The 144,179-nt window shown below is 37.6% G+C and overlaps 1 protein-coding gene across 1 annotated transcript; it reads left to right on the forward strand.

Annotated features, from left to right (window-relative positions):
- Positions 1 to 32,481: 32,481 nt before the first annotated feature.
- On the forward strand, positions 32,482 to 120,420 carry STMN2 (stathmin 2). Its single transcript, XM_053713162.1, is given in 9 exon segments — positions 32,482 to 32,606; positions 75,505 to 75,600; positions 106,541 to 106,605; positions 106,608 to 106,635; positions 106,638 to 106,658; positions 106,661 to 106,713; positions 117,655 to 117,819; positions 117,822 to 117,848; positions 119,062 to 120,420. Coding segments are annotated over 9 exon segments (534 nt in total). The 5' UTR covers positions 32,482 to 32,587; the 3' UTR covers positions 119,122 to 120,420.
- Positions 120,421 to 144,179: the final 23,759 nt, after the last annotated feature.

The raw sequence follows: 144,179 nt of genomic DNA on the forward strand, positions 1-144,179 counted from the left end.
AAATTGTTGTAATATTTTTCTAATGTTTGTAAATATTTTATTTTTTGTAACTTAGTTCTTTTTTATTTTTTGTACTTTAGTTAGTTTATTTAATTGTATTTATTTGTAGGTATTGTATTTAATTAATTTATTGATAGTGTAGTGTTAGGTTTAATTGTAACTTAGGTTAGGATTTATTTTACAGGTAATTTTGTAATTATTTTAACTAGGTAGCTATTAAAAAGTAAATAACTATTTAATAGCTATTGTACCTGGTTAAAATAAATACAAAGTTGCCTGTAAAATAAATATAAATCCTAAAATAGCTACAATATAATTATAATTTATATTGTAGCTATATTAGGGTTTATTTTACAGGTAAGTATTTAGCTTTAAATAGGAATAATTTATTTAATAAGAGTTAATTTATTTAGTTAGATTTAAATTATATTTAATTTAGGGGGGTGTTAGTGTTAAGGTTAGACTTAGCTTTAGGGGTTAATAAATTTAATAGAGTAGCGGTGAGGTCCGGTCGGCAGATTAGGGGTTAATACTTGAAGTTAGGTGTCGGCGATGTTAGGGAGGTTAGATTAGGGGTTAATACTATTTATTATAGGGTTATTGAGGCGGGAGTGAGACAGATTAAGGGTTAATACATTTATTATAGTAGCAGTGAGGTCCGGTCGGCAGATTATGGGTTAATAATTGTAGGTAGGTGGAGGCGACGTTGGGGGCGGCAGATTAGGGGTTAATAAATATAATATAGGGGTCGGCGGTGTTAGGGGCAGCAGATTAGAGGTTCATAGGGATAACGTAGGTTGCGGCGGTGTACGAAGCGGCAGATTAGGGGTTAAAAATTTTAATAGAGTGGCGGCGATGTGGGGGGGCCTCGGTTTAGGGGTACATAGGTAGTTTATGGGTGTTAGTGTACTTTAGAGCACAGTAGTTAAGAGCTTTATGAACCGGCGTTAGCCCAGAAAGCTCTTAACTCCTGGCTTTTTTCTGCGGCTGGAGTTTTGTCGTTAGATTTCTAACGCTCACTTCAGCCAAGACTCTAAATACCGGCGTTAGAAAGATCCCATTGAAAAGATAGGATACGCAAATGGCGTAGGGGGATCTGCGGTATGGGAAAGTCGCGGCTGGAAAGTGAGCGTTAGACCCTTTCCTGACTGACTCTAAATACCAGCGGTAGCCCAAAACGAGCGTTAGGAGCCTCTAACGCTGGTTTTGACGGCTAACGCCAAACTCTAAATCTAGCCACAATATAATTAATAATTACATTGTAGCTATTTTAGGATTTATATTTATTTTACAGGTAACTTTGTATTTATTTTAGCTAGTTAGAATAGTTATTAAATAGTTATTAACTATTTAATAACTACCTAGCTAAAAGAAATACAAAATTACCTGTAAAATAAATCCTAACCTAAGTTACAATTAAACCTAACACTACACTATCTGTAATGATTTAGCTTAGGTTGCAAAGGATCACAACTGCAGAGAGTCTGTATAAAGTGGATGTATCACTTTGGCAATTGGAGTATTTATGTAGCATAAACCAAGCTGCGTTCAGTGAATTTATTATAAAGGAAACAATTTGTTGCAGAGATAAGGTTTGTCACGCAACAGAAAACAAAGTCAGAATTGTTGTTAAACTTCACAACAAGAAGAATAGGATAAACTGAAATGGCAGTCTCTTAGGTATAAATCAGATATAAGCACAGTAGCAATTGTCATTAACCAGAATTGTTATTATGATGCAGGCAGAGTGAAGTCTTAGTGCATTAGCGGTGTAGCGTAGTAAGCAAGCAAATGTTATCAACACAAGTGAAAAGCAAACAGTCCAGCTACTTGTAATATCAGATGTTCTTACCCCCTTAGTCAGGATACAACAGGTTGCGCACACAGTACCTTTCAGAGGTTCCGGATAGTGGAGCTGTATACTGTGAGCAGGAGAAGTCAGCACTGTATGCAAGAGGATGCGGGAGGCAGTCCGGTTACGCTGCAGTGAAACAAACTGTCAGCAATTCCAAGCAGCTCTGAGTGAGCGGTGAGAGAGTGACTGAGCGTCTGAAGCAGGTTGTCAGATTCACTTAAAGCGTGCACGACAATAAGACTGCAGGAGGAAGGTTTGTTTAAATTGAAGAACGGATATGACCGTTATTTGTTTTAAGCTTGAAAAGAAATTATCCTTATGAGTTCAGAAATTCCGGAAAAGGCAAAACTTAGAAAGCTTCTCAGAGGTAATTTCAAGAGGTGATTCAAATAGCAGCTACAGACTTTAGCTAGGTTAGTTTAATAATCAAGCACCTGTTTGTGGTTACATGATGCTTTAAATACAGGTAAAGCTAGAGTCAGGTGACTGGAGGAAGGAGGTAAGAAGTGGAATGGAATCCATACATATGCCCCCCCTCAAGCAAGCCGATCCTCGGCTTGATGCTTGGGCCGAATAGGGAATCTACGATGGAAACGTGAGAGAAGTCTGGGTGCATTTATATGCGTGTAAGGTTCCCATGTGTCATCATCAGGTGAGTATCCTTTCCATCGTACCAAATACTGCAAAGTTCCATTATCTCGTCTGGAATCTAGGATATCATGGATCTCATAAGTATCTGAATCCAGGGGTATAGGTGCAGGAGGTAAAATGGCTTTTAGTGAAGGATCATTAGAAGCTGGTTTCAGAAGCGAGACATGAAAAGTTGGATGTATGGGTAAGGAACTGGGTAAATCCAGAGTGACTGCATTTGGGTTCACAACCCGAGTGATAGTGAAAGGACCGATGTATAAGCCTGCTAATTTTTTACTAGGTAGTGGTATTTTAATATTCTTTGTCGAGAGCCAAACTCTACTGCCCACGGTGTATGCAGGAGAAGGTCTTCTACGTAGGTCGTAATATTTTTTCTGGGAGTCCTGGGCTTGTTGGATGTTCCGTTTCAAGAATTGAAAGTTTTCGGCTAAGGTTTGTAATAGATCATCAACACAAGGAGATATTGGAATTTCCATATTTTGTAAGGTAAAGTTGGGATGATAAGCGTAGTTAGCATAAAAAGGCGAGACCTTGGTTGAGGAATGAACAGAGTTGTTGTAGGCAAATTCTGCCAGATATAAGTATAGGGACCATTCAGTTTGATGATAGGAGCAGTAACACCGTAAATACTGCTCTAACCATTGATTTAGCTTCTCTGTTTGGCCATTGGTTTGAGGGTGGAAGGCCGTACTCAAGCGATGATCAATCTGTAGTTGTTGTGTGAGACATTTCCAGAACTTGGACGTAAACTGTGTACCCCTGTCTGTAGTTATCACGGAAGGGATACCATGGAAACGAACAATAGAATTCAAGAAAAGTTGTGCTGTCTCACTGGAGGTGGGTAGTTTATTGAAAGGAATGAAGTGGGCCATTTTAGTCAAGATGTCAGTAACTACTAAAATGGTGTTGAACCCAGAACTCACAGGTAATTCAACAATGAAATCCATGCCCAAATGTGCCCAGGGTCTATTGGGTATTTGGATTGGGAGGAGGTGTCCATAGGGTTTCTTTCTTTCCTTTTTGGAAGTGATGCAAATGGTACAATTTTCTATGTACTCTTTAACAGTGTTATCCAAATTCGGCCACCAGTAATTTCTACTGAGAAATTCTTTGGTTTTCGTTATCCCAGGATGACCTAGAAGAGGTGGGTCATGATGCTGTTTGATCAAATGAGATCTGAGGGATTGAGGTACATATAACTTAGAGTCATGATAGTAGAGATTATCGTTGCAAGAGAGCTGGAGATGAGGTAACTGTTCATCTGCTTGTAGAGCTGATTGGATCTGTGTCTTAAAGCTGGGGAGCAATCCTAGGAATCATTCCGGAGGGATGATGGAAGTACAAGTCTGTAGGTTTGGAGGTTTCGGATCCTTTCTTGAAAGGGCATCAGCCTTTCCATTCCTAGATCCAGGCCTGTAGACTATCTGAAAGTTGAACCTACTGAAGTATAGACTCCAACGAACCTGCCGGCTTGAGAGTGTTTTATTTCTCTGAAGAAATTCTAGATTGCAATGATCAGTATATATTATAATAGGTAGGACAGTGCCCTCCAAAAGATGTCTCCAGTGTTCAAATGCACGTTTCATGGCTAGAAGTTCCTTTTCACCGATGGAATAGTTAATTTCAGGTGCAGACATGACTTTTGAATAATATGCAATGGGATGGAGGGGATGAGTTAGACTCTGTCTTTGCGAAAGAACTGCTCCAAGAGCATAGTCTGAAGAATCCACTTCCAACACAAACTGTAGTGAAGGATCTGGGAATTGGAGTATGGGAGCTGAGCAAAAAGACTCTTTTAGTAGGTTAAATGCCTCAGTTGCCTTATAGTTCCACACAAAAGGTGTAGATGAGCTGGTGAGCTTAGTGAGTGGTTTAGCAAGATGAGAGAAATTTTTGATAAACTTCCTATAGTAGTTGCTAAACCCCAAGAAACGTTGTAGTTCCTTTCTGTTCTTAGGAAGTGGCCAGTTCTTTACAGCTTCAACTTTATTGGTCTGCATTTGAATGCCATCAGGGCCAATGGAATAACCCAGGAAATCTATTTGGTTGGTGTGGAAGACACACTTCTCCAGTTTAGCATAAAGTCTATGTGCTTGTAGTCTGGATAGAATCCAGCTAACATGTTTAACATGGTCCTCGAGTGAATTGGAGTAAATAAGGATATCGTCGAGATAGACGACTACACAGATATCCAAAAGATCATGAAAAATGTCATTTATAAACCGTTGGAACGTGGCTGGAGCGTTAGTTAACCCAAACGGCATGACCAGATATTCAAATAGGCCGTATCTGTTCTGAAGGCTGTTAACCACTCATCCCCTTCTCTGATACGGACTAAATTGTACGCGCCCCTGAGGTTTAGTTTGGTGAAAATTTTAGCATGTTGCAGGCGTTCAATAAGTTCAGGGATGAGTGGTAGGGGATACCTGTTTTTTATTGTAATTTTATTAAGTTCCCTAAAATCAATAATTGGACGGAGAGAGTTATCCTTGTTCCTTACAAAGAAAAATCCAGCGGCTGCTGGAGACACGGAGGGGCGTATGAAGCCTTTCTTTAGGTTTTCATCGAGATAGACTTTTAGGTGGTCGAGCTCAGGATGGCAAAGGGGATAGAGATGTCCAAACGGAGGAGTGGTACCTGGTTTCAAGTCGATAGGACAGTCATACGACCGATGGGGTGGCAGAGTGTCTGCTTCCTTTTTACTAAAAACCTCTGCAAATTTCCTGTACATCACAGGTATCTGAGGATCCTCTGACACATGAAGTAATGAGGAATGATTCAGGCAAGTTTGATGGCAATAGGGTGAATTAAAACTTAATTTCAGAGAACTCCAATTAATGACTGGTTCATGTAGACGAAGCCAATATAAACCTAACACAATTGGAAAAAGTGGTGTAGTAATTACATCGAATGAAATGTATTCTTGATGTGAATCTACAGTAGTTACAAGTATGGGAATGGTATGCTGTGTAACAGGACCAGAAGAAATTTCAGAGCCATCTACTACTCGAATAGAAACAGGACACAACTTAGTGATAAGGGGTATTTTATTTTCCAACACAATAGATTTGTCAATAGAATTCCCTTGGGCACCGGTGTCAATAATGGCCTCTCTCGTCAAGCGATTGTGGTCCCACTGTAAAGAGAGATTTAAAGTACAGTGAATCGGTTTATCATGAACAATTAAAGTAGTCATATGAGTGAAAGACTTACTATTCTTGTTTTTACGTAGAGAGGGACATTCACTAAGGTAATGGGATGGACTTCCGCAGTACATGCAAAGACCTTTGGATTTTCTCCTGAATCTTTCTTCTGAACTCAAAGGACCCCGAAAAAACCCAATATCCATAGGTTCAGGAGTGCTTGGAGATGGCGCAGCAGGCATAGGATGTGGGGCTCTTCTGTATGTGGAATCACCTGGTTGGCGTTTAGACTTCCTTTCCCAAAGCCTTCTATCGATATGCATCGATAATTTCATGAGACCGTCCAGGTTATCAGGTAGATTGGTTCATGCCAATTCGTCTTTAACTGATTCAGAAAGTCCTAAGCGGAACTGATTCCTCAAAGCAATCATATTCCATTGGGAATCTATGGCATGTTGTTTAAATTCCGTTATGTAGACTTCAACAGGACGGTTACCTTGTCTGAGTTTTCTCATCTTACTTTCAGCCGTCAGTTGTAGGTTAGAATCAGAATAAAGTTCATCCATGACCGCCAAAAAGGAACTTAAAGAGGATAATATGGGGTCATTAGTTTCAAACAGAGTGTCAGCCCAAATTCGGGGTTCACCCCTTAGATAGCTAATCATAGTGAGTATTTTAATCTTCTCATGGGGATAGGTTAATGGCTTCAAATTGAACATGAGAAGGCAAGCATTCTTGTATTGGCGATAAACATTCCTATCACCATTAAATAAGTCAGGTGCTGCTCTCTGAGGTTCCACAAAAGTAGAAGTAGGTTGTGATTTAGGTAAGGTAGTATCTTTAATTATTTTTCTTAAAGTCTCATTCTCAACCTTTAGGTCTCTAAAACCCTGAGTAAGTTCATCCACTCTCTTAGACAGACTATAGACAAACTGTGGGAGCTCTGCTGGATCCATAGGTAGGCTTGATTATTCTGTAATGATTTAGCTTAGGTTGCAAAGGATCACAACTGCAGAGAGTCTGTATAAAGTGGATGTATCACTTTGGCAATTGGAGTATTTATGTAGCATAAACCAAGCTGCGTTCAGTGAATTTATTATAAAGGAAACAATTAGTTGCAGAGATAAGGTTTGTCACGCAACAGAAAACAAAGTCAGAATTGTTGTTAAACTTCACAACAAATTTAAAACAGTAGTGTGGGTGAAGCGCTGAATCTAATCTCCAAAGCCTCACTGTAAAACTATCCCCTTCCTGGATAGTAACAATTTAAATAACAGATTTATAAATAGTGGGCGCTTAAAGCAGGAGATTCAGTAGATATGCAAAACAATTATAATTCCCTCTGTAGAGAATAGATCAGACTTTGGGGAATAATATCCAATCTACTACCATTTTAATTATATTAAAATATTTAGTTAATAAACAAATCTGATATATTAAAAAAAAATTTATTTGATGAACAATTCCAAAATGATAATTAATATTCAAGATTTAAAACAATAATTAATATTCAATATCTAAAACAATACACATTCACTCCCAACTATAGTTGCTCTTTCAGCCGTTCACACACTCCCTAAAACAAATACAGTATTTGTTTTAGGGAGTGTGTGAACGGCTGAAAGAGCAACTATAGTTGGGAGTGAATGTGTATTGTTTTAGATATTGAATATTAATTATTGTTTTAAATCTTGAATATTAATTATCATTTTGGAATTGTTCATCAAATAATTTTTTTTTTAATATATCAGATTTGTTTATTAACTAAATATTTTAATATAATTAAAACGGTAGTAGATTGGATATTATTCCCCAAAGTCTGATCTATTCTCTACAGAGGGAATTATAATTGTTTTGCATATCTACTGAATCTCCTGCTTTAAGCGCCCACTATTTATAAACTGTTATTTAAACTTCACAACAAGAAGAATAGGATAAACTGAAATGGCAGTCTCTTAGGTATAAATCAGATATAAGCACAGTAGCAATTGTCATTAACCAGAATTGTTATTATGATGCAGGCAGAGTGAAGTCTTAGTGCATTAGCGGTGTAGCGTAGTAAGCAAGCAAATGTTATCAACACAAGTGAAAAGCAAACAGTCCAGCTACTTGTAATATCAGATGTTCTTACCCCCTTAGTCAGGATACAACAGGTTGCGCACACAGTACCTTTCAGAGGTTCCGGATAGTGGAGCTGTATACTGTGAGCAGGAGAAGTCAGCACTGTATGCAAGAGGATGCGGGAGGCAGTCCGGTTACGCTGCAGTGAAACAAACTGTCAGCAATTCCAAGCAGCTCTGAGTGAGCGGTGAGAGAGTGACTGAGCGTCTGAAGCAGGTTGTCAGATTCACTTAAAGCGTGCACGACAATAAGACTGCAGGAGGAAGGTTTGTTTAAATTGAAGAACGGATATGACCATTATTTGTTTTAAGCTTGAAAAGAAATTATCCTTATGAGTTCAGCAATTCCGGAAAAGGCAAAACTTAGAAAGCTTCTCAGAGGTAATTTCAAGAGGTGATTCAAATAGCAGCTACAGACTTTAGCTAGGTTAGTTTAATAATCAAGCACCTGTTTGTGGTCACATGATGCTTTAAATACAGGTAAAGCTAGAGTCAGGTGACTGGAGGAAGGAGGTAAGAAGTGGAATGGAATCCTTACACTATCATTAAATTAATTAAATAAACTACAAATAACTACAATTAAATACAATAAAATAAACTAACTAAAGTACAAAAAATAAAAAAAGCTAAGTTACAAAAAATAAAAAAATAAGTTACAAACATTTAAAAAATATTACAACAATTTTAAGATAATTACACCTAATCTAAGCCCCCTAATAAAATAACAAAGCCCCCCAAAATAAAAAAATGCCCTACCCCATTCTAAATTTAAAAAGTTCAAAGCTCTTTTACCTTACCAGCCCTTTTGCGGGGCATGCCCCAAAGAAAACTGCTCTTTTGCCTGTAAAAGAAAAATACAACCCCCCCCAACATTAAAACCCACCACCCACATACCCCTAATCTAACCCAAACCCCCCTTAAATAAACCTAACACTACCCCCCTGAAGATCATCCTACCTTGAGTCGTCTTCACTCAGCCGAGCCACCGATGGAACCGAAGAGGAGATCCGGAACCTCCAAGGGGCACTGAAGAAGTCTTCCATCCGATGAAGTGATCCTCCAAGCGGCGCTGAAGAAGTCTTCCATCCGGGCGATGTCATCTTCCAAGCGGCGCTGATGAAGTCTTCCATCCGGGCGATGTCATCTTCCAAGCGGCGCTGAAGAAGTCTTCCATCCTGGCGATGTCATCTTCCAAGCTGGGTCTTCAATCTTCTTTCTTCTGGATCCATGTTGCAGACCTCCGACGCAGAACATCCTGCTGGCCCGACGGACTAACGACGAATGGAGGCTCCTTTAAGGGACGTCATCCAAGATGGTGTCCCTTCAATTCCGATTAGCTGATAGGATTCTATCAGCCAATCGGAATTAAGGTAGGAAAAATCTGATTGGCTGATTGAATCAGCCAATCAGATTGAAGTTCAATCTGATTGGCTGATCCAATCAGTCAATCAGATTGAGCTCGCATTCTATTGGCTGATCGGAACAGCCAATAGAATGCGAGCTCAATCTGATTGGCTGAATGGATCAGCCAATCGGATTGAACGTCAATCTGATTGGCTGATTCAATCAGCCAATCAGATTTTTCCTACCTTAATTCCGATTGGCTGATAGAATCCTATCAGCCAATCGGAATTGAAGGGACGCCATTTTGGATGACGTTCCTTAAAGGAGCCTCCATTCGTCGTTAGTCCGTCGGGCCAGCAGGATGTTCCGTGTCGGAGGTCTGCAACATGGATCCAGAAGAAAGAAGATTGAAGACCCCGCTTGGAAGATGACATCGCCAGGATGGAAGACTTCTTCAGCGCCGCTTGGAAGATGACATCGCCCGGATGGAAGACTTCTTCAGCGCCGCTTGGAAGATGACATCGCCCGGATGGAAGACTTCTTCAGCGCCGCTTGGAGGATCACTTCATCGGATGGAAGACTTCTTCAGCGCTCCTTGGAGGATCACTTCTGCCGCTCCGGATCTCCTCTTCGGTTCCATCGGTGGCTCGGCTGAGTGAAGACGACTCAAGGTAGGATGATCTTCAGGGGGTTAGTGTTAGGTTTATTTAAGGGGGTTTGGGTTAGATTAGGGGTATGTGGGTGGTGGGTTTTAATGTTGGGGGGGTTGTATTTTTCTTTTACAGGCAAAAGAGCAGTTTTCTTTGGGGCATGCCCCGCAAAAGGCCCTTTTAAGAGCTGGTAAGGTAAAAGAGCTTTGAACTTTTTTAATTTAGAATAGGGTAGGGCATTTTTTATTTTGAGGGGCTTTGTTATTTTATTAGGGGGCTTAGATTAGGTGTAATTAGCTTAAAATTGTTGTAATATTTTTTAAATGTTTGTAACTTATTTTTTTTATTTTTTGTAACTTAGCTTTTTTTATTTTTTGTACTTTAGTTAGTTTATTTTATTGTATTTAATTGTAGTTATTTTATTTAATTAATTTAATGATAGTATAGTGTTAGGTTTAATTGTAACTTAGGTTAGGATTTATTTTACAGGTAATTTTGTATTTCTTTTAGCTAGGTAGTTATTAAATAGTTAATAACTATTTAATAACTATTCTAACTAGCTAAAATAAATACAAAGTTACCTGTAAAATAAATATAAATCCTAAAATAGCTACAATGTAATTATTAATTATATTGTAGCTATCTTAGGGTTTATTTTACAGGTAAGTATTTAGATTTAAATAGGAATAATTTATTAAAGTATAGTGTAGTGTTAGGTGTAATTGTAACTTAGGTTAGGATTTATTTTACAGGTAAATTTCTCTTTATTTTAGCTAGGTAGCTATTAAATAGTTAATAACTATTTAATAGCTATTGTACCCAGTTAAAATAAATTGAAAGTTGCCTGTAAAATAAAAATAAATCCTAAGATAGCTACAATATAATTATTAGTTATATTGTAGCTATATTAGGGTTTATTTTAAAGGTAAGTATTTAGTTTTAAATAGGATTAACTTAGTTAATAAGAGAAATATTATTTAGATTAATTTAATTAATATTTAAGTTAGGGGGGGTTTAGGGTTAGTGTTAGACTTAGGTTTAGGGGTTAATAAATTTATTACAGTGGCGGCGGTGTAGTGGGGGGCAGGATAGGGGTTAATAAATGTATTATAGGTGGCGACGGTGTAGGGGGGCAGATTAGGGGTTAATAAGTTTAATATAGGTTGCAGTGGGGTCCGGGAGCAGCGGTTTAGGGGTTAAACTATTTATTTAGTTGCGGCGAGGTGCGGGATCAGCAGGATAGGGGTTAATAACTTTATTATAGAGGGCAGCGGTATATGGGGGGCAGGATAGGGGCTAATAGGTATCATGTAGGTGGCGGTGGGGTCTGGGAGCGGCGGTTTAGGGGTTAATATGTATAGAGTAGCTTGCGGTGGGCTCCGGGAGCGGCGGTTTAGGGGGTAATACATTTATTTAGTTGCGGCGGTGTAGGGGGGACAGATTAGGGGTGTAGACTCGGGGTACATGTTAGGGTGTTAGGTGTAGACAGCTCCCATAGAAATCAATGGGATGTCGGGCAGCAGCGAACTTGTACTTTCGCTATGGTCAGAATCCCATTGATTCCTATGGGATCCGCCACCTCCAGGGCGGCGGATTTAAAACCAGGTACGCTGGGCCGGAAAAGTGCCGAGCGTACATGCTAGTTTTTTGATAACTAGCAAAAGTAGTCAGATTGTGCCGCACTTGTGTGCGGAACATCTGTAGTGACGTAAGAATCGATCTGTGTCGGACTGAGTCCGGCGGATCGAAGCTTACGTCACAAAATTCTAATTTTGCCGGTCTCTAGCCTTTGATAACTAAGGCGAATCAGCCTCGCCACAAATACGCTGCGGAATTCCAGCGTATTTGAGGTTGACGGCTTGATAACTACCCCCCCATGTCTGAAATCTTCAAAGTGCTTTAAGAGAATATCCAAGAAGTAAAGACAAAGCAAAAGAAGTACTACAATTTAAGAAGACGTTCCGCACCTACCTATGAGATTGGTGATCTGGTATGGCTCTCCACCAAACACTCAAATTACATTCTCCTAGTCATAAATTCAGTAGCCTTTTCTATGGACCCTTTAAAATCCTTAAAGTGGTTAACCCTAATGCAGTGACTCTCAAGCTTCCTTCCTCCTATAGACTCCACCCGACCTTCCATGTCTCTCTCCTGAAACCTTACCATACCACTCGAGATCCACCATTGGGAAGCGACCCCCCTCCAAATATTATTGCTACTGATGAAGAATTTGAGGTAGATGGCATCCTCAACTCTCGTTGGTATAAAGGGGTATTCCAATATCTTGTACGTTGGATTGGATTCGGATCAGAGGATGATTCTTGGGAGCTGTCAACCAATTTGTCAGCACCTCGTTTGGTTTCCCTATTTCACCGCAGACATCCTGATCGACCTCGTCCTTGACCTGAGGAACAGCTCTTTGGGAGGGGGATTGTGTCATAGCTGTACCATAGAATATGCCTTACCTTTAAGAGGTGGATTTACCTCCCTGCAGCCTATTAAAACATCCACCTGTGTATTGATCATTGCTTGATTATTGAGATTACCAAGTACACAGTGCAGGAATCTTTGCTCTGTCAAGCCGTGTAGCCTGAGTACCTACAGTCATCCAAACTTCTGTCTGAAGTATTCCAGCAAGCGGACTTCCTGGAGGGCGTGGTCTGTCTCGCAGCATTTCTCTCTTACTGAATTCAAGTCTCTCAGCGTCTGCTGGTGTTTAGCAGAGGTTCAGTAACAGAACAACTTCCCAAGTCAGCCCCAGAGCCTATACTGCCGATGCAGCACCTATAGTAAGTCAAACCTTACCTAGTAATCTTCCAGTTCTCATATTCAGCATACTACTGGATCCTATCAGTTGGGTCACCAGTAATAGTATGCCTGACAGAGAACCGGTATACAAAACACAATTTAGAAAAAAGCAGTACAGGACTGCTAAAAAATGTACATCTAGAAGCTCTCAAATTCCCTATAAATATACTAGACTAGTATATTTATAGGGAATTTGAGTGCTTCTAGATGTACATTTTTTAGCAGTCCAGTACTGCTTTTTTCCAAACAGTATTTAGTACACAGCACCAATTGTGTTTTATTACAAAACTGGTTTGAGGAGTAGACAATTGTTCTACTCCCTATTGAAAATCGCCCGTCACATTAGTTACCTTTTACCCTATAAGTGCCATTGGGTTATTTTGCTAACAACCACAATTTAGTGACCTAATGTATATATGTAAGCTTGTAGATATTGTGAATTGTATTAAAATTGTATATAAGTAGACATATTCATACACAATAACCAGCAAGTCAGCAATTGTGATCTACACGTTTCTAACTTTAAGCCTAACACAGTTATGAATATAGTGGAGCTCACAGTAATCCATACAGTTTGCATACAATGTAATGCAATTTAATGAAAAAATTACATGCTCTAATGTGTTTAATGCATACGTTTCCATTAAACTGTCCTTTTGACTAACTCAAACAGCAGTGCATTAAAAACATTTGAACAAGATACCAAATAAAGCCACAAACCACCCAAGTTAAATGCAGATTATACAACATAAATATAATGGATTGCAATGGGCACCAAAGTTAATTAAATCCCTTGTTGAAGAGCAGCATACTCTTGAATAATTATTTAGAGCCTGCATCTGCAACATGATTGTGTTCACTGCATGTGTAAATGTTAGAAAAGCTGTTATAAACAGATTGTTAGATTAAAATATTTCCCCTGGAAATGATGAAAAGTCGTGCCAAAGCAGACAATGTGTTGTGTCTCGTAGTATTTTATACATGGGCAAAATAATCCTATTATACAATTTTGATCATTGTTTAATAATGCCAAGAATTCTGTTTTACCATACTACTTTGTCATGTTATTCCATTCTCCAATTGTTTTGTCTGTTAAGACAGTTTTGTTTCAAATTAGACATAATTATGCTACAAAACATTTTAGTTGATTTGTCATGCACCGCTAGAGTTCAACAACCGTTTTTTATGGACTTGTTAAAATGTTTTATACTCAAAAAAGAATTGAGTTTAATATTTTTTAAAATTTTACCTCTCTTTCTTTTTTGAGTATAATTATAGAATTGTAATTGTGTAATCATAGCTTATATAATAATATCCAACTATCTTAAATGTATTTTTTTTCCTGAGACCTTTAACATCTGACACTGAACCCAAATTTTTTCTTTCGTGATTCAGATAGAGCATGCAATTTTAAACAACTTTCTAATTTACTCCTATTATCAACATTTCTTTGTTCTTTGGCTATCTTTATTTGAAAAAGAAGGCATCTAAGCTTTTTTTGTTTCAGACTGTGGACAGCACTTTTATATTGGTGGATGAATTTATCCACCAAACAGCAAGAACAACTCAGGTTGTTCACCAAAAATTGGCCGGCATCTAAACTTACATTCTTGCATTTCAAATAAAGATACCAAGAGAATAAAGAAAATTTGATAATAGGAGTAAATTAGAAAGTTGCTTAAAATGTCATTTTCTATCTGAATCACGAAAGAAAAAAATTGGGTTCAGTGTCCCTTTAATAGAAAGGTGCCTAAAAAAATTATTATTGTGTCATTATTGGCTGTTTGGTAAAGTATACTGCCACTCAATACTTGCTTAATGGGACATGAGACACTAAATACATTTTATAAGCATAGTATTAGATTATTCCCCGCCTCTATCTATCTTTCCAGTGCTGGCATGTTTGCACACGTGCAGCAACCCTCCTTCAGATACCTGCAGTGTAACCTAGGTTTCATAACTGCAGCACCCATGATTAGAGGGTGCATGAAATGCATTTAGTGCCTAGGGTCCCTTTAAAAAAACAATCTATATATTTAGTCATATTAAATGACTCTTGAATAAACATTTACCATCTCTACAAAATGATAAACAGTAACCAAAAATTACCACATTTCTCCTCAAGTGAATGCTCATAACTTTCAAGGAACACAGCAACCACATACAGTTGTTTCGGCCTCCATTTGGCCTTTGTGTGTGTGTATGTATGGTCCAGTTTATGAGAATACAGAAAACTTTTCATATACTATAAGGTACACACTTATGTACACATGTGATATTGGTCATTGTAGCTTCACATAGGATCACTGTAAAGTTTATTCCCACTCACAAATCTGGTGAGTGAAAAAAAATAATTCATGTTAACTGCAACAAAAACAAATGATCAGTTACTTTACTAGAATTTTAGTTTCCGTAAACAATCACTATATGCTTGACAATGTGGTACAATAAAGTATCTGTGTTATAATACAGACGCCAATTGATACACCTACAGTATTTCTACCTATTTTATTTCTACTACAGCTCCCTCAGAACACTGTTGATACACAGAGGCCTATTTATGAAATGTCTGTCAGACCTGATCCAACAGTGCGGATCAGGTCCGACAGACATCGTTGAATGCGGAGAGCAATACACTCTCCGTATTCAGCATTGCACCAGCAGCTCTTGTGAGCTGCTGGTGCAACGCTGCCCCCTGCAGACTCGCGGACAATCGGCCGCCAGCTGGGGGGTGTCAATCAACCCGATCGTTGAATTCCGGCGATTCCTGCAGGCTCTCCATAAACACGGGCCCTAAAGCTCCGTACGGAGCTGCTGTTTACACAAAGCCCTGAAACAATATCCCCTGTCTCAAACACATACAATACTAAGTTTGGAGAAGTTGAGGGTGAAACAATCCCTTTATCATATCACATTTAGTCAATCCAACACAATCCAAGACATAAAATATGAAACCATCTAAAACAGCTTAGTCATGGTATGATTTTTTGCCTATCTTAGGTATATTTCTTTTCTATGTGTATTTTATCTAACAAAACTGATTATATGATCTACAAACTGCAAAAAGAAATGGTTCTAATATGTTAGAGCATATTGTTACTGTACCTTGCATATACCTATATGGTCAGCCCCAGAGCAGCGACTACTTGGATCTCGTGAGCCAATAACAAGATACAAATTTGTCTTGCTCCAGGTAGTGCATTACAGCTGCTGAGGATATCTACATATGCTTTTTTTAAAAGGATACCAAAAGAACAAAGTACATTTAATAATATAAGTAAATTTAAATAATCTTAAATTTACTATCTCTATCTGAACTATCAAAATTACTTTCATGTCCCTTTAAAGACATGCTAATTAGTTTTTCCCTACTGCTTTTTCTATTGTATTAAATATGCATGTAAGTCTTCCAATGCCTCATAAGTAAAGTAAAAATAAGCCTTTATGCACAGTGTGCAGATGTTGTATGTTTCATTGTGATACTAACTATAAAGAGCAGAGTATATTGGTACGTTTGCATACAAAGAGAGAAGCGCTCTTCCAGGAACGAACAACAGCTCAGTGGCTTGTTCTATGGCGAGTTACCACCTAGGAGCAGCCTCTTTTAGCCCAATTGTGCTTTTCACAGAGGAAAACTTTCCTGAAGTATATCAATCTGATCCTGCCAAGTAAGGTCAGTCCAGACCCTAAATAACAGGCAATTCTCCTCTTAACAAGGAACATGACAGCCCCAGACGATCGTTTCAGCCTTCTAAAATGGGGGAGCTGACGCTCTTAGTTGCAGAAGAGGACTATGATGTTATCAGTATAACTGAAACTTGGTGGGATGATTCACATGACTGGGCAGTTAACTTAGAGGGGTATACATTATTTAGGAGGGACAGGAATAATAAAAGGGGTGGAGGAATCTGCATGTATATTAAACCTGACCTTAAACCTACAATAAGGGAAGATATTTATGATACAAGTGACAATGTAGAGACCCTGTGGGTTGAAATAAAGAGTGGGGGGAAAAATCCTAAAAAAATATTACTAGGAACATGCTACAAGCCTCCCAACATTAGTGACCCAGAGGAAACTCAACTACTAATGCAAATAGGTAAGGCTGCTAATAACAGTGCTGTAATTATGGGAGATTTTAACTACCCTGATATAAACTGGGCCAATGAAACTAGTAATTCAGCTAAGGGGGATAGATTTTTAAATGTTCTCAGGGATAACTTCTTGTCACAATTAATAGAGGAGCCAACTAGGAGTAAAGCTATATTGGATTTAGTGCTATCAAACAATACAGATATAATATCAAACATATAAATCAAAGAACATTTGGGTAACAGTGATCATAACATGGTCACATTTGAAATCTCTTTTCATATGCAGTGTTTTAAAGGCTTAACTAAGACTTTTAATTTCAAGAAAGCAAAATTCAACGATTTAAGGAAATCATTAAATAATATAAATTGGGACAATGTATTTTCTAATAAAAATACAGAGGATAAATGGATAATATTTAAAAATTTGTTAAATAAATATACATATCAATACATACCATATGGTTATAAAAATAAAAATAAAAAAAATAAGCCGTTATGGCTAAATATAAATGTGTTAAAAGAAATTAGGAAAAAACGTAGGGCATTTAAATTATTAAAAGAAAATAGTACAGACTCAGCATACAATATTTATAAGGAATGTAACAAAGCATGCAAAAAAAACAATCAAATTAGCCAAAATTGAATATGAAAAATTAATTGCCAAGGATTCTAAGTCTAACCCTAAAAGGTTCTTTAAGTACATAAATAGCAAAAAATCTAAGAAGGATAATATAGGTACATTAAAATGTGTGGAGGGTAGCATGATAAATAATGACAGGGAGAAGGCTGAGGTACTAAACCAGTTTTTTTCTTCAGTATACACAAGAGAGGAACCATTGAATGATACTTTGGAACAGAATAGAACATGCCAGTCCATACCACTAACTGGGTTTTGTTTAGAGGATATCAGGAAAAAACTAAAAAATATTAAGGTAAATAAAACTCCAGGCCCAGATGGAATACACCCAAGGGTGTTAAGGGAACTTAGCACTGTTATAGACAAACCTTTACTCTTAATTTTTCAAGACTCATTATCCTCAGGCATGGTACCCCAGGATTGGCGTAAAGCTGATGTGGTGCCACTCTTCAAAAAGGGAAGCAGGGATGATCCAGGAAGCTATAGACCAGTTAGTCTGACATCAATAGTGGGGAAGATATTTGAAGGGATTATAAGGGATTATATTGATGAGCATATTCGTGTAAACAAGATTATGAGTTCTAATCAGCATGGCTTTAGGAGAAATAGATCATGTCAAACTAATCTAATTAGATTCTACGAGGAAGTAAGTAAAAATATAGATAAAGGGGAATCAGTTGATGTGATATACTTAGATTTTGCAAAGGCATTTGATACAGTGCCACATGAGAGATTAATGCACAAAATTAAGGGACTGGGAATAGCTGAAAATGTTAGCTCATGGATAAATAACTGGATAAAAGATAGGGAGCAACGAGTAGCAGTAAATGGATCATACTCAGATTGGACAAAGGTAATCAGTGGCGTCCCCCAGGGATCAGTACTGGGCCCTGTTCTTTTTAATATTTTTATAAATGACTTGGAGCAAGGATTAAATAGCGACATCTCTATTTTTGCAGATGATACTAAGTTAAGTAAGGTCATTAGGTCAGAGCAGGATGAACTCTCTTTGCAAAGGGATTTGCTAAAATTAGAACTATGGGCAAGTGAATGGAAAATGAGATTTAATACGGAAAAATGTAAGGTTCTACATTTTGGAAGTAAAAATAAGCAGGCTATGTATTTTTTAAATGGGACAAGACTTAGCCAAACACAGGAGGAAAGGGATTTGGGAGTAGTAATAGATAACAAGCTAAAGATGAGTGCACAATGCAGGGCAGCGGCTTCAAAGGCTAATAAGATACTAGCATGTATTAAAAGAGGCATTGATTCAAGGGAGGAAAGCATAATTCTGTCATTATATAAAGCCCTGGTAAGACCTCACCTTGAGTTTGGAGTGCAGTTCTGGGGACCGATTGCTAAAAAAGATATTGCAGAACTAGAAAAAGTTCAGAGAAGGGCCACAAAGCTAATAAGGGGATTGGAGAAATTAACCTATGAGGAGAGGCTAGCCAAACTGGGTCTGTTCTCTTTAGAAAAAAGGCGCTTGAGAGGTGACATGATTACTTTATATAAATATATTCAAGGCCCATATACAGAGATGGCAGAAGCTCTTTTTATTCCAAGAAAATTGGTTCTGACAAGAGGTCATAATTTAAGGTTGGAGGAAAGGAGATTTAATCTCCTGCAACGGAAACGTTTTTTCACTGTAAGAGCAATAAAATTGTGGAACTCATTACCAAAGGAGGTAGTGAATGCCAATACCATAGATACATTTAAAAATAGTCTGGATAAATTTCTGTATATAAACAAAATTCATGGATATGATTGCTAGTATTAAATGGGTCACATTTTAATGGGGTTATTTAAGCTTAACTGGAGCTTTTTGTAAGTATTTTAGATTTGTATAGGTTGAACTCGATGGACTTCAGTCTTTTTTCAACCTTATCTACTATAATCAGTGAGGTGCAGCCATATTCCTCTAAGCCCACTGGGCAAGGAGTCCACGTCTGGTTTCCCCTATCACCCTTAGAGAGACCTCGCCAGGGTCATAAATATTTGCATACAAAGAGAGAATCGCTCTACCAGGAACGAACAACAGCTCAGTGACTTGTTCTATGGCGAGTTATCACCTAGGAGCAGCCTCTTTTAGCCCAGTTGTGCTTTTCACAGAGGCAGGGCCGTCTTTAATATTGACTGGACCCTGGGAAAAAATTTTCTTGGCCAACATGCAATTTCGCTCTCCACCCCAACATCCCAAAAAACAACTAAATCAATTTATTTTATAATTGTTTTCAAAAAATTTAGCCCAGCAGTGGATCATCCACTGCTGGGCTAATCATTTAAAAAAAAGATATAAATTGCAATATGTTAAACTGGACCTAAGCAGTATTATTAAGTAAATAAATATATAAATTCCTCCACTGTGGATTCATTTAATATTCTTTTGAATGTGATTCTGGTGTGAGGTTAGCTGGTTAAAGAGATTTAGCGCAGCCAACAGGAGCAAAGCAAGTTAAAGACTGAGGAGGAAGCATGGAGGTGCAGACAAATATAAGTTTACTGACTGAAACAGCAGAACTGCTATGGGAAGCTGACAGAAGCTGACAGATAGAAAACAAAAACTATAAAAATAAACCTTACATTAATGTGTGAAGTATCAGCATGACACTATACATCAGCCACAGCAGCACATGTCACTTCTTTGCTAGGAACAAGTTCCCTCTCACCCTGCACTAGACAATACTGCATGGGGAGGGGCGTGTGTGCACTCACTTATTCTTCCCACTGACACCTTTCTACAAAGCACTGTTCACCTAACAAACTTCAGTTAGTTGATCTTAGGCCACAGCAGAAAGAGCAGGGCTAAGGGGACCAGCAGACTGGATGCTGTCTGCCCAAGGCTGCATGGATACAGTGTGAGATGTGTCATACAGCCTCAAGACTGAAGAGAGCAGTGTATGCAGCTGCACAGATGCTCAAATCCTCATGTGCCTGCTGCTCCAGCTTTCTGCTGCATGAGCCTACAGTCAGCCCTACCCAGAAACAATCCCCACCCCCAGAGCAGTTACCTGGTAACAGTGGTAACCCCAGAAGGGACCTTTCTGATGCAGTGGGAATGGCTGGATGCTGAGGGCTTTGCATTCAGTGCTGGACAGTGCACATCTAAAACAGCACATGGCAATAGCTTGGCATATCACATGACACCGGCACGGTCTGGCACAGTTTTAAATATATATATATATATATATATATATATATATATATAAGCAGAGTACTTTTGACTGACAGTATTATGACTGAATGTGTGTGTTCCCCATGTCACATCAGCAGTCTGGTATGAAACATAAAAAAAAAATAAAAAAAAATTTTTTTAGGACTCTTGGGCCCCTCAACAGAGACTGGGCCCTGGACAGATGCCCCTTTTGCCCTGTTTTAAAGATGGCCCTGCACAGAGGAAAACTTTCCTGAAGTATATCAGTCTGATCCCGCCAAGTAAGGTCAGTCCAGCCCCAATATATTGGTATGTTGTCTCTTATGTTAAATACATATAAAGGTGGGGGCAGAGCCGCCATCAGGGGGTGACAGGGGTGACTCCTGTCAGGGGCCCAATGGTCCAGGGGGGGGCCATGAGGCAAGAACTAAAAAAAAAAATTTTTTTACATTTTGGCAGCCACCAGTGGGTACTACAACAGAGTGCTAATTGAGCATGGGAAATGTTATTACAAGGAGTAAAGTATTAGCATTTGAGAGGATTTCTGAGTGTGCACTAATCCACTATGCACAGTGTGAGACAGACTTGGCACTTTGTTTGTGCAGTGTGTGCCTGAGTCAGACAGCAGATCACTTTCATTTGCAGAGGAGGTAGGACTTACTTAGCAATTTTTTTTTTATTTCTTTGTGAAATTTCAGATTGTAACTTGTGTGGTAGTAGTTGTATGGTGGGGCCAGGGGTCCATAAAAACATGTTTTTTAGCAGCAGTGTATTTATGATTATTTGACAATACTTTAGAAATTCTATATTTAAGATCATGCAGAAATATTTCCTCCTCAATACACAAATGGTAGGGCCCTTTTGGCAGATATGCATTTTTATATATATATATATATATATATATATATATATATATATATATATATACAAAATAAACAGATAGAGTCCAGCACTTATTGAATTGCTTTAACCTGGCTGTGTGCTCGTTACAATGGGCTATCAGCAAAAACCCAAATAGATACAGTCCATATGTAGAAAGTAACAGCACCACTGCATCAATTTTCTTAAAGGTGAATTATTTCTTTATTGGAGATATCACAACAATAAAACAGCGACGTTTCGGACCTACATGGTCCTTAATCATGCATAGTTAAAACACATTAAAACATACATTTAAAAAGGGTGGTTTGACCAATCAGATTTCAGCTCACATTCTTAATTGAATTAACCCATGCCTATCCAGGCAAGATAATATACATATTACTTTTTCTATTGGTGGCCTCTAGTGGTACCATATAGAATAACACCCTATCAAAATTTATAAAAACAAATACAAATCGTAGTCCCTATTCAGACCATAAGGGTACAATGTATTTAATTTCTTGATCCACCAAACTTCTTTTTGTTTTAGTTTAAGTTCTCTGTTACCCCCTCTTCTGTGTGTGGGGATATGATCGATTACTTGGAAGCGCAGCTGACTAACAGTGTGTCCCATTTGGGTGAAATGTGCAGATACTGGCAGAGACATATCTTTAGATTTAATTGATGCCTTATGCTGACTAAACCTATCCCTGGCGGCTTGGGTGGTCTCTCCGATATAACAGAGGCCACATGGACATTTGAGTAGATAGATTACATAATTGGTTTGGCAAGTATATAGACCATTGATGGTATACTGTTTACGTTTGTCATTTTGGGCCAAATATTTACCTCTAATAACTGAATTACATTGTGCACAGTGCAGACAAGGATAACATCCTTTATTGGGAGTAGTCAAATAGTTAATTTCAGATTGTTTAGTTGTCCCCACATCTGCTCTGACTAGATTATCCCTTAGATTTCTTACCCGTCTATAGGATGGCATTGGTGGTAATTTGAAAGACTCAACTTCAGGATTAAATTTTGTTAATAGATGCCAGTGTTTTCTTACTGCTTTAAAAATATGTTGGCTTCGCTGACTATATTCCATAGTGAGCACCAATCTATTTACATCATTCTTGGTTTTAGGTTTGGCTTTACTTTTATCAAGATCCATGATGCTTTTATTTATAATCTCCTGAGGATAACCTCTTTTAATAAACTTCTTACCCATAGATTGTAGCCTAGAGGGCAATCTGTCCTGATCACTCACTATCCTTTTAGTGCGTAGTAACTGGCTTCTTGGGATAGAATTGAACACTGTCTCCGGATGGAAACTTTCATACCTCAAAAGAGTGTTTCTGTCTGTAGGTTTAGTAAAGAGATCAGTGTTCAATTTATCATCTTGTATATAAACAGTGGTGTCCAAAAAATTAATCTCATGTGATGAATATGTAAGTGTAAACTTGATGTTTGTCATTGAGGCATTAATTTCATCCACAAACTGTGTCAAAGACTCCAATGAGCCCCCCCATATGCCAAAAATATCGTCTATATACCTTAGCCATAGCTTACAACAAGAATTGAATGACTTATTGATGTAAACAAATTTATTTTCAAAGCCACTCATGAACAGATTGGCATATGAGGGGGCTACATTGGAGCCCATGGCCGTACCCCTCTTCTGCATATAATAGGTGTCCTGAAACAGAAAATAGTTGCAGCATAAAACAAGTCTTAGCAAATCATCAATAAGATCTATCTGTTTTAAGTCATATAATTTACAATTATTCAAAAAACTTCTCACAGTATCAAGGCCTGCCTCGTGAGGGATAGAAGTATACAAATTAACCACATCTAAAGAAAAGATAAACCAACTTTCTTCCATCTTTACTTTTTCTAGTTTTATCAGGAAATCATTGGTGTCTTTTATAAAAGACTTCTGTTCTTTAACCATTGGAAAAAGAATTCTATCCAGAAAAATTGACACATTTGAAAAAATGGACTCTGTGCATGCGACAATGGGCCGCCCTGGGGGGGGTGACATATTCTTGTGAACCTTGGGCAAGGTATAAAAAACTGGTGTTATAGGATGTTTCTTATATAAAAAATCAAATACCTGTTTAGTTATAGTATTGCATTGAACTGCCCTATCCAGAATTGTTTTTAATTCTTTTTGTATTTCAACAAGAGGATTGTGATCTAATACTTCATATACCCCTCCATCAGAGAGTTGGTGTAAAATTTCTTGAATATAGTACTTAGTGTCTAGTATTACAACAGCTCCGCCCTTATCAGCATTTTTTATTGTAATATCTTTATTATTTTTTAGGGACAACATAGCTTCATATTCATCTTTTGTAAGATTATAATTTTTCATCTCTGGATTTAAGTTAAACTTTTTCATTAAGTTATTGATATCCTGTTGTACAAACCTAATAAAAGTTTCCACACCAGAATTACTGGTAGGAGGTATGAATGAAGACTTTTTGTGTAAATTAAGGCATTTTAGATCAAGGGGATTTGTTTGCATAACACCTTCATTTATTTGGCTTTCAGTACACACATTATTTGTATTTATATTATTGCTACCATACATAGCTTTCAACCTGAGCATTCTGAAAAATTTATACAAGTCTTTATCGACTTCAAATTCGTCACAGTCCTTAGTAGGGCAGAAGGAAAGTCCTTTCATTAGCAAGCTGTGTTCCGTCTCGGTTAGCTCGTATTCCGAGATATTAATTACTAGACTCTCCTTGTCCTGTATGGGGGAAATGTGGTCAGGCTGTTCGTTTACCTTCATTTCCGCATACCTCGTCGGAACCTCCCTCCTTGTTGACGTCTCGGCATCTGCCGGTTTCAGTTCCAGGAGCTCCGCGTGTACATCCGTTGTTCTTTGGGATCGGCGGTGCTTCCGCCCTCCCCTCCGGTGTCTCCTTCCGAGCCGGAATCTAAAAAACTTTCCCCAGAGGATGACCCTTCGGCTAGTCTGTCCTGCTCTGTTGACGCTCTCGGCATTCTCCTCCAGTAAGGTGTATCGCGTATCTCGCGTTGTCTTGACGTGTGGTCACGTGACCAGTTGCACACCCGGTGATTGGTGTAATCAAGCTCATCACGTACAAACTTAGATCTTTTCCTCTCCTCAAGATCTGAACGATATTGGGCCAACAATGTATCAATTTCTTCTTTAGTGGTTTTCAACATTTCCAAAGTATACTTTGTTTCCATTCCCCGCTCAGCTTCCAGCACCAATCCTTTTTGTTTGTCAATCTCTAACTGCAGACATTCTACAGTGAGCACAATTAAATCAAAAGAGCACTTGTTAAGTATACTCTCAAATCTTGTTCTGTACAGTTCATGGTTAGCCAGTATGGTGGGTCTCAGTTTTATCCTTAGGCCTCTAGGAATTCTTTTAATGCGGTAATATTCTGCTAGCGTGACTGAGTGCAGCTCTAGAGAAATCAGTCTCCTCTTTGTTTTTTCATATTTCTTTTTTGAATCCACTTCAGCAGAATTTCTTAAAAAGTTCCTTGATCCCAAGGCCAATGAAGTGATGCGTGCTGCATCAATGTCAGAATAGGAAAAAGTAGCAGGTTGGATATCCTCCATAGTACCTTCACTCGCTGGTAGTGCACGTAACTCTGCTGATTCCATGTATGCAAAATAAACAGATAGAGTCCAGCTTTAACCTGGCTGTGTGCTCGTTACAATGGGCTATCAGCAAAAACCCAAATAGATACAGTCCATATGTAGAAAGTGGTGCTGTTACTTTCTACATATGGACTGTATCTATTTGGGTTTTTGCTGATAGCCCATTGTAACGAGCACACAGCCAGGTTAAAGCAATTCAATAAGTGCTGGACTCTATCTGTTTATTTTGCATACATGGAATCAGCAGAGTTACGTGCACTACCAGCGAGTGAAGGTACTATGGAGGATATCCAACCTGCTACTTTTTCCTATTCTGACATTGATGCAGCACGCATCACTTCATTGGCCTTGGGATCAAGGAACTTTTTAAGAAATTCTGCTGAAGTGGATTCAAAAAAGGAATATGAAAAAACAAAGAGGAGACTGATTTCTCTAGAGCTGCACTCAGTCACGCTAGCAGAATATTACCGCATTAAAAGAATTCCTAGAGGCCTAAGGATAAAACTGAGACCCACCATACTGGCTAACCATGAACTGTACAGAACAAGATTTGAGAGTATACTTAACAAGTGCTCTTTTGATTTAATTGTGCTCACTGTAGAATGTCTGCAGTTAGAGATTGACAAACAAAAAGGATTGGTGCTGGAAGCTGAGCGGGGAATGGAAACAAAGTATACTTTGGAAATGTTGAAAACCACTAAAGAAGAAATTGATACATTGTTGGCCCAATATCGTTCAGATCTTGAGGAGAGGAAAAGATCTAAGTTTGTACGTGATGAGCTTGATTACACCAATCACCGGGTGTACAACTGGTCACGTGACCACACGTCAAGACAACGCGAGATACGCGATACACCTTACTGGAGGAGAATGCCGAGAGCGTCAACAGAGCAGGACAGACTAGCCGAAGGGTCATCCTCTGGGGAAAGTTTTTTAGATTCCGGCTCGGAAGGAGACACCGGAGGGAAGGGCGGAAGCACCGCCGATCCCAAAGAACAACGGATGTACACGCGGAGCTCCTGGAACCGAAACCGGCAGATGCCGAGACGTCAACAAGGAGGGAGGTTCCGACGAGGTATGCGGAAATGAAGGTAAACGAACAGCCTGACCACATTTCCCCCATACAGGACAAGGAGAGTCTAGTAATTAATATCTCGGAATACGAGCTAACCGAGACGGAACACAGCTTGCTAATGAAAGGACTTTCCTTCTGCCCTACTAAGGACTGTGACGAATTTGAAGTCGATAAAGACTTGTATAAATTTTTCAGAATGCTCAGGTTGAAAGCTATGTATGGTAGCAATAATATAAATACAAATAATGTGTGTACTGAAAGCCAAATAAATGAAGGTGTTATGCAAACAAATCCCCTTGATCTAAAATTCCTTAATTTACACAAAAAGTCTTCATTCATACCTCCTACCAGTAATTCTGGTGTGGAAACTTTTATTAGGTTTGTACAACAGGATATCAATAACTTAATGAAAAAGTTTAACTTAAATCCAGAGATGAAAAATTATAATCTTACAAAAGATGAATATGAAGCTATGTTGTCCCTAAAAAATAATAAAGATATTACAATAAAAAATGCCGATAAGGGCGGAGCTGTTGTAATACTAGACACTAAGTACTATATTCAAGAAATTTTACACCAACTCTCTGATGGAGGGGTATATGAAGTATTAGATCACAATCCTCTTGTTGAAATACAAAAAGAATTAAAAACAATTCTGGATAGGGCAGTTCAATGCAATACTATAACTAAACAGGTATTTGATTTTTTATATAAGAAACATCCTATAACACCAGTTTTTTATACCTTGCCCAAGGTTCACAAGAATATGTCATCCCCCCCAGGGCGGCCCATTGTCGCATGCACAGAGTCCATTTTTTCAAATGTGTCAATTTTTCTGGATAGAATTCTTTTTCCAATGGTTAAAGAACAGAAGTCTTTTATAAAAGACACCAATGATTTCCTGATAAAACTAGAAAAAGTAAAGATGGAAGAAAGTTGGTTTATCTTTTCTTTAGATGTGGTTAATTTGTATACTTCTATCCCTCACGAGGCAGGCCTTGATACTGTGAGAAGTTTTTTGAATAATTGTAAATTATATGACTTAAAACAGATAGATCTTATTGATGATTTGCTAAGACTTGTTTTATACTGCAACTATTTTCTGTTTCAGGACACCTATTATATGCAGAAGAGGGGTATGGCCATGGGCTCCAATGTAGCCCCCTCATATGCCAATCTGTTCATGAGTGGCTTTGAAAATAAATTTGTTTACATCAATAAGTCATTCAATTCTTGTTGTAAGCTATGGCTAAGGTATATAGACGATATTTTTGGCATATGGGGGGGCTCATTGGAGTCTTTGACACAGTTTGTGGATGAAATTAATGCCTCAATGACAAACATCAAGTTTACACTTACATATTCATCACATGAGATTAATTTTTTGGACACCACTGTTTATATACAAGATGATAAATTGAACACTGATCTCTTTACTAAACCTACAGACAGAAACACTCTTTTGAGGTATGAAAGTTTCCATCCGGAGACAGTGTTCAATTCTATCCCAAGAAGCCAGTTACTACGCACTAAAAGGATAGTGAGTGATCAGGACAGATTGCCCTCTAGGCTACAATCTATGGGTAACAAGTTTATTAAAAGAGGTTATCCTCAGGAGATTATAAATAAAAGCATCATGGATCTTGATAAAAGTAAAGCCAAACCTAAAACCAAGAATGATGTAAATAGATTGGTGCTCACTATGGAATATAGTCAGCGAAGCCAACATATTTTTAAAGCAGTAAGAAAACACTGGCATCTATTAACAAAATTTAATCCTGAAGTTGAGTCTTTCAAATTACCACCAATGCCATCCTATAGACGGGTAAGAAATCTAAGGGATAATCTAGTCAGAGCAGATGTGGGGACAACTAAACAATCTGAAATTAACTATTTGACTACTCCCAATAAAGGATGTTATCCTTGTCTGCACTGTGCACAATGTAATTCAGTTATTAGAGGTAAATATTTGGCCCAAAATGACAAACGTAAACAGTATACCATCAATGGTCTATATACTTGCCAAACCAATTATGTAATCTATCTACTCAAATGTCCATGTGGCCTCTGTTATATCGGAGAGACCACCCAAGCCGCCAGGGATAGGTTTAGTCAGCATAAGGCATCAATTAAATCTAAAGATATGTCTCTGCCAGTATCTGCACATTTCACCCAAATGGGACACACTGTTAGTCAGCTGCGCTTCCAAGTAATCGATCATATCCCCACACACAGAAGAGGGGGTAACAGAGAACTTAAACTAAAACAAAAAGAAGTTTGGTGGATCAAGAAATTAAATACATTGTACCCTTATGGTCTGAATAGGGACTACGATTTGTATTTGTTTTTATAAATTTTGATAGGGTGTTATTCTATATGGTACCACTAGAGGCCACCAATAGAAAAAGTAATATGTATATTATCTTGCCTGGATAGGCATGGGTTAATTCAATTAAGAATGTGAGCTGAAATCTGATTGGTCAAACCACCCTTTTTAAATGTATGTTTTAATGTGTTTTAACTATGCATGATTAAGGACCATGTAGGTCCAAAACGTCGCTGTTTTATTGTTGTGATATCTCCAATAAAGAAATAATTCACCTTTAAGAAAATTGATGCAGTGGTGCTGTTACTTTCTACATATGGACTATATATATATATATATATATATATATATATATATATATTTATATTTATAGTGTATATATATATATACTGTATATATTACATTCCAGTTTACTGCCCCTTTATACAAGGACTTTCCAGATACAAGGCGGCATAAAATGTTATACTCTCAGACTAAGATTGCTCAGTGTTTGAAATTATACAGGTTAACTTAAAACTGTTCAGTTTACACTACAGCTGACTTAATTTTAAAATACATACCAACAAGCCTAAATCCTGCATTTAACCAGATCTAATGGTAGGAGTACCACAGCTTATGGTTCCATTAAGACCATATAGAGTACAGCATTTTCAAAATCCATAAGTACAGCTGACAGATGGGAACATTTGTACACTATATTTGAAGTGGTGCTCTTGGTTGGGGAAAATGGGGAAAAAACAAACAAACATATGTCAACCTTTTAAAAGTACTTTTCTTCATCTAACCATCTACCCAGATCATTAATGTACAATTTTGAATTCACAGAATTATTTTTTGTTTGTACATTTACAAATATGATTCTTTAAAAAGTGATCTCTTAATTTCTGCAATTTTTTTATCATGCATGTCACACACTGTTGATTTAGGGGATGCAAGGTGCATAAATGTTTCCTCCTGTTAGTGTTTCTGTGAGTGTGAGTGTGTATGTATTTTTTTCAGTGGGTCTCTCTGTGAGGGCGGGTGTGTATGTCTTTGTGCATTTTCTGTTTGATGTCTGTGAGGGTGTGTGCATATGTCTTTGAGCTTTTTCTATGGGTGTCTCTGTGAGGGTGTATGTATGTTTGTCTTTGTGTATTTTCTCTGGATGCCTCTGTGAGGGTGGGTGTGTATGTCTGTTCTTCCTGCGGATGTCTCTGTGAGGGTGTGTGTGTGTATGTATGTCTGTGTTTTCTGTTGATGTCTCTGTGAGTGTGTGTGTTTTCTGTGGGTGTCTCTGTGAGGGTGTGTGTATGTCTTTGTGTGTTTTCTGTGGATGTCTCAGTGAGGGTGTGTATGTATGTCTTTCTGTGTTTTATGTGGTTGTCTCTGTGTGTGTGTATGTCTTTGCGTGTTTTCTGCGGGTGTCTCTGCGTGTGTGTGTGTATGTCTTTGTGTGTTTTCTGAGGCTGTCTCTGTCGGTGTTTCCTTGGGTGTATGTGCAAGTTTGTGTGTGTCCATTGACTGTTCCTTTTTAGGATATTTTGACATTACTACTGATTATTCACATCTTTCTACAGACTTTGAGACTAATGAGACCTTTCCAGAAGTCACCAATCCACCATTTAACCTTTAAATTATTGTTTAGGCAGTTCAGAACCCTTCCTTTCAGCCACTGCATGCTGTTGTCATCATTTAGTTGGCATCTTCCTTTAAAAAAAGATAATCAGATCTCCATATTTTGTTTTCTAAATTTTCTTTTTTTTTTTTTTACAAAATCGTAGTTTACCTCATTACTTGTCAGGTCAATGTAAACAAGTGCTGAGTGTCTGTTTGGGTGTCTGTGTCTGAGTGTGTTTCTTGGCGTGTCTGCAGCTAGAGTGTCTATATGTGAATCCTTATGTGTGAGTGTATGAGTGTGTCTGTGTGCGTGTGTATGTTTACCTTTACAACATTTCCAAGTTTGAATAGACACTTAAAGTGTAATGAAACCCAAAATATTTATTTCATGATTCAGGTAGAGAATACAATTTTAAACAACATTCCAATTTACTTCTATTATCTAATTTGCTTCATTCTTTAGATATCTCTTGTTGAAGAAATAGCAATGCACATGGGTGAGCCAATAACAAGAGGCATCTATGTGCAGCCACCAATCAGCAGATACTGAGCATATCTAGATATGCTTTACAACCAAGTATATCACGAGAATGAAGCAAATTAAATAACAGAAGTAAATTAGAAAACTGTTTAAAATAGCATGCTCTTTCTAAAGCATGAAAGAAAGTTTTTGGCTAGAATGTCCCTTTAAGAATAAAGTGCATATAAGTTTTAGTCACTTGGTCAAAAATTGCACATATCAAAGGAGGGGGGGCTGATCAATGGTTAATGCAGGGCCCCCAAAATTTCTAGTGCCCCTGGGTGGGGGCAGAATCCCAAATATAAGTTTGATAAATATTGTCACTAGCAGTAATATCAAATAAACCTTGATGTATTGACATGTAATTTCTTCACAATTGTTATCATTTTACTTTCCATTTTAAAAATCCCACCGCAATGATCCATTCTCTACCTGCAGGACACATGGGTCACGGCAGCAATGCAGTGCAGAGCAGTAGATCGCTGTTACTAGCAGAGACTGGGGAGGGGCTGCCTCTTCCAAATCCCTTTTGACACTTGTCAGTGAAAATCCCCAGAACAAATCACGGTAAATAAGACGATATTTAAAATCCTCCCCACAATGACTCATCCTCATTAAACCTGTTTTGAGTATATTTTCTGGTAGAGTTTTACAAATAAGATTTCTCATTAGAGGCACCTCATCCAGCCAAAGAGGATTTAAACGCACCATAATCTTATTCTGTGCTACCATAAAACCATTACTTGCTTTCAAAGGCATTGTTTTAGTGTCATTATTATTCTCCCATCCAGAAACGTTCATGCGTTGCTTACAACTGAATGCAAGGGTGTGGCCGAGAAACCTTCGGCTAGTTATTAGGCTGTGAACTTAGTAACAATAACCAACGTTATCATCAAGGGTGACAGTTAACCCTTTGCAAGCCAGAGAAGGTGCATCACTTTTGACAGCCACAGAATTATGCTCACTCCAAATTGAGAGAGCTAAATTGTTAAAAGTGCCCCATTTTATAAATGTTTTACTTCACATCTAAAAAGTAATTACAAAGCAATGAAGGGGTTTCCTTCTCATCAGCATCCAGAGCTAATGAATATAAAGTATTTTTGTTCTCCTTGTTCTGGTACATCCTACATAGAATACTAACAAAGACCTACAATCATTCCATATTAAATCTCGTTATAGTTAACCGATATATATTAGTGTGCATCTATTCATCATAATAATCAATTACAATTTTACAAAACGTTCAACTATTTGTAACTAACAATGAGTTATCGTATATAAAATATTGAAATACTGTGATTCTCTGTAATCAGTACAACATATGGGAGGGAACCTGTGTGCAGCGTTTGCTTTCAGCACCAAAGACAGCTCCCAACTCCTAAGGTCAATTAGGAAACTGACAAAAGATTGCTTGTAACAGGGAAAATCCGGGATGGTGGCTTTGTCGTTTTTGTCTGACTCAAGTGGCCTGCAACAAGTTTAAACCATTTGACTGCCAAATAAAGAACCACAGCCCTCTGTGCCAATGCGTTAAAGAGTGTCTATGTAGCATTCACTTAGATGTGTGTTCTTTAGTATAATTGTTTTATCTTTTAAAATAGCATACTGATAGGATGAAGAAGATATAAAAAAATAATAAGCTATTTATGGAAATCTTTAAATATAAGACAAAACATGATTATGGCCACAGTGACTGTGATAAACTAAAAAATAAATCACATGTTGTTTAGTTAGTACCAAACGATTTTCATTCCATATTCCCTTTTATATAAAGAATTTTATTTGGACTGTGCTATTAAACAAAAGGAGGGTGGTTTTCAGAAAGAATATTCTCATGCATCATTCCATTTTATCTCTTGACCCTATTGGTTGATGAATATTTAATGCACAGAGATTGAAGCACCAAATGAGTCATATCAGGGGACCACTGCAACCAATCTGCTTCAGCATAGCCCTGCTAATTATTCATGGGCTCCTGCCTCTTGCTCTTTCTTTTGCACAGTCCTACTCTGCTGACTCAGTGCCTTATTCAGTCTGTCCTCCCTCTCCACTGCTGTAGCTGGACCCCTTGCATTCACAACCTTTGAGCACCTGCTTATATCACTATGGCTAAAACAGCAATGGGTAAGGAATTAAAATTAATTTACTTCATCCACTGCAATATTCTTTTGTTGGATTCGATTCTATTATGTTAGTGACTGGGAATATTGAAGAAATGCAATGTTACCATGTACCATTGGTCTAAAGAATGGCTGGGCGATTCAGATTTAAAAAACCATAATGCATTATGATGTGTTGCTAGAACTGACGAAGAGGTTACTTAAGATATATGGACACAGAGATGGATTGCAATGTGCTTTTACATTAATGTTCGTAATACAAACGTTAAAGAGAAATGTCATTTTGCAGCATCAATCCCTTTTTTTCTGGGGCCATTTGACAACTTAGAGTTTAGATTTCTGTGCATGGCACGCCCAGATCACAAATGCATATTTGCAAATCAACAAATATTTCATTTTTAGATCTTCGTTGCCTTGTTATGTTAGCACATATTGTTCTAAGAATTTAGCAATCTGGTTGATTCTATCCACTATACAAAGGATCGACCTGCACTTCTATGTGACAGCTAAGGCACAATGCAGACAGACCCCACCCAACTGCCTCTTTTCTTGTTCACAGCCTTCTCTGTAGGGAGCTCTTGTTATCTTTTTCATTATTCTGCTGTCTTAGCTTCATTATATTATAGTGAGGCAGAGCATGTTTTATCAGCAGTTTTTTTCTGGAATATATTACAAATATCATGTTTTCATTTTATGTATTATTAATTATTACTTTTTTTTATAAGCAAAATGATTTTCATTTGCATTTTTTTCAAGATTTTGTATAGTTTCATATTTGACAAGATCCGGTTGGATTTTTATGACAGTCATTTGTAAATCAGAACTGTCTCAATTTATTTAAAATTCATATTTTTAGTACATGTCCATGTATAAAATATAAAATAATCTTTAATGTTGTTTTTAACAATCTATCTGCATTTTAAAAATATATAGTTCAAGCAAATTGGTTAAGACTGATAGAGCAACATTTGATATTTTATAATTCAATATTTTATTAATGTATCAACATCATTTATATTCAAAGGTATGCTCAGAGATAATATGAAATATAAAATACTAATAGTATAGTTAAGATAAATAGTTTTTGTCACTGGTTGAATCTGTTCATAACTAAAAAAAATATTCTAAATGTATTATTATTTATAAATAAATAAAAAAATCATGAAGGATTTTAAAAGTTGCCTTTTTCTTTTCTTTTTTTCTTTATTTTTCCACTTTATTTTGATTCTTGATCATGTCATAATTAATTTCACTTCACAAAATACAATGAGACCTATAGGTAATCTCATAAAAAGTGATTCTGTTTGACAATTAGTTTAAAAAAAACCCACTAGTTACCAAAGATAGGGAGACACAAATACAACAGCTGTATATGTAGATTAATGGAAACTGGAGATATGGGAGTCTGGCCAGCCCTGCAGTGCTGAACAACCATCCCCTCCCTATTGCAGCAACCTAGTAATCAGTATTGATAATTTTTAGTCTATGGGAAACTGATCACTTCTAAAAGCCACTGGGTTTATTTATTTATTTCCCAGATAAGTGTTATACTCATTATTGATTGACACTTTCATGTATAATAATCATTAAGAACTGCAGTAGTGTATTCAGGTGATCCAAATAGTTGTTTTACATTGTGCATGAGAAATTAATACTTTAGCTCAAGTTGTTTGTAAAAACATGAATTGCAACTGTATATATACGTTAAATCTTAAAAATTAATTTGGCTTTTTTTTCTTTTCATAAAGGAAATTTGAGTGTTTTTTTAACAATATTTAATTGTTTAATGTAATTTAAATGCTCAATTTTATTTTTCTTATCATTTATTTTTATAAAACAATTTAAATTATTATTAAGCTATTCTACTTGAAAACGACATTAAACATGTATATATAAATCCATTAAACTTAGAGGTGAAGGGTTAAAAATTGCCATGGCTTTTTTCCATATGTTCCATGGAATTTGTATAAGCTAAGAAAAGATCATACACTATTTGTGATTAAAATAATAATAATAAAAAGCAGTGTAGTCACTGGCAATAGCATAAATAGGTAACTTGGAATTAAAACGGTTTAATTTGTGGACACTAAAGTCATTTATCATTAGAATTCCTGAATTGCATTGTTACTCTTGGGAGTGTCAAGGACTGATCTTTGTGGGCACTAAGAGGAGGAAACCTACTGACATCTAGTGTCTTGGAGAGGAACAGTAAGTCATGTGACAAATGAGCTTACAGTATTCAATAGTTTAGAATGTGTTACAATGACATATATATTTGTAAAACAATGTTGGTAACACATGCAAGGGACATAATTATTGTTTAACAGAAAATGGATGCCATCTTTGTTTTCTAGTTTGAAGACTAATATTTTATGGGATGTATTTTTCTTCTGCTGGCAAGTTTTTCTCCTTCTTGTATTCTTATGATTTTATTATAGTTATCTGATCTTTTATTTGTATTCTTTCGCCAAAACATATTGAGGCATACAATTAGTCATCTGCTGATTTTGTATTTTAATTAATATATCTAAATAAAATTCCATTTTATATACCAGGCATGGTGTGATACTTGAAATATTAAGGATAATAACTGTAAACAAGGAACAATACATTAAGACACTATGACCGTTTTAAAAATTAGCCACAATATAAAATGTACTACAAAATACAGATTACAACAATTGTTAAGAAAAAATTGAGGCAATCAATGAAACAGACATTTAAATTATTATTTAAATCTGTCATTTTGGGAGGGTTACCCAGCCCTAAGTGAATCGCTATGATGAAGTACTTATCTAATGATGCCTTCCTCCATAAGCAGATACGTGTCTCTCACATACGTTACTATGGAAACCTATTAAATGTGTTTCTAGTATCCCTGTTTCATTCTGCTTTTGTCTTCTGGTTTTGTAGATGATAGATTGTGTCATCATGTTTTATTTATATGTGTGTGTCTGGATGGATAGATAGATAGATAGATAGATAGATAGATAGATAGATAGACAGATAGAAAGGCAGATAGACAAAATATCTATTTTTATTGTGCTACATTTCTATATTAGAAAACAAGATTATCACATGTGTGTTTATTGAGCATTGCGCAATTAAAAAAAAAAAACTAAAGCTAAGTGCCTAAAGCTATTAACTAAATTTTATATTTAAATATTCAAATATTTAGATTTGCTGTGTATAAGTTAATGCTTGTAAAGGTTGATTTTCATTGTTTTAGAAAAAAAAAAATCTCAGAGAAAACCACCAAAACCAAAAATTTGTCACTGATAGTCAACTGCTCTTTTGTAAAGCCTTGCAGATTAGGCCCACTCTAGAATAAATCCTAGATAAAAAATAAATAATCCAAACAAGAAGAGTACCCAACTATTATATTTATGGCTAAATATTTAACTTTTTTGAAAGCTGTTCAATATAAATTTAAAAGAATGCTTTTAAAGCCCGTAATAAATAATTACACCAGTAACAAACACACACATACATACATAAATAAATTATTAAATCAATTAATCACTAAAAAAAAAACACAGAATAAAAAGTGATGCATTAGAGGTATATAAGAACTAATGAGCTGACAAATTAAACATTTGGTGCCATAAATAGAATTTCAATATTTTACATCTAGAATAAAATCTGCATTAAATTGTCTTAGATAACTTCCTGTCTGTCTATTTTACCTGCATTCTGTCGAACTCCAATTCCTTGAAAACTCCAATCTGACGTCACTTCCGGTGACTCTTCTATTTTCACTAACTATTTTTGCCTGTCTTAGAGGGTGCACCCCTAGGTTTCAGTCTACACTGTCTCTGTTGGGACTTTATTATATAACATATTGCTTTTATGATCCTTGAAACTTTCTACTAACTAGGAATATAACTAACTTCCTCATTGATCTGAGTGTTTCTTGGGGAATGAGGTTTACAAGGGGGGCTTTGCCCCCCCTTGAACCCTCCAGGCAGAGGCAAAATAGATAGTGAAGATAGGCAATTACAGTGCCTATCTGATTGGTTTTGAATCCTGTCACTCACTGAGACACGGACCAATCAGATGTATGGAATCACCGGAAGGGACGTCAGATTAGAGTTTTCAATGAATTGGAGTTCTCAACAGAACACCTGCTTTAAGAATCAATTTACACTTAAGTTATGTATAGCTTTGCAATTACACATAGCCCCCTAGTCTACAGCTTAGGTGTATGTTTTCTTATGTTTGTTTCTATCTACTTAAAGGGGCATTAAACTGCTGGGCACATCTAGAATAGCAGGGTTATTTCTCACCATAGTTTTGTTTTCCCTCCTGTACCTGCACCTCTATTTTAGACTATCATAGAAGCCAGTTGATAAAGCTCTGCATCTTTATACTCGGTACGCATGTAGCGTTGCATCCTGTGAAAGAGGCAGTGCTCTTTAAAAGATCAGGGATGATACTAACCTTTTGATTGCTGTACCTTGGACGTTGGGTTAGGTCGCATAATAGAAGCTTTACCTTGCATTGTTTTTTACACAGTTCAAAGTTACATAAAAAATATAAAAAAGCCCTCAGGGATAATATAGAGCAATGCAGCTACTGCAATAAGATATAATATAGATCAATGCAGCTACTGCAATAAGATATAATATAGAGCAATGCAGCTACTGCAATAAGATATAATATAGAGCAATGCAGCTACTACAATAAGATATAATATAGAGCAATGCAGCTACTGCAATAAGATATAATATAGAGCAATGTAGCTACTGCAATAAGATATAATATAGAGCAATGCAGCTACTACAATAAGATATAATATAGAGCAATGCAGCTACTGCAATAAGATATAATATAGAGCAATGCAGCTACTGCAATAACATATAATATAGAGCAATGCAGATACTGCAACAACATCCTGTGTTCTGCTTGCTAAACTGAAGTGCGCAATAAAAATACTTTAGCTCCAAGATGGCGGCATCCAGTTTAAAGCTGTGGAGCTTCACTAATCAACAATTGTAAGGGATTAAAATAAGAGAACTGCTTTTAACAGAGCTGCGGGCACAAAAGGAAAAATAATTATATTTTTATAGTTTCATATCCCTTAAACAACACACCTCTCTTTAACCAGTCTTATGATGCATTTATATGTCAGAAATTTGTATTTTCAATTTTATACACTCTCATTTCTTCATAAAATTGGTTTTAGTAAAGCATTTGTACTGGCTCTGTAACTAATAATTTGTTTAGTATGTTTAAGGTATCGTGTGTGTATATAAAAGTTCTGAATGGTTATCACCTTTTTGGTTGACTTTCTTTACATTGTCATATACATGACTAAGAAAATAAACTGTTTCTTAAAAAAAAATAGAAAGATTTTTATGCTTCATGGCTTTCCTTAAAAACAAACTTACATATGTTAACTGCTCCACTAAACAGAAAATTAAAATATTAGTGATAAATTAAATTACATGCAGTGGGTGCTCTCAATCACACAGGTTTCAGTCTACACTGTCTCTGTTGGGACGTTATAAGAGTATATAACATATTGCTTTTATGATTCTTGAAACCCCCTAATAACTAGGTATCCAACTAACTTTATGATTGATCTGAGTGTTTCTCATTAGGTACTGAGTGCTACTCAAGATATGAGCCCTATGTTTAGGACAAACATAACTTTTGTTGGCAATACTCAGCTAGATGCTGGCCATGGGTAAGGTGCAATATCTGCCATATTTGAACTTCATTTACAAGACAAATTATTTCAGGAGATTATATCTATACAAGGTCTACTTCTTGGCAGCCTAACATGGAATGAAAGGGAGAGCTCCAGACAGTTACAGAAGAACGGGGGCCGAAGAATGGGGCCAACTGAATTATGAAGTCTTGCCCATCATAGATGAACTACACCATACAGGATTTTCTGTTCAGTGTAATAGTGTGCCATATCTATATATCCTAGCAGGAATATGACCACAGTGAACATAACAAATGGTGTGTATGGAATTAGCATTGGTAGCTAAATACTTTTTTGGGGATACACTTGCACAGCTCCTGATTTTTCATGATTTACAAGCTCCCGTACTTCCACTGGAGACTACAGTTTTTTAAATCTGTTTATGTTTTTTGGGGGTACATACTCCTATTAACTACTTCTGAAACATCTTAAAGGGACTGGAAAATATTTTTCCCTCAATCTTTCTTGCTATACCAGTTACAGAGTATAAAATGTAGAGGAAATTGTTTCTTTAGGTTTAATTTTGAATATTAAATAGCTATTTTCTTGTTGAAACCACCCATTCACACAGGCTGAGCTTTCAGGGAGACCTTAGCTTATCTAGGTCTATATACACAAAGCTTAATACTTAGTGCTGATTCTCAAAAAAACTCACCGGCATGGAGATAAATCATCAGCTTATTTTCTGATTACTATATTTCAAAGTAAGTGTCTCTCTTTCATATAAAGAAGATAAGCAAACTCCCCTTAGTGATATGCACAGTTCCCAAGTTAAAAAATTGGCTTTAAAACAATCCCTGAGGTGGCTTGTAATACTGACAAGGTATCTTAAAGAATCTTGCAACACCAAAGAGAATTGGGCCCTTAGAGAGAGCAATTGAAAATGTTGGCTCTAGTTTACATTGCTTTTATATAGGCAGCCATTAATGCCTTATTGAAATGTTCAGTATAGATGGTTGTTTTAACTGGCAAAAGCAGCATTTCAAATGACAAAATAAGGGTTAAAGTGATATTTGTGAACCATTTTATAGGCTCAGGCAGGTAAAATGGGTCACTGGGAGCACATTAAAGAGGAGACGTTTTTGCAGTACATTGTCCCTTTAAGTATGTCTTATGTAGTAACTGCGTAACACATATGTATTAATCATCAACAAATGTTCATACATCATTTAAACTTCCTTATTATATATCTTGCATTTATAATAAGTCCTTTTACTTACACACAGGTGAGATTTATAGGCATTTTTATGTTATCACCAATCATGACTGGTTTACAAACTTATATGATTGATCTATTTGAATAATGAACGTTTGTTGATGATTAATAAGTATGTGCTTATATATAGGTACTTGTTATAGATATTTATGAGCCTGTATCACAGTTTAGCCATATTGCCTCTATGGCAATATAGTTTTAACTTATTTTATATAGACATTTCTATGGAATAAATATCAAGTACTTCATTTGGATTGTCGTGGGGGAACTCTTAATCCCCTGATTGGGCATAGGCACCATTTGTTAATTGTCATAGGAAATGTGACTACCCATTTCCTATTTTGGATTCCACTATATGATTCTCATTTGATACACTATGTGGCGCCCCATGTTGGCTTTCTCTGTAAAAATAGATAATGCATTTTTAAACTTGTAATTTAGGTATCAAAACATGTTTTTCTTATTCAGTAGGTAAAATCAAGATGCAAAATACAAAAAAAAATATCCTCACATTTTGATCTATTTTTTGTAATCATGTGAGAGCAGCTCTGTAGTTCAAAGCTAGAGATGAACAACTTTAATTACCAAGGACTGGAAGCATGCCAACTTTTAATTATACCCACGCTTAATGCATAAATTGATCAGACAAATTAGCAGCTATATTTAGTGACGCATTTGTGCTCATGCAAAAGATAGTCTAAAATCTTAAATATCATGATATTTACTTCCAGCATATTACAGTCATCGCAAAAAGAAATCTATTCAGAAACCAAAATATACTTCTTTTTTTGGGTAAAAGTACTTTTTTCTTAATTAGAATACAAAAAAAAAAAAACATTAAAGGGACAGTCTACCATAGAATTGTTATTGTTTTAAAAGATAGATAATCCCTTTATTACCCATTCCCCAGTTTTGCATAACCAACACAGTTATATTAATATACTCTTTACCTCTGTGATTACCTTGTATCTAGGAACCTTCTTCCAGCCCCCTGATCACATGACTGTGACTGTTTATTATCTATTGTCTTAAATTTAGCATTGTTTTGTGCTAAATCTTAAATAACCCTCTGTGCCTGAACACAGCGTTATCTATATAGCCACGTGTACATTCTGTCTCTTTGTGTTGAAGAGATGTAAAAAGCCTGTGATAAGAGGCTGCCCTCAAAGGCTTAGAAATTAGCATATGAGTCTGCCTAGGTTTAGTTTAAACTAAGAATACCAAGAGAAAAAAGCAAATTTGATGATAAAAGTAGAATGGAAAGTTGATTAAAATTAAAAGTCCTATCTGAATAACGAAAGTTTAATTTATACTAGACTGTCCCTTTAAAAAAGCATTAAAAAATGTTCACATCTTTAAAGGGATATAAAACCTAAAAAAAAAATTGTGATTCAGACAGGGATTACCATCTAAAAACGTTTCCAATCGACTTTTATTATCAAATTTGCTTCGTTGCCATGATATTCTGTGTTGAAGAGATACCTAGGTAGGCATCTGTAGCACTACATGACACAATAGTGCTGCCCTCTAGTGCTCTTGCAAATGAATAACATTCTTGAAAAACTGCTGCCATATAGTGCTCTAGAAATGGGACGGCATCTAAGCATACATCCCTGATTTTCAACAAACGATACCAAGAGAATGAAGAAAATGGATAGTAGCAGTAAATAAGAAAGTTGTTTAAAATTGAAAGCTGTATCTGAATCATGAAAGAAAAATGTTGGGATTCATATCCCTTAAAATGAATTAAGTTCACTTATTTAAATCATCTTATTGATCAATCTCCATTATTGCATACAAATGTTTGTTAAAACCAAAGTGAATGAATATATAAAATTGAAAACATAAGGATGTTAAAATGGATAGAGATAGACAACTCTACAAAAAAAAATGATTCTATTCTTCCTTGTTTGCAATAATGTTTTTTTCCTTTAAGGGACACTAAACCCAATTTTTTTCTTTAAAGGTTCAGATAGAGTATACAATTTTAAGCAACTTTCTAATTAACTCCTATGATCAATTTTTCTTCATTCTCTTGCTATTTTTATTTAAAAAGCAGGAATGTAAACCTTAAGAGCCGACCCATTTTTGGTTTAGAACCTGGGTTATCCTTGCTTATTGGTTTGCTAAATGTAGCCACATATAAACAAGCGCTATCCAGGGGGCTGAACCTAAAATGGGCTGGCTCCTAAGCTTTAAATAAAGATATCAAGAGAACAAAGAAAAAATGATAGTAAGAGTAAATTAGAAATTTGCTTAAAATTGCGTGCTCTATCTGAATCATGAAAGCAAGAAAATTGGGTTTAGTTTCCCTTTAATTTTGCAATTATCATTTTGCTTGCAAAACTGTAAAGTTTGAAAATATTAACCAAATGTTAATTTGCAATGGACAAGTCTAGATGCTTTTGTAGATATTGTACTCACAATCACGTATCCCACTGCAGCTTCACATATTCAGCTGATTATGAGGTAGTGCAAACTTTACCTAGCTGAGACATCAGCATCTAAAAACAAACAAACAAAGCTTAAAGGAACATTAAACACTAAAGGCAAGATTAAGACAGGCGCGTTAACATTTACGCTCAAGCAATAAGGGGTTTGTCGCGGCTGTTTGAGCACGTTGGGTTTTCTGTTCGTATTACAAGTTAAAAGTAAACTCGATTGTTTGAGCAAAATTGAAGCTAACGCTCGTCGGCTTAGCGTGACATTAGAGCTCTGGTTAACTGTTTCGCAAAACAAAAATGTCTTATAAAACACATCAAAAATACATTTAAAAGTACAATTATACTCATAATTACACCATCTAACAAAGATTATTTTTAAAAAATGCACAAAAATGTTATAAAGGTTTAAAGATATGAGGTCTCAAGGCAGGTGTTAGGGGAAAAAGAGCAGGCAGCTTTAACATAGACATACATACATATACATGTCTAAAGATGGATATGTATGTATGTATATACTGTATATATATATATATATATATATATACACACACACAGATGTATTTATATGTGTATTTATGTATTTACAGACATATATACATATATAAACACATAAATACATATGTATACATATAAAATACATATATAGAAGTGCATTGGAGCCCTTTGCAGTAAAGTAGATAAAACACGTAAAAACATATTGATGCAATATTCACTTTTAATAAAGTGTTATAGTGCTTTTTTACTGCAAATATTTCACATTCCAATGTTCTGCACATAGCAGAATATGTTTTATGTATTTATAAATATATATTCCTAAATGTGTCGGCATATATCTATACCTATATATATATATATATATATTATATACACACACAGGTATATATATATATATATATATACACACACAGTTGTAATCAAAATTATTCAACCCCAATTGCAAATCAGGTTTATTGTCAAACAGACTTTCAGCTGTTTGCAATGAACAAATCAAACAAAAGTATTTGAAAAAGCTCAAAACAACAAATGATTCAAGTGGTTTCCCCAAATTCAACTAAAAATGCAGCTTGGCGTAACAATTTTTTTAAAGGAAACAATTTTCCTTTTTAATCATTCAAAAGAAAAACATAGTTGAAAAATAAAATGAACTAAAGCATCCCAATAATATGGATACACAATAGAAATAGAATATGCAATTCCTAGAAAATGCATGAGTAAGAGCAACTTAAAAAAAATACATCATTTGTTGTAGAAGAAAGTTTTTGTGCTTCTGTCAGTGCATCTCATAATTTCAAGTCTATAAACTGATTTCTAAAAAATGAACCCTATTTTGCTACATTGTCTAATAAATACAGTTTCTTTTTAGAGTTAGCTAGAAGGTACTTACATTTAAAGATAACAGCACAATTATATTTAAAGGAATAGTCTAGTCAAAATTAAAAGGACACTGAACCCAAATTTTTTCTTTCGTGATTCAGATAGAGCATGCAATTGTAAGCAACTTTCTAATTTACTCCTATTATCAAATGTTCTTCATTCTCTTGGTATCTTTATTTGAATGTAAGTTTAGAAACCGGCCCATTTTAGTTCAGTACCTGGGTAGCGCTTGCTGATTGGTGGTTACATTTAGATACCAATCAGCAAGTGCCACCCAACCAAAAATGAGCCGCCTCCTATGCTTACATTCCTGCTTTTCAAATAAAGATTCCAAGAGAACGAAGAAAATTTGATAATATGAGTAAATTAGAAAGCATCTTAAAATTGCATGCTCTATATGAATCATAAAAGTTTAATGTTGACTAGACTATTACTTTAAAGGAATATAAAAGTACAAAAAGAAAATGCTCTAATATGTTAGAGCATTTTATTATTGTGCTATTGTTTGTATATAACTGTGTGTTTGACCGCTGCAAATAGATTAAGCACATAGTTAAAGTTAGCTCATGAAAAGCTCATGCACTGCTGGAAGTTAGCTGAAACATTTGGTGAGCCAATGACAAAAGAGAGTAGCCACCAATTACCAATTCAACAAAGCATTTCAAGAGAAAAAAAGACAATTTGAAAATCAAAGTGAATTTAACAGTGTCTTAAAATGACATTTTCTATCTGAATAATACAAGTTACATTTTTGTCCATTTAAAGAACCCAGACTAGATCTACTATACCTGCACTTACTTAAATAGTCAGTGTACATAACTTCTAAAACTTTAACAAATATTAAAACATAATTTAAATTTTCTTTCTACTACTAAGGGGTTTCATTTTTTGTAAAAGTCCACAATGTATCCAGCCGCACCACTTGAAATTTTCTAATCCTTTATTCCATGTTGAGAATAGGTGCAGGTACAAGATAAAAATAACGTTTCGGGCTATGCACCCTTAATTATGTCAATTTTTTTGTGTCTCACCCATATCCTTTGTTGAGCAGTTTTTTTAAGTGCATTCGTTTTCTCTGATCATCCAGACAATGCAATGAAGACTATGTAACAAACTGTCTCTTGCACATATGCTCTTTACAGTTAGTTAAACCATCCTTTGTCTATTAATAAATCAGGTATATGAAACAGACCAGAGATTATAACAACTAATTCATCTTCTAAAGAGAAATGTAGCAAATTAAAAAATGTTTTGAACAAACCAAATGGCAGATCTATCCTGCAATATTTACAAACAGACAGTGCACTGTAAAATGTACTCCCCTTTAACCCCTTGAGTGCTAACGATGGCTCTGAGCCGGCACAAGTTTTCTCAGTCAGGTGCTAACAACGGCTCAGAGCCACTCAACCATCTTGACTCCCATCTACTCCCACCCCGGCGATCTGGCCTGAATAGCGAGAGGCATCTAAGCAGCTACAGACCCCCAAGACCCACAGTTGGAAAGGTGATCGCCTAACCTTACCAACGGTATAAGTCTTGGGGATCTGAAAAAAAAAGTAAAAAAGTTAAAAATAAATATATTTTAAAAAAAGTTTAAAAAAAAGCTCAAAACCAGCTTAGCACCCAGGTGGGAAATGGCCTAGCAGCTAAAGAATTAATGTGTTCCCAATTATGTATTTTACCGGCTAAAGTGTATTCAGTTATTTACAAATGCACCTTTACCTTTACTTTGTTATTTGAAATAGCTTTTGCCCAACATATCCTAAACTATACTGACATTTTCAGTACTGTAATATTGGCTATAGAAAAACTATGTAAACAAGAATTATCAGAAGAAATCATAATCCCAGTGGGGGTAAGAGAGATAAATGTTTACTTTCTTTTTCTCCAGTCCAGACAATGAAGATATTGATATTATTTTGTCTAATGTAATAAACCATAGACTAAGATGTAGACGTACAAGTATTATTCCTAAAGCTACAATCACATTACAGCCAGCATTTTCCAGGACTACTGTACATTGTGTCAGTTGATAAAAGCAAGCAGTGTTCCTACAGCAACAAGGATACTATTTTGCAGATCATCAATTCATAATTTCTATTATATAAAATACATTTCTCCAGAAATTAATCCTCTGCTAGCAATCAACCAGATTAAAAAAATAAATATTACAATTTAGAATTGTATAAGTCCATTAGTTCTCTGCTGTTCTGCATCAAACTGTGAGATAGATCAATCCTTGTTGACCTTTTAGAACAAAATACATAATGCATTAATAATGGTAAAAGCAATTCAAAGTCTGAATAATTATAAATCTGTAAAAGTGTTTATTTCAAACTCCTATCTTGGTACATCACTACTGGCACTGAACAATAATTACTATTGCAAAAATAATGGGTTCATTGTACCTTTACCAGATTTACAACAATTCTGGGGTGTGGGGGGTATCTGGATTATGCTATAATCTAAGCAATGGGTTATAACTGATAAGTTTAGTGGGATCAGAAAGTTGGGGTAACTGAGAAGAAGACGACCCATTGCTGCTGTCAGGAAGAGACTGAAGAATAAAGATTATTCAACTGGACTTCAGGTAAGTGAACATTTAAGCATTAGTTAGAGTAAGCCTCGGGACCCATTGCTAATAAAGCAGCATGAGTTTGACTAGGCCCCTAAAATGGAGACACTATGAGAAATCTCCCATTTCACTAGATTGTTTTATTTATCTTTCATATGTATGCCAACTTGCATAGGATTTTGGTCCTGATGTTTAGATTCCAAAATGTTTATAGTGGTGCCAGTTTTATTTGATAACATAAATAATGTAAGAAATACAATTAATTTTAAAGCTTACTTAACATTATCAAAATAACTAAAATAATCCATTGTATTTATGATTTATTCTCTTCTTGCCCACTTTTAACCCCTGCCCCGATTTTACCAGTTTACATTGTTTGATTTTTTATGTATAAATGCTTCATTATATTTAAAGGGACCGTGTACTGTAAAACTGGTTTCTCCTTAATGTGATTCCAATTACTTTTTATTCCAGCCGCAGAGTATAAATTGTTTGATAAATTGCTAATTATTATTTTTTTATTTGAAATAGCTGGTTTTGTTTTTTGACATCTTTAAAGCCCTTTAAAATCAGAATTGCAGCAAATCTAAACATGTTGATAGTTTTTCATTTTTTAATATTGTTTTCATGATCAATAATACTAATATACTGTAGCTGTATCATTTTTGCACTTCCCTCCACTGCTCATTGGCTGAAAGTACTTCCTGTTAAAGGTCATTGTTTGATAGGCACCTCTGCTAATCACACTGTGTGTCAGTAGAAAGTTACATATAAGCCAATTAGAATTAGTAGGAAGTTGTTGGCTGATACTGGTATATTAGTTTAAATTTATATTTTAGCATTGTTTACATCATATTATTTTTCAGGCAAAAATGTCTGCATTTTTATATTTTGCTCTTTTATATGAGTGACAAGACATTTTTGTCACTTTAACCTTAGCAATTTTTAAATTAAATTGTTTACTTAGAATACCTCTCCCTTATACAGGGAGTGCAGAATTATTAGGCAAGTTGTATTTTTGAGGATTAATTTTATTATTGAACAACAACCATGTTCTCAATGAACTCAAAAAACTCATTAATATCAAAGCTGAATAGTTTTGGAAGTAGTTTTTAGTTTGGTTTTAGTTATAGCTATTTTAGGGGGATATCTGTGTGTGCAGGTGACTATTACTGTGCATAATTATTAGGCAACTTAACAAAAAACAAATATATACCCATTTCAATTATTTATTTTTACCAGTGAAACCAATATAACATCTCAACATTCACAAATATACATTTCTGACATTCAAAAACAAAACAAAAACAAATCAGTGACCAATATAGCCACCTTTCTTTGCAAGGACACTCAAAAACCTGCCATCCATGGATTCTGTCAGTGTTTTGATCTGTTCACCATCAACATTGCGTGCAGCAGCAACCACAGCCTCCCAGACATTGTTCAGAGAGGTGTACTGTTTTCCCTCCTTGTAAATCTCACATTTGATGATGGACCACAGGTTCTCAATGGGGTTCAGATCAGGTGAACAAGGAGGCCATGTCATTAGATTTTCTTCTTTTATACCCTTTCTTGCCAGCCACGCTGTGGAGTACTTGGACGCGTGTGATGGAGCATTGTCCTGCATGAAAATCATGTTTTTCTTGAAGGATGCAGACTTCTTCCTGTACCACTGCTTGAAGAAGGTGTCTTCCAGAAACTGTCAGTAGGACTGGGAGCTGAGCTTCACTCCATCCTCAACCCGAAAAGGCCCCACAAGCTCATCTTTGATGATACCAGCCCAAACCAGTACTCCACCTCTACCTTGCTGGCGTCTGACTCGGACTGGAGCTCTCTGGCCTTTACCAATCCAGCCACGGGCCCATCCATCTGGCCCATCAAGACTCACTCTCATTTCATCAGTCCATAAAACCTTAGAAAAATCAGTCTTGAGATATTTCTTGGCCCAGTCTTGATGTTTCAGCTTGTGTGTCTTGTTCAGTGGTGGTCGTCTTTCAGCCTTTCTTACCTTGGCCATGTCTCTGAGTATTGCACACCTTGTGCTTTTGGGCACTCCAGTGATGTTGCAGCTCTGAAATATGGCCAAACTGGTGGCAAGTGGCATCTTGGCAGCTGCACACTTGACTTTTCTCAGTTCATGGGCAGTTATTTTGCGCCTTGGTTTTTCCACACGCTTCTTGCGACCCTGTTGACTATTTTGAATGAAACGCTTGATTGTTCGAAGATCATGATTCAGAAGCTTTGCAATTTTAAGAGTGCTGCATCCCTCTGCAAGATATCTCACTATTTTTGACTTTTCTGAGCCTGTCAAGTCCTTCTTTTGACCCATTTTGCCAAAGGAAAGGAAGTTGCCTAATAATTATGCACACCTGATATAGGGTGTTGATGTCATTAGACCACACCCCTTCTCATTACAGAGATGCACATCACCTAATATGCTTAATTGGTAGTAGGCTTTCGAGCCTATACAGCTTGGAGTAAGACAACATGCATAAAGAGGATGATGTGGACAAAATACTCATTTGCCTAATAATTCTGCACTCCCTGTATTAGTTTATTGTATTCTGGGAACAAAAAAGTGAGCAGTCTGTAAATCATGGTTGCACTGTTGTTCATACAACTTTAAATATCTGTATGTCAGTTTTCTGTTATAATACTAATTTAATTTAAAATACATTTGATCTACTGATCAAATGCATTTAACTTAATATATGTCCCGGGCAGTGAGTTCATTATAGAGCTGGGAGCTTATATCTTGCATTTGAATTATCTCTGCTTCTTGGAGACTGATCATCATTTTATAATAAGATTCATGTTATATCACCACAAGCACTTTGTGAATATAATGAGATTCTCCAATACTACCCTGATTTTTTTTTCTAAAGATCTTATAAAACATGAAGCTTTTGTAAATGACATATCTAGGTTAACCTGAAGTCTTGCACAGCACTTGCTCAATTTCCTTCTGAGGAAATAGATCTCCAAGGTAATTACGCATTCAGTAAAGTAGTAGGTGGTCTTGATATCATTCCTATTACAGGAAGTTTAATGTTGCAAATAAGTAATCAAAATGTTTACAGCTATAAACAAACCCTGTATTTTATAAATTAATTGTGTTCTAATGAAAAATGGTATTATAAATGCTTCATTGTTTTGAAATATTTATTGCTATGGTTGCTTTAAAAGCAACATTAAAGGGACACTGAACCCAAAATTTTTCTTTTGTGATTCAGATAGAGCATGCAATTTTAAGCAACTTTCTAATTTACTCCTATTATCAATGTTTCTTCTTTCTCTAGCTATCTTTATATGAAAAAGAAGGCATCTAAGCTTTTTTCTTGGTTCAGACCTCTGGACAGCAGTTTTTGATTGGTGGATGAATTTATCCACCAATCAGCAAGGACAACCTAGGTTGTTCACCAAATATGGGCCGGCATCTAAACTTACATTCTTGCATTTCAAATAAAGATACCAAGAGAATAAAGAACATTTGATAATAGGAATAAATTAGAAAGTTGCTTAAAATGTCATGCTCTATCTGAATCACAAAAGAAAACATTTGGGTACAGTGTCCCTTTAAACATTAAAGGCTAGATTACAAGTGGTGCGCAAACGATTGCGCTAGCGTTATCGCATTTGTTTGAGGATCCTTTCCATTGCGCTGAAATTTCAAGTCGAGCACAATTGTGATTTCGCTAGCGCAATCTTGATTTACACAAGGATCTTTACCGTGATCTCAGAGCTGTATTTAAATGTTTTCCGAAAAGAAAAAGTTGCACAAAGCACTTTAAAAATACATTACAAAGTACACTTACAATCATATTAACACTGTCTAATAAAAATTATTTTAAAAAAAATATAGTACACAAAAGTAAAGTTATAAGGGCTCAAATATATGAGATGTCGGAAAAGGGCTTTAACATTGAGATAAATACATATACATGTCCAAATATGGGTATGTATATATATATATATATATATATATATATATATATATATATGTATATACGTCTATATATGTATATATCTATACCTATATATAAAATCATATATAGACTGTATGTATATAGGTATAAATATATATATTTGTTTAATAAACCATCAGATATATGTAGAAATATTTAATTATGAATAAATAGAACATATTCCGTTATGTAAAGAACATTGGAAATTTAAATCTTCCTATATTCATGTCAGGTTAGCGCTAATGAGAATATGCTATGTTGTTTGCAACTTTTTCTTCTCCATTAAATGCGTAAACGCAATTCCAAATTTCGGATTTCATAACTTTATTATTTTGTTACTGCTAGAGAAAAAACAGTTTACTTTCAATGATCGGGTTGATTGACACCCCATGCTAGCGGCCGAATGGCCGCGAATCTGCAGGGGGCGGCATTGCACCAGCAGTTCACAAGAACTGTTGGTGCAATGATAAATGCCGACAGCGTATGCTTTCAGCATTTAGCGATGTGCAGCGGACATGATACGCTACTTCGTATCATGTCCGCTCGCACATTGATAAATATACCCCTAAATCTAAACCTACAACTCTCACCTAATAAATACCACCCTTGGAAGTGCATAACTTTTTTTGTGTGTTTAGTCTTTATATATATATATGGATTCTTGCCTAAAGGAGTGACGATACTGTTATGGACTAGTAACTTAAATGGAGATACAACCCATTTTTATATAATGATTGCGATAGAGCATACAATTATAAACAACTTTCCAATTTACTTCTATTTTCAATTTTTTCAAAATTTGCTTTAATCCTTTGGTAGTCTTTGTTTTCACTACTGAGAGCTAGCTGAATTCATTGAGTGAGCCAATGAGAGGGGGCATATATGTGCAGCTAGTTCCGAGTAGTGCATTCTAGCTTGTCTTCCCAGTAGTGCACTGCAGCTTGTATGGGTTTCAACAAAGGATACTATGGGGCTGAATTCAGGCTCAATTATAACCGTTCACAGAGCACTTACTCTCGTGAGGTAAAGAAATGTTGAGGTAAAATATCTTCCCTTTTTACATAGAGATCTTCAAGTGATATTCTCGTCAGTTTTTTTTTACAGATATGCTGCATCACTTTCAAGTGATTTAGCATATGGGCATTATGTCCCTTTAACGCATTTTATTTTTGCCCTTGTATATCACTTTAACGTCCCTAGCTTGTAAAGGAACATAAAAAATATCCAGGTTTAGAGTTACATTTAGTGACAAAAAAATTCCTAAAATGCAATATGGCCATTTTAATTAAGGTAAATAGAATTGATGAATATATGAGTTTATATACTCAGAAACCATTTTCTTCAGATGTGTTTTATTTGCTGGGACTATCCGGCTGAACAGCAGTTTTATTGCTCAGCCAATCTTGATGCTGTACTCAAAAGCTATATACATCAAAACTAAACCATATCTACAAACATAAAAATGTCATGAAGATAGTTCATGTTATGTCAGTAATCATTAATCAAACATTCAACATCTTAAGAGCTCATAAGACTTGATTTTAGTGGATAAAGAGCATGAAGCCTTTTTATATCAGAAATACTTATACGTGTATATAGATACCAGAGTTTATAAGTTCTGTATTGGAATAAGTGTTTCTTAAAGGGATATGAAACCCAAAAATGTTCTTTTGTAATTCAGATAGAGCATACAATTTTAAAAACAGTTTCCAATGTATGTCTATTATGAAATTTGCTTTGTTCCCATGGTATTCTTTGTTGAAGAGAAACCTAGGTAGGCATCTGGAGCACTACATGGCAGGAAATAGTGCTGCCATATAGTGCTCTTGCAAATGGATACAAATCTTTAACCTCTCTGCCACCTTGAGGGTGTTCAGGTTAAATCATCCTGGTCAGGTCCGATCGGGATGATTGGAAAGCCTTGCTCTCACACAATTGGTTGTACATTGGTAAATGCAGGAAGCATACACTGCCCAATCACCACAATGCCGGGTGGACAAGGTGCCTGGAGGGAAACTTTGTCCATCTGGTGTTTAAATAAATGTGACCAATAGAGTAGATTATTGATCAGGAATTATTGGGGGAGGGGTGTTTAAGAAAGGGTAAAAATGAAAATAGATCATGTTTAATTTAAGATAGTTGTAGTGGGAATTGAGACATACATTATGTTTGCCATTGGGGAGGTTTCTGTTATGGTTAACTGTGGTTAAGTTTAATTGTGTAGAGACATGGCCGTAGTTAAAGTGATAGCAAATGTTAGCATTTTTTAAAAGCTAGCCTGAATCTATGCAATAAATGAAATGTACCATACTTCATCCTTTGGAAGTGAAGATGAGCTATAACATAATTTTATTTTGTTCTTCGTTCTATTACAATACCCCCCTCCAGCCACTCATGGCAGAACTATTTAGTTTTCATGAGGTGGCGTTTACACCTCTTATGCAATAGTTGTGCTAACCATATGATACGCAATGGTTGAGAGCCGTATGGCTAGCACCGATATAGGATAAGAGGTTAAAACGTTACCTCGTTAAAAACATTTTTTTGTGGTGGGCGGCCAGAGGGGGATACTATAATAGAATGAAGAACAAAATAAAATTATGTTATGGCGCATCGTTACTTCCAAATGATGATTTATGTTACATTTAATGTATTGCATAGATTCAGGCTAGTTTTTAAAAAACGCTAACATTTACTATCACTTAAAGTTTAATAATGGTTTGGGTGCTGGGATAGTGAAGGATATGGCTAACTGTAATGAGGTGAAGTCAAGGTTATAGTTAAAGGGTATAAAACCAGTACTTATATGCAATCTGCTGTTACAATCTTTTTTCAGAGTTTCTATTATAATGACATTCATTGGATGGTATATTATTGGAAAGGAACCTTTGCACCCAGTGCTGAATTTTTATTTATCAAGAACATCTTTTCTCTGAAACACTGTATTAGTTTATTGTGTGAATATCAAAATAATCTGGAATAATAACTAGAGAGTGGTTTTAAAAATGACAAATAGATGAAAACTATTACCAATACAAAATATATATTTTCAGAAATTAACATACACAGATTATTACAATAACTGTTAGTGTTCATTATAGCACATCAATCCACATCTTGGGATTATAAATATTAGTGTGGTATTCCAAGCATGTACAATTTCCTGACATTTATAATGCAATTTAAAATGAGAAAAATTACATCTTTATTTTTTTCTCAATATTTCTTATATTGGTGGTTCTTCTGAGCCATTTTGGCACAGTACACCAGGTACACACTAGTTATTATTTTTTTTCTATTAAATGTATATGGGAAAAGTCATAAAATGGATATAAGAAAATGAATTATTATTGCATTTATGATCGTGTTTTTAAAAGTAGAAATGCAGTGTATTCGTACCAGAAATAGTAAGATTTCCTCTCTGTCAAGCACTGAAATTACTGTTGCCTGCAGTGGTTTCCATGGTTGTGAGGCCGACAGCCAATCAATAAGGTGATATCAGAGTAATTCGCAGGAGCTTACAGTGGAGGCATTTGAAAAACGCTGCGAGCAGAGGTCATTTTAGCACTTTAAAATAGTGAAAGTCTGAATTTTTCTAATTGGTATGTATTTCTTCTTTAAAAATAGTTGCTATTATATGTTGTAGCTTTCTTAAATCCACATGTATATCTTTTAATGTAACTGCTATTGTATGACAAACACTATATATACAATTTTGCCAATATATTTATGCATACCATACCTTACATATATTTGTGATGATTTATGTGTCCACCCTAATAGGTTATGCATTAGAATATTAATAGAGAATTTTAAACAAACAAAAGGGACTGTCCCTGCAAGTGGGGATATGTCTCCCATAGAAATAATGAGAGCTCTCTGCTAGTTAACATTTCACAATGGATGACTAAGTACAGAGGAAGACCTCTTATATTACATATAATACAAATAAAAAAACGCTGTTTTCAGTGCACTGTCTTTTCGGAGTAATTTGTTTTTTGACTAGTGTTTGAAGTTTGCAAGAAAAAACACTGAGATCTGTAGGGCGGAAATGTTTACAGAATTACTCTGGGATTTGAGAGACAATGTCATATACGCTCATGTTCAGTCCATTTTAGAAAGGTCTCCAATGCACATATATATATACAGTATATATATATATATATATATATATATATATATATAGGTGTGTGTGTGTACATATATATATTTATGTGTTTATATGTGTATATACTGTATGTCTGTTAATATATATAAATATATATACACATATAAATACATATTAACAACAAACACACACAAATATATATATATATATATATATATATATATATATATATATATATATACACACACACACACACACACACACACACATAAATATCCATCTTTAGACATGTATATGTATGTATCTCTATGTTAAAACCATTTGCCTGCCTTTTTTTCCCTAACACCTGAGACCTCATATCTTTGAGCCTTTATAACTTTTGTGTGCAATATTTATGTTTAATAATTTATATTCAATGGTGTTATTATGAGTGTGTAACTATACTTTGTAATGTATTTTTGATGTATTTTGTGCAACTTTTATGTTTCACAAAACAGTTAACCAGAGCTATGGCAATCATTCTAGCATAAATCGTGATTGCGCTCAAGCGATTGCATTTACTTTCAACTTGTAATATCAACAATGAACTCCTTATCGCTTGGGTGCAAACGTTTGCGCTCCAGTCATAATCTGGCCCTAAATATTGTAACTGTCATCAATCTAAAGTTTGGTACAAAAAAACAAAAATCTAAATTGTGGGTGTCCTTTATGTAACAATAACAATATAGTAGATAATATAAGTACTATATGATAAATGACAACATGTAAAATCTGAGTTTTAACCAGGCAAATAATAATTAAGCCTTCTGAAAATTCCAGAAAGAACTATGATGACAAATGTGTATAGCAGTCCAATCCTCTGGATTCAGAGATAATCCACCCACAGACTGCACTCCATAGAAGGTCAGGTACACCTTTGATAGCTAAAACATAACAACAAACAGAAGGTGTCTCATGGGGTAATATTGTCAGAAACTTTATTGTAAAAATAAAGAATGAATCCACTCATATGTGATTAATCACTAAAGAGTGCAAATGATGCCAGCTGGAGCCTCATAGCTGTTGGGAATGCTCACCACCGGCCACTGGAACTGCAAATCAATCGTCCAGGACTCCTCCTCCTAAAGGACTCTTGGTGCTAAGCGGACTGCGATCCAGACACTCGCCACAGTCCATGCTACATCAGTTCACACAAACATGAGGGATATAGCCCACTCAATATGGTTTAGGGATGAAAAAATACACGTTAAAACCAGTTAAAAACTTTAATAGAAGCAACAGGTTTCTCATCTTAAAATGCCTTTTCATCGGGCTTCAGGTTGGTAATTTGTTTGAATGAATTAATATTTTGAAAACCCCTAGTATGATTTATATATTATTTTTATTTCATCCTTAATTATTGAACTCACTTCTTTAATGACTAAGGACTACTTGGATTAGTAGCTAAACATAATCAATTTAAAAAATCAGAATAGGAAAGAAAAGTGGTAGAGTTGCTCTGTATGGAAAAGAAAATATAAAGTTTACTGAAATGGTAGAAACTAATAATAATGGGGTAAGTATTTTGGTGACTGTGGAAACTGGGGATAAAAATGTGTTTAGAATAGGGGTTGTATATAGGCCTCCGTTAGAGGATGAAAGACTGGAAATCTATTAATAGAAGAAATAACCAAAATTACTATGAAGCGTAAGGTTATCGTAATGCGGAACTTTAAATTAATTTACCAGATACAGGCTGGAAGATACCCTTTGCTAGATCAGCTAGAAGCAGATATATTCTTGAATCCTTCTAAGGGAAATTCATTTGATTGATTGGTTAAGGAATCAACTCAAAATAAAGATATGTTAGATTTAATACTTACAGACAGTTATACAGTATCAGATATGCCTGTAGGTGAGAGCTTAGGGTCCAGTCATCATCGATCTGTTTGGTTCAGTATCCATGTGCCAATACTGTCCATCTTGACTAAAACAAAAGTTTTAGGAGTCTATTTATTAATGTGCGGACGGACATAATCCGCTTTAGCGAACCATGTCCGCCGCACATCGATAAATGCTGACAGCATACGCTGTCGGCATTTATCATTTCACCAGAAGTTCTTGTGAACTGCTGATGCAATACCACCCCCTGTAGATTGGCCGCTAGCAGGGGGTGTCAATCAGCCATATCGTACATGATTGGGTGGATTGCTATATGCAACCTCAGAGACGGCGTATGAGTTTAGGAGCAGCGGTCTTAAGACCGCTGCTTCTTAAATCCTGTTTCTGGCAAGCCTGAAGGCTCGCACGGAAACAAGGGGAACAGGGGCCATTCGGCCCTTATTAAATAGACCCCTTAGACTTCAGGAAGACTGATTTTTCATACCTGAACAACTTTTTTAAATAACAAACTCTTTTTACAGGAGCACAAGAATAGTGGGAATTGTTGAAGGGTGCCATTTTAGATGCAGCCGCAGACTTTATTAGGCATGTCTGTAAAAGTAAAAGAAAGAGGAAACCAAAAAAGCAGTACTTGCTGTAAAGACAAAAAAAAAGCTTATAAAAGAATACAGACAAACACAGTCAGTTGATGATATGCAATATGGTGTCTCCAACTCCAATATTAAGCAGTTAAATAGGAAGGCTAAAGTTAATGTGGAAGAGAAGATAGCACAGTCAGTGAGACATGGGGAAAAAAAACGTTTTTAGGCATATCAGGGAAAGGAGAAAAACTAAGGTTGGAATAGTAAAATTTGTTTTAAAGAGGATTAGGTATTCTTGGCATTATCAAAAATAAATGAAAAAATTTCAGCAGGTACTGGTAATATTCATCGAAGGATTTTAAAGGAATTTGGATCAGTGATAACTGCCCCAAAATTAACAAGAGTTTTTCAGAAGATTGGAGAAAAGCAAATGTAGTACCTCTTCATAAAAAGGGTAGTAGAGAAGTCTCCCTAAGGGTGATGTGGAAAGCCAGACATGGACCTGTTGCTCAGTGTGCCTAGAGGGATATCGCTGCAACTCACTGACGAGGCCCACACTAGGCCAAAATGTACATCTGGGATTTTGATGTATCTGTCTTTCAGGGAGGGATTGCCTGGTATTTCTGTTATGGAATTCCGTTTAGTCAGAATCAGACTGAAATACTACAGGGAAGTTCTTCTCTGTGAAAGGCATGTTGATCAAAAAGAGGCTGCTTCTTGGGTGGTAACTAACCATAGAACAAGCTATTATGCTATTGTTCGTACCCAGGTTGAGCACTTCTCTCCTTTTATTTAGGCAGTAGTGAAGATTCTGGTATCTACAGGCCAGTCAGTTTCACTTCAGTAGAAGGAAAATTAAAGGAAACCCTCTTAAAATAAAGAATTAACACTTATATAAAGACAAAAAATTTAGAGGACCAAGATCAGCATGGTTTTACTTCAGGAAGATCATGTCAGACTAATCTAATCAGGATGGAGTAGTTTATGTAGCAGATCTATATTTCAGCAAAGCAATTGACACTATCCCACCAACAAACTCATTCATAATGGTGTAGACTCACACATTGTGAACTGGGTAGAATGCTGGCTATAGGACAGACTACAGTGGCTTAAATTACAAGGGGAGCAATACATTTTAATTGCTTGTGAGTGCTACTTGAGCTCAAGGTAAAAAAAAATAGCACTCTCAGGTTAGCGCTGGTATTACAAATTGAAAGTTAAAGTAGTACGCAAGTGAAAGACTCAGGCGCACTTACTTAAGAACTTTGGATTTCGCTAACTTGCTGACTCCCTCTCCCCATGAATTTATCTGGGGCATGCTAAAGAAAGCCTTTCTATTTATTGCTTGCATTTTAACCCAAAGCTGCACAAGATCAGCTGTGCTAAAGCCAAAGGTGCATTAGGAATACTTCAAATTCCTATGTTCTTCACTTAGAAGAAAAACAAAATTTATGCTTACCTGATAAATGTCTTTCTTTCCGGGCATGGAGAGTCCACGACTTCATTCCAATTACTAGTGGAATATTCAACTCCTGGAGCAGGCAAAGAGCACCCCAGCAGAGCTGTTAAGTGTCACTTCCCTTACCCATAATCCCCAGTCATCCAGCCGAAGGAAAATGGAAAAGGAACAAACAAAAGGATAAAGAGGTGCCTGAGGTTTACTCAAAAAAAACTGCTGAATTAATAAAGGGCGGGGTCGTGGACTCTCCATGCCAAGAATGAAAGAAATTATCAGGTAAGCCTAAATTTTGTTTTCTTTCCTATGACATGGAGAATCCACAACTTCATTCCAATTACTAGTTGGAACCAATACCCAAGCTAGAGGACACAGAATGAAAAGGGAGGGAGAAAAATGCAGGCGGACCAAAACAGAAGGCACCAGCGCTTGAAGAACCTTTCTCCCAAAAGAAGCCTCAGCCGAGGCAAAAGTATCAAATTTGTAGAATTTGGAAAAAGTATACAAAGAGGACCATGTTGCCGCCTTGCAAATTTGCTCCATGGAAGCTTCATTTTTGAAAGCCCAGGAAGAAGAGACAGCCCTGGTGGAATGAGCCGTAACTCTCTCTGGAGGCTGCTGTCCAGCAGTCTCATAAGCCAAACGGATAACACTTCTCAACTAGAGAGACAGAATAGTAGAAGAAGCCTTCTGACCCTTACTCTTGCCAGAGAAGACAACAAAAAGGGCACAAGATTGCCTAAAATACTTAGTTGCTTTAAGGTAAAATTTTAGCGCTAGCACTACATCCAAATTATGTTAAAGACGTTCCTTATGGGAAGAAGGATTAGGGGAAAAAAAGGAACAACAATTTCCTGATTGATATTTTGATCCGACACAACCTTAGGAAGAAACCCCAACTTAGTACGAGAAGAAATAGAAGTGGAAGAAATAGCGAGAAGAAACAAAAATTTTCCAAGATAACAATCTAATATCAACAGCATGCATCGGCTCAAACAGACCTGTTGCAAAACCATAAGAACAAGGTAAAGGCTCCAAGGAGGAGAAACAGGTTTAAACACAGGCCTGATTCTGACCAGGGCCTGAATAAAAGCTTGAACATCTGGCAAGTCTGCCAGATGTTTGTGCAAAAGAATAGACAGAGCAGAAATCTGACCCTTCAGAGTACTGACTGACAAACCTTTCTCCAGGCCATCCTGAAGAAAAGATAAAATGTGTGGAATCCTCACCTGGCTCCATGAGAAACCCTTAGATTCACACCAATGAAGGTATTTACGCCATACCTTATGGTAAATTTTGCGAGTACAGTTTGCGAGTCTGAAGCATGGTATTAATGACCGCCTCATAAAAAACCACATCTAGTCAACACTAGGTATTCAATCTCCAAGCAGTCAGCTTTAGAGAATCTAGATTTGGATGGAGGAATGGACCCTGAAGTAGAAGGTCCTTCCTCAGAGGTAATCTCCAAGGTGGAAGAGATGACATCTTCACCAGATTTGCGATCCAGATCCTGCGAGGCCATGCAGGAGCTATTAGAATTACAGATGTTCTCTCCTGTTTGATGCAAGCAATGACTCGTGGAAGGAGAGCAAACGGAGGAAACAGGTATGCTAGAGAGACAATCCAAGGAACCGCTAGAGCATCTATCAGAGCGGCCTGAGGATCTCTTGACCTTGAACCGTACTTTGGGAGCTTGGCATTTTTACAAGACGCCATCAGATCCAATTCCATAACCCCCCACCTGACGGTATTCTTTGAGAACACTTCCGGATGGAGAGCCAACTCCCCGGGATGAAAAGTCTGTCTGCTCAGAAAATCTGCCTCCCAGTTGTCCACCCCTGGAATGTGGATAGCATGAGACAATCGTGAGCTTCCACCCACTGCAGAATGCGAGTCACCTCCTTCATAGCCAAGGAACTCCGAGTTCCCCCCTGGTGGTTAATGCAAGCCACTGAGGTGATGTTGTCCGACTGGAATCTGATAAACTGGACTGAAGATAATTGAGGCCAAGCTGTCAAGGCATTGAAGATTGCTCTCAACTCCAAGATGTTTATGGGAAGAGACGACTCCTCCCGAGTCCACAGGCCCTGAGTTTTTAAGAGAGTCCCAAACTGCTCCCCAGCCTAACAGGCTCGTGTCCATAGTCACAATCACCCAGGAAGGTCTCAGGAAGCAAGTGCCCCAAGACAGATGTTCCTGTGAAATCCACCATGAGAGAGAACCTCTTGTTAGGGGATCCAGATCTATCCTCTGCGAGAGATCTAAATGGTCTCCTTTCCATTGATTGAGCATGCATAGTTGCAGAGGTCTCAGATGGAACTGAGCAAAAGGAATGATGTCCATAGAAGTAACCATCAGACCAATCACCTCAGAAACACATGCTTGTAGCTGGAACAAGGGAACTCTTTTCCAGATTCACTTTCCATCCGTTGGAACATAGCAAGGATAACAACCAAGCTGTCGTCCAGGTAAGGTGCCACAGCAATTCCCTGGGATCTGACCACTGCCCAAAGAGCCCCCAGGACCTTTGTAAATATTCTGGGAGCCGTGGCAATACCAAACGGAAGTGCAACAAATTGGAAATGCTTGTCCAGAAAGGCAACCTTAGAAACTGGTGATGATCCCTGTGAATGGGAACATGTAGATATGCGTCCTTCAGGTCTATGGTCGTCATGAACTGACCTTCTTGAACCAATGGAAGAATGGAATGAATAGTTTCCATCTTGAAGGACGGAACCCTGAGGAACTTGTTGAGGCACTTTAGGTCTAGAATGGGACAGAAAGTTCCCTCCTTTTTGGGAACCACAAAGAGATTTGAATAGAATCCTTGTCCCTGGTCCTTTTCAGGAACTGGAACAATTACTCTGAGGGAGGATAGGTCCTCTACGCAGTTTAGGAAGGCCTCTTTTTTTACTTGGTTTGTGGATAGTCTTGACAGGAGAAATCTGCCCCATGGAGGGCAAGATTTGAATCCTATTCTGTAACCCTGGGATACTATGTCCACAGCCCACGGATCTGGGACATCTCGTATCCAAACTTGCTGAAAAAGAGAAAGCCTTCCCCCCACTTGATCCAAAATTGGATCGGGGTGGACCCTTCATGCTGATTTAGAATCATCAGAAGGCTTCTTGTTTTGCTTCCCCTTATTCCAAGGCTGATTGGACCTCCAAGAGGTCTTGGATTGTTCTGGTTTGGAAGAAGAGGAGGAAGACTTTGGTCCTTTAAAGTTACAAAAGGAGCGAAAATTAGAATTCTGACGACCCTTAGGTCTTTTCTTCTTGTCCTGAGGTAGGAAAGATCCCGTTCCACCTGTAATTTCAGAAATGATATCCGCCAGAACAGGAGCAAATAAAGCTTTACCCTTATAAAAGGTAAAGACAAAAGCTTGGCTTTTGAAGTTACATCAGCCGACCAGTATTTCAACCACAGAGCTCTGCGAGCTAGAACAGTGAAACTAGACATTTTAGCTCCCAGTCTAATTACCTGCATATTAGCATCATAGATAAAGGTATTGACCAGTTTAAGAGCTTTGATCCCATCTTGGATCTCCTCTATCATAGTCTCTTCAGATATCAAATCAGACAAGGCATTGCACCAATAAGATGCTGCTCCCGCAACTGTAGCAATACTAGACGCATGTTGCCACTGTAATCCTTGATGGATATACATCTTCTTTAAGTAAGCCTCTAGCTTCTTATCGATAGAATCCTTAAAGGAACAACTATCCTCTATAAGAATAGTAGTTCTTTTGGCTAAAGTAGAGATAGCTCCTTCTATTTTAGGCACAGTGCACCATGAGTCACGAATGGAGTCAGCAACAGGAAACATCTTTTTAAAAACAGAGGAAGGGGAAAAAGGAACTCCTGGGTTATCCCATTCCTGAGCTATAATTTCAGACATCTTGTCTGGAACAGGAAATTATAAACTCTATTAAGTTTAGTAGACTTTTTAGGATTGACAGCAATCGAAGGTTCAGAGTCGTCCAAAGTAGCTAGAACCTCCTTTAGAAGTAACCTGAGATGTTCAAGCTTAAATCTGAAATTAACTTCTTCAGGTTTAGAAGAATTTTCCCCCATCATATCAGAATCTGAAATTTCACCTTCAGGAAGCTACTGAAGTATTCTCTTCATCCAGACATTTGGGAAAGGTTGACCAGTGCAGATTTAGAAGGGTAAGAAACCTTACTAGCAGAGAATTGTTTAGATTTCCTCTTACACTTAACTGAAGTAGGGAAAGCAGATAAGGCTGCAGACACCGCAGAAGTTATCTGTGCAGCAAAATCTCCTGGCAAATAAACACCCCCAGGAGGTTGAGAGGAACCGCAGGGCACTGTATGTGAAACTACCATAGCTTGGGACGTTTGAGGAGAAAGCTGAGGCATATCCTGAACAGCATTAGCCTGAGAGACATAAGGCTCAGAAGGGAGAAATTTGCCTTTAAATTTTAAGGTCTTAGATAAGCAAGTGGAGCAGAATTGCACAGGGGGTACAACCTGAGCCTGCAGACAAAGCAAACATTTGTCAAAGAAAATAGATAACATTTGGTCTGAATCCATAATAACAGAGCTGATTCCCAAATTAATAAATATAAAAATTATTAGTATTACTGGTACAGTTAAAGAGCAATCACCTATTGCAAGGAAAATAATCTTTTTACAAATTTAACCTCACACCTCTATACCTCAGCTAGCTGAGGAGTCTTACCACACCAGGACCGGAGCTCACTAGAAAATTGTAAAGGGAACTTCCTAGATGAGGATCCGCTGCCAGAGATCGATGACAAGACTAGGAGAGCAGAGGATAAAAGAGATTCTGTCTATCCAATTAGTAGTCTCCACATATAAGAAAACAATTTGATCGCTACGCTTGCTAACTCACTCCGCTCTACATTGCCTAAAACCGAAGAGTGGATGAGTCACGTTATAGGAGAGCGTAAAAAAAACTGCGCCACAGTAAACACATGAACGTTTCTGACAGATCACAGAAAATTTCAGTTAAGCACAACGCATCTAACTGTAAAACCAACGATACACTGCCTAACTCTGCAGAATAAATAATAAAGCATATCTACACAACCCAATAACGCTGCAGTCAGTCTCTCCTAAATGATAAGGGTAACTAATTAACCCCTTAAGTTTCACAATCCAGTGCCTGTCAAAAAACTGCCACAAAAATGAAACCCATCTATAAAGTTTAAAACTTTTCCCCATATGTTGATCCACAAGAGGAATTAACCTCTCAAGTGCTGCCCTTTAATACCTAGAAGGCAAAGGCACTATCCAGCTGCATATAGTATATAAAGATATATTTTGAGAAATATATTTACAAATAAAATGAAAAAGAAATTTCCAAGTGAAGAACATAGGAAATTCAAGTATTACTATTAAAAAAAGTATACTATTAAACCATATTAAATTGTTTAAAAATGTATATATATATATATATATATATATATATATATATACATATGTGTGTGTATGTATGTATGTGAGCACATACATATTTACACATAAACACATAAATACACATGCAAACACATATATACACACTTATAGATAAATATACATACACATATTTATACATTTATATATGCATTGGAGCCCTTTCCAGTCAAACACCTTGCCATATATCATATCCCTTTTTTAAATTTGAAACATTATCTAATTAAATGTATTTTTTATTGAAATGTGTATATATGTGTGTAATATGTTAATTTTTATATGTTTTACATGTGTTTTGTGAACGTGTTTTTTTAACCCCGACACTTTACTTTAGGTCTCAGGTTCAAACACTGTGGGGGACTTCAAGAATGCCTGGGATAAACATAAGGCTATCCTACTAACTAGATAAGTTTACAATTTTAGGAAAGTTTGGAAAGACTAGTTGGGCCTAGGATTATTATCTCCTGCAAACATCTAGTTTCTGTTTAACTTGAATTGTCCTTACCATCTAGCAAAATATGTTACATTTTCCAGACCTAAGATGAGATCTAAATTACAAACGGGTATATTAACTAGTATTTATTGACTGCAAGGCATTATATATTCATTAAAAAAAATACACTACATTATTTTAAAAATATTGTAGTTATGAAGAGAAAAAAATGATATCTGCTTTTACAAGTATAGTATATGCAATGATTGTTTGATGTATTTGTGTATATATGTATGTGTGTGTATGTATTTGGGTATATATGTACAGTATGTATGTGTGTGTGCATGTATTTGGGTATATATGTACAGTATGTATGTGTGTGTGCATGTATTTGGGTATATATGTACAGTATGTATGTGTGTGTGCATGTATTTGGGTATATATGGATGTGTGTGTCGTGTGTGGGACTAATTTCAGATTAGTCCAAGAAAAGTAAATAAGTGGAAATTTCCAAACCTGTAAAACAATTTCACTAGTTTGCTAGTTCCAGAATTTTGGAACATAAGTTGCATGTCTCTTATAATATGTATGACTATAATGAAATGTGACATTTTGTAGTGTTGGATCTTATTTTTTTCTGACTGAAGCATATGTATATTTTAAGGTGGGATTTTAAATGGTGTTATATTGATACGTGCACTAATTAATCTGTTCCTTCTGTCATGCTATACTTGTGTGATAAAATCTCATTAGGATTTTTACAGTGGTGCATCTCAGTCAGTGCATCTATACTTAAATGTATTAACAAAAAAGGTTCTAAAAAAATTTATGTTTTTTATGATACTCTGTTACTCTGTATAACTTCAGTTTTGCAATTTATCTCATTTCAGAATTTATATTTTAAAATTAGAAATAAAGTTAAGGGTGATATCTAATTTAGAAGTGAATGATATTTCTTCTGTTATGTGTGATCAGTCCACGGGTCATCATTACTTCTGGGATATAACTCCTCCCCAACAGGAAATGCAAGAGGATTCACCCAGCAGAGCTGCACACAGCTCCTCCCCCCTACGTCAGTCCCAGTCATTCTCTTGCACCCAACGACTAGATAGGATGTGTGAGAGGACTATGGTGATTATACTTAGTTTTTATGACTTCAATCAAAAGTTTGTTATTTTAAAATAGCACCGGAGCGTGTTATTACTTCTCTGGCAGAGTTTTGAGGAAGAATCTGTCAGAGTTTTTTACTATGATTTTAACCGGAGTAGTTAAGATCATATTGCTGTTCTCGGCCATCTGAGGGAGGTAAAGGCTTCAGATCAGGGGACAGCGGGCAGATGAATCTGCATTGAGGTATGTAGCAGTTTTTATTTTCTGAATGGAATTGATGAGAAAATCCTGCATACCGTTAAAATGACATGTATGTATACACTTCAGTATTCTGGGGATGGTATTTCACCGGAACTACTCTGTTAAAGGTCACTAATCCCTTTTAATAACTATTTATCATGTTAAACGTTTTTGCTGGAATGTAGAATCGTTTACATTGCTGAGGTACTGTGTGAATAAATATTTGGGCATTATTTTCCCACTTGGCAGTTTTTTTTGCTTTAATTGTGACAGTTTCGTTTCTCTTCACTGCTGTGTGGGAGAGGGAGGGGCCGTTTTTGGCGCTCTTTGCTACGCATCAAAAAATACCAGTCAGTTACTTTTTATATTTCCTGCATGATCCGGTTCATATTTGATAGATCTCAGGGGTCTTCAAACTTCTTTGAAGGGAGGTAAATTCTCTCAGCAGAGCTGTGAGAATTCTTATAGTGACTGTGAATAAAAACGTTGCTTTGTATTTTTTATGTCAAATTTAATTATTGTTATTTTACTAATGGGAACAAACCTTTGCTAAAAGTTTTGTTGTTTTAAAGTTTGATGCTATAACTGTTTTTCAGTTCATTATTTCAACTGTCATTTAATCGTTAGTACCTCTTTGAGGCACAGTACGTTTTTTGCTAAAAAAGATTATAACCAAGTTGTAAGTTTTTTGCCAGTGTGTTAAACATGTCTGACTCAGAGGAAGATATCTGTGTCATTTGTTCCAATGCCAAGGTGGAGCCCAATAGAAATTTATGTACTAACTGTATTGATGCTACTTTAAATAAAAGTCAATCTGTACAATGTGAACAAATTTCACCAAACAGCGAGGGGAGAGTTATGCCGACTAACTCGCCTCACGCGGCAGTACCTGCATCTCCCGCCCGGGAGGTGCGTGATATTTTGGCGCCTAGTACATCTGGGCGGCCATTACAGATAACATTACAAGATATGGCTACTGTTATGACTGAAGTTTTGTCTAAATTACCAGAACTAAGAGGCAAGCGTGATCACTCTGGGGTGAGAACAGAGTGCGCTGACAATGCTAGGGCCATGTCTGATACTGCGTCACAGCTTGCAGAGCATGAGGACGGAGAGCTTCATTCTGTGGGTGACGGTTCTGATCCAAACAGATTGGACTCAGATATTTCAAATTTTAAATTTTAAATTGGAGAACCTCCGTGTATTACTAGGGGAGGTCTTAGCAGCTCTCAACGATTGTAACACCGTTGCAATACCAGAGAAACTGTGTAGGTTGGATAAATACTTTGCGGTACCGGCGAGTACTGACGTTTTTCCTATACCTAAGAGACTAACTGAAATTGTTACTAAGGAGTGGGATAGACCCGGTGTGCCGTTCTCACCCCCTCCAATATTATAAAGATGTATTCCAATAGACGCCACCACTCGGGACTTATGGCAAACGGTCCCCAAGGTGGAGGGAGCAGTTTCTACTTTAGCTAAGCGTACCACTATCCCGGTGGAGGATAGCTGTGCTTCTCAGATCCAATGGATAAAAAATTAGAGGGTTACCTTAAGAAGATGTTTGTTCAACAAGGTTTTATATTACAACCCCTTGCATGTATCGCGCCGATTACGGCTGCGGCAGCATTTTGGATTGAGTCGCTTGAAGAGAACCTTAGTTCATCTACGCTAGACGACATTACGGACAGGCTTAGAGTCCTTAAACTAGCTAATTCCTTCATTTCGGAGGCCGTAGTACAATTTAACCAAACTTACGGCTAAGAACTCAGGATTCGCCATACAGGCACGTAGGGCGCTGTGGCTAAAATCCTGGTCAGCTGATGTTACTTCTAAGTCCAAATTACTTAATATACCTTTCAAGGGGCAGTCTTTATTTGGGCCCGGTTTGAAAGAGATTATCGCTGACATTACAGAGGTAAGGGCCACGCCCTACCTCAAGACAAAGCCAAAGCTAAGGCTAGACAGTCTAATTTTCGTCCCTTTCGGAACTTCAAGACAGGAGCAGCATCAACCTCCACTGCACCAAAACAGGAAGGAGCTGTTGCTCGTTACAGGCAAGGCTGGAAGCCTAACCCAGTCCTGGAACAAGAGCAAGCAGGCCAGGAAACCTGCTGCAGCCCCAAAGACAGCATGAACCGAGAGCCCCCCGATCCGGGACCGGATCTAGTGGGGGGCAGACTCTCTCTCTTCGCCCAGGCCTGGGCAGAGATGTTCAGGATCCCTGGGCACTAGAGATCTATCTCAGGGATACCTTCTAGACTTCAAATTATCTCCCCCAAGAGGGAGATTTCATCTGTCAAGGTTGTCAACAAACCAGATAAAGAAAGAAGCGTTCTACGCTGCGTACAAGATCTGTTAATAATGGGAGTGATCCATCCGGTTCCGCGGTCGGAACAAGGACAAGGGTTCTACTCAAACCTGTTTGTGGTTCCCAAAAAAGAGGGAACTTTCAGGCCAATCTTAGATTTAAAGAATCTAAACAAATCCTAAGAGTTCCATCGTTCAAAATGGAAAACTATTCGGACAATCTTACCCATGATCCAAGAGGGTCAGTACATGACCACAGTGGATTTAAAGGATGCTTACCTTCACATACCGATCCACAAAGATCATCACCGGTATCTAAGGTTTGCCTTCTTAGACAGGCACTACCAGTTTGTAGCTCTTCCATTCGGATTGGCTACGGCTCCAAGAATCTTACAAAGGTTCTGGGTGCCCTTCTGGCGGTACTAAGACCGCGAGGGATTTCGGTAGCTCCATACCTAGACGACATTCTAATTCAAGCTTCAAGCTTTCAAACTGCCAAGTCTCATACAGAGTTAGTTCTGGCATTTCTAAGGTCGCATGGATGGAAAGTGAACGAAAAGAAGAGTTCTCTTTTTCCTCTCACAAGAGTTCCATTCTTGGGGACTCTTATAGATTCTGTAGAAATGAAGATTTACCTGACAGAGGACAGGTTAACAAAGCTTCAAAATGCATGCCGTGTCCTTCATTCCATTCAACTCCCGTCAGTAGCTCAATGCATGGAGGTGATCGGCTTAAAGGTAGCGGCAATGGACATAGTACCTTTTGCACGCCTACACCTCAGACCTCTGCAATTATGCATGCTAAGTCAGTGGAATGGGGATTACTCAGATTTGTCCCCCTACTCTGAATCTGAATCAAGAGACCAGAAATTCTCTTCTATGGTGGCTTCATCGGCCACACCTGTCCAGGGGGATGCCATTCAGCAGGCCAGACTGGACAATTGTAACAACAGACGCCAGCCCTACTAGGTTGGGGCGCTGTCTGGAATTCTCTGAAGGCTCAGGGACAATGGAATCAGGAGGAGAGTCTCCTTCCAATAAACATTCTGGAATTGAGGGCAGTTCTCAATGCCCTTCTAGCTTGGCCCCAATTAACAACTCGGGGGTTCATCAGGTTTCAGTCGGACAACATCACGACTGTGCTTACATCAACCATCAGGGGAGGGACAAGAAGCTCCCTAGCAATGGTGGAAGTATCAAAGTTAATTCGCTGGGCAGAGTCTCACTCTTGCCACCTGTCAGCAATCCACATCCCGGGAGTGGAGAAACTGGGAGGCGGATTTCTTGAGTCGCCAGACTTTTCATCCGGGGGGAGTGGGAACTTCATCGGAGGTCTTTGCCCAAATACTTCAACGTTGGGGCAAGCCAGAGATAGATCTCATGCGTCTCGCCAGAACGCCAAACTTCCTCGCTACGGGTCCAGATCCAGGGATCCGGGAGCGGTTCTGATAGATGCTTTGACAGCACCTTGGAACTTCGGGATGGCTTATGTGTTTCCACCCTTTCCGCTGCTTCCTCGATTGATGCCAAAATCAAGCAGGAGAGAGCATCAGTGATTCTAATAGCGCCTGCATGGCCACGCAGGACTTGGTATGCAGATCTAGTGGACATGTCATCCTGTCCGCCTTGGTCTCTCTACCTCTAAGACAGGACCTTCTGATACAGGGTCCATTCAAACATCAAAATCTAACTTCTCTGAAGCTGACTGCTTGGAAATTGAACGTTTGATTTTATCAAAACGTGGTTTTTCTGAGTCGGTTATTGATACCCTGATACAGGCTAGGAAGCCTGTTACCAGAAAGATTTACCATAAAATATGGCGTAAATACCTATACTGGTGCGAATCCAAACATTACTCCTGGAGTAAGGTTAGGATCTCTAGGATATTGTCTTTTCTACAAGAAGGGTTAGAAAAGGGTTTATCAGCTAGTTCATTAAAGGGGACAGATTTCAGCTCTGTCCATCTTGTTACACAGGCGTCTGTCCAGAAAATCCAGACCGTCCAGGCTTTTTGTCAGGCTTTAGCTAGGATCAAGCCCTGTGTTTAAAGCTGTTGCTCCGCCATGGAGTTTAAACTTAGTTCTTAACGTTTTACAGGGTGTTCCATTTGAACCCCTTCATTCCATTGATATAAAATTGTTATCTTGGAAAGTTCTGTTTTTAATGGCTATTTCCTCGGCTCGAAGAGTCTCTGAGTTATCAGCCTTACATTGTGATTCTCCTTATCTGATTTTTCACTCAGACAAGGTAGTTCTGCGTACTAAACCTGGGTTCTTACCTAAGGTGGTCACTAACAGGAATATCAATCAAGAGATTGTTGTTCCATCCTTGTGTCCAAATCCTTCTTCAAAGAAGGAACGTCTTCTACACAATCTGGATGTAGTTCGTGCCCCTCAAGTTCTACTTGCAGGCAACTAAAGATTTTCGCCAAAACTTCTTCCCTGTTTGTCGTTTATTCTGGACAGAGGAGAGGTCAAAAAGCTTCTGCTACCTCTCTCTCTTTTTGGCTTCGTAGCATAATACGTTTAGCCTATGAGACTGCTGGTCAGCAGCCTCCTGAAAGAATTACAGCTCACTCCACTAGAGCTGTGGCTTCCACTTGGGCCTTTAAGAATGAGGCCTCTGTTGAACAGATTTGCAAGGCTGCAACTTGGTCTTCGCTTCATACTTTTCCAAATTTTACAAATTTGACACTTTTGCTTCTTCGGAGGCTATTTTTGGGAGAAAGGTTCTTCAGGCAGTGGTTCCTTCTGTATAATGAGCCTGCCTATCCCTCCCGTCATCCGTGTACTTTTGCTTTGGTATTGGTATCCCAGAAGTAATGATGACCCGTGGACTGATCACACATAACATAATAAAACATAATTTATGCTTACCTTATAATTTCCTTTCTTCTGTTGTGTGATCAGTCCACGGCCCGCCCTGTTTTTAAGGAGGTAAATATCTTTTAAATTATACTCCAGTCCACCACTTCACCCTTGGTTACTCCTTTCTCGTTGATTCTTGGTCGAATGACTGGACTGACGTAGGGGGGAGGAGCTGTGTGCAGCTCTGCTGGGTGAATCCTCTTGCATTTCCTGTTGGGGAGGAGTTATATCCCAGAAGTAATGATGACCCGTGGACTGATCACACAACAGAAGAAAGGAATTTATCAGGTAAGCATAAATTATGTTTTTCTCTAGATTTAATCTAGATAGACCAAGTCAATGGATTTCACCTATCTGCATTAAATTTTTTTTTGCCATTTTTCCTTCAATGGTCTGAACCACTGTTTTCAAACCTGTCCTCAGACCTCCCCCAACAGGCCAGGTTTTCAGGATTACCTTGGATGAGAGCAGGTAAAATAACCATGGTTACTAATAGGCTGATTATTTCACCTGAGCTCTAGTTCAGATCACCTCAAATGTGACCTGTTAGGGAGGTCTGAGGACAGGTTTAAAAAACCAGTGGTATAAATTAATAGGCACGAGAAGCAAGGAAGAGTTATAAAATGTAATGAGGCACAATGTCTGCAAATGGATTCCTGAAAGTTTACATGCCAATTGCTAATAAATATCTTTAGTTGTCATTTTTCAGATATAAGTTTTTATTGCTGTTTAAAACCTTTTCTAACTACAATGCAATGCTTTTGTTCAATTAAAGCAACAGTGAACATTTTCGAACTACAAAAAATCCTCAATTTAAGAGCTAAAATACATGAGAAGGGGGTAAAATAAATAATAAATGTATATTGGAAAGTTGTTTTACTATGCATTACTAAACCATTAAAGGGACATAAAACCCAATTTTGTCTTTCATGATTCAAATAGATCATGTGATTTTAAACAACTTTCCAATTTAGTTCTATGATCAACATTGCTTCCTTGTTGAAGCATCTTCAATGTAGTACTGGGGGCTAGCTGAAACACATCTGGTGAACCAATGACAAGAGGTATTGTGCAGCCACCAATCCGCAGCGAGTTCCCAATAGTGCATTGCTGCTCCTCAGCATACCTTAGTATGCTTTACAGCAAAGGATACCAAGAGAATGGAGCAAATTAGTTAACAGAAATAAAATTAGAAAGTTGTTTTAAATCACTCGCTCTGGACTGTCTGAATCATGAAATAAAAAAATTAAGCTTCATTTCCCTCTAATATAAAAAATCTCAAGGTGTTTACTGTTCTTTTATTTGTGTTGTAGATCCCCAAAGAAGCTACCGTCTATTGAGGACAAGTTATATGAATATAAAAATAAAATAAAAATCTCAGTAATGCTTCACTGCATTTTCTACCTTTGGGTAAAGATTTTTTTAGGAGATAAGTTAGAAAACTTGTTGATCACAGAAACAATAATTGATTCTTGTTTTGCTAGTAGTAAGGACCCCAGCTACCTTTAGTGCTTGTTTATTCCCTCCTAAATGTATGCCTCCTGTGAAATATTACAGATATCCCTGTTCCTCATGGGCTGCTTGCGCACTCACATGTCAGTCAGGAGCAGATATGAGCGTCATTTATATTTGGGTCTTCACACATTCATAGGACAGTGGAAAACATCTGAAAGCAGTGTCCCTTCCATGTTTTGAAATGAAGACACGAGGACTTTATCAGAAGGGTTAATGTGCCCATTTTATCTCTTGAATTGGATCATAACCCCTTTTTTGTGGATTAAAGCATATATTTTCTTAAAATATTTTTTTTAATTTGCTCATTGGTGTCCACATCTCTTTCAAAATATAGCTCAAAAGCCTCTCTAACATTTCCCATGAATGTGCCTGTTACGAGTATATTGTTATTTATTATTTTCTCATGTCTTTGCCACACATTGCTCTTTTCCATATCCATTTGCAAGTGTTTGTAATTTACAATAGGGCACAAGTCCCCTATAGCAATAGTAAGAATGCACTTCTAATGTTTTTATTTTTGTCAGTTCAAGCACTGCACTACTCTCCTCATTAAATGCATTTCCATGTGTGACAGTACAATGTCAATTAAATTAAAGGGACAACTCAAATCAAAATTAAACTTTCATGATTCAGATAGAGCATGCCATTTTAAACAACCTTACCATTTTACTTCCATTAACAAAAATGTGCACAGTCTTTTTATATTTAAACTCTTTGCGTCACCAGCTCCTACTGAGCATGTGCAAGAATTCACAGAATAAATGTGTATGCATTTGTGATTGCTAAAAGCTGTCACATGGTACAGGGGAATGGAAATAGACATAACTTTTAAAATTGTCAGAAAAAAAATTGATTTCTCATTTGAAGTTCAGACTAAGAACTATTGCATTTTCTTTTTATCATGCATTTGTTGGTTTTGCAAATCTACTGTGTTTACTGGTCCTTAAGGCCTGAAAGGGACATAATACATTGCAATTAACTAAACTTTGTAGCAGCATTGGAATAAATTAATATAATAGCCTGAGTTTGACAATATTGTCAATGCAATAATTGCAGACAATTGTTTTTTCAATAATCAAGTCCCCCCCTACCACTTGCTTTATTTGTAGGGGCCAAACTGTTGTTACTAGAATAGACAAGACTTGCTACTGACATTTTTTTTAGAAAGCTTACATTGTTTTGCAGTTCCTTACCTTATCAGCTCTGCTGGGGCTAATTAGGGGCAGATATGTACAGTACATGGCCAGACTGTGATGAAAAATAGGCTCAAACATTTTGAGGAATAGCTGTTCACACCCTCCCCCTTTTGTTATTTTACTAGACCCCCAATAGCTGACAAGTATAATCTACTACTCTGATTTAAAAAAAAAAATTGTAACACCTTTCTGTCACTGTATTTTGTTATTAAACAGTAAAAAAATAAAATGTAATAAATAAAAAACAATGGTTAGTTCATATTTAAATAAAGAATAACTGCTTATTGCCCAACAGCCTGTATAGTCTTAGTTATTCAGAATAACAGGCAGCTGAGTGTGACGAGAATGGCCCTGACCTGATTCACAGACACAGCAAGGCAGTGAGAGGCAAGGCAGAGCTGGCCCTGCATCATGCATAAATAATAATGCTGGTACTGGGCAGGACTAAGGCAACCAGGCCCAGTTTAGTAACTAGCCCTGGCACACCGGCCAAATGCTATGCACACCCTATGCTCAGTCCGGACCTGTAAATGTAGCCAGGGTTAAACTTGTGATGTTAAGTTACAGGAAAATGGGTTACAATGTTTAATTAAACATTTTATATTACAACTTCAAATTTAACATATTTTTTTTATTGTCTAAGGAGGTTCATTCAGAATTTTACTTAATTCAGTTTTAAATTACAGCAAATTTATTTTTAAACACCTCATATCATTTTCAGGTTTTGACTACTTTCTTGCAAATAATAGTTTTGCTTTATTCTATGCTAATTATGTTTCACATTAAAACAGGTTTATCAGTAAAGTGTTAAAAAAGAAATTATTTAAAAGTATATATTTCTTACCTTAGGAATTAAAGCTTTAATTAGCAAAATGTATAAATAAATAAACATACTTATACACTATAATTGAAATGGAAATCTGTAAATGATATGTTCTAGGCAGAGAAGCAGAAGAAAAGAGTAAATAATCTTAAAAAAGGTATATAACGGCATTGTCAAATTTGTGAACATAGCAAGAGGCTTTAGCCCCGTGTACATTTAACAGCACAACCCCAATTACCCCACAAGAGACTCCTATCCTCTGTTATATATATATATATATATATATATATATATATTTATATATATATATTTATATATTACAACTGAGCAATGAATGCTAGCCAGTATATTTACGGACCAGTTAATTACACCTCCACAAAGAAAAGTAATTTCACTGCTATTTAATGCTAATAAGACAAACAGAGCAGTGATCTTTCACTGCCAGTTATGTACACAGAAATAATTATTTAACACAAAACAATAGAAACAATACAGATATTAATGTATACCCTCTTTATACTAGTAACAGTAAGATCAATAATGCTACATCCTTTCAGTACACACAGGCCAGTAATTTCCAGTAGGAAGATGTACTTGCGTGTTTTTGCTGCTTTTTCTGTTATATATTTCATACCACGCGCATACTTGGAGAAATTCCTTCCATCTTCTTTCCAGATATAACGTTAATATTTCTAACATGACTAGTGCAAAAAAGAAGTGGAAACAATGACAATTTCCAAGTCTTTCTGGTGGCGCCCATATTGAAAAAGTTATAACAGACTTTAGTGGCCTTTAGATATTTTTAGCCACCACCTGCAACTCACATTTTGGACTTTACTGTCCCAAGACGGGGCTACAGCTACTAACCTCATCTTAGAAACACAATGAATAAATCTCCTTTGTATTTATAGGCTTGTGAAGACTTGTCACCCTCCACCAGTACAGCTTTGGGAATAGTTGTCCTCAAGCAGTGAATATCTAGCAACTCTTTTATATAAATGATATAAAATGTATGCATACAATGATCCTTTGAGAGACAGTACAATGTACGAATGCAGAACATTAGTTGTCTTATATATTTAATCTAGAAACGTTTACTTTTGGCTTTTACCTACATAAATAGAAACACCATTTGTTCAACTATTCAGTGTTTCCATTGCTATCAAGAAATAAGATCTTTTTTGGGGCTTATGGTTTGTGATACCACGTTTTGGGAGGTTTCTATTTCATAAAGATCTTATTATAGACAACATATAATGGGAAACATATTCAATAAGATTGCAGATGTTTTTATAAGATACGTATAGGAGTTTTCATCTTTGTGAGCATCACAAATGAGCTCAAAGAGTCTGAACCCTGATTTATTTTACCACAAAGCAAGCCAATTAATGTCCATTCTTATCTGTGCACCACTGACATTTTTGTCTTTTATTTTCTTGTTAAAAGATCTTTAAAAAAAAAAATATTCTGAAAAAGGCTCATTATTTGTTGTACGATGCTTTACATAGCTTTGCCACATTTTGAATCAGCTTTATTCAAATCGAAGAAAACTATGAGATTTGACACTGCAAACATTTAATAAATACTAATTTTTTTTTAAGTCTTTTTTCCTAAAATGCTGATTATTGTAAAAATCTATTTTCTATCTTTTTATAGCCTACAAAGAAAAGATGAAGGAGCTCTCTATGCTCTCACTGATCTGCTCCTGTTTTTATCCAGAACCTCGCAATATCCCTGCATATACGTATGATGGTAAGTAGTATTTGCCGAAGCTGTAAAAAGACAATAATTGTGTAGAATGATTAATATCTGAATGTAGTCATGTCTCATATGCATAAACATTATAACAATGCTTTCTGAAAATTAGCTTTATATCTTACCTGGTGGGAGGCAGGAGGGTGGAACAGACCGCAGCATGAAACATAGTTGTCTGTGGTTAGGCTGTTTAACTCAAAGATGGCATCCTGTACTAAACTTACGCGAACCTCTCCGCCCGGGATCACAGAATGCGCGTGAGTAGGGGTTGTCAATCACTCCGGTGCGAACGTACCCAGGGTGATTTAATCCACCAGCTAATAGCTGTTAAGAAGCTGCAGTATAATGACTTGATAAATGGGGACAATAGTATTACATTTTTTATTTTTAAATTAGTGAAAACAATGGGGAAGATTTATTTTGTTTATTTAATCAAAGTTGTAAAACAAACATTTTGTTTTGTTTTGTTTTTTCTACATTGACATTGTGTATTTTAAATGTTAAAAGTCCATATTTTGATTGTAAATTAAATGTGGACCCAAGTGACCTTGAATGCTCAATCTTTATGTATATTACTTCGTAGCCTAATTATTTATCAGTGCTATATGCATAAATAAAAATTGTATTTTTTTATCTACTAATATCTGCTTCAGGATCATTTTGCTTTAATTGGAAGTAAAAAGCAGTGGATTTCTGGCTCAGTACACTTTATCAAGTTCCTTTATAGATTTTGCACATGCAAGAGAGTATTTAATGTTTTCTAAAGGGATAGCCTAGTCAAAATTAAACTTTCATGATTCAGATAGAACATGCAATTTTAAGCAACTTTCTAATTTTCTCCTATTATCAATTTTTCTTCGTTCTCTTGGTATCTTTAATTGAAAAGGCAAGAATGTAAGCTTATGAGCCGGCCCCATTTTTGGTTCAGCAATGGCTACATTTAGACACAAAAGGAAAGGAAGTGTGATGGCACTACTAAAGTAAAGAGGGATGGGCTAATAATAATCAAAAAAATAGCCTTATATTTATTATTTAATGCCCTTGGGTGCTGTGTACTTGAACACAATGTAGAGTTAGTGACCGAGTATTCACAAAAAGAGTACACTTGAAAGCACTCACCCCCTCATAAGTTCATAGAGGTGTGGCGTGTTGTGTGTGAAAAAAATTGGACACATTAAAAACATAAACACTTTAATAGAATTTTATTAAAAACTGGGTGTATTTAAAAACACTAGAGAACTGATAGGTAATATTGTGTAATTCGTCTGAGATAATCGACCTTATTAGTAATATTTGTTGGTCAGTCAGTTATTGCAAATATGATTAGCGTCTCAGATAGGTAAAGTGAACCAGATAAATAAGGAGTACTTATAGATGAGCACTAAATTTAATAATGTTAACTCATGAAAGTTAATTGTATATGGTTAGTACAGTGCTACTGCTTATTGTATATTAGCTCCTATTCTAGTTCTATTAGTAATTCACCGTTGCTCTTAGGTCAAATCTAAGTCAAATTATAAAATTAAATGTGTAGCATCATAAGTTGACATGCTAGACATAGGTTACCCCCTTTAAACAGATATTTGTATATCGTCTAATGGCTTGGTTTAGTTATTCTTAAAGGTTGTAACGTTCCTCTATAATAAACATATTGCTATGTCAATCTGTGTATAGGGAAAATAGATATACTCGAGTGCATAAGATTTCCTCATGTAAAAAGAGCTGCTGGGCAGCTTGCTACTGATAGGACTAATAGTTGTAATAGTAATCACTGTTAGTTGTTATCAATATCCTTAGGCTGACTTAATCACAGTCCAGAGGTAATGACCATATTGTGATAGTGATTAACTATATTCCACAAGACTCAATATAATTCAAGGGTATTACGCTAGCAATAATGGTGGTAAATAGTGTACACAGAAAACTCAATATCAGTAAAGCGATTCTCTATAATATGTAAGCGAATAATTGTATTCTAAATAATTCAAGATACAAATTTTCTCTGATCCTTATCGTATATTTGTTTAAGGATCATTACTTGCTTTGCTAAATTCACTTACTTAAGTACTATGTGATATCATTCTGTTTACCGGTATCGTTACCCCGCAGTAGCGGTCTATCGAGCAATGTGGACACAAGGTGTTTGGCTTGTAAGTGTGGATAGCGTAAATGATAAGTCAAATAATATCCGGTGATAATAGCTTTAAATCTTGGTCCTATTGATACACTACCCAGTAGTCAAATAATGGTATGCATAGAGATCCCCCAGTATAGTATTGTAAGTAAATTATAACAGTATATTTCAATTTACTGAGGCAAAGAGCACCACAGCAAAGCTGTTAAGTATCAATTCCCTCTTATCTCATATATCCATGCAGATAAGGGAGTTCTCCGTTCTGAGTTTGGTTTTCTTCCTAAGGTTGTTTTTCGGACAGAAATATTAATCAGGAAATTGTTGTTCCTTCTCTCTGTCCTATTCCTTCTTCTCATAAAGAACTTTTGTTGCACAACTTAGACGTTGTGTGGGCTCTTTTTTTATCTGCAGGCTACGAAGGACTTTCGTCAGTCTTCTGCATTGTTTGTTGCTTTTCTGGAAAACGTAAAGACCAGAAAGCTACCTGCCACTTCTCTTTCTCTCTGGTTGAGAAGTGTTATTCGCTATGGCTTATAAGACTGCTGGACAGTAGCCTCCTGAGAGAATTACAGCTCTCTTCTCTAGGGCGGTGCCTCTGTAGAACAGATTTGTAAGGCCGCGACTTTTTCTTCTTTGCATACTTTTTCTAAATGTGTTTCTTTTGCCTCGGCTGAGATTTCTTTGGGGAGAAAGGTTCTGCAAGCAGTGGTGCCTTCTGTTTAGGTTACCTGTCTTGTCCCTCCCTTATCACCTGTGTCCTCTAGCTTGGGTATTGATTCCCAAAAGTAATTGATGATTCCGTGGACTCACTGTCTTAAGAGAGAAAACAAAATTTATGCTTACCTGATAATTTCTTTCTTTCTTGACATGGTGAGTCCACGGCCCTCCCTGTTTTCTCAGACAGGTTTTTTTTTATATAAACCTCAGGAACCTCTGCACCTTGTGTTATTTCCTTTCTCTCCTTTTCCTTCGGTTGAAGTAATGGCCAACTTCAACAAACAATGACCGGAGATTAATATTTTAGAAGCCTTAAAGGGCCAGTAAATCCACTAAATAATGTTATATAATTCTGCACATAGTGCAGAATTATATAACATTAGGTTAGCGCTAGCTTTCTAGATCAAAGTATGTCACAGATATTTCTTTCTTAAGACACGGTGAGTCCACAGAATCATCAATTACTGTTGGGAATACCACTCCTGGCCAGCAGGAGGAGGCAAAGTGCACCACAGCAAAGCTGTTAAGTATCAATTCCCTTCCCACAACCACCAGTCATTCTCTTTGCCTTCAGTGCAAGGAGGAGGTGAAGTTATAGGTGTCTGTAGAAGATTTTTCTATCAAGATTTTATTATTTTGAAGCCAAAGCAGGCTTGCTCTTATCTTCCATCACAAGCTGGGTCTAGCTGTACTCCACGTTAGTCCCTTCAGTAGGGCAGTGGTGGCTTTAAAGCAGTTAGGAACTTGTGAGGTGGGCCGTACCGTGTTTTTCTAACATGTTGCTGCCCTTGTATAGAAAGCCTGAGCAAGTTTGCTCTAATCTTCCTTTTTGTTACAGGTCTCTGTGAGGAGCGGCATCCTCTCATACCAGGTGAGCTGTCCTTCTGCCGGACAGCCTAGATGTGCAGGTAAGTGCCTTTTGACTTCTGGGGCTAGGAGGCTGGCACTGATGGGTTAAGGATCCTAATTATAAGGTAATCTGCACTTAACTATGGGACAAATTATCCTTTAAGAGGATTATTCTGGCAGTAGGCAGGCACTTTATTGCATGTGAGGAGAGACTTAGAGGTTAATTGTTTCCAAAAGAAGGAATTAACTCTCTATTGGGGGCTTCATTATTATTAATTTGTTAAAACAAATGTCTTGTAGCACCATTCTGTGACCAATTGAGTTTTGGGTATACTCTAGCATCCAGGTCTGACTTGTTTCTCAAGACTAAGCAGCAGGATAAGGCGCAAAGTGAAAACATCTGCGCTTCATCTCCATGCCATTTTCATGGTCCCGCCTCCTTCTTCTTCTGAGATTAATCAGTGGTACAGCTTTTTGCAAATCAGTAAAACCGTACAACCTTAGTACAGCTTAAGGTCCGTCCTGATTACTCTGGGTTAGAAGTAGTGTTTCTGTTTGGAGTGTCTCGATGTTATAACAAGCATCTTAGTTCACTTACCCTAAATTCAGTATTAGATAGCTATCCTTGTTTGAACCTTAAAGGGACATAATACTCATATGCTAAATCACGTGTAACTGATGCAGTATAACTGTAAAAAGCTGACAGGAAAATATCACCTGAGCATCTCTATGTAAAAAAGGAAGATATTTTACCTCACAATCTCCTCAGCTCAGCAGAGTTCTGTGTAAAAAGTTATACTTCACCTGCTCCCAGCTGCAGGTAAAAATAAAAAAAAATGAAGAAATGAACAGCAGCCAATCAGCATCAGCAGTGCTGCGGTCATGAACTCTTACTGTTATCTCATGAGATTTGACTTAACTCTCATGAGATTTCATAGTAAGCTTCCTTTACCTGATTGGTGAAATAATATGATAGTTCACGAGGCTCATCCTTTCAGCTGTCCCAGGACAGACACACTAAAATACTGCTTAGAAATCCTTTACAATGGGAGGTGGCTACTGAGGAACTTTTGAGGTAAAATATCTTCCTTTTTTACATAGAGATGTTCAGGAGATATTTTCTAGTCAGCTTTTTACAGCTATGCTGCATCACTTTCAAGTGTTTAAACATTTGGGTATTATGGCCCTTTAATTTAAGGTTTTTATGAATAAGACGTTCTGCAATACAGGATTTTATTTCTCTTAAAGAGACAGTACAATTTACTTCCTAAAAGTTAAAGGGACATGAAAGCCAATTTTGTTCTTTTGTGATTTAGAAAGAGCTTGTCATTTTAAACAACTTTCTAATTTACTTCTATTATCTAATGTGCTTCATTCTCTTGATATCACTTGCTGAAAAGCATATCTAGATATGCTCAGTAGCTGCTGATTGGTTGCTGCACATAGAGGCCTTGTGTGCACAAATGTGCATTGCTATTTCTTCAACAAAAGATATCTAAAGAATTGAGCAAATTAGATAATAGAAGTAAATTGGAAAGTTGTTTAAAATTGCATGCCCTATCTGAATCATGAAAGTTTAATTTTGACTAGACTGTCCCTTTAAGGGTTATTAAAATACTATTTTTTTCTATTATTATTTGATTTGTTTCTAGGAACAAATAAATTTGGCTTTTGAGAAGATGTGTGTTTTTTAAAGGAAAAAAACACATCTGTTTCTCATATAGCAGATATATTTTCAACTTTCTGCATTGCATGTTTAGCTATGGATATCACATGTACAGATAGGTTGCTGCCCTCTGATCTTTTCAGCTCTCCCATGATGATGCTGTTCAGGCTATGCCACAGCTTTCTCCTTAAACGTCCCAAGCCTCTATGGCGTCACATGCAGTGCCCTGCGGTTCCTTTCAGTCTCCTGGAGGAGTGTATTTGCATACAGAATTGGCAAGCTCAGGTATCTTCTGTGGTATCTGCGGCTTGGTCTGTTTTCCTTTTCTACAGGGAAAATGCAAGAGCACTTAAAGTGTCAGATAATAGGTTTCTGCTCCACTGCTGCTATGCAGGTTTGTCTTCTTATACGTTTTGTGAGGAGGATTCACCGGTAGTTTCTGAGGGTGAAATTTCAGATCTGGACAGTATAATTCCTTCATCTGTTGCTGAAGTGGTATCCTTCAGATGTGTGCTTCAACACCTCGTGATATGTTACAGGAGGTTTAAGCTACTTGGACGACACCGATTCTTGTCAACCTTTGGAGTTTTGTGAACTTCATCAGTTCTATGTTTTTCCTTCCTAGGTAGAAGTGTTTCCAGACGTGCTGTGGGGTTTTTCACAGGAATCTATATATATATATATAATATATATATATATATATATATATATATATATATATGAGATTAGGGATATTTTTCTCCCTGTCTAAAGACCTTTTAAGGATTTCCTGTCGCTGACTCCATTGAAATGCATGGTGTCTTTAGTGGAAGGGAGCTTTCTACTATTGCTCTGAGAACTTAGATCCCTGTGGAGGTTAACAAGCTCCTTTCAGATCCATGGATTAGAAGCTGGAGGTTTAATTTGTTCATTTAGAATAATAACTTGACTTATTAGCCTCGCTGTACTAGCCTGCCGGGTTTTGTGGCTGAAATCTGGGTCTGCTGGGAAGCCTACCTGCAGCTTAATGGTACAGTCAAGGCTTTTTTAGTTCTGCAGTTGCAGGTTCAATATTTTATGTTTCCTCCCAAATCCACGCTTCTGCATTTCCTTTCCAGGATGAGATGGACTTGGTCAGCCATAATTATTCCTCTGACTTTTTGGAGAAAGAAGGTTTTTTCTACCACACGTCCAAGAGAGTAAGACTCCCAGGAATGTTTCCCTTTTCCTCCTTTATTACAGGCTCAGTCATGTCTTTTGAAGTCCTATCTAAGGTTTACTCCCTAGGGCAGATTTCTCCCACTAGAGTATCTGCAATCCAACTATTGTTAGAGGCATTCCTTGAACTGGGTTCAGGACCTTCTTCTCTGGGAGTTATAGTTCCAGTCTCAGTCTGGGAACGGGATCTAGGTATTTACCTCAAGTAACTCAGGTTTTGACCTTCAAAGTAGTATCCTTTCTCCTTTGGTTCATAAGGGCCTGATCATAACAAACATAAACCTGAAGGATTTATTGTTCCATTGATTGGGATCTTTTCAACATACTTTCTTGAGCAATCTGTCTTTAAGATCTTGTCAATCTTCTTTCCCATGCATGGGAATGAATCTGGGAAAGAGTTCCCTTGTCCCATCTACTAGGGTGATTTAATGCAACCCACTTCCGTCTGATCTCGGAAGTTCAGTGGGGCCAGGCCTGGTCAGTACCAGGATGGGAGCTCATCTGGTAACACCAGGTGTGGTAGACTTAGACCTTATTTGATTCTCTATCAAGAGACCATGTCTAACAGAGGTCAGATATATAAGGATTTATTTCATTCTCCTCTCTCTGCAGTCTGGCCAACAACAAGTTCTAGTGGTCTGGTAGATAACGTAGCCATCTTGGAACCAGGAGGTTGGGAGTTGAGATCTAGATGCTGATGTTTTCACCTTCACTTTTCAGTGACTCAAGGTATGGAGGGAATTGGTCTGATGGTTTCCTTGGACATCTTTTCCTTTGCTTTTTTTCATAAAATGGAGAAAATTCGGATCTGTCTCAGAGGATAGATCCCAATCAGCGACAAGAGACTCTTTTCCTTAGTGGTCTTTCAAGAGTATTTGTCTCAGAGTGTGGACTTCTGGAGACATTCATGGAGGTGTTGTGGACCCACAGACTGTTAAGGCGGGGGATTCATGGTCTCGGAAGTGGTCTCGCTCTCCCTCTTTAACCCTCTTGGAGTTGAGAGCGATTTGCAATGCTCTGATAGCTCGGTTTATTTCACTCACCCAGGGAGGAACTCCAGAGTTCCCTAACTGGTAGAAGGTGATATGGATTGTTCAGTGGGCAGAAGCTCACAATTGCTGTCTATCTGCCAATCCACAATTCCAGAGAGTGGACAATTGGGAAGTGGATTTTTGAGCAGGACAGACTTTCCAATCCCCGTGGGAGTGGAAATTCCATCTGGAAGTGATCTCCAGGTTTAACAACCAAATGGGGGTTACCGGCACTTGGATCTGATGGTGTCTCAGCGGAACACCAAGCTCCCAAAGTACGGTTCAAGGTCGAGAGATCCTCTAGCCTTTCTGATAGATTCTTTGGCAGTTCCTTGGAACTTCAGGGTGGCATATCTCGTTCCTCCATTTGCTCTCATCTTGCGAGTTATCGCTCGGATCAAGCAGGAGTGAGCATCAATGATTCTAATAGCTCCTGCATAGCCTTGAAGGATCTGGTATGCAGATCTAGTGGAGATGTCATCTCTACCCCCCATGGAGACTACCACTGAGGAAGGACCTTCTGCTTCAGGGGCCCTTCCTTCATCCAAATCTTGTTTCATTGAAGCTGACTGCTTGGAGATTGAACGCTTGATTTTAGCTAAGCGTAGATTTCCCAAACTGGTCATTGTGACCATGGTTCAGTGCTCGTAAGTCTGTCACTAGAAATATTTACCATAAAATAAATATAAATATCTTTACTCGTTTGTGAGTCTAAAGGATTTTCTTGGAGTAAGGTCAGGATCCCAGGGATCATTATTATCTTTTCTCTAGGAAGACCCCTCAGATAAGGGGTTACCTGTCAGTAACCTCAAAGGTCAGATTTCTGCTTTATCCATTCTGCTCGCCTCAAGCATCTGACAGACGTGCCGGATGTACAATCCCTGTGTTAGGCTCTGGTCTTATTCAGGCCTGTATTTAAATGAGTTTGCTCCTTTTTTGGAGCCCTTAACCTTGTTCTTAAGGTTTTGGTTTTTTTGACAGCTCCGATTGAGCCTATGCATTCCACAGATATTAAGTTTTTATCTTGGAAGGTTTTGTTTCTTATTGTGTTTTCTTCTGCTCGGAGGGTTTCTGAACTCTCAGCATTGCAGTGTTATTCTCCTTATCTCATATATCCATGCAGATAAGGCAGTTCTCCGTTCTGAGTTTGGTTTTCTTCCTAAGGTTGTTTCGGTCAGAAATATTAATCAGGAAATTGTTGTTCCTTCTCTCTGTCCTATTCCTTCTTCTCATAAAGAACTTTTGTTGCACAACTTAGACATTGTGTGGGCTCTTAAATTTTATCTGCAGGCTACGAAGGACTTTCGTCAGTCTTCTGCATTGTTGGTTGAGAAGTGTTATTCGTATGGCTTATGAGACTGCTGGACAGCAGCCTCCTGAGAGAATTACAGCTCTCTTCTCTAGGGCGGTGCCTCTGTAGAACAGATTTGTAAGGCCGCGACTTGGTCTTCTTTGCATACTTTTTCTAAATTTGTTTCTTTGGGGAGAAAGGTTCTGCAAGCAGTGGTGCCTTCTGTTTAGGTTATCTGTCTTGTCCCTCCCTTATCACCTGTGTCCTCTAGCTTGGGTATTGAGTCCCAACAGTAATTGATGATTCCGTGGACTCACCGTGTCTTAAGAGCGAAAACAAAATTTATGCTTACCTGATAAATGTATTTATTTCTTGACATGGTGAGTCCACGGCCCTCCCTGTTTTCTCAGACAGGTGTTTTTATATAAACCTCAGGCACCTCTGCACCTTGTGTTATTTCCTTTCTCTCCTTTTCCTTCGGTTGAATGACTGGGGGTTGTGGGAAAGAAGTGATACTTAACAGCTGTGCTGTGGTGCTCTTTGCCTTCTCCTGCTGGCCAGGAGTGGTATTCCCAACAGTAATTGATAATTCCGTGGACTCACCGTGTCAAGAAAGAAAAAAAATTATCAGGTAAGCATAAATTTTGTTTTTCCTACAAAAATGTATTTTACAGACCGCCGCTCCTGGCTCTACTGAGCGTGTGCAAGAACCCTAAATCCCTCTATTAGGATAAGTGATGAATGTAGGTATTCCTATTTATGCAATTCCCCTAATGAGCAATGAGAAACTGATACCCTCTTAGAATAACGGTTATAAGTAATAAAAACTGGTGTGAGTTTGAAGTCACAAGTAATCAAGGTGTTATTTACTTGAGACCAGGTATACTCACAGGTTATGTGGAAAAGATAATTTTATCTGAGTGGTGGTTAAATTAAGTGTCCCTCCTTCCTTACCACAGGTATTGTTAATGAGAGATTTCAGTCCCTTAATATTATCAACTTCAGAATAAGGAGAATTAAAGCAAATATGGAGGAACATAAATTCAGTATGTCAATAACACTGTAAAACGTTAATCTTTATGATTAGTTAGAACTGTTCAGATGTAGCAGGTTTTATAAGGTGACCGTTTTGGTAAAATGAGATATAACCTGAATGATAAGGTGTACAAACAAATGAGGAGTTCCGACCTTCGACAACTCCGTTGTATAGACAGACAATATAAGAATGCAAATATCGTAACTGAGTTTGTAAGTCTTAACAGATAATGATACTTGCGGTTTCCTTAGATAAATCAGGGAGCGTTGTAGAGGTATACTAATCCGGTTTTTGTTTAGCAAGTCCGCATTGAGCTGTGTTTGTTTCCTGCAGCTTGTCGGGTGTTCCGTCTCCACACGTTGTCAGTGATGACGTCAGTGAATGCTGAGATCTCCTGCTTGTTACAGAGACACTCCTTGCTTACGGCTTTTCACACAAACGCTCTGTTTAGTCTTTTGGAATATTATGCAGAAGGTTTTCCAAGATAAAGGTTATAACTCAGAGTTAAATGGATTATAGATTCTTTGAGGTTCTATAGGTTACTTCAGGATTTAGGAGAATAGTATCAATAAGTTTAGAGAGACCTTGATACTATACACTTGCAATAATCAAGCAATTGTATATTGCTTGAGTCCCTCCTTAAATAGGTGTTCCAGGCTTCAGTAAAGGTTTTCTTAAAGGGGCAGGATCCACCATTATGATATGTCTTAAAGGGACGTAGAATATGACAGATCCCCCCACTCAGGATGCCCCACACCGCTCCGCAGTACCTGGTTTGTTTGGATACCTGGTATGAAAGTCTGATAGAAGACGTGGAGCGTGAACATCAGAGTAGGGAACCCAGGAATCATCTTCTGGACCATAACCCTTCCAGTGTACCAAATATTCGACTCTTCTCCAGCGAATACGAGAGTCAAGGATTTTTTCTATTTCATAATCCAATTGATCTGGTTCGATTATATCGGGAGGATTTACATTGATGACTTGTTCGTTGTCTTTTCCAAGATAGGGTTTCAGTAGGGTTTCAGTAAGGACACATGGAAGGACGGATGAATCCTCGTAGCTTTAGGAAGTTTCAGAGTAACAGCATTAGGATTAATGACCCTTATGATTGTATAGGGACCAATGAACTGATTTGCCAATTTCTTACAAGGTACTGTGAGTTTAAGGTTTTTTGTGGAAAGTAGAACACGATCTCCGACCTTGTATGTAGGAGGAGTACACCTTTTGGTATCATAGTATTTCTTTTGTGTGGCCTTGGCTTCTTCTAGATGATTTCTTAGAAGAGTAAGTGAGGACCTAATGTTTTGGGTGTAATCCGAAACAGTGGGGTTAATGGATACAAGGTCTCGGCCCGGAAGAGACTTGGGATGGTAACCGTAGGTGGCAAAGAAGGGAGAAGTTTATGTGGAGGTATTCATAGAGTTATTGTAAGCGAATTCTGCGAGTGGCAACCAATCCACCCAATCATCCTGGAGATGGGAGATATAACATCGAAGGTATTGTTCCAGGGTTTGGTTGGTACGTTCTGTCAAACCATTGGATTGAGGATGGAATGCAGTGGTAAGTCTTGATGAGATTTGAAGTATTCGGCACAATTCCTTCCAGAACCTAGAGGTGAATTGGGTGCCTTGATCAGATACAATGGAAGTGGGTAATCCATGGAGTTTCACAATTTGAGAGATGAATATCTTAGCAGTGGTGATGGCAGAAGGTAGTGATTTCAATGGAACAAAATGAGCTAACTTGGTGAGATGATCGATTACCACTAGGATGGTTGTAAACTGATTAGAGGGTGGTAAATCTACGATGAAGTCCATGGCTATCATACTCCATGGAATCTCAGGGATTGGTAATGGACACATCAAACCAAATGGTTTATGGTGGTCTTTTTTGTTTCTTGCGCAAGTGGTACATTTCGTTATGTATTCTGTTACATCTTGTTTTAGTTGTGGCCACCAGAAAGTTCTTTGAAGTAATTCCATGGTTTTTGTTATGCCAGGATGACCGGAAAGGGGTGAGTCATGATAATGTTGTATGAGTTCCTGGCGTAGTGTTGATGGTATGTAAGTTTTCCCTTTGTATAAATACATTCCAGACTTCTTGTCGTGTACACAGAAGGAAGGTATATCAGTGTCTGTGTTTAGAGCGGATGTTATATCTGCGAGTAACGTAGTTGCAGATGCTACAATTTTATGGGGAGGAATGAGAAATTTTGTCTCCATATCTTCAGGGATTGGATCAAGCGATCTGGAGAGAGCGTCGGCCTTTACATTCTTTGATCCGGGTCGATATGTAATAAGAAAATCGAATCTGTCGAGGAATAGTTCCCATCTGACCTGTCTTGAAGAGAGTGTTTTATTATTCCTGAGATATTGAAGGTTTTTATGGTCGGTAAAGATGTAGAATGGTTTAGCTGTGCCCTCAAGTAAGTGCCTCCAATGTTCCAGAGCACATTTAATTGCCAACAGTTCCTTGTCACCCACAGAATAGTTTTGTTCGGCGTTTGTGAGAGTTCTTGAATAATAGGCAACAGGATGTAAGGTTGGATTAGTCAAACTTTGTTGGGAGAGAACAGCTCCAATTCCAGTATTGGAGGCATCAACCTCTACTGAGTACTGGTAATCTGGGTGTGGAAGTTGTAATATTGGAGCTGTTGAGAATTTCCTTTTTAAGAGTTGGAAGGCATCTTGAGCTTCTTGGTTCCATGAGAATCTTTGGTTACCTGTTAGTCTAGTCAATGGTTTAACAACAGTGGAGAAGTTTTTTATGAATCGTCTGTAAAAATTAGCAAATCCCAGGAATCGTTGTAAGGACTTAACAGAAGTGGGATTTGACCAATTGATTATGGCTGACACCTTTTCAGGATCCATAGTAATTCCAGTTGGTGAGATTATATAACCTAAAAATTTTATAGTCTTTACATGGAAACAACACTTCTCCATCTTAGCGTATAATTGGTGTTCCCTCAATCTGGCTAAAACCCACCTAACGTGTTTTATGTGTTCGGTTAGGTTACGAGAATAGATTAGAATGTCGTCCAAATATATGACTACGCACACATCCATAAGATCTTTAAATATATCATTTATAAAATATTGGAATGTGGCTGGAGCATTTGTGAGGCCGAAAGGCATGACATTATACTGGAATAACCCATAACGGGTCCTAAAGGCCGTTTTCCATTCATCTCCACTCTTCATCCTGATAAGGTTATATGCACCTTTTAGGTCTAATTTGGTGAATATTTTAGCTTCACTTAACCTTTCTAGAAGTTCAGGGATGAGAGGAAGGGGATATCTATTCTTAATGGTTACAGAATTAAGAGCTCTGTAGTCAATAATTGGACGTCTGGTGCCATCTTTGTTTGTAACAAAAAAAATGCCAGCTGCTGCTGATGAAGTACTGGGAGAGATAAAACCCTTACGCAGGTTGTCATCTAGATATTCACGCAAGAACTGTAACTCTTTTTGTGATAGGGGGAATATCCTACCAAATGGGATGACTGCACCAGGTTTCGTGTCTATTGGGCAGTCATATGGTCGGTGAGGAGGTAGATTTTCTGCCTCCTTTAAATCAAACACGTCAGAGAATTCTGAATATTCGGGTGGTAAAGCGATTTCAGTATGATTGATTTGTATATATGGATAACAGGTTTGTGAACAGTAGGAAGATTCAAATTTTATTTTATTGTTAGACCAATCAATAGTGGGGTTATGTTTTTTTAACCATGGGTAGCCCAAGATGATAGGGTGTATGGAACCTGGAATAATGTCATAAGTTAAATATTCTTTGTGACCAGTTGTAGTTGTGGTGAGAAGTGGAATGGTATGATGTGTAATGGGACCTTTTAAATAGTTTGACCCATCAATAACTTTCACAAAGACAGGTATATCTTTCAACACACAAGGGATTTTATTTACAGTGACAACTTTCTGGTCTATGAACATTCCGAAGGCACCGGAGTCAATCATAGCCTCGCTCTGGTAGAGGTGTTGGTCCCACTGTAAAGACATAGATATAGTCAAATTGGTATTCTTATTTGTTGGAATAGTGGTAATACAGTTAAAAATCTTACCCTTCTTTTGACGGAGAAGAGGACATGTAGACACACCATGATCCTTATTTGCACAGTACATGCACAAGTTAGATAGTCGACGTCTAGCCTTTTCGTCTTGAGATAGAGGACCTTTTATAGCACCGATTTCCATAGCAACTGATGGTGTGCTGGGTTTATCATAATGTGTAACATAAGGTTTTCTCCCATATGATTCAGGGTGTTGTCTTTCTAACTTCCTTTCCCTGCACCGACGGTCCATTGAGATACAAACTTTTATTAAAGCATCTAAGGTTTCGGGTAACTCTATCCTGGAAAGTTCGTCTTTGAGGTGTTCCGAAAGTCCCAACCGGAATTGATTCTTCAAGCCAATCATATTCCATTCAGAGTCGGTAGCCCAGAGTTGGAATTCGGCTATGTAGTCTTCTACCGCTCTTTTACCCTGCTTTAAGGATCTCAGGGCTTGTTCAGCGGTACTTTGTTTGTTGTTATCCTCGTATAGGGTAGACATAGCTGTGAAGAAGTTGTCTAATGAATCTAATATGGGATCCCCAGATTCAAAGAAACGATCTGCCCATGCTCTGGGTTCCCCACTTAAATAAGAGATAGTCGTACAGACCTTAATTCTCTCAGTACTGTACGTTTTAGGTCTCATGTTAAATAATAACATACATGAATTCTTAAATTCTCGGTATTTAGATCGAACCCCTGAAAAGGGGAGAGGTGGATTGATTTGGGGTTCAGGATGATCAGTAGGTTTCTGTGTAAAGTAATCATTCATCAAACGTTTGAGAGTGTTATTCTCTGTCTGTAGTTCAGTTAGACCCTGTGCAAGTAATTCAACCTTTTGGTTAAGGGTGCCAATTTCATTGGACATTTGTGCAGGATCCATTAATATACAAAGGCTTGATTATTCTGCAATAACCCTAAATCCCTCTATTAGGATAAGTGATTGAATGTAGGTATTCCTATTTATGCAATTCCCAATGAGCAATGAGAACTGATACCTCTTAGGAATAACGGTTATAAGTAATAAAACTTTGAAGTCACAAGTAACAAGGTGTTATTTACTTGGACAGGTATACTCACAGGTTATGTGGAAAAGATAATTGTATCTGAGTGGTGGTTAAATTAAGTCTTCTCCTTCTTACCACAGGTATTGTTAATGAGAGATTTCAGTCCTTAATATTATCAACTTCAGGATAAGGAGAATTAAAGCAAATATGGAGGAACATAAATTCAGTATGTCATAACACTGTAAAACGTTAATCTTTATGATTAGTAGAACTGTTCAGATGTAGCAGGTTTTATAAGGTGACCGTTTTGGTAAAATGAGATATAACCTGAATGATAAGGTGTACAAACAAATGAGGAGTTCCGACCTTCGACAACTCCGTTGTATAGACAGACAATATAAGAATGCAAATATCGTAACTGAGTTTGTAAGTCTTAACAGATAATGATACTTGCGGTTTCCTTAGATAAATCAGGGAGCGTTGTAGAGGTATACTAATCCGGTTTTTGTTTAGCAAGTCCGCATTGAGCTGTGTTTGTTTCCTGCAGCTTGTCGGGTGTTCCGTCTCCACACGTTGTCAGTGATGACGTCAGTGAACACTGAGATCTCCTGCTTGTTACAGAGACACTCCTTGCTTACGGCTTTTCACACAAACGCTCTGTTTAGTCTTTTGGAATATTATGCAGAAGGTTTTCCAAGATAAAGGTTATAACTCAGAGTTAAATGGATTATAGATTCTTTGAGGTTCTATAGGTTACTTCAGGATTTAGGAGAATAGTATCAATAAGTTTAGAGAGACCTTGATACTATACACTTGCAATAATCAAGCAATTGTATATTGCTTAAGTCCCTCCTTAAATAGGTGTTCCAGTCTTCAGTAAAGGTTTTCTTAAAGGGGCAGGATCCACCATTATGATATGTCTTAAAGGGATGTAGAATATGACAGCGTGTCTGTTTTTTTTCTAAGCGCATCGGGCATGCTGTCTAGTCACAGCCGGCCCGATCATGCCATTAAAATGAATGTAGCTTGCTCCTGCTACCAGACCAGCTACATTCATTTTAATGGCGTGATCGGACCGGCTGTAACTAGACAGGATACCCGATGCGCTCAGAAAAAAACAGACCCGCTCAGTAGAGCCAGGAGCAGCGGTCTGTAAAATACATTTTTGTAGGAAAATATCTGTGACATACTTTGATTTAGAAACTGGCGCTAACCTAATGTTATATAATTCTGCACTATGCAGAATTATATGACATTATTTGGTGGGCTTACTGGCCCTTTAATGTCTGCATATACATTCATGGCTAATACAAAATGAATACTCTATTTTCTAGAAATATCCATTGGCACAGGGAGAGATTTTAAGGTTGCAGGGTATTGTCTGTTTGCTTTTGTCCTCTCCAGAGGGCTCTTTTGAGCTGTGGCTAGGGATGGGCGAAAGTGTTTTTATTCGAATTTGAATGTTAGAACGAATGTTACTTTAGAAATTTGATTTACATAATCGAACGTTGATAAGAACGAATATTCTTAAAAATTTTATTCAACTGTCATGTTTGAATTTGAATGTCCCTTTCGAATTCGAATGTTCATAATAGATCGAATATATATATTCGAATTTGAATATTACATTTATTAAACACAGTTGTAGACTAGAATACTATTTTGAATTTCAATATTACATTTCGAAATTGAATGTGATATAAATACATTGCTAAACATTCTATCATTCAAACAAATATTTTCGAATGTTGTTGAAAAATTTCAAAAAATGAAAATTTGAAAATTGAACGTTAGAATGCTATATAAACATTCAAAATTCGATTAGAATGAACGAATATATCAAAATTCGTTTTAAATTTTGAATTTTTAGAAACATTCGCCCATTCCTAGCTGTGGCCAACTTGTGTATCTAACCAGCAGAAGCTCCCAAAGCACACATTTTCCGTGTAGACACAAAAACTATGGCACACGTACTTAGTTCTGTTTTTTCATGGGGTCATTGGGGCCACTAAATCTAGAACAGAGGGCTGCCAGGTGAGCTGTCAGTTATTGTGTATCATTTTAACAAATACATTGATTTCCTGCTAGCCTCAGTATCAATTTAAACGCTTTATATTAATTTGTTATACATAATGTGAATGCTTCTCTTTCATATGACTATAAGGAATTTTTAGTCCCTTAAAGTTCTTTAATACTGATGCCCAGAACATCCATACACCTTAATATCACAGATCCGCTGATTTAAATAAATCCTGAAATTACTGAATTAAAATGCCCTCTTGTAATGAAAAGCCTACGGCAAAAACAGAACTGAAATGAGAAAGCAGCAGAATGTGCAATTAAATAAAAAATATAGAAGGTTTTGTTGGGATTTATTTAAGTTTCATATTTAGCCCAAAGGGGAACATGCTGGGCAGTGCTGTGAGAACTTAGACTAAAATGAGAAAAGTTCTATGAACCATTTACATAAACATCTGCAGAAATTTTTCCAGGTAGGGAAAAAAAAAATGCCCTGAACGGTGGCAACATGTGTAGCAGGTGATAGGTACTTGATGTACATAGAGTTGCACAGCATTTTAAAAATGGAGGATAATTGGAAAGTGGCTCAATTGGCTACTTCTTATACTTAGATATAAGGAGCAAAGTCCAGGCAGGGGAGATTGTTCCCCAAATCCCACTGAATACCCATGTTACTATCTCATTGGTGAGATTTCTTGTTACAATTGTCTTCTTCAGCAAAATTTGTTCCTTATTTCCAGGACATTCCTCTCTTCATTCAAAGGAACATTAAACACTGCTTAGAATGTTAATTTAAACATTATAAGGTATTGAAATGTTCTTCTGTCCACTATTATTATAATTTACCTTGGCAAATTGTGCTTTTCAACTCTCCTTCGCATTGAGACAATGAAAGTAAATACTACAGTCATCCTGAGATAGTGCAACACTATAGTCAGCCTCAAGTTGTCAATGACTTCTGATTGGACACAGCAAATGAGCTCTTACTTATGTAATCACTCATATATCACCTACCTCTCTGCTCCTTTCATTTGTCACTTGGACGAAAACAATTATCTGTTTTTAATGCTATCATATTTTCCTTTTACACCACAAACATATTTTGCTTTCTTTAGTCATGATACACACATTTATACATCTCAATCACTTATAACTAAGTGCCGGATTCTCTATAGCTCTCTGGTCTGCCCAGATTATCTATCAAGTCTTGTCAGTACTGTTCGATCCCTCTAAGAATTTTAGGAATTCAAATTTTAGCTAGAGAGCTGTTTATCTCGCTAATAAAGGGTTCTAGATAAGAGGGAGAGAAATCTAAACTGCAATATAACACAAAAAAACTGATTTTGTGTGATTTCTCTCCATGCCGGCAAGTTTTTGGTCATCAATCACTTAATATCTAAATGTCCTTCTGCCATTTCATTATGCTTGTCACATCACTGCCTAAAATTAACTACGTGAAAAAATAAATTGCTTCCTCCCAGCAACTCTCCATATCCGGAAAGAAAGAAATTTATCAGGTAAGCATACATTTTGTTTTCTTTCATAAGATATGGAGAGTCCACAATCAAAGTGGGACCCAATACCCAAGCTAGAGGACACAGAATGAACAGGGAGGGAGAACAAGACAGGCAGACCTAAACAGAAGACACCACCGCTTGAAAAACCTTTCTCCCAAAAGAGATCTAAGCCGAGGCAAATGTATAAAATTTGGAAAAGTATGCAGAGAGGACCAAGTTGCAGCCTTGCAAAGCTGTTCCACAGAAGCTTCATTTTTGAAAGCCCAAGAAGAGGAGACAGCCCTAGTGGAATGAGCTGTAATTCTCTCAGGAGGCTGCTGTCCAGCAGTCTCATAAGCAAAATGAATCATACTTCTCAACCAGAAGGAAAGAGAAGTAGAAGTAGCCTTCTGACCCTTAAGCTTTCCTGAGAAACAAACAAACAGGGCAGAAGACTGGCGAATAGTTGTGCAACAGACATTCTTTATGAGAAGAAAATTGGGACAAAGAGAAGGAACAACAATTTCCTGATTAATATTTCTATCCGAAACCACTTTAGGAAGAAACCTCAATTTAGTATGAAGAACTGCCATATCTGCATGAAAGATAAGGTAAGGCGAATCACACTGCAAAGCCGAGAGTTTTGAAACTCTCCGAAAAGAAGAGATAGCAATAAGAAACAAAACCTTCCAAGATAGCAACTTAATATATAAGGAATGCATTGGCTCAAACGGAGCCTGCTGCAAAACTTTAAGAACAAGATTAAGGCTCCAAGGAGGAGCAACAGTTTTAAACACAGGCCTGATTCTGACCAGGGCCTGATAAAAAGATTGAACATCTGGCACATCCACCAGACGCTTGTGTAGCAAAATAGATAATACAGAAATCTGACCTTTTAGAGAACTGACTGACAACCCTTTCGCCAGACCTTCCTGGAGAAAAGACAAAATTCTAGAAATCCTGACCCTACTCCAAGAGTAGCCCTAGATTCACACCAATAAAGGTATTAACGCAATACCTTATGGTAAACTTTTCGAGTAACAGGCGAGCCTGGATCATGGTATCAATGACAGACTCAGAAGAAAATCCATGCTTAGACAGAACTAAGCATATAATCTTGGATGGAGGAATAGACCCTGAGTTAGAAAGTCCTTCCTCAGAGGCAACCTCCAAGGCGGGCGAGAAGACATCTTCACTAGGTCTGCATACCAGATCCTGCAAGACCATGCAGGAGCTATTAGAATTACCAATGCTCTCTCTTGTTTGATATGAGCAATAACTCATGGAAGGAGTGCAACGGAGGAAACAGGGATGTTAGACCAAAATCCCAAGGAACCGCCAGAGCATCTATCAGAGCAGCCTGAGGATCTCTTGAACTTGAACCGTACCTTGGAAGCTTGGCATTCTGCCAAGATGCCATCAGATCCAACTCCAGCTCCCCCTATTTGAGGGTTTACCTTGAGAACACCTCTGGATGGAGAGCCCACTCCCCGGGATGAAATGTCTGTCTGCTCAGGAAATCCGCTTCCCAGTTGTTCACTCCAGGAATGAGGATGGCAGATAGACAACAATTGTGAGCTTTCAGCCACTGAATAATATGTGCCACCTCCTTCATGGCTAAGAAACAGTTCCTCCCTGGTGGTTGATGTAAGCCACTGAGGTGATGTTGTCTGACTGAAACCTGATAAACCGGGCTAAGGATAATTGAGGCCAAGCCATCACAGCATTGTAAATCGCTCTAAACTACAAGATGTTTATGGGGAGAGCAGACTCCTCCTGAGTCCATAGTCCCTGCACCTAGCAGGCTGGCGTCCATGGTCACAATCACCCAGTAAGGTCTCCGAAGCATGTGCCTTGAGACAGATGGTCCTGAGAAAGCCACCACGGGAGAGAGTCTCTTGTCGACTGGTCTAGATCTATCCTCTTAGACAGATCCAAATGGTCTCCGTTCTATTGTCTGAGCATGCATAATTGCAGAGTTCTCAAATGGAATCGAGCAAAGGGAATGATGTCCGTGGAAGCGACAATCAAACCAATTATCTCCATACACTGATGGCCGACCAATAGACTGAAGAGAGAGTCAAGAGGAGAGAATTTTGGATTTCCTGACCTCCGTCAGAAAAATTTTCATACAGGGAGTGCAGAATTATTAGGCAAGTTGTATTTTTGAGGATTAATTTTATTATTGAACAACAACCATGTTCTCAATGAACCCAAAAAACTCATTAATATCAAAGCTGAATAGTTTTGGAAGTAGTTTTTAGTTTGTTTTAGGGGGATATCTGTGTGTGCAGGTGACTATTACTGTGCATAATTATTAGGCAACTTAACAAAAAACAAATATATACCCATTTCAATTATTTATTTTTACCAGTGAAACCAATATAACATCTCAACATTCACAAATATACATTTCTGACATTCAAAAACAAAACAAAAACAAATCAGTGACCAATATAGCCACCTTTCTTTGCAAGGACACTCAAAAGCCTGCCATCCATGGATTCTGTCAGTGTTTTGATCTGTTCACCATCAACATTGCGTGCAGCAGCAACCACAGCCTCCCAGACACTGTTCAGAGAGGTGTACTGTTTTCCCTCCTTGTAAATCTCACATTTGATGATGGACCACAGGTTCTCAATGGGGTTCAGATCAGGTGAACAAGGAGGCCATGTCATTAGATTTTCTTCTTTTATACCCTTTCTTGCCAGCCATGCTGTGGAGTACTTGGACGCGTGTGATGGAGCATTGTCCTGCATGAAAATCATGTTTTTCTTGAAGGATGCAGACTTCTTCCTGTACCACTGCTTGAAGAAGGTGTCTTCCAGAAACTGGCAGTAGGACTGGGAGTTGAGCTTGACTCCATCCTCAACCCGAAAAGGCCCCACGAGCTCATCTTTGATGATACCAGCCCAAACCAGTACTCCACCTCCACCTTGCTGGCATCTGAGTCGGACTGGAGCTCTCTGCCCTTTACCAATCCAGCCACGGGCCCATCCATCTGGCCCATCAAGACTCACTCTCATTTCATCAGTCCATAAGTCATCAGTCCATAAAACCTTAGAAAAATCAGTCTTGAGATATTTCTTGGCCCAGTCTTGATGTTTCAGCTTGTGTGTCTTGTTCAGTGGTGGTCGTCTTTCAGCCTTTCTTACCTTGGCCATGTCTCTGAGTATTGCACACCTTGTGCTTTTGGGCACTCCAGTGATGTTGCAGCTCTGAAATATGGCCAAACTGGTGGCAAGTGGCATCTTGGCAACTACACGCTTGACTTTTCTCAGTTCATGGGCAGTTATTTTGCGCCTTGGTTTTCCCACATGCTTCTTGCGACCCTGTTGACTATTTTGAATGAAACGCTTGATTGTTCGATGATCACGCTTCAGAAGCTTTGCAATTTTAAGAGTGCTGCATCCCTCTGCAAGATATCTCACTATTTTTGACTTTTCTGAGCCTGTCAAGTCCTTTTTTTGACCCATTTTGCCAAAGGAAAGGAAGTTGCCTAATAATTATGCACACCTGATATAGGGTGTTGATGTCATTAGACCACACCCCTTCTCATTACAGAGATGCACATCACCTAATATGCTTAATTGGTAGTAGGCTTTCGAGCCTATACAGCTTGGAGTAAGACAACATGCATAAAGAGGATGATGTGGTCAAAATACTCATTTGCCTAATAATTCTGCACTCCCTGTATATAGGGAATCTATTATGGTCCCTAAGAAAACCAACCTTGTAGCTGGAACAAGGGAACTCTTTTCCAGATTCACTTTCCAACCGTTTGGAACGTAGAAAAGACAACAAGATCTCTGTATGAGAGTTTGCTTGTTGAAAAGATGGCGCCTGAACCAATATGTTGTCCAGGTATGGCGCCACTGCAATTCCCAGAGACCTGATCACTGCCAAGAGAGCCCCCAGAACCTTTGAAAAAATTCTGGGAGCTGTGGCAAGGCCAAACAGAAGAGCCACAAACTGAAAGTATTTGTCTACAAAGGAGAATCTCAGGAATTTGTGATGATCCCTGTGGATGAGAACATGAAGATACGCATCCTTAATGTCTGTGGTCGTCATGAACTGACCCTCTTGGACCAAAGGAAGAATGGAACGAATGGTTTCCATTTTGAAGGACGGTACCCTGAGAAACTTGTAGAGGCACTTTAGGTCTAAAATGGGTCAAAAAGTTCCCTCTTTTTTGGGAACCACGAACAGATTTGAATAGAATCCTAGACTCTGTTCCCTTACTGGAACTGGAACAATCACTCCCAGGGAGAAAAGGCCCTGAACGCAGTTCAAGAATGCCTCTCTTTTTACCTCTTCTGCAGATAATCTTGAGAGGTGGAATCTGCCCCTGGGAGGGAAAGTTTTGAATTCTATTTTGTAACCCTGAGATACTATGTGAACAGCCCAAGGATCTGGGAAATCTTGTCTCCAAGATTGACAAAACAGGGAATGTCTGCCCCCCACTTCATCCGAACCTGGACCGGGGGCCGACCCTTCTTGCTCATTTAATCTCAGCTGAGGGTTTCTTTGATTGCTTCCCCTTATTCCAAGACTGATTGGGCTTCCAAGAAGACTTGGACTGTTCCTGCTTGGAAGAGGGAGAGGAAGACTTTTGACCTTTGACGTTACGAAAGGAACGAAAATTGCTTTGACGCCTTTTGAGTCTGTACTTCTTGACTTGCAGTAGAAAAGACCCTTTCCCACCCGTAATATCAGAAATTATTTCTGCCAGACCAGGTCTGAACAAGGTCTTCCCCTTGTAAGGAAGTGCCAGAAGCTTGGATTTAGAGGTAACATCAGCTGACCAAGATTTTTGCCACAATGCCCTGCGGGCTAGGATAGTGAAGCCAGACATATTGGCTCCCAGTCTAATAACTTGCATGTTAGCACCAGAAATAAAGGAATTGGCTAGTTTGAGAGCCTTAATTCTATCTTGTATCTCCTCCAACGGAGTCTCTACTAAAATTGATTCAGACAAGGTGTTGCACCAAAAGGATTCCGCACTTGCTACTGTGGCCATACAAACTGCAGGTTGCCATTGAAGACCTTAATGAACATACATCTTCTTCAAATAAGCTTCCAGCTTTTTGTCTATGGGATCCTTAAAGGAGCAGCTATTCTCTATATGGATCGTAGTTCTCTTAGCCAGAGTAGAAATAGCCCCTTCTACTTTAGGCACCGTGCGCCAAGAATCTTTAATGGAGTCAGCAACAGGAAACATCTTTTTAAATACAGGAGACGGGGAGAAAGGAATCCCTGACTTCCCCCATTCCTGTGAAATGATTTCTGTCACACAGTCTCGGACTGGAAAAACTTCCACAGAGGAAGGAACATCATAGTATTTATTACGTTTACTAGACTTATTAGGGTTGACAACGACAGAAGTATCGGAGTCGTCCAAAGTAGCCAATACCTCCTTTAACAGTACACAAAGGTGTTCAAGCTTAAATCTGGGGCGCGATCCGATATACGTGGAAACCTGCGCTGCCCGTAGTTTCAGCTCGCAACTCGAGCTATCACATATATATGGTGCCGTCAGACGCTAAAGTGCCGTAAGTCTGACAAACTAGCGATGTCCAGAAATCTGCGTAAGTACAAATTTCTGGAGTCGCCAGTGACTTACGGCACTTTAGAAACTGCCGCCGCTAACAAAAACTTACTAAAATATTAAATCACCCGTAACAGGTTTTTTTCACAGGTAAAAGAGCTGATTACTTTGGGGCAATGCCCGACAAAAGGCCCTTTTAAGGGCTGGTAATAGAGCTGATTACTTTTTGTAATTTAGTTTAGGGTAGGGACATTTTTTTTTATTTTGGGGGGCTTTGTTATTTTATTAGGGGGCTTAGATTAGGTGTAATTAGCTTAAAATTCTTGTAATATTTTTTTATTTTTTGTAATTTAGTGTTTGTTTATTTTTTGTAATTTAGTTTAGTGTATTTAATTATATTTTAGTTTAGATAATTGTAGTTTATTTAATTAATTTATTGATAGTGTAGGTGTATTTGTAACTTAGGTTAGGATTTATTTTACAGGTAAATTGGTAATTATTTTAACTAGGTAGCTATTAAATAGTTATTAACTATTTAATAGCTATTGTACCTAGTTAAAATAAATACCAAGTTACCTGTAAAATAAATATAAACCCTAAAATAGCTACAATGTAATTATTAATTATATTGTAGCTATCTTAAGGTTTATTTTATAGGTAAGTATTTAGTTTTAAATAGGAATATTTTAGTTTATAAGATTAATATTATTTAGATTTATTGCAATAATAATTAAGCTAGGGGTGTTAGGGTTAGATAGGGTAAATATAGTTAATATATATAATATAATAACTATATTAATTATTAACTATATTAATAATATATATAATATAATAACTATATTAACCCTAATATAATTAGGGTTAATATAGTTAATATAGGTGGCGGCGGTGTAGGGGGGTCAGATTAGGGGTTAATATATTTAATATAGGTGGCGGCGGTGTAGGGGGGTCAGATTACAGGTAAAAGAGCTGATTACTTTGTGACAATGCCCAGCAAAAAGCTCTTTTAAGGGCTGGTAATAGAGCTGGCTACTTTGGGGCAATGCCCCGCAAAAGGTCCTTTTAAGGGCTGGTAATAGAGCTGGTTACTTTGGGTCAATGCCACGCAAAAAGCCCTTTTCAGGGCTATTTGTAATTTAGTTTAGGGTAGGGACATTTTAGTATTTTAGTGGGTAATACATTTATTATAGGTGGCGGCGGTGTAGGGGGATTAGATTAGGGGTTAACATATTTAATATAGGTGGCGGCGGTGTAGGGGGGTCAGATTACAGGTAAAAGAGCTGATTACTTTGTGACAATGCCCCGCAAGTGGCCCTTTTAAGGGCCGGTAATAGAGCTAGTTACTTTGGTTGCAATGCCACGCAAAAAGCCCTTTTCAGGGCTATTTGTAATTTAGTTTAGGGTAGGGACATTTTAGTATTTTAGTGGGTAATACCTTTATTATAGGTGGCGGTGGTGTAGGGGGATTAGATTAGGGGTTAATACATTTAATATAGGTGGCGGCAGTGTAGGGGGATTAGATTGGGGGTAATATAGTTAAAATAGGTGGCGGCGGGGTAGGGGGCTCACATTAGGGGGGTAATAATTTTAATATAGATGTAGGGGGATTACATTAGGGGTTAATAATTTTAATGTAGGTGGCGGCGGTGTAGGGGGATCACATTAGGGGGTTAGATCACATTAGGGGGTTTAATGTAGGTGGCGGCGGGGTCCGGGAGCGGCGGTTTAGGGGTTAAACACTTTATTAGGGATTGCGGCGGGGGATTGCGGTTGACAGGTAGATAGACATTGCTCATGCGTTGGGTGTTAGGTTTTATTTTGCAGGTAGTTTAGGGAGTTACGGGGCTCCAATACTCAGCGTAAGGCTTACTACGCCTGCATTTTGTGGCGAGGTGAAAATGGAGTAAGATTTCTCCATTTTCGCAACGTAAGTCCTTACGCTGTATATTGGATACCAAACTGCGCTGGTTTGGTATACCTGTCTATGGGCCAAAAAACTACGGCCGAAGGCAGAAATATACGAGCGTAACTTCTAGGTTACGCCGTATATAGGATACCAAACCAGCGCAATATTTGGCATCGCCGGCTTTTGCGGGAGACGCTGCATATCGGATCGGGTCCCTGAAGTTTACTTCTTCAGTATCAGATGAAGGAATAATACTGTCTGAATCTGAGATTTCACCCTCAGAGGCTACTGTCTTATCCTCCTCATCAGAATTATGAGGGAGGGCAACCTGCGTAGCAGTAGGTGTAACAGAAACCTTACTTTCTGAATGTCTAATTTTCCTCTTGCGTTTTCCCAGCATAGGAAAAGCAGATAATGCCGCAGATACCGCAGAAGATACCTGTGCAGCAAAATCTGCTGGCAAATAAACTTATCCAGGAGGATGAGAGGAGCTGCAGGGCACTGTATGTGATGGCATAGAGGCTTAAGACGTTTGAGGAGAAAGCTGTAGCATTGCCTGAACAGCATCATCCTGAGAGACATTGGGCACAGAGGGCAACAATTTATCTTTAAATTGAAGTGTTCTCGCTAAGCATGCAGCACAGAATTGCATAAGCAAAACAATTTGTGCCTCTAGGCATAACAAGCATTTGTCAAAAAACACAGAGTCTTGGTGCATGTCCATAATACTAAATAAAAAATTCCCCAAATTGTACACATTTTTTAAATACACTGCCACTTTTAGAGATATCTGGCAGCCAAATTGTGGTATTAAAAATTCTTAAACAATCGTATAGTCGATCGACACTGAAGAGACTGAAATTCAATTACGCCACTCCGTGAATATCCAACAGCAGAGAGAAATGCTTGCCCACTGCCAAAGAAAATCCTGTATAAAGGATTATAAAAATGTCCTCATCTACTGCATATGACATATTCATCTGAAGTGCAAGTCTCCAAGACCTAGAAGACAAAAGCACTTACCTGCAGTCTAGCTGTCCGGCAGGAAGACAGCTCACAAGGCGTGAAAGGACACATACTCCTTACAGAGACCTGTAGATAAAGAAAGGACAGAGTTACCAACTCTGGCTTTCTGTACCATGGTCAGCAATGTGTTAGGAAACAAAGCAAGGACTACCTCACAACTTCCTAACTGCTTAAAAGCCACGACTACTCTACTGAAGATATTGACGTGGACTCAGCTAATCCCAAATCCTTGCTTGCAGGGAAAAGTACCCGAAAAAGGAATAAATTTCTTTAGACACCAAACTTCACCTCCTCCATTGACAGAGACAAAGAGAATGACTGGGGATTATGGGTAGGGGCGTGACACTTAACAGCTTTGCTGTGGTGCTCTTTGCCTACTCCTGCTGACCATGGGTTCCATGTACTAAGCCGTCAATTCTTCCGTCATTGTAGACGCGGATAAACTCGCCGTTACTCGCCACGGGCGAAATGGTGTCCGCTGTCGCTATGTACTAATAATCCCCCAATAAATAGACACATCTAGCCCACCGCGAGCAGTGGCGGAATATTGATAAATTTGACGCCTCGCTCACCCGCGACTAAGCTGATGTACTTAACTTTCATTTGAATTGTCTGGCCAATTATTAACCCACGTGACCAATGCAAGGTGTCACGAACATCATAGTAGTTGCGGGAATAGAATTTTGCTCCTATAAAAAGTTCTACTTATCTAAACAACTTTTATTATTGTTCAAAAATGTTTGAAGAGTGATTACAGAGCGTTATTTTTGTAATATTTATTTACAATTTGGATATGGATTCATCTTGATCTGAAACCACCTTCAAAATCCAAGAATCCTCACATTTTCCCATCAGCAATTATCCCCCTGGTAGTTCGGTGAGCCTTCATTGAAACGTACTTGGACTTGTCTGCTGGTTTGTCTATAGGTGAGTCAACACAGACATTCTGTACATGAGTAGCCTCCATCTCCTATTAGAAGATATACAAATTTAAAATATAGATTACTCTTTAATTACAGTCGACACAAATTGGGCGCAATTTATGTACATGGAAATGAGAAAACAAATTAGACGCCATTTATGCTGTAAGTACAATGCTGATTTACTGCCTTTTATATATGTCATAGACTGGCGCTAGAGTGACTTTCCTATTGTTTGTACCTTGCCCGCCACCTATAAGGTGGCGAGGCAAAAATAACGTGGTGGAGCGCGGAAATTGTCGCAAGCGGACAAATAGATTTTTTAGTACATTCGGTGGTTCAAATGTGTCTAATTACAGCGAAAAATGGAGAGTAGCGAGGTTTGGCGGATAAGGTACGCTCGCAATTTTAAAGATGCGAGTTTGAACATTGTTGACCAACTTTTGTACATATCAGTTTGCGAGTTTTGACGCGAGATTTGTTGCGTGTAGCTCGCTGACTGCTTAGTACATGGAGCCCCCATGAGTGATATTCCCACTAGTAATTGAATGACGTTGTGGACATATTTTAGGACAAGAAATATCTGGAATGTGGTGGATGTGTGCAACAAGGATTAATTATAAACTGAGATGAATAGGGCTTAAAAATTTTATTAATTGTGTTCCAGTACCTCTATTATTGAACCTTTTGAAAACAACAATTCTGTTGCATATATGATGTGAAAACAATTATCTTTTAAAGCAACACCCATGGTACCAGCCAAACAAAGCAAAACTATATATTAAAAAAACAGTAAAGACTCAAGATGCAAATATAAGTATTTAATAATTCTAAAGAGAAGTCCTCTCAGAGGGCTTATGATCAAAAATATACCAGCATGCAGGGGGTTTGGCAATTATTTTTTTTAGCATTTTATCAGAATGTAGGTGTCATTCCTTCAAACCCAGAACCCCTGCATAGGGAGATAGGCAGCTAAAAAAATTTCTTTCTAAAAGAGGGTAAAAACACATTCGTAAAGTACTCTTACCTTTGTAAAGGTACTATCTCAAGAACTGCCTAAGAACTGCTGATCCTAAGAGGAAATTCCTACTGAGCCAAGCGCTAGTTGTACAGCTGCAGATTGGGACAGTGGCACTTTCTGCTCAAGACCCACATTTCTCCCCCTTTGTGCAGGTTACACCCATAGAAATTGTAGGCTCAGCTAGTGAAGAAATTCCATGAGACCAATGGGGGAGATTTATCAGGGCAGCCGATGCTTCTTGCTCCGCCGCCAAGGTTGCAGGGTCCGCCCCCCCCCCCCCCCCCCTGAAAACCTAAGTTAAGAAGAGGCTGCAATCATCCCAATTAGATACAATCGGGATGATTGGCACCCCCTGCTAGCCGGATGTGCAAGGGGGCGCTTTGCACAAGCATTTCTTGGAAAATGATTGTGCAATGTTAAATGCTGATAGCGTATGCTGTCGGCATTTAGCGATGCCCGGGCGGACATGATTCCGCTACAGCCAAATCATGTTCACCCCAGTCTTTATAAAATTGATCCACAAGTCATTTTTCACTATCAATGTCTTTTTAACGGATGCCATCAAATTAAATGTCATATCAATTTGAGCAATATCCAAACACCTAATAGCATGCATAAATTAACATCGGGATGATCAGACTTTAATGAAAATGTAATTTGACCTATGTTTGTAACTTTTAATTAAACCAGGAAAGTACCATGTGTATCAGCATGTGAACCAAGCACTGTAATAATGGTAAATATTAATAAAAAGATATTTTAAAGATATTCTCAACTACGTAGTGGCAGGTCATATTATTATGTCAACAAGTAGAATACAACAAAAAATTATTTAAGGTAAGTAAGATGTCTACATGCATACACCACTGAATAAGTAAAAGTGTCACTGCATTTTTAGAAATACCGTGTAATTTTTTTTTTTATTGAAAACTTAACTTGATGGTAAACTCCATGTCCCCATCTTGCTGTTTTAATAAATGTATGTGTCCAATTAACCCTCACATACAAATCTTTGCTTGATAAAGTATTATAAATTCCCTATACATTTTAGCATTTTATATTTCGCTGGATTGCGAGCTCCCTCCGGTCCCCGCGGGTCAAATAAATTGTTCCTTAACTGGCAACATTCAATCATTATTTGAGTCGCTAGACAGGCATATGTCTATGTGCTGTACACGCATGCGCATTACAGCCCACTTCTTCATGCCACAGTTCGCCAATCCAGATTGTTTGATTTTGTCACACACATCCTTTGCATACATCATTGAGACCCTTGCACATGATCTATTTCAGAACCCTCTTTGGAGGGTGCAGAGGCTCTGACCGTGTAGAGCGGGAGGAGCCGCAATTCACTTCACGTCAGTGCTTGATGGGAGATTATGGGGGAGCGGAGCTAATAATCGATATATAATTATTATAAACAGTCAAAAATATATTAAAGGGATAGTCTAGTCAAAAAATAAACGTCCATGATTCAGAAAGAGCATGTCATTTTAAGCAACCTTTCTAATTTACCTCCTATTATCAATTTTTATTTTGTTCTCTTGGTATCTTTATTTTAAAAAGCTGGAAAGCAAGTCTAGGAGCCAGCCCATTTTTGGTTCAGAACCTGGATAGCGCTTGCTGATTGGATGGCTACATTTAGACACTAATCAGCAAGCGCTATCCAGATGCTTGAACAAAAAGGAGATGGTTTCTAAGCTTACACTCCAGCTTTTTAAAATAAAGATATCAAGAGAACAAAGAAAATTGATAATAGGAGTAAATTTTAAAATCGCATCCTCTATCTGAATCATAAAAGTTTAAATTGTGACTATACTATCCCTTTAAGTAAGTCCAAAAAACCAAAACAAAAAAAATGTGCAGTTTAATTATTTGATTCATGTAGATTGTAATTACACAATTGGTACTACAGTGGAGTTTACCATCACTTTAAGAACATTTTTATAACAAGTTTATGATTATTATTTGGCTTTTCCATACAGATTTCCCTCTTTTTTATTTCAGACATGAAGTGAAACAGGCTCAACAAGCGTTCATCTGGCCAGGCTTTTGAACTGATCTTTAAAGCCACCCATCTCCAGTCTCAGAAGCTCCTCGGACTCGGCCTCTCCAAAGAAGAAAGATGTTCCCTAGAAGATATCCAAGCTAAGCTCGAAGCTGCAAGAGAAAGACGAAATGTATTTATTTTGTTAATTTATATGAAAATGAACAGGTTTCTTACTGTATGACACAGTTTCCTGTGGGATGCAGTATATAGTGGATATTATAGTGTACATGAATGATAAATTCAAATCTTATTAAATTGTTAACAAACTTAAAGCAAATTTTGACTCAAGTAAGAAAAGAGTTCCTTCTTAAAAGACTTTTAACCTTGTTAATTGGAAGAGTTCCTGCTGGGTAAGGTGGTCCTGACATTTTACTAGTTGTGTTTTCATGCTGTTCATTGGGTGGCAGAGCAGTGTTTTAAAAGGGACAATTTTTCACATTTTTTCTTAACATTTTATTTGAAAAAGCACAATTTAAACATGGTCATCTCTTGCCCGAGGTAAAGCTGGTTAAATTTAATTTGAAACTTGCTGTATCAGTTATGTTCTTCCTGTTAAAGGGACATAAAAACACTAAAGGGTAGAGCATGAGTGGAGCGGTAATTACCGCTCCCACTCGCACGCTAGCTCTACTCAACTTCTGTTCTTTGTGCGAGTTGGCTTGCGCGCTAACCCCGAAGTTAGAATATCTCAATCCTGTTAACATACTTTCCCATTGAAAAGTGGAAAAAAACACCCATAACCCTGCTATAATAACCCCTAAACCACTGCAAATCCCCAACTACACTATTACCCCTAAACCACCACAACACCTATCGCAAAGTAACCCACTACACTAACAGCCCCTAAACCCTACTAACATCTAAATCCCCTGTCTTAATACCCCTTAGGTTACCCCAGAACAGACTAACCCTTTAAAAAAATAAAAAAAATAACTATATTTAAAAAAAAACACCTGAAAAAGTTAAAAAAAATAACCTTACCCTTTAAAAAAATAAACCTAATATTACTTAAAAAACTTACATTAGTTAAAAAAAAACAACCATTACAAAAAATGACACACAAATTACTAAAAATAAAAAATCAGTTATGCCCACTGAAAAAAACAAAACCCACCCCAAAATAAAAAAAACTATACTATACTTAGTGTAGTTTATACTATACTATCTCTAAACTACACTAAACTACCTTAAAGGCCTTTTGTAGGGCATTGCCCAAAAAGTATCAGCTCTTTCTGTGAAAAAAACCTACAAACCTCTACAATTAAACCCCCAAGCCCCCCAAAAAAGGTCTGTATGGTTTTAATAGGGGTTATTAGTGTAGTGGAATACTTTGAGATGGGTTGTGTGGCAGTTTAGGGGTAAATAGTGTAGTGGGTTACTTTGGGATGGGGGGGTTTGGCTGTTTAAGGGTCAATTAGTGTAGTGGGTTACTTTGCATTGGGGGTGTAGCGGTTTAGGGATTAATAGACTAGTTTAGTGCAACTGTTTCCTCTGAGCAAACATTTACTTTCAGCTAGTAATACAAGTGGACATTACCGCTCAATGCTGCCCATAGAAAATATATTGTTTGTGCAAAATAATGGTACTTTAAACAGCGCGCCACTTGCAATATGGATTTGAGAGCAAAAAACACTGCAATCTCACAATCGTGTTTACGATCCACGCACCACTTGTGACGTGGCCCTAAATATATTATTATTTAAGCATAGTATTAAGGTTATTCCCCTGCCTCCCTTTAGTAATGGGTGCTACTATGTTGAAATCTAGCTTTCACTACATTCCAGTGCTGATCTGTTTGCGTATGTGCAGCAACTCTCCTTTAGATACGTGCAATGTAACCTAGGTTCCCCTGCAGCCATGATTAGAGGGGGAGCATAAAAATGTATTTAGGGCAAGATTACACGATTTATACAATTTTAAATAACTTTCCAATTTAATTCCAATATCTACTTTCTTCTCTTGGTATCTTTTTTTGAAGGAACAGCAATGCCAATAGCAAGAGGCATATTTATGCAGCCACTAATTAGTAGCTTCTAAGCCTAGCTAGGTATACATTTCAACAAAGGATACAAAGAGAACTAAACAAATTAGATAATAGAAATAAATTGGAAAGTTATTTAAAATTGCATGCACTATCTGAATCATGAAAGAAAAAATGGGTTTCATGTCCTTTAAGTATCATGTTGTTTTTTTTTTTTTTTTTTGCATTTGAATGAGAATGTAAACTTTGTAATATAAGATTTTGCCTTCAAGTATAATTTAAAATGTATGTGCTAGATTTTAAGTGAATTTGTCTGGGCTGCTTAATGTTTCTCAAGGACCCTGCTACAATGTTTGATGCATGAGTCATAGAAATCACAATCTATAGCAAGCTATTTGCTTTAATGATATATTTGATGTTCCCATCTGGTTTAGATGGATAGTTTTAATAAATCTGAATTACTCATCCATGATATAAATTTGTGGCAGCGTTATTTGAGATTTTGAATTGTGTTAAGTACATTGTGTTTTAATATTGCACAGCTGTGCACATCAAAAGTATTCAGAAGACACTTTTTCTTTTATTTGTTATGGGTTTAAGAGACAGACTTGTATAAATAGTAGCTATACCCTTCGGTTCGTCACGTCCATTTATTACTTATGATTACTGACTGATTTATGCGTTCATTTGGAAAATAATTGGTTAAAAAGCATTCAAATAAATTAGCCATAAAACTTTTAAATATATATAATTGACGGGTTTGACCTTTAAAGGGACACTGTAATATTTTATAAATCTAAAATGATCTTCCCTTTAATGTTTTGCCCAATAGTCAATTTATCTCCTAGAGTGTATTTAACAGTTTGAAAACATATCATTTACATTTATTTTGTTATTTGAAATAACTACTTTTGGCATTTGCATCATCAGACCGCTGCTTCCCTAATCTTTTGCCATCTCTAAATTGTCAAAATTCAATCTCCGCGGTCTAGTCCGACCAGGGAGATTGACAGTTCCTGCCCGCGTGTGATTGGCTGTGCGCGGGCAGGAGGCGAGATTGCACATGAGCGCAAAATAGCGCTCGTGTGCAATGCTGAATACCGCCAGGGGAATTCAGCCCGCCAGAGGCCAGCTGAGGCGGACAGGGGCGTGTATGTGCGCCCCTGTCCGCCTCGGCTTGATAAATCACCCTCTTAGAGTTATTTTCCAGATATGTATATAGAACAATTTAGTAAAGTACATGTCTTCATTAAAAAAAAATGTCTGCAATGGGAAATCAATTTTCCTTTTAATAATTATCTCACAACGTAAAATAAAAGTGCATGAGTTTTTTTAATTAAATCTCAGTGAAGGGAATTGAATCATACACATTCAGCATGCAAGAGAAACATTAACCATGACCTAACCTGTCTTGTAGTATTTTTTGATAAATGTTCCTTCTCACCAATATTTCCACTTGCAAAAAATGCATATTTTAAAAAAGAAAAAAATTATAATTTTTCGGACTGGAAATCAAACCATCAATCTTTAGTATGTAAGGCGAAAAGACTGCTATTAAACTAACCGTATAGTAATTTATAGTAATCTTGTTAACACTCCATGCATTTTAGACACAGCTGATATGTGTTCATAAACAACACCATCCACACAAAACAATATTTATTTTTTTAACAAGCAAAATAGCCTTTCAATGATGTGAACAGAAAACATTCTATTCATGTAATCAACACAAATAGAGACAACAGGATATCATAATAACTTATTTCACTGGAAGATATGTTTCCCAGAAGTCAACACATGCAAATAATAAATGATCAAATGACAAAAAGTGTTCACATATAGGGGTATATTTATTATAGTGCAAGCGGACATGATACAATGTAGCGTATCATGTCCGCTGCACATCGATAAATGCCGACAGCATTTACACCGAAACAATAGCCTTTAAGTATTTACACCGAAACAATAGCCTTTATACATTAAGTAGACTCAGAATGCTGTTGTTCTAATGACCGACCCCACACTACACACACACTTTTAAACACAGAGATATTTGTTCTTTCTGCTCGTGTCTTGAACGAGATCACAAGTATCTTGGCACATTCTGCACCCTCAAGTAAATTACCTTGTTGCAGCACCAAACTGCATGGGTAGCATAGCTATCTACGATAAATAAGTCCTAACTATGCACTCTGAAAAACTGAGCTATTAATCAAATCAGGCTATTTCTCTAGGCACATACTATTTGCTTTTACCCTTGACAATAACACCCACTTCCTTGCTGGCTATACTTTTATTACTCTTACAGATGCTAGATCAACTCTCCAAATTTCAGGTATGATTTTCTCTCACACAAGGATAATATATAACCTTTATGAGTTCTCTATGAGGAAATCTAAAAGACATCCAGGGTCATTGACGAACTTTGTGTGTCAGTTTACATGTTTTTTCATGTAAATTAGTTTCCCTGTTCTTATATTGAACATGCTGCACAAGCGTCACTGGAGATTTATAGCATTTATAATCTAAAAAATGTTTCATAATTTCATAATGTATTTCATATTTTTCCCATTTTTTTTCTTAAAAAAACAAAAACATATTCTTGTGCTGTAAAAAATATCAATGCTTTTCCTCATATATGCTAAGATGAGTTCCTCTCTACCAGTCAAACAGAGGATGTTGTCCCTAACAGCCAGTGAGGATTAGTAGGAAGTACTAAAACAATGTTGCAGTATTAGTTTTACTTAAAGGGACACAAAACCCAAACATATTATTTCATGATTCTGATAGAAAATACAATTTTAAACAACTTGCTAATTTACTTCTGTTGAATAGAAAAGAAGTACATTTGAAAATTGTTTAAAATGATATGTTCTTTGTTCTATCTAAATTGTGAAAGAAAATTTTTGGGTTTCATGTCCCTTTAAAGGGACATCAAATTAAATTATTTCTTTCACGGTTCAGACATAGCGTACAATAAAAAAAAAAAAAACAGTTTACTTCTATTATTAAATTTATGCAATGCTCATGGTATTCTTTGTTAAAGGGACATTCCAGTCAAAATTTAAATGCACATATATGAATTAAATCTTTGAACAGAAACATATTTGCAATATAAATGTTTTGCCAAAAATGCTTCTAATAAAAGTTATCACTGTTTTAGTATTAGCATTTTTCTCTGCATGTGCATGTGAAGCATAGCTAGATATTCTCAGTGCACCAGCATTTTAAATACTGACAGCAGGTAAGAGAGCTACTGCCGGCTTGTCTCATGTGAGCAATTACAAATTGAGTCTTATTAGATAATAAAAGCACTTTAAGCTCTCTGAGCAAGTGCTGTGCATGGAGCATACATTAAATACAATTTTGAAATAGCTATAGCTTTTACTAGAAGGCATTTTTGCTAATACATGTATATTACAAAAATGCTTCTTTTTAAAACTGGGGCGCGATCCGATAAAGATCATAGGTTTGCGGCGCAAGTGAGGGAACCCCTGCCGCCCGTAGTTTCAGCTCGCAACTCGAGCTATCCAATATACGGCGCCGTCAGATGCTAAAGTGCCGTAAGTCGGATAAACCAGCGGATGTCCAGAAATCTGCGTAAGTACAAATTTCTGGAGTCGCCAGTGACTTACGACACTTAGAAACTGCCGGCGCCTACAAAAACCTGACAAGTTATGAAATCACCCCGTACTGTCTAACACGCCTCCCAAACATAGCCCGACATGTCTAACCCTCTACTCGCTATTCCCCCCTCACTCTCCTAATAATAATGCATTAACCCCTAAACCGCCGCTCCCGGACCCCGCCGCCACCTAATAAGTTATTAACCCCTAAACTGCCGCTACCGGACCCCGCCACCACCTACATTAACTACCCCCTAATGTGAGTTCCTACCCCGCCGCCACCCTACATTTAACTACCCCCTAATGTGAGCCCCTATACCGCCGCCAGCTACATTACCTACCCCCTAATGTGAGCCCCTATACCACCCGCCACCTACATTAACTACCCCCTAATGTGAGCCCCTATACCGCCGCCAGCTATATTACCTACCCTAATGTGAGCTCCTACCCCGCCGCCAGCTATATTAAAATTATTAACCCCTAATCTAATCCCCCTACCCCGCGGCCAGCTATATTAAATAATTAACCCCTAATCTAATCCCCCTACACCGCTGCCACCTATATTAAATTAATTAACCCCTAATCTAATCCACCTACACCACCGCCACTTATATTAAATTAATTAACCCCTAAAATACTAAACTATCCCTACCACTAAACCTAAGTCTAACCCTACAAATAGCCCTGAAAAGGGCTTTTTGCGTGGCATTACCCCAAAGTAAACAGCTCTATTGCCAGCCCTTAAAAGGGCTTTTTGCGGGGGCATGCCCCAAAGAAATCAGCTCTTTTACCAGCCCTTAAAAGGCCTTTTGGCGGGGCATTGTCACAAAGAAATCAGCTCTTTTGCCTATAATCTAAATCCCCCCTACATCGCCGCCACCTATAATAAATGTATTACCCCCTAATCTAATCCCCCTACACCGCCGTCACCTATATTAAATAGATTACCCCCTAATCTAATCCCCCTACACTGCCGCCAGCTATATTAACTATATTAACCCTAATTATATTAGGGTTAATATAGTTAATATAGTTATTATATATATATATATTAACTATATTAACCCTAATTATATTAGGGTTAATATAGTTAATATCGTTATTATATTATATATATTAACTATATTAACCCTAATTATATTAGGGTTAATATAGTTAATATCGTTATATATATATATATATTAAGTATAATAACCCTATCTAACTCTAACATCCCTGACTAAATTCTTATTAAAATAAATCTAATATTAATATTATTAATTAAAATATTCCTATTTAAATCTAAATACTTACCTATAAATAAACCCTAAGATAGCTACAATGTAATTAATAATTACATTGTAGCTATTTTAGGGTTTATATTTATTTTACAAGTAACTTCGTATTTATTTTAACTAGGTACAATAGCTATTAAATAGTTAATAACTATTTAATAGCTACCTAGTTAAAATAATTACCAATTTACCTGTAAAATAAATCCTAACCTAAGTTTCAAATACACCTACACTATCAATAAATTAAATAAACTACAAATATCTAAACTAAAATACAATTAAATAAACTAAACTAAATTACAAAAAAAACAAACACTAAATTACAGAAAATAAAAAAAGATTACAAGAATTTTAAGCTAATTATACCTATTCTAAGACCCCTAATAAATACAAAGCCCCTCAAAATAAAAAAAAATTCCCTACCCTAATCTAAATTTAAAAAGTTAACAGCTCTATTACCTTACCAGCCCTTAAAATGGCTTTTTGCGGGGCATGCACCAAAGAAATCAGCTCTTTTGCCTCTAAAAAAAAACACAATACCACCCCCCAACATTACAACCTACCACCCACATACCCCTACTCTAACCCAAACCCCCCTTAAATAAACCTAACACTAGTCCCTGAAGATCTCCCTACCTTGTCTTCACCCAGCCGGGCAGAACTCTTCATCCGATCCGGGCGATGTCTTCAATCAAGCGGCATTGAAGAAGTCTTCCATCCGAGCAATGTCTTCAATCAAGTGGCAGAGAAGAAGTCTTCCATCAAGCAGCAAAGAAGAGGTCCTCCATCGGGGCGAAGTTTTCTTCCAAGCTGCATCTTTAATCTTCTTTCTTCGCTCCTCCGACGCGGAACATCCATCCGGCACGACGACTTCCCGACGAATGAGTTTCCTTTAAATGACGTCATCCAAGATGGCGTCCGTAAAATTCCGATTGGCTGATAGGATTCTATCAGCCAATCGGAATTAAGGTAGAAAAATCTGATTGGCTGATTGAATTAGCCAATCAGATTCAAGTTCAAAATAAATATAAACCCTAAAATAGCTACAATGTAATTATTAATTATATTGTAGCTATTTTAGGGTTTATTTTATAGGTAAGTATTTAGATTTAAATAGGAATATTTTAATTAATAATATTAATATTAATTAGATTTATTTTAATAAGAATTTAGTTAGGGATGTTAGAGTTAGATAGGGTTATTATACTTAATATATATAATATAATAACGATATTAACTATATTAACCCTAATATAATTAGGGTTAATATAGTTAATATATATAATATAATAACGATATTAACTATATTAACCCTAATTATATTAGGGTTAATATAGTTAATATAGCTGGCGGCGGTGTAGGGGGATTAGATTAGGGGTTAATCTATTTAATATAGGTGGCGGCAGTGTAGGGGGATTAGATTAGGGGTTAATACATTTATTATAGGTAGCGGCGGTGTAGGGGGATTAGATTAGGGGTTAATACATTTATTATAGGTGGCGGCGGTGTAGGGGGATTTAGCTTAGATGCAAAAGAGATGATTTCTTTGTGACAATGCCCCGCAAAAAGCCCTTTTAAGGGCTGGTAAAAGAGCTGATTCTTTGGGGAAATGCCCCGCAAAAAGCCCTTTTAAGGGCTGGCAATAGAGCTGTTACTTTGGGTCAATGTCACGCAAAAGGCCCTTTTAAGGGCTGGTAATAGAGGTAATTACTTTAGGGGGATTAGATTAGGGGTTAATGTATTTAATATAGGTGGCGGCGGTGTGGGGGGATTAGATTAGGGGTTAATACATTTAATATAGCTGGCGGCAGTGTAGGGGGATTAAATTAGGGGTTAATACATTTAATATAGCTGGCGGCGGTGTGGGGAATTAAATTAGGGGTTAATACATTTAATATAGCTGGCGGCAGTGTAGGGGGATTAAATTAGGGGTTAATACATTTAATATAGCTGGCGGCGGTGTAGGGGGACTAGATTAGGGGTTAATACATTTAATATAGCTGGCGGCGGGGTAGGAGCTCACATTAGGGGGTAGTTTAATGTAGCTGGCGCCGGTGTAAGGGGCTCACATTAGGGGGTAGTTTAATGTAGCTGGCGGCGGTGTAAGGGGCTCACATTAGGGGGTAGTTTAATATAGCTGGCGGAGGGGTAGGAGCTCACATTAGGGGGTATGTAATGTAGCTGGCGACGGTCTAGGGGGATCACATTAGGGGGTTATACTTTTAATGTAGGTGGCGGCGGGGTCCGGGAGCGGGGGACATTGCGCATGCGTTAGGTGTTAGGTTTTATTTAGCAGCCAGTTTAGGGAGTTACGGGGCTCCAATAGACAGCGTAAGGCTTACTACGGCTGCATTTTGTGGCGAGGTGAAAATGGAGTAAGATTTCTCCATTTTCGCCACGTAAGTCCTTACGCTGTATATTGGATACCAAACTGCGCGGGTTTGGTATGCCTATGGGCCAAAAAACTACGGCCGAAGGCAGAAATATACGAGCATAAATTCTATGTTACGTCGTATATAGGATACCAAACCCGCGCAAAATTAGGCGTCGCCGACTTTTGCGGGCGACGCTGCATATCGGATCGAGGCCCTGAAATGTACCCATGTGCATTTCAATTTTGTCTGGAATGTCCTTTTAAAGAGTAGACCTATGTAGGTAGCGTGCACTTGTATGCAAACAGTGCCGGGGTTAGGTTCCAGAAGGAATGGTTGTAAATCAAAACCATTGTAAATTGAAACCCAGTTTATAATGTAAGTCAATGAGTCAGTGAGGAAGATAGGTTCCAGGCCCCTCTCAAAATTGTCATAAGTAACACCTAATACATTATTTTTAAAGCTTTGAAATGAAGACTTTAAATGCATCATAAACCTAATAAAACACAGAATATATAATTAAACTAAGTTAAATGAACAAAAACATTTGCTAAACAGCATTATAAACCTAATAATATAATCACACAACACAGACTTCACTTGCATTTTTCTGCAAACAGTTCTTTCTATGCATTCCAATCTGGACTGATTTATAGACAGGAAGATCTTGTTCCTTTGAAATCTGCTCGATAGCTCAGGTCTGGTTAAACTGATTAATTTCAGCTTGCTTGGCTTTGCTGCATCACAAGCAGACAGCTCCCCCTACTGGCTATTTTAATAAATGCACTGCTTCTCAATAGCAGTCACATGACTGGAAAAAAAGGTTGTTATTCTGAAACGGTGTAAATTGAACCATTGTAAAACGAGGGCCACCTATATATAACTTTGTATAAATCAATCTAACATAGTGCTTCAGACATGCAGGCTCTTGAGTCTTCCTACTTGCTTTTCAACAAAGGATACTAAGAGAATTCCTTAAATGTTATAATAGAAGTAACTTGGAAAGTGTTTTTTTAAATTATACACTCTATATCATGAAAACAAATTGTTTCATGTCCCTTTAACTGGTGATGTGTAAATGCTGCTCTAAAGTAATTGCTCTTTAAAAAAACAAAGAGATGAAAAGGATGAAGTGAGTTTTAAAAATAAATAAATAATAAATAAATGAGTGATTGAATAAATAAATGAATAAAGGTAGGCACTAGTAGTAGACAATGAGGTGCCCTACCAATACCACATACCTTTTAACATTTCTCAGAGGATTTCCAGGACAGGGAAGGGAGGGGGACTTGGTGCTTAATGGGTGGAGCCATGACAAGAGAAAAAGGCTCCACAGGAATGCAATGGACAGGTAGGGCATGTTGTTGGCGGGCTGGGCAGTCACGAAAATACAGGATGTTTGCCCTGACTGGGAAAGCTGTGTTAGGGACAACCTGTGACAATCCCATAAGATCCAGGGCAGCTGAGAGGATCGATACTATGATGTGCACTAACAATATTTAACCTTATTGTCAACTTGTTGCTCCCCAAAAATTGTAGTGTAGAACCATCACAGCCTGGGCAACTTTACTTAAGACACCTGAGAAAAATCCAAAGTAGGAAACTGCTGAACACTAAGAAATATACTTTTATCCAATAGATAAAACTTCATTGACAACCTGCAAACTTTCATTAAAATATCAATTTTACCATCTTTAAAAGATTCATATACAGAAATGTACTAGACGCATTTGATTGGGAAATGAAATAAATGTGCTTACGACTAACAGTTCACTGCGTAGCCATATTTCATTGCTTTTTTCCCCCTCTTTTTATCAGATCCAAGAGGCCCAAATCCTAAAGCAATTGGCAGAAAAGAGAGAACATGAGAGAGAAGTTCTACAAAAGGCGCTTGAAGAGAACAATAATTTTAGCAAAATGGCAGAGGAAAGGCTGATACTGAAAATGGAACAGATCAAAGAAAACCGTGAAGCCTATTTTAGCTTCCCCTCTTGGAGCGTCTTCAAGAGAAGGTATGAATATTTCTCGTCTTGCTCTCATCTATGTTACGGAAATCAAAATCTTTTAAAAGGAGATTCAGCTGGGACTAAAATAATATAATATGTTTTATTTTGTACAAGTAAATGTACGTAGATAAATGGTATAACAGAAACAAAGTGTTAGCTCCTTCATGCAAACGGGGAAACAGTAAAATATGTGGCAATTGCAAGATAACTTTTAAATTCTTTTATTTATGTTGTGTGATTATTTTTATGCTCTTCCTATAATTTATCCCTGCAAAATTGTGTTTTTTCCCTTCCCCCTGAGATGCTGAACTGCATCCTGTAGTGTTTCTCAACTGCGATCCTCAAGTAACAGGCCAGGTTTTCATTATAGCTGAACCAGTGCACAGGTGAAGTAATCAGCTGATCAGTAACCATGGTTACTAACCTGCTCTCACCCATTAGCTGATTATTTCACCTGTGCTCTAGTTCAGCTATAATGGAAACCTGGCCTGTTGGGGGTACTTGGGGACTGAGAAACACTACTGTAGGGTGTAGAACCTCATCCGTGACACATTCTATGTAGCAATCAGTTGATCAGTGCAGAGCACATTTATTTTTATGTTTCTCATTAGCCTATCAAAGGGGATCACATAATACTTTTTAACAACTCTGTACTACATTTATTTTGTATGAACAGCGTTTTAGTTTACTTTTTAATGACTATGGAATGTGATGCCAAATGCGCATGCGTGCCATCAGTATAGAAAGTGCACACCTACAACCTTCAATAGGACATACAGCACAGCTTCCTATTGGCTCAACCACTTTAAATGCTTTAAATGTCACTTTTATGCTTCCGTTTTCAAGTTTACTTTAACATACTGCCCTGCACTTTTCTGTCATTTGAAGTCCCTTTAAGATTATGACATAGCTGCAAAAAATTTAATATCAGACTGTAAAGTGTTTCCAGCATTTCAGGAGATTAAAAAGGTAATACACTTCCTCATAACATATTAAATGATGTATAGAAAAAAGCTTTGCAAAGTGCTGTCAGTATTTACTTTTGCAAGCTTTTTAGTAATTTCCATTTCCACTGCCCCAGAGATATTGGATTGTTCAGATTCCCGATCTAACTGTTTCACGGTGATGATTTTTCGGGGAACATTTTTATGTTTTCCTAATTGGCCAAAGCAAACTAGATAAGACGAGTTTAATGTATTTTCTGTGATTTGTCTTCCAGGAGAGGCATGCTGCTGAAGTACGCCGAAACAAGGAACTGATTGAAGAACTCTCTGGCTGAATATAGACCACCAGTAGTAATTTCCTTGCCTATATAATTACGGATCATGCGATATCAGTATGGAAAATGTATGACATCACAAAAAGAAAACACAAAAAAAAAACAAGAACTCATTATGAAAAAAAAAAATGTATAAAAAAAAAAAACGGTCTCTTTGCAGAATGATTTGCTTGATGTTTAAAAAAAAATTTTGGGTCTTATTTTGTAAATATTTACATTTTTGTTAAAAAATACAAGTATTGCATTATGCAAGTTATTTCATAACCTTACATGTCCTGTTACAGGCTTTCGGTGTTGTCTAACTTTTCAAAATTGAATTTGCCGAAACTTTCCAAAAACACCCATGTCTAATGTCATTCCCTGCACTTTTTCCATTTGGATACTGCATATAAACCATACAATTATGTAGTGGTAGGAAGGTCGGTCATTGCCTAATCATACAAAATATTTTGTAAGCTTTACACTTTGTTTAAACAGTCTTTATATCCCAAGTGCAATGATGTTATTACATTTTAGTGTCCGGAGTGTCAAAAAATGTTCTATCCTTGTGTTTCTTGGTATGGACTTCAATGTTATTTCCAGTGTAGGTTAAACTACTGTGTCATCAGTGAGATAGTTTATAAAGCATAAATAATAGGTATCGCTCTTCTTTATGCAGTGATAGAGGAGCATACAAAATGCGGCTGTAATTTAGGTTGGCAAAATTTCTTCAAACCATAATAGTAGAAACACTACACTCTGAGTTAGAACCATACAATTCAATATTACCCAAGGCTTGGCCATCCTAGAAGTGTCTACTTAGAAAGATCATACCTTCAAATTGCTTTGTAAAATGGGAAACTGTGATATTTTGTAGTTTTTCCTGCACATGGGTTTGCCAAACCTATTTGTAACATATATATATCTGCAATATGAGGCCTGTTAGATGACTAATGTGCCCTTCAAGACCTGGGGAGATTGCCATTGATTTAGTCTCCAACATAAGAGTATCTTGGTGAGCAAAAATACATGAAAAAATAGTAAATCTACAGGGATAATTAGACAGGGTGCACGTGCCAAGAATGGACTCACTAAACAACTACTAAGTCTCTATCATAGTTGCAGTTTTGAAGTTGTTCCTGCCCCATGGAAGTTGCTGCCTGCATATTCTATTCTTCATTAGTGCTATTTTCCTGTATGTCATTGTGAGCAAGCTGTGATTAATAAAGAATTGGGGTTCTGTGAACTTATAAAAGTTTAGTCTTTTTATTATTTCCCAATTTTCCTTGTCTTACATTAAATAAACTGTAAATTAAAAAATGTCTATCATTCTTACCTCTTAAAAATGCTAATATAACATATATATATATCTATTTATATATGTATTTATTTTTATTTTATTTTTTGCATGACAAAGTTTGTTAAATCAGGGTTTTATATTTTATTTTGGAACTAAAAGGATTTGCATAGTTATGCACAACTAAAGTTGTGATAGAAGTTCATTACCAAACTGTCCCCACACAGGGGTGTAGCTACAGAGGCTTAGAGCCTTAAATTGAGACTGGGCCCACATATATAGGGGGCTCATCTGGCCCAATCAGTAGAAGCATTGCTACAAGGAGGCTTGGTGAGGCTTGGACTCCATCTGCATCCTATCTGCCCCCCCCCCCCCCCTGTGTACCCCCTCCCTGTAAAACAAACATAGTGTACAGAAAGTGTATGGATTTGCATTTAGAAATATAGTGTCAGGGTTTCTAAGATGGCTGCCACAGTGTTGTACAGAAAAAGCCTGCCACCATATTTGTGCAGAAAGTGCACAAGTGAATATCCTCTGGTCTTTGTGGTATTAGGCCATTGGGCGCCTCTGTTTTCTTCTTTTCTATATCCTCTGGGGTTGACTAACCAAGGGGGAAAGATGACTCTTAGTCACATAGAAGTACCCCCCTCTTGCTCCTACGTGGCTGCTGGCTTAGCCTCTGTTTATTGCAGAATAATCAGAAAGGTTACTATTAAAATACGGGCCCCTCAACAGCTTTTACCTTTCGAGGTCTAGTTATGCCCCTGCTCCCACGCCTATTTTTTTTTTACTTTTCAATATAGGAATTTCCATTGTTCAAAAGCAAAAAAAAAAAAAAAACTAATATATTTGCAAATACCAAAACATGTCCCTTAAGCCATTTGGATGTAGCTACTACTTTGCCCAGCATACCCTGTTAACGCAGCCCATCACCAGACAGGGGTGGGAGGGAAGGGGAGGCATTGCTACGCTATAGTAAATGTTTTCCACAGAGGGAGGGATCCACTACCTACAGAAACATTATTGTAACATTAATTATGAGGGGGCCCTACAGAATGATCACTTGAAGAGGGGAGGGGGCAGCTACACTACAGATTTTTTTTTAAATTTATAAATAAATAAAAAATTATACATAAATATATATAAATTGGGAAATGGCAGACCCTTCTTTAATTTGGGGTGGTTGTTCTCTAGCCTTCATCAGTATATACATGGAATGGTAAGTTTTAACAAGGGATACCGTAAGAAAAAGATGAGGGGTTGATCGCCAAGAACACAGCAGTAAAACAGTCCTTGCAATATCCTTAAAAACAGCAAACTCCAATGATCGTTTCACCATTTTCCTAGTGTTTTTTTCATATAGATATATATATTACATTAACATCAGATAAATAGAGAAATATATATTAAAAAAAAAAAATTCTATGTGAAGAACATTGGAATGTGAAATCTTCGTAACGCAATTCAGGTTTTGCGCTGTAGGTCTAATGCAGTGTCAGATAGTGCACATGAAGATATAGTTATCTTAATGCTTGTTATGTAAATTTTAAATATAAAATATTGAAAAATAATAATTATTATAGATGTTCTTTAAAATTCTAAACATTAATTTAAATTTATACTGTATGTATATTTTAAAGAAATAATACAGTGAATTCAGAGCTGTGGTTAACTGTTTTCCAAAACTAAAAAGTTGCACAAAACGCATCAAAAATACATTACAAAGTACAGTTACACTTATAATAACACTGTCTATTAAAAATTATTTTAATAACATATTGCACACAAAAGTTAAAAGGGCTCAAAGATATGGGATCTCAAGTCTTAGAAAAAAACCACCAAAGGGCTTTAACATAGAGATACTGTACATACATATACATGTCTAATGATGTAAATGTGTATATACATAGAGAAGTGCACTCACAGGAACGAACAACTGGCTCAATACCATTGTTAGCCTGTTCTATGGCGATTTACTACCTGGGTGCAGCTTTTTAGCCCAGTAATGCTTTTCACAGAGTATAACTTTCCTGTAGTATATCAGTCTGATCAGTCAGTCCAGCGCCAAAATATCAGGCAATTCCTCTCTGAACAAGGAACACGGCAACCCCAGACAATCGTTTCGGCTTTCATTGGGCCTCGTCAGTGAGGTGTAGCCATATTCCTCTAAGCGCACTGAGCAAGGACCAGGGTGCAACAGATTCCAAATACCACAGTCCAATGATCGCACTCTATGGATTTAACTGACAGCAAACTTTAATGTGAACGTTTTCGGAGCATTCACTCCTTCCTTCCTAATCATCTCTATATAAAGGTATAAATATATATTTGTTTAAAAAAAACATCATATATATGTAGAAATATTTATTTTAGGAATAAATAGAACATATTCTGTTAAGTAAAGAACAATGGAAAATTAAATATTCATATTTCTTCTATAAAGTTAAGACGAGTCCACGGATTCATCCTTTACTTGTGGGATATTATCCTTCCTTACAGGAAGTGGCAAAGAGCACCACAGCAGAGCTGTCCATATAGCTCCTCCCTTAGCTCCACCCCCCAGTCATTCTCTTTGCCTACTCTAAGTACTAGGAAGGGTAAATTGAAAGAGGTGATAAAATATTAGTTTTTAATTCTTCAATCAAGAGTTTGTTATTTTTAAATGGTACCGGTTTGTACTATTTACATTCAGGCAGCAGATGGATGAAGACTGCTGCCTGGAGGATGATGATCTTAGCATTTGTAACTAAAGTCTATTGCTGTTCCCACAGAGGCTGAGGAGTACAGGAAACTTCAGTGTGAGGAACGGTTTCATGCTATGCAGCAATGAGGTATGTTCAGTCATATTTTTTCTGGAGAGACTGTATTTCAGAAAGTCTGACATTATACCCAGGAGGGTAAGGGTAAGCAGTAATCCTAGAGCTAAAAGAAGCGCATTACTTAGCTTGCTTATGGGGCCAATTACATATATGGTTGACACTGAATGTAAAATGTTTGTGAGCAAACGTTTTTTGGATGGTAGTGCTTCAACGTTTTTGTCGGCAATAAACGTTTTGGGCAACTTTATTAGGGCACACATGGCTTATCTTTTAGGGTCTTGGAACCCACATGGCTAGTTATAACCGCTCTGGTGCGGTTCTTTAAGGCTCAGGAAACATCAAGTGAGATGGGCGGGTCCTATTTCCGCGCCTCAGATGCGCAGTTAGTTTGTCAGCAAGCAGCAAGTTCTAACTCCTGAGGTCCTTGGTGTATGTTTTGGGGCAAGTTGAAGCTTTTACCCCACACTTTCGATCCCTGAGGGCAGGTAGGGCCACAGCAGGGCTGTGGCAAGGTGCTGAGGTTTTTTTTTCCGGATCTGGGCCAATTTTCGATCTGGTTTGGACATTAAGGGGTTAATTGTTAAAAAATGTTGTGGTGCAATCTTAACTACCTATAGTGGGTCTACATACAAAATTTTGAAAAATGTTGTGCTTTTTTTCTCTTAAAGGCGCAGTACCGTTTTTTAAGATTGTTATTTTTTTCACTAAATAAAGTGTTTTCATGCTTGTTTGTAGTCATTACTAGCTTGTTCAACATGTCTGACATTGAGGAAAGTCAATGTTTAATATGTTTAGAAGCCATTGTGGAACCTCCACTTAGAATGTGTCCCTCATGCACTGAAAGGTCAATAAATTGTAAAGAACATATTTTACCTACTAAAAGTATGTCGCAGGATGATTCTCAGTCAGAAGAGAATCAGGTTTTACCATCTAATTCTCCCCAACTGTCACAACCGTTAACGCCCGCACAAGCAACGCCAAGTACTTCTAGTGCGTCTAATTCTTTCACCCTGCAAGATATGACCGCAGTTATGAATACTACCTTCACAGAGGTTTTATCTAAGCTGCCTGGGTTGCAGGGGAAGCGCAGTAGGTCTGGTGTGAGAACTAACGCTGAGCCCTCTGACACTTTATTATCCATATCCGATGTACCCTCACAATGTTCTGAAGTGAGGGATTTGCTGGCTGAGGGAGAGATTTCTGATTCAGGAAATATGTTCCCTCAGACTGATTCATATATGACGGCTTTTAAATTTAAATTAGAACACCTTCGCTTATTGCTCAGGGAGGTTTTAGCGACTCTGGATGATTGTGACCCTATTGTAGTTCCAGAGAAATTGTGTAAAATGGACAGATTCCTAGAGGTTCCTGCCTACACTGATGTTTTTCTGGTCCCTAAGAGGATTTTGGAAATTGTTACTAAGGAGTGGGATAGACCAGGTATTCCGTTCGCTCCCCCTCCTACTTTTAAGAAAATGTTTCCCATATCTGATGCTCGTGGCAGACGATGAGGGAGCTATTTCTACCCTCGCTAAGCGTACAACTATACCTATCGAGGACAGTTCTGCTTTCAAAGATCCTATGGATAAAAAATTAGAGGGTCTTCTGAAGAAAATATTTGTTCACAAAGGTTTACTTCTCCAACCTATAGCGTGCATTGTTCCTGTAACTACTGCAGCGTCCTTTTGGTTCGAGGCTCTGGAGGAGGCTCTTCAGGTTGAGACCCCATTAGATGATATTCTGGATAGAATTAGGGCTCTCAAGCTAGCTAATTCTTTCATTACCGATGCCGCTTTTCAATTGGCTAAATTAGCGGCAAAGAATTCAGGTTTTGCCATTTTAGCGTGTAGAGCATTATGGCTTAAGTCCTGGTCTGCTGATGTGTCATCAAAGGCTAAGCTTTTAGCCATCCCTTTCAAGAGTAAGACCCTATTCAGTCCTAAACTGAAAGAGATCATTTCAGACATCACTGGAGGGAAAGGCCATGCTCTTCCTCAGGATAAGACGAATAAGATGAGGACCAAACAAAATTATTTTTGTTCCTTTCGGAACTTCAAAGGTGGTCCCTCTTCCTCTTCCCCTGCCGCAAAGCAAGAGGGGAATTGTGCTCAATCCAAGTCAGTCTGGAGACCTAACCAGACTTGGAACAAGGGTAAACAGGCCAAGAAGCCCGCTGCTGCCACCAAGACAGCATGAAGGGGTAGCCCCCGATCCGGGACCAGATCTAGTAGAGGGCAGACTTTCTTCGCTCAGGCTTGGGCAAGAGACGTTCAGGACTCCTGGGCTTTAAAAATAGTAACCCAGGGGTATCTTCTAGAGTTCAAAGATTCTCCCCCAAGGGGGAGATTCCATCTTTCTCAATTGTCTGTAAACCAGACAAAAAAGAGAGGCGTTCTTACGTTGTGTAGAAGACCTATTTTCCATGGGAGTGATCTGCCCAGTTCCGGAAACAGAACAGGGGCAAGGATTCTACTCCAATCTGTTTGTGGTTCCCAAAAAAAGAGGGAACTTTCAGACCAATTTTGGATCTCAAGATCCTAAACAAATGGAGACCATTCAGACTATTTTGCCAATGATCCAGGAGGGTCAATATATGACCACCGTGGACTTAAAGGATGCGTATCTACACATTCGTATCCACAAAGATCATCACCAGTTCCTCAGGTTCGCCTTTCTGGACAAGCATTACCAGTTTGTGGCTGATCCCTTCGGGTTGGCCACAGCTCCCAGAATTTTCTCAAAGGTGCTAGTGTCCCTTCTGGCAGTTCTAAGGCCACGGGGCATAGCAGTGGTGCCTTATCTGGACGATATCTTAATTCCGGTGTCAACTTACCAACTAGCCAAGTCTCACACGGACATCGTGTTGCCTTTTCTAAGATCTCATGGGTGGAAGGTGAACGTAAAAAAGAGTTCACTTATCCCTCTCACAAGAGTTCCATTCCTGGTAACTCTGATAGATTCGGTGGACATGAAGATTTTTCTGACGGAGGTCAGGAAATCAAAGATTTTAACCACCTGCCGAGCTCTTCATTCCATTCCTCGGCCATCAGTGGCTCAGTGTATGGAGGTAATTGGACTAATGGTAGCGGCAATGGACATAGTTCCGTTTTCTCGCTTGCATCTCAGACCACTGCAACTATGCATGCTCAAACAGTGGAATGGGGATTATGCAGATGTATCTCCTCAGATAAATCTAGATCAAGAGACCAAAGACTCTCTTCTTTGGTGGTTGTCACAGGATCATCTGTCCCAGGGAATGTGTTTCCGCAGGCCAGTGTGGGTCATAGTGACGACGGACGCCAGCCTATTGGGCTGGGGTGCAGTCTGGAATTCCCTGAAAGCACAGGGTTTGTGGAGTCAGGAGGAAGCTCTCCTCGCGATAAATATTCTAGAACTGAGAGCGATATTCAACGCGCTTCAGGCGTGGCCTCAGCTGGCTTTGGCCAGATTCATAAGAGCCACGACTGTAGCATATATCAATCATCAAGGGGGAACAAAGAGTTTTCTTGCAATGATAGAGGTGACCAAAATAATAATTTGATGGGCAGAGACTCACTCTTGCCATCTATCAGCAAACTATATCCCAGGAGTGGAGAACTGGGAAGCGAATTTTCTAAGTCGTCAGACTTTTCATCCGGGGGAGTGGGAACTCCATCCAGAGGTGTTTGCACAATTGATTCAGCAATGGGGCACACCAGAATTGGATCTGATTGCGTCTCGTTAGAACGCCAAACTTCCTTGCTACGGGTCCAGGTCAAGGGATCCTCAGGCAGTACTGATAGATGCTCTAGCAGTACCCTGGTCGTTCAACCTGGCTTATGTGTTTCCACCATTTCCTCTCCTTCCTCGTTTGATTGTCAGAATCAAACAGGAGAGAGCTTAGGTGATTTTGATAGCACCTGCGTGGCCACGCAGGACTTGGTATGCAGACCTGGTGGACATGTCATCTCTTCCACCATGGACTCTGTCACTGAGACAGGACCTTCTGATTCAAGGTCCATTCCAGCATCCAAATCTAGTTTCTCTGCGACTGACTGCTTGGAGATTGAACGCTTGATTTTATCCAAGCGGGGACTCTCTGAGTCGGTCATAGATACGTTGATTCAGGCTCGAAAGCCTGTCACCAGAAAAATTTATCATAACATATGGCGTAAATATCTTTATTGGTGCGAATCCAAAGGCTACTCATGGAGTAAGATCAGGATTCCTAGGATTTTGTCTTTTCTCCAAGAAGGATTGGAGAAGGGGCTATCAGCTAGTTCCTTAAATGGACAGATATCTGCTTTATCAGTTCTACTGCACAAGCGTATGGCAGATGTTCCAGACGTTCAGTCGTTCTGTCAGGCTTTAGTTAGAATCAAGCCTGTGTTTAAACCTGTTTCTGGAGTTTGAATTTAGTTCTTAAAGTTCTTCAAGGGGTTCCGTTTGAACCTATGTATTCCATAGATATTAAGCTTCTATCTTGGAAAGTTCTGTTTTTAGTTGCTATCTCTTCGGCTCGAAGAGTTTCTGAACTATCTGCATTGCAATGCGACTCGCCTTATCTTGTTTTCCATGCTGATAAGGTGGTTTTGCATACCAAACCTGGATTCCTTCCTAAGGTTGTTACTAATAGGAATATCAAACAGGAAATTGTTGTTCCTTCTCTGTGTCCTAATCCTTCCTCTAAGAAGGAGCGTCTGTTGCACAACTTGGACGTGGTTCGTGCTTTGAAGTTTTACTTGCAAGCGACCAAAGATTTCCATCAAACATCTTCTTTGTTTGTTGTCTATTCTGGAAAACGTTGAGGTCAAAAAGCTACGGCTACCTCTCTTGCCTTTTGGCTGAAAAGCATCATCCGTTTGGCATACGAGACTGCTGGACAGCAGCCTCCTGAAAGAATTACAGCTCACTCTACTAGAGCGGTAGCTTCCACATGGGTTTTTAAAAATGATGCTTCTGTTGAGCAGATTTGTAAGGCTGCGACTTGGTCTTCGCTTCATACCTTTTGCAAATTTTACAAATTTGATACCTTTACTTCTTCGGAGGTTATTTTTGTGGGGAAACGTTCTTCAAGCAGTGGTGCCTTCTGTTTAACCATCTGTCTTGTCCCTCCCGTTCATCCGTGTCCTGTAGCTTTGGTATTGTATCCCACAAGTAAAGGATGAATCCATGGACTCATCTTACCTTTATAGAAGAAAACTAAATTTATGCTTACCTGATAAATTGATTTCTTCTATGGTAAGATGAGTCCACGGCCCGCCCTGTCATCCTATGCAAATCTTTACGTAAATGCGTTTGAAAACGAATACATTTGGCACAATAACCCATTCTCAAATAATATAGTATCATACGGTAGATATATAGACGACGTCATTATCCTATGGAAAGGAGATACGACGGAAATAGATAATTTTATGAAATATATCAATAGCAATAATTTTAATCTAACTTTTACTAATTCTTATTCAAAAGAAAAAAATCAAATTTTTAGATTTAGTACTTTTTACAGACACTACAGGAAAAATAGCAGTTAAAAACTATTGCAAAATACTGATCGAAACAGTTTTATTCAAGCAAAAAGTGCACATAGAAAATCATGGTTAGACAATGTCCCATATAGCCAATTTCTACGAATAAAAAGAAATTGCACACATGAAACGGACTTCGAAATTGAAGCAAAAATATTAGAAGAAAAATTTCTGGAAAAGGGTTACGACCAGAAACTAATACAAGCTGCAAAAGCTAAGGCCATTTTAAAAGAGAGAAACATAATCAGCCGAGATAAAATAGTTAAATCAAATGTGATAGGGTCCCTTATACATGACAAACTCACAGAACCACCAAAATTAGATCCACCAAGATTTATAACAACTCTCAATGAAGGCTCAAAGAGTTTAGAAAGAATAATCAGAAAGCACTGGCCGCTACTTCAATTAGATCCTGTTTTAGTGCCATCAATAGGGGACAAACCAACCATCAACTATCCGAAAGGTAAAAGCCTTAAGAACATGCTTGCTCCAAGTAAGATAAAACCAATTATAAAAAACAAAGCTAGTGAAACAGGGACTGAAAAAATTGGAACAACCTGCTTGAGTGAGTGGAAGGGAACTATGAAATGCGGAAAATCCCGATGTAATATGTGTAAACACATCAATAGAGCGCCTACATTCTCAAACAGCTCAGTAACTGAAACTTTCAACATTTCATTTAGAAGTAATTGCGAATCAATATATGTGGTTTATTTATCACGAGAAATGCTTGTGCAATGATAAATGCCGACAGCTACATTATACTTATTAACCCCTAATCTGCCGCTCCGGACATCGCCGCCACTATAATAAACATATTAACCCCTAAACCGCCACACTCTTGCATGGCAAACACTAGTTAAATATTAACCCCTAATCTGCCGCCCCTAACATCGCCGCCACTTACCTTAATTTATTAACCACCTAATCTGCCGCCCCCAACGGGGCTGCCACTATAATAAATGTATTAACCCCTAAACCTAAGTCTAACCCTAGCCCTAACACCCCCTAACTAAAATATAATTAAAATAAATCTAAATAAAAATTGCTATCATTACCTAAATAATTCCTATTTAAAACTAAATACTTACCTATAAAATAAACCCTACGCTAGCTACAATATAACTAATAGTTACATTGTATCTAGAATAGGGTTTATTTTTATTTTACAGGCAAGTTTGTATTTATTTTAACTAGGTAGGCTAGTTAGTAAATAGTTATTAACTATTTACTAGCTACCTAGTTAAAATAAATACAAACTTACCTGTAAAATAAAACCTAACCTGTCTTACACTAACACCTAACCTTACACTACAATTAAATAAATTATATTAATTAGGGGAGGAGCCAACTACCAACGAAGCAAGCCGCACATTTCAAGAGCTCCTGATCATTATAACAAACTTAATGGTTTTATTACCTATTTTATCCACTCCTACAACTATTTTGGATACTCTTGTGGAAATCTACCTGTTTGCTGCCTCTGGGGAAATTTTAAACTGCTAAATACTCATACAGCCCCAGTTCTCTAACTCCCTCTTGTATGCTGTGAGTATGGAAACATGGCTGCGCTCCTTCTCACTCAGATGAAGAAATTGCTAAATCACCACAACGCAGCTCTTCTAAATGCAGTGGATAAAGCTTTCAAGCTTTCCGCTGTTCAAACTATCTCTTCAGCTGCACCAGCTACTTGTATGGAGCAACGGATGCAAGGTGCAATTGACCCCCGCCAGCCGCCATCTTCGATGCCAAACCCGGGGTAGTCTCTCCCACACTGTAAAGAAATAGAGGCACCTCCACGATTATGCAGTTTAAAAGTCTTTTATTCAGCAGATGGTAAATACTGTTGTTACAGATCAAACAGCTTGGGTTGAAAGATCATGGGTGATTCCCAGGGACCCACTGACGCGTTTCGGCTCGCTGGCCGTAATCGTAGTGTGGTCATTTAGCCTACTTCGGCTCATTTTAAATGTACAGGCTGTCGCCCATTGGTTAAAACCAAAACCTGGGAATTAACCCTTGACTCTCAATGTGCTTAACTTATTATTATTGTGCTTATCATATCAATTGTTCTGCACCTTGCAATACTTCCTATTATTCCCTTCATAGGACCAAGTTATGTTACATGATATATACATTTATAATATACATTCGTATTTACCATTGTTCATGACAATTATTTAGGTTAAATTCCTATTTGTCTATTAAAGGATTCCTCATATAAAGGACACTTTCGCAAACTAATTCACAAAATTATAGCAAATAATAAAGAAAAAAGAGATGATATTAACTTATATAAGACCTTTTATCAAGTTCGTTTTTATATATATAGTTGACCACTAAATATTTTATGTGTGAATTATAGCTGTATTGATATCATTGTATACAGAATTTATTTCTTAACAACAATATATTTCCCAAAAAGGTTTTCTCATTCTATAGACATAGGTACCTTTCTGGATGCACAGACCTAGGACTACTGCCAAAAATTGATTAAATCATATTCAGAATTGAGTCCTTGTGGCATCCTGGTCCTTAGTCTGTGCATCCAGGAAACCTCTCTCTTTTCTAAGATTGAATCTCTATCACCTCCTCGTGTACCTGTTTTTACAGATTCAACGATGGTCCATCTTAAGGTGGGAGTTGTCCCACATCTTTGGAGGAGAAAATACAAATAGAGGCCACATAATCTATTACAGACGTTTCATAGATGATTTGATATTGATCTGGTGTGGCAGTATCAAAGAGGCAGAGGATTTTGTAGAAAGACTAAATATCAATAATGCAGGTATTAAATTCACCTTTGAGATAGGTAACAGAAATATAAATTATTTGGATGTCACCCTTAAGGGGGGAAATTTGGGCAAAATTGATGTAGAAATATATAGAAAGCCCATATCGGGCAACACTATTCTACATGCCCATAGCAGTCACCCGCAAAGGGTTTTTAAGTCAGTAATAATAGGTCAGTACATAAGATTAAAGAGGAATTGTACACAAAAGGAAAATTATCTCAAACAAGCTGAGGAACTCAGTAAAAGGTTGAGATCTAGAGGTTATAATCAAAGTGATATAGATTTGGTAAGAAAATCAATTGATGATCAAGATAGGTCAAAATTCCTGAACTATAGTAAAAAGATTGAAAAAGAAGGAAAAGACAAAATAGTGACATTTGTTACTCAATATAGCAATCAATATGAACAGATTTGTCAGATTATAGTAGTTTATAGTAGTCCTAGGTCTGTGCATCCAGAAAGGTACCTATGTCTATAGAATGAGAAAACCTTTTTGGGAAATATATTGTTGTTAAGAAATAAATTCTGTATACAATGATATCAATACAGCTATAATTCACACATAAAATATTTAGTGGTCAACTATATATATAAAAACGAACTTGATAAAAGGTCTTATATAAGTTAATATCATCTCTTTTTTCTTTATTATTTGCTATAATTTTGTGAATTAGTTTGCGAAAGTGTCCTTTATATGAGGAATCCTTTAATAGACAAATAGGAATTTAACCTAAATAATTGTCATGAACAATGGTAAATACGAATGTATATTATAAATGTATATATCATGTAACATAACTTGGTCCTATGAAGGGAATAATAGGAAGTATTGCAAGGTGCAGAACAATTGATATGATAAGCACAATAATAATAAGTTAAGCACATTGAGAGTCAAGGGTTAATTCCCAGGTTTTGGTTTTAACCAATGGGCGACAGCCTGTACATTTAAAATGAGCCGAGGTAGGCTAAATGACCACACTACGATTACGGCCAGCGAGCCGAAATGCGTCAGTGGGTCCCTGGGAATCACCCATGATCTTTCAACCCAAGCTGTTTGATCTGTAACAACAGTATTTACCATCTGCTGAATAAAAGACTTTTAAACTGCATAATCGTGGAGGTGCCTCTATTTCTTTACATCTGGAACATAGGAAGTGATCGGAAGAGAGCACTCACGGAGAGCAAGGATACCTGGCCACCACGCCCCCACTGTTAGCCATGTGACTGAAGCACGCACTGGGACGCAACCGCCGACACGGAAGAGGGATTCGAGACACAGGACGCTGAGAGAGCTGGGCATCCGCGAGTGAGTGGAGTCCCCGAGACAAACCACAGGTGATATTCAGGTTGTCTAGCGATGGGGATGGGTCCCAGATGGTAAGCTCAGTTGTGTGTTTATCCCAAAATTTACAGACTTAAGTAAACGAAGTGTTTAAAGGCGAATGTATTGATGATTATAACAAGGGTCACTGAACAGTGGGGAGAGTTTGAAAGGTCGCAACATATTTGCAGGACTCTACAGGTGCAGGGCATTGTATGTTTGTAGTCTCTCCCACACTGTCACATACTAGAGCAAGTTGGGCAGGGAGACGGGGAAGATTTGGAAGCCGTTACTGAGCTACAAGATTTGCGGGCAAACACGCCTGAAACAAGCTCAAGAGAGGAGCCACTGATTGATATGCCGCAGTGTATTGGCGGGCGGATAAGGGCAGGAAGCCCGCGCATTACCTTAGCCTTTCAGCTCACTTACTGGAGCTCCTTTGAGACATACAGACTCTCTAGTGGCGACAAACCGGAGCTGTATGGTTTTGTAACCGATGTGTTGCAGCAGTGTGGGGCCCCTCAAAACTTGCCCAGGCTGGTGGCCATTGCTACGATCTACGCAGCATGTGCGGTATGTTTCCTATGTACTCAGAAGTGGCATCGGCTAAGCAGGGCACAGTTACCACACTCATGATGGGAATAGCATCAACCCCTTCTGGGACCTGTTTGCTTTAGGGCACCCATGATCCAGACGAACTTGAGAATTACTAGCCTATGATGAAGCGCAGTATGGAGCTTTTGACACAGTATTCTGTTATGTTTGCCATATTTACCTTTGCCTTAGAGTTATTTTTCAAGTTTAATGTGGCAAAACAGAAGTTAGACACAGGATGCATAAACTTTCCTGTCTATTGACCGTATTTATGTGGACATCACCATAGTTATTGATTGTTTATAATGTTTCAAGTCCCAAGGGAAATATGTACCTTTTTGTGGTATTTTTTTGTTTGTTCTTTTTTACTGCTCTTACAATCTACTACCATTTTGATAATTCAGGCCCTTATTATTGTTACTCTGTCTGAGAAACGGTTCCTTACTATACATTGTCTTGTCAATGCTCACTGACCCTTTTCTCACTGTGTTGCTATATAGTGATGGCATGCCGTGTCTTAAATATTTTATTGTTTGATTCAACTGTTACATATGTGTACTTTCTTATCTTTGCAGGCTCCTTACTGTTTACTACTGGTACTCATAATGTTCTAAACTGAACCTACATGGTGCTTTCATGATTGCAGATCTCTACATCTTACGCATGTGTTTGGAGTTTAGGTGCAGTTTCTAGTTACGACTTATTGCTGCCAGCGGCCGGGGCAGCTTGTTGTCTATAATCTGCAAATATATAGCTCCATAGATAAGTTTCAGACACAGTCTCTTTAGGCATGTTTCTACCGTTATATTTATAATTGTTATATAGCCATGGCAAATGCAAGCGATTTAAATACTAACTCTATGTGAATTTATATGTAGGAGCACTGTAATTATGCTACCTATTTAAGTTTGTGTGATAAGCAGACCCCAAACACTACAGGATGACCTGTTTTCTAGCGTAGGCTGGACCTGCGCTAATACCTTGATACTTAACTCCTTGCTCCTATATTATATGACAGAGCTACATAACCCTTGGTATTAAAAATATCCTGAATTCTTGGGTTTCACTGAGCAGAATATAGTTTGGAAAGATACAATTCTCTGATATTTTCCACTTAACACAATTAAATAACCACCTCCTTCCCCCCCATATCTTGAATTCCATATTCCATACCACATATTCCATACTCCATACCCCAATATACCTCCTTTGTTGGGAGGTTTGGTTGCGCTGGTTTTTCTTGTTCACACCGTACCCTACTTGTCCCTTACTTGGGAAAATCTTGCAGGCTACCATAATATTTAGCTTGGTGTCCCTCTTGGGCTTTACAGGATTGCCTAGTATATATTTCGTTTAATTATATAATTACCTAGTGTCGAAGCTATTACCTTAAGTTCTCAAAGCTTCTTTATGCAGGACACAGCATTGACCTATCATATAAATAACCTGTTCTTATTTACCCTCTAACATCCCATGCGCCCTCGCAACTCTCAACACAGACTTTGAGCTCTTTTCATATATTTAGACTATCATCTTCACTATACCACCTCCTCCCTCCCCCCCCCCCCCCACCTTAATGTACCTCCTAAGTTAGGAAGGCTAAATACGCGGCTTATCTTACCAATGCCACACTTCCACAACTTTTAATATCACCTACTGATTAAATATGCTAAATTCTTTCTTTCCCTACCTTGAGCTAGTATCTAGATTAGGCCCAACAGTGGCCCATTGAGTTGTAAGAAAGATGTACCTTGTTATTAATATTCTACATGCATTAGGTTACCTTGTTTATATGCATAAAAAAATAAATAACTGGTTTTCTAGGAGACCCAATAGCGGTCAATCTTGTTTCAGAGATACCTACTATAGCATTATAGTTCTCACTATGTTGGGAGGTCCATGAGAGGCCCCATGATTTTATGGTGTAGGTATACCGTAATATTTGGCAAATATTGTTTTTTACTTCTCCTATTTTATGTCATGCAAAAATGTATCATATATATATATATATATATATATATATGTCGTTTTTATTCTAGTTATGTTGTTAGCTTTGAATATTCTTTTGCTCTCACATTTGTTCTGTAACTGGAATCACATTGACATCCAATATTTGTATGCCTTGATTTAAACCACAATAAAAATATATTTAAAAAAAAAATTATATTAATTAAATACAATTAACTAAATTACAAAAAAAATTACACAAAATAAAAAACAAATGATCAAATATTTAAACTAATTACACCTAATCTAATAGCCAAAACAAAAAAGCCCCCCGAAATAAAAAAACCCTAGCCTAAACTAAACTGCCAATAGCCCTTAAAAGGGCCGTTTGTGGGGCATTGCCCCAAAGAAATCAGCTCTTTTACCTGTAAAAAAAGTACAAACAACCACCCAACAGTAAAACCCACCACCCACACAACCAACCCCCCCAAATAAAAACCTATCTAAAAAACCTAAGCTCCCCATTGCCTTGAAAAGGGCATTTGGATGGACATTGCCCTTAAAAGGACATTTAGCTCTTTTTCCGCCCAAACCCTAATCTAAAAATAAAACCCACCCAATAAACCCTTAATAAAACCTAACACTAACCCCCGAAGATCCACTTACAGTTTTTAAAGACCCGACATCCATCCTCAAGGAATTGGCAGAAGTCTTCATCCAAGCGGCAAGAAGTCCTCAACGAAGCCGGGAGAAGTCTACATCCAAGCGAGCCAAAGTCTTCATCCAAGCCGGCAGAAGTCTTCATCCAGATGGCATCTTCTATCTTCATCCATCCGGCGCAGAGCGGCTCAATCTTCAAGACATCCGGCGCGGAGCATCCTATTCTTACGACGGTGACTGAAGAATGAAGGTTCCTTTAAGTGATCAATCTATCAGCCAATCGGAATTAAAGGTGAAAAAATCCTATTGGCTGATTGGAACAGGTGAATTTCTATTTATTTTAGCTAGGTAGCTAGTAAATAGTTAATAACTATTTAATAACTATTCTACCTAGTTAAAATAAATACAAACTTGCCGGTGAAATAAAAATGAAACCTAAGCTAGCTACAATGTAACTATTAGTTATATTGTAGCTAGCTTAGGGTTTATTTTACAGGTAAGTATTTAGTTTTAAATAGGAATTATTTAGTTATTAATAGTAGGTTTTAGTTAGATTTATTTTAATTACATTAAAGTTAGTGGGTGTCAGGGCTAGACTTAGGGTTAGGTTTAGGGTTTAATAACTTTAGTATAGAGGCAGCGATTTTGGGGGGGCAGACTCGTAATACCGGCGCAAAGGAAGTCCCATTGAAAAGGGACTTTTTGAAAGCTGCGGTAGTTACGTTGCGTTATGGCCAAAAAAGTTTGCGGTACAGAAATACCTGCAAAACTCGTAATACCAGCGATAGTAAAAAAGAGCCCTAACGCTGCTTTTTCACTCATACCGCAAAACTCGTAATCTAGCCGCATAAAAGCTAAAATTAAACTGTATTGATTCAGATAGAGCATGCGATTTTAAACAACTGTAGCATTTACTTCTATTATCAAATTAGCATTGTTCTGCTGATATCCTTTGTTGCAGAGCATACCTAGGAAAGATCATGTGCAGCAATACATGAGCCTATCTAGGTTTACTATTTAACACAGGATACCAAGAGAACAAAGCAAATTTGATAATGGAAGTAAACTGGAAAGTTGTTATAAAATTAGATGCATTATCTGAATTGTCAAAGTTTAATTTTGAACTTCTTGTCCCTTTTAAGTTGAATTGTACTGGGGTTTCAGAGTATAAAGTTTATTTGTACTTATAGTTGCTATTTCCTTATCGCATCCAGTTTTAAACATTTGAATGTTTGTAACTATATTGTGCCAGTTTTATTGTCTCCATGGCTGAGATCGATATCAACAACATAGGATTCCCCTGAATTACGACATTTGCCTTTCTAATAATTTTTTTTCACATTGGATTGACTGTTTCATTGGAATAAGCTGTTCAGATAATTATTTATGTTAACATTTATTAAAATCATTAGTAAAAAAAAGTATGAAGGGCAGAAGGGTGTTTCACTTTGGGCTTTCAGACACATAAAAGAGCATCTGGAATCTTGTTAATATTTGCACATGCACTAGCTTAAAGGGACATCCCAGCAAAAACTGCAATGTATATCAATGCTTATCACGTTTTAGTATAAGCATTTTTGCAACATACTTGCGATAGGAAATATTCTTCTATTAAAAGTTATTACTGTTATAAAGGGACATTTCGGTCAAAATTTAAATGCACATAGATAAAAAATATATTTTAATAGAAACATATGTGCATTTTCCATGTGTTGGCAAAAATGCTTCTAGTAAAAGTTATCACTGTTATAGTGTTAGTATTTATGTCTGCACGTGCATGTGAAGCATTACTAGATATTCTCACTGCACCAGTATTTTATACAGTATTGCTGTATCATGTCAGCAATTAACAAATTGTCGGCTAGATTACGAGTTTTGTTTTATGAGTAAAAAAGCAGCATTAAGGCCCATAACGCTGCTTTTTTACTACTGCTGCTATTACGAGTCTTGTAGGTACAGCTGTCCCGCACACTTTTTTGGCCATACCACAAATTAACTTACACAATTTTCTGAATGTCTTTTTTCAATGGGACTTCCATAGCGCCGATATTACAACCTTTTTTTTATCAGGCCAAAAAGTGAGCGGTACAGACTATCTCGCAAGTTTCGTAACGCATTTTAAAGTCAGTAGTTATGAGTTTTACACTACAAAGCCATAGCATAAAACTCATAACTAAAGTGCTAAAAAGTACACTAACACCCATAAACTACCTATTAACCCCTAAACCGTGGCCTTCCCGCATCACAAACACTATGATAAAATTATTAACCCCTAATCTGCCACTCCCGACATCACCGCCACTATAATAAACATATTAACCCCTAAACCGCCGCACTCCCGCATCGCAAACACTATTTAAATATTATTAACCCTTAATCTGCTGTATCTAACATCGCCGCCACCTACCTACATTTATTAACCCCTAATCTGCCGCCCCCAACGTTGCTGCCACTGTACTAAAGTTATTAACCCCTAAACCTAAGTCTAACCCTAACCCTAACACCCCCTAACTTAAATATAATTAAAATAAATCTAAATAAAACCTACTATTAATAACTAAATAATTCATATTAAAACTAAATACTTACCTATAAAATAAACCCTAAGCTAGCTACAATATAACTAATAGTTACATTGTAGCTAGCTTAGGGTTTATTTTTATTTTACAGGCAAGTTTGTATTTATTTTAACTAGGTAGAATAGTTACTAAATAGTTATTAACTATTTACTAGCTACCTAGCTAAAATAAATACACATTTACCTGTAAAATAAAACCTAACCTGTCTTACACTAACACCTAACCTTACACTACAATTAAATAAATTACCTAAATTAAATACAATTTACTGAATTAAAAAATACAAATACCTAAAATACAAAAAAAACCCACTTAATTACAGAAAATAAAAAACAAAATTACAAGATATTTAAACTAATTACACCTAATCTAATAGCCCTATCAAAATAAAAAGCCCCCCAAAAAAAATAAAAAAAACCTAGCCTAAACTAAACTACCAATAGCCCTTTAAAGAGCCTTTTGTGGGGTATTGCCCCAAAAAAATCAGCTCTTTTACCTGTAAAAAAATACAAACAACCCCCCCAACAGTAAAACCCACCACCCACACAACCAACCCCCCAAATAAAACCATAACTAAAAAAACCTAAGCTCCCCATTGCCCTGAAAAGGGCATTTGGATGGGCATTGCCCTTAAAAGGGCATTTAGCTCTATTGCTGCCCAAACCCACCCAATAAACCCTTAAAAAACCTAACCCCCTGAAGATCCACTTAGAGTTTTGAAGAGACGACATCCATCCTCAACGAAGCCAGGAGAAGTCCTCAACGAAGCGGCAAGAAGTCCTCAACGAAGCCGGGAGAAGTGGTCCTCCAGACGGGCAGAAGTCTTCATCCAGATGGCATCTTCCTTCTATCTTCATCCATCCGGCGCAGAGCGGGTCCATCTTCAAGACATCTGGCGCGGAGCATCCTCTTGATGATCATTGGGGTACAAGAAGAAAACAATTTGTAGAACAGGCAATTTTAAACAACTTTCCAATTTACTTCCATTAACAAAATGTTCACAGTCTTTTTATATTTACACGTTTTGAGTCACCTCACCAGCTCCTACTGAGCAGCATGTGTGAGAATTCACAGAATATGCATATGCGATTGGCTGATGGCTGTCCCCATTGTTAGAAAATATGGACAGAGCGATGGACTTCGAGGCTAACAAGGCCAGAAAGGCAGTTTCTCATCAGTGTGTTGATGCTTTGAATATTGGGGCCTGAGTGCTATTGCATTGTCTTTTTATCATGCATTTGTTGATTATGCAAATCTACTGTATTATACTTTGTAATTTTATAAATCAGTAAGTCATAGTTTTGCTAGAAATATTGCTATAATGTAAATGTATGCGGTTGTGCCACACACAGAATAGTGAGCAACAAATTTAAAGAATTTTATATAGCAGAAGCTATTGGAAGACGTGATTTTTCATTACTGTCATGGCTAACTCTATAATTGGACCAGGTGGGACCACAGGATCTAGGCAGCATTTGAAAGGATAGGTACATAGGGAGAACATATGTAGGCTAATAGTACTTTTTAAAACAAATGACAGTTATATTGGGTCCATTGCCAGGCACCAGCATGCTCTCATGTGATTTTGTTTACGTTATGAACTTTATTCTGTGAGACTACTGACTCTAGTTAGATTTAGACTATAGTGAACAGAGAGTTTGAGTGTGTGTGTGTGTGTGTGTGTGTGTGTGAAGGGGGTGGTATTTCATATTTAAACCTAGGCAACACATTTTCTTGAACCAGCCCAGCTTGGAGTATATAAATACCACACAATCATATTTACATTTTTTGTTACATAAAACACTCTAATAGTTTTTAAGTTTTTTTATTTATTTTTTGCTATTTTTTACAGAGAAGTAGTTTTATATATCTGCATTTATATGTCTATTATATTTTATATAGACATGTGAAATGATAGCTTAGGCAAATTAGCTTAGATAAGTTTTTAAAAAAAAATGTTTTGGCAAATTAATTATGTTAAATCGTTTTTTCGTATCCGTTCATTTTTTCGGATCCATTCTTTATTCATATGCATTATTCTGTTCTGAAGTTTAGAAGAGAATAATGCATATGAATAAAGAATGAATCCGAAAAAACCAACAGGATCCGAAAAAATTATTTAACTTAACATAACTAATATGCCGCCGATTGCCGAAACAAAATTATATAAAACCGCCGCCACCGCCACCCACATCGCCGACACTAAATAAAGCTATTAACGCCTAACCCGCCCCCCACATTGCCAACACTAACTAAACCTATAAACCCCTAAACCACCGCCCCCCCCACATCGCTGACACTAAATAAACCTAATAACCCCTAAACCGCCGTTCCCCAACATCACCGACACTAACTAAACCTAGTAACCACTAAACCACCATCCCCCCACATCGCTAACACTAACTAAACCTATTAACCCCTAAACCGCCGTCCCCCCACATCGCCAACACCAAATAAACCTATTATCCCCTAAACCGCCATTCCCCGACATCACCAAAACTAACTAAACCTATAAATGCCTAAACCAGAGTTCCCCGACATCGCAGACACTAACTAAACCTATTAACCCCTAAACCGCCGTTCTCAAACATCGGCAACACTAACTAAACCTAGTAACCCCTAAACCGCCGTTCCCAAGCATCGGCAACACTAACTAAACCTATTAACATCTAAACCGCAATTCCCAAACATCACAACACTAACTAAACCTATTAACCCTTAAACCGCAGTTCCCCAACATTGTCTACACTAACTAAACCTATTAACCCCTAAACCACAGTTCCCCGACATCGCCGACACTAACTAAACCTATTAACCCCTAAACCGCAGTTCCCAGACATCGCCAACACTAACTAAACCTATTAAACACTAAACCGCAATTCCCAAACATTGGCAACACTAACTAAACCTATTAACACCTAAACCGCTGTTCCCAAGCATCGCCAACACTAACTAAACCTATTAAACTCTAAACCGCAATTCCCAAACATTGGCAACACTAACTAAACCTATTAACACCTAAACCGCTGTTCCCAAGCATCGCCAACACAAACTAAAGCTATTAACCCCTAAACCGCAGTTCCCCCGAAATCGCTGACACTAACTGAAAGACTAAATAAACATATTAACCCCTTAATCGCCATTCCCAAACATCACCAACACTAACTAAACCTATTAACCCCTAAACTGCCATTCCCAAACATTGCCAACACTAACTAAACCTATTAACCCTTTAAACCACCGGCCCCCACATTGCAACAACCTAAATTAAACTATTAACCCCTAAACCTAAGGCCCGTTAACTTTAACATAATTAAAATATAGCTGCTTAAATCCTATTGGCTGATTTGAACAGATTGATTCAAATCAGCCAATAGGAATGAGAGCTGCTTAAATCCTATTGGCTGTTTAAATCAGCCAATAGGATTTAAGCAGCTCTCATTTCTATTGACTGATTTTAATTTTTCAGCCAATAGGAATGCAACGGTACCCCAATATAAAAGGGGTACCTTGCATTGAATCCTTAGTGTGCAGTAGACGATCGCATGAAGAGGACCTCCACCTGGACCTCCACCTCCGCACTTCCACCGACTGCTCCGCCTCCGCTGGGATGAAGATAGAAGATGCCAGTCCTGCAATGGATACAGATGGAGCCATCTGGATGAAGATGCTTTGCCGCTGGGATGAAGATCTTTTGCTGGACTTCAGCAACTATGAGTACCGATTTTGGGGTTAGTGTTAGGTTGTTGTTTTTTTGGGGGGGTTAGATTAGGGCTTTCCTTTGAAGGGCAGTAAAAGAGCTGAATGCCCTTTTAAAGGCAATGCCCATATAAATGCCCTTTTCAGGGCAATGGGTAGATTAAGTTTTTTTTAGCTAGGTTTTTTTTATTTTGTGGGTTTGTAATGTTAGGGGGTGTTTGTTTTTATTTGTTTGCGAAAGACCTGTTAACTTTAGGGCAATGCCCTACAAAAGGCCCTTTTAATGGCTCTTCGTAGTTTATTATAGATTAGGATTTTTTTTATTTTGGGGTGGTTTTTTTTTTAACGGGGTATTAGATAGGAATAATTTATATTATTTTGGATAATTTGTTTGTTATTTTTTGTAATGGTAGTTTTTTTAATTTTTTTGAAATTTTAGTGTTTATTCTTTTTTGTAATTGTAGTTTAAATTTTTTTAGTAATCTTAGGTTTATTATTTTTTAGTAATTTTTTTTTATTTTTTTTATTTTTAGTAATGTTAGGTTTTATTAGTGTAAGCTTAGGATTTATTTTTATTTCACAAGTAAGTTTGTATTTATTTTAACTAGGTAGTTAGTAAATAGTTATATTGTAGCTAACTTAGGTTTTATTTTTATTTCACAGTGACCATTAGCCATCTTTAGTCAATTTTACTACAGCTTCTGAATAGTGCAGTTGTGTGTGACTCTGTCAGCTGTGCTGTTTGTGAGTGAATCAGATGTTTTTCTTGCTGTGCAGCGTAACTGCTAATACTGCATTTCTTTTCACTCTTGGGACCAGGGATTTATCATTTTTCTTTACTAATTTACTATTAAAGAGTTGTAGCTTTATATATTGCAATGGGGGCATAGCTGGAACTGGTAGGAAGGTCTCCTGCCTTTGTTGTGGAAAGTAAAAAGCTTTAATTTAACCCTTTGTGTACAGAATCATCTTTTTTTCTTGCGGTGAGTGCATCACAGTTCAACTGGCTGATTTTTGGCTGAACATTTATATTGTATTAAGAGCATTTTTATTATTATTATAAGGTATTTGTAGAGCGCCAACAGATTTTGCAGTGCTATAAACATAGCCGGTATACAAGGTAGCAATTATAGGGTTTAAATGGGTAGAGGGCCCTGCCAAGAGTTGAACTGTTGTAGTTGGCTCTTATGAAGGCAATCTACAAACAGCTGGGCTCATAGGCTTACATTCTAAGGGGTTCAAGGGGAAAGCAATGGGGTTAGGAAAGATTAGTGTTGGTTGTATGCATCCCTGAATAGTAGAGTCTTTAGGGAGCGCTTGAAACTGTTAAAACTGGGGAGAGTCTTGTGGAGCGATGCAAGAAGTTCCACAAGATGGGAGTCAGTTTGGAGAAGTCCTGTAAACGGGAATGTGAGGAAGTAATAAAGAGGAGGAGAGTAGGAGTTTGTGAGCAGAGTGAAGGGGACGGGAGGGAGAGTATCTGGAGGCAATGTTTGAAATGTAAGGAAGATGAGCCTGGCAGAGGCATTCATTATGGATTGTAAAGGAGCTAGGCGGCAGCTAGGGCGACCTGAGAGGATGGAGTTGCAGTAGTCAAAGCGGGAAAGGATGAGAGAGTGGATTAAAATCTTAGTTGTGTCTTTTGTAAGGAAATGTCTAATTTTAGAGATGTTTTTAAGGTGGAAACGACAGGCTTTAGCCAAGGACTGAATGTGAGGAGTAAAAGAAAGTCAAGTGGGACCCCAAGACATCGGGCATGCAGGGTAGGGGTAATGATGGAGTTATCAACAGTTATAGAAAATTGAGGGGTGGAGATTTTGAAAGAAGGGGGAAAAATAAGGAGCTCAGTTTTGGAGAG

Source organism: Bombina bombina, chromosome 5 (genome assembly GCF_027579735.1).
Source record: "Bombina bombina isolate aBomBom1 chromosome 5, aBomBom1.pri, whole genome shotgun sequence".
NCBI classification, from domain to species: Eukaryota; Metazoa; Chordata; class Amphibia; order Anura; family Bombinatoridae; genus Bombina; species Bombina bombina.